The sequence below is a fragment of the Xenopus laevis genome, chromosome 8S (assembly GCF_017654675.1).
Source record: "Xenopus laevis strain J_2021 chromosome 8S, Xenopus_laevis_v10.1, whole genome shotgun sequence".
NCBI lineage: Eukaryota > Metazoa > Chordata > Amphibia > Anura > Pipidae > Xenopus > Xenopus laevis.
This window is the reverse complement of record NC_054386.1, coordinates 78,678,698-78,797,717: the sequence shown is the minus strand read 5'-3', so window position 1 is coordinate 78,797,717 and position 119,020 is coordinate 78,678,698. Positions and strand designations below refer to the sequence as shown.

Here is a 119,020-nt window from a genome sequence, read left to right as displayed (position 1 = left end):
CTGAAATGCTGTGGCCATTTTTCATTAGGTATAGAAGGCCCCTTGCTCAGTTGAGTTGGGACTGATAGCTTTACTCCAGCAGTTATATTCAACACATGGGGCAGCCGTTGTAAAGGCAAGTATTCCGATTGCATTTGCCACACGCCTGGGAATGACGTATCATCTCTGTAAAAGCAAATAATATGCAAATAAAAATGTCTAGCCTTTTCAGCAATGCAGTTTTGCAAGGATTGCGCTTTCATTTTATTATGCAGAATCTATTAATAAATGATTTAAGTACTGGATTCATATCAATTGGTAAAAGGAACTCTAAACAGCAAAAATAAAGACAAAATTGCTACTGTTCCTTTAAATAAATAATAATTTATTCTGATGATAATTCAGGATGATGACTCCTGCTATGAGCTTTTCACTGGTTTAAAAAAAAAAGGGAACAAGTACTAATGTTGTATAAAAACATTCCAGGCATTTAATCTGCTAATCACTGCCGCCTAGCATGACTCTTCTAATTACAAGTTAAGTTCATTCTCTCTTCCATAGAAGATCACGTCATTTTTGTAATGTATAACTCATCTGACACATATTCTATAGTAGCAGCCAAGAAAGAACTGGATGTGCTTTAAAGCAGAAAGCCTTAGTTCCAGGCCTGGCGAATCATTTGTTCCACCCAGCAGAATGAGTTTATAATGCAGGCTGACTGTCATAAAATCCTCAAAGTTTACACTTGCTGCTAAAATGTGGCTTTGCTTTAATTCTCTGTCAGATATAAATAAATTAACTCCATCCTCACTCACTGAACAACGTTTAGAAAGGTCAGCCGGGCTTTACTTGTATTGGACTCAGGCAACAAAGGCAAATATTAGAACGTGTCAAGTACAGAACAGTATAAAAGGGTCACCAAATCTAGAATAAGCTAAGAAATACATGCTGCATTAATTCTACTAGACATTCTCCTTCTCTCTTCTATTCTTTTTATTATTATTTTACTGTTGACACTCATTGTAAGACTCAACTGTTACAGGACACACCAAAGAGGAGAAATCTCTTATGTCCAAAACCCCTAGTTGTGATTATGTTCAATCCTATAAATCTGTAATATTTATTCTGTAAATGAACGTTTTAATACATATTAGTACTTTTTAATGGGAATTAATATTTACTGTGCTGTAAGAAGTTAACCATTCTCTTCTATATATAATATGTGACCCCAATAACTTTTTGTAAAGGGAATTAGAACCCAACAGTATGTTATGGAACCTATCCACCACCTTTATAGAAGCTCAGAGGAACATAAGCAAAAATAACTTGATAATCTTATATACTGTAGTCCTATTAGAAAAAATACTGGGTGCATAGCCTGCATCACATTATTCAGCTGTTAGTATTAAAAGGATAACTTGTAAAAAGTACATATGCTATAGATTGTATATTAAACATGTTACTAAATATATAAAATGCAATTTTGAAGATAAAAACGGATCTTTCTGCTGTTCCCAGTGCATCAAATATACATTGAGCAGAGAGCATTTGACGACAAGTGCACAATTTTTTGAAAAAATGTCATAGCAAGCTGGGCTCTTTTCACCAAGTTTCTCAATGGTAGCCATGCTGCTTTTATGCCCAAATGGAACTATTATGCAGCCATATCAGCAGGAAACTGCAGGGCAGATGCTATTGAACGGAGAGCCAAGGTGGCACGTATACATTTGGAAATTATGTAGATTTATGTTTAATATTAAACTGTTTTCCAGGTTCTTTGGAGAGTCCTAAATGGTCTCAATCTTGCTCTCCTAATCTTTTTATGTGAAGATATTTTCCGGCTTTATAGACTTATTTTTCCCACTAAGCAGACTGCTGAGGCTCAAAGTCATGGCGGCCACATTGGGGCGAGTTCTTGTGGTGAGAAAGCTGCTGACTGGGCCAAAGCTGTATCCTTACAGGTGACCCTCAGCTGAGCAGTTCTGCAGAGTTTGCTAAAGGGATGAACAAGAAAAGGAGCTTTGCATATTGTATCTACTCCCACAACTCAAATTATGGGTTATACTCTGTATTGTTAGCTGAGACATCACTCTTAAATGTTTTATTGCCATTTTATAATTGGTATATAATCACACACCTCCACAGTACAGTAAATTTGTGGGTTTGTACAGCAGGTCTCTATTTGATCGCTTTAGGCCTGCATAACAGGTTTTTCTTCCAATGATGGAAAAATGTCAGCAGAATCCCCTCCGCACCCTGCATTTGCCAGTCAGTGCTAACACAGAGCAGATTTATTTTGGGGACAAATGTACCCTGTGTGAGTTCTGAGTGACAGGGTTAGGGTTATTAGGGTTAGCCAGTGTATTAGGGTTTGGGTTAGTGTATTAAGGTTAGTGAATTATGGATATTAGATATTAGGGTTAGAAGAAGAGTGTTTAGAGTCCTGTCAATCAACACTTTTCTGCACCCAATGAACACTTAGGAACTTCTTTCCTGAATCCAGTAGAGCTAATCCGAAGGCTCCACTCTTGGGGTTACAGATGAGCTTCTCTTCATGGGTTCCCCTGTGGTTGCTGTTATATGCATTCCACTGTAAGGGAATGTGTTCATTAATACAGCCCATTATTTCCAATAGTTGCAGTACTCACTGAGCTGCACTAAACCTCTGAACGCAGGTTGAAAGGCAACTTGCTGCATTAACTCTTATTGAGGTGGAATGCTTATAATGCAACTTCAGGGAGACGCTTAAAGGAAAACTATACCCCCCCCCCCCAAACAATGTAGGTCTTAAACATTCCACTTCTTTGTATGTACTGTACTTTAGCTTTCTGTTAGGACAACAATATTCATAGTGTATTTATAATAATCTGTTATTTATAAGGCAACACATCTAAAACTTGTCTACTGTACTCCATTTAACTTAGATTAGATCTTAGATTTCTTTATTCCCTACCCCATTATATGCAAGTTCTCTTGCTTGATTGTGGTCCTATTCCAAATTTCCTGGGGCAACTTTGGGGGCTCACTAATGATATATTTGCCCTAGGCCCACTGGTACCATAAGCAGCCCCACCTTTCACCAACATCTGAACTTCTGTAGGCTATATCATGCGTCTCAAATCCACACCAGTAACCCCAGTGTGTGTATGTGTGTGTGTATGTGTGTATATATATATATATATTTATATATATTTACAAGAAATGACTGGGGTGCAGAAAATGCCAAACTAGGGCAAGCTGACACTATTTATGTGGTTTAGGAATGGCTGAATCCCCTGTTGAAGATTTGTTATTCTGCCCTGCACTGGGGGTTCTGACTGATCCTACTCATTGCAGGGTAAGTAGCTGGGATGTTACTCATTGCTGGTTAAGTAGTTGACACTATGTATTTATTGCAGGGTAAGTAGTTCGTATGCGCCGGGACAGAAGCCACAAGTGTAGGTGGGCGGTGCCTATTGAAATCTAGTTCCGCCCACTGAGCCCGCATCTCCCATTCACAGAAGCTCAGAGCCAGTACAGCGCTGGGTCTCCGGTTGGCATCCGTGTGTCCTGCCCTGGGGAGTCGCGTTCTCTCCTCTCTCGGCTGGGGCTTGAGGTGACCCTGTGCTGCGGCACAACATGACTCTGACTCTTCCTGCTGCTGCTGCTGCTGAGTGACAGCTTTCCTGTGCCATCATGGCATCCCCGGATACTTTCAGCATCTCTGCGGTGGAAATGGAGAAGTATTATATCCTGCAACAGAGTGTTGCCCTCATGGACACTGCCCTGCAAAGTAAGTGCTGCTGCCTTTTCCCCACACACAGTATCGCTGTCCCCTGCAGAATCGTCACAGCTAATCGCATCGCGTTTCCCTATTTAGAACTGCAGTGCTGCATCCGAACAGCCTTCTCTGCTCTCCTCCTCCTCCTCCTCCTCCTCAGCGACCGCAGCTGCCCCCGCCTCACTAAAGTTACTCATCAGCCTCCTCTCTCCCCTCATTCTCCTTTACTGGAAGCTGTATAGTGACCCATAGCTATCCAGTGACTGTGGCTAGTGATATCATGTAATGGCTACTAGTACTGCCCTCAGAATGTCTCCCTGGCTCTGAAGGGCTTCCATATTGGCTTGTGGATCATTCCTTATCTGCTCCACTTCTGATTCCCTGAACTCTGTGTTTCTAATTGTCATCCCTAAACAGTTCAAGGGTCTCTGAAATAATAACAGCTGGTAATTGGCTGTGGGAAGTAATGGGTTAATAGAGAGTTAAAAAAGTTGTATGAGATGGATGGAGGAAAGGAAGGAGTTAACTAGCATAAAAAAAGGAATTGGCAGTGTGGGGAAATGAGGAGAACGAATAGAGAAGGGGATGAAGAGGTTAACAGAAGTAAAGCCGGGGCTCAATAGAGTACTGAAAGGGGTTAATAGATACATGAAGCGAGAGGTCCAAGCAACTGTATACAGTTACAATTTGGGAGGGGGGACTAAGTCATTCTGATGTTTGCAACACCACCCCACGGTCCCCCCATTTTTATTTTAAAGGAGACATTTAGTAATAAAAATAAGAACTTACCAGTGCGTTATATTCATTTAGTTACAGAAGAATTGTGCTTAAAAAAGTAGTGTTTCAGGCTGATTTATTGAATATTTCTACAAAACCCTTTATAATCCCTCCCTTCCACTTCCTGCTCCCTGAATTCCCAGGCTGTGCAGGGGAGCGGGCAGCACTCCGCTCACTATACTGTAGGACAGGCACCAATCAGCAGCTAGCAGCAGGGCCGCTCCGGCCATGAGGCAAGGTGAGAATCTTGCCTCAGGCGGCACGGAGCGGCCAGTTAGCAGGGGCGGCAAAAAGCCGCCTCTGGTAACTTTAAGAGCCGAATTTCCGTTTTTTAAAACGGAAATTCGGCTCTTCTAGCGCAGCGAGCGCAATAGCGCTCACTGCACTAGCAATGCGGCCCCTCCTCCAACCGCTCCGACGCTGGTAGTTAGAAGAGCGGAGCAGGAGGAGGGGCGGCATTGGGGCTGCTGCCTCAGGCTGCAGCAGCCCCTGAAACGTGCCTGGCTAGCAGGACCTGATAGGGAACTTAAGACGGTCTGTGCTTGTGTGACTGCAGGGCTGTGATTGGCTGTCCACCCACCTCTCATTTTAAACACATACAGGGACCAGAGAACATATATATAGGGAGCTCTAATAAAGGGGCTATTTTTAAAGATAATATAAATTGTTAGTACCATGTAAAATAAAAAACATATTATGCATAATTGCCTACAAAATACATTTTTTCCCATTTATCCTATATGTCTCCTATAATGAGTGTTACTGTGCTTGCTTATGCGATAGAGTAATATGTCATTGTACTTTATAATTCCCATGTCAATTAAATGTGTGGAGTAATTAGCTAGGTTATAGTTATTGTGGAGCTTGCCAAATAAGAAGCTTCCTACAGTGGGTGGAGTATTGCGACTGCTAGTGCATTAGGATATTTCAGGGCTGTCTGACTGGAGAACTGCTGGTGTATATGTGGCTCCTCCACATCCGCAGGGTTATTCATGTCGACAATTTATCTCTAGAGATGTCGCGAACTGTTCGCCGGCGAACTTGTTCGCGCGAACATCGGGTGTTCGCGCTCGCCGGAAGTTCGCGAACGTCGCGCGACGTTCGCCATTTTGGGTTCGCCATTGTTGGCGCTTTTTTTTGCCCTCTCACCCCAGACCAGCAGGTACATGGCAGCCAATCAGGAAGCTCTCCCCTGGACCACTCCCCTTCCCTATAAAAACCGAAGCCCTGCAGCGTTTTTTCACTCTGCCTGTGTGTGCTGAAGAGATAGTGTAGGGAGAGAGCTGCTGCCTGTTAGTGATTTCAGGGACAGTTGAAAGTTTGCTGGCTAGTAATCGTTTTGATACTGCTCTGTTATTGGAGGGACAGAAGTCTGCAGGGGTTTGAGGGACATTTAAGCTTAGGTAGCTTTGCTGGCTAGTAATCTACCTTCTACTGCAGTGCTCTGTATGTAGCTGCAGTGGGCAGCTGTCCTGCTTCTGATCTCATCTGCTGACTGCTGCAATAACAGTAGTCCTTGTAAGGACTGCTTTTATTTATTTTTTTGTTGTTTTACTACTACTACTACTACTACTACTACTATAAGAGCCCAGTGCTATTAGTCTAGCAGTGTTGGGGAGTGGGACTGGTGTGCTAATCTGCTGCTCCTAGTAGTTCAGCAGCACCAACTTTAATTTTTTTTTTTTAATATTCATTTTTTTTTTATTTTACTTTTTTTTATTTTACTACCGCTGTAGTAGTGTATAAGTTGACCTTTTAGGCATTATTTGCCCTGTAGGCATTATTTGCACACTGTTTTCTTCAACCCGCCATCGAGCTGTGTGACCTTGTTCCCATTCTGTCTAAATATCCATAATATTACCGTCTCCAGAAAAAACACCGGAGTCACTTTTTTCAAGCAGCATTCATATATTTTACGTAATCCGTATCCACCGCTGTAGTAGTGTATACGTTGGCCTTGTAGGCATTATTTGCACACTGTTTTCTTCAACCCGCCATCGAGCTGTGTGACCTTGTTCCCATTCTGTCTAAATATCCATAATATTACCGTCTCCAGAAAAAACACCGGAGTCACTTTTTTCAAGCAGCATTCATATATTTTACGTAATCCGTATCCACCGCTGTAGTAGTGTATACGTTGGCCTTGTAGGCATTATTTGCACACTGTTTTCTTCAACCCGCCATCGAGCTGTGTGACCTTGTTCCCATTCTGTCTAAATATCCATAATATTACCGTCTCCAGAAAAAACACCGGAGTCACTTTTTTCAAGCAGCCATAATATATTTTACGTAATCCGTATCCACCGCTGTAGTAGTGTATACGTTGGCCTTGTAGGCATTATTTGCACACTGTTTTCTTCAACCCGCCATCGAGCTGTGTGACCTTGTTCACATTTTGTCTAAATATTGATAATATTATCGTCTCTAGAAAAACCACTTGAGTTACTTTTTTTCAAGCAGCATTCATATATTTTACGTAATCCGTATCCACCGCTGTAGTAGTGTATACGTTGACCTTGTAGGCATTGTTTGCCCAGTTTTTTTGGCCACAGCCACTGAAGCACAGAGGCCAGAAAAAATATGCCATATAAATGCTGAAAATAGTCATTTTTTGCCATACGTTGACTCAACGTATATGGCAAAAAATGACTATTTTCAGCATTTATGTGGCATATTTTTTCTGGCAACTGTGCTTCAGTGGCTGCAACCAAAAAAACTGGGCAAACAATGTCTACAAGGTCAACGTATGGCGAAAAATTACTATTTTCAGCATTTATATGGCATATTTTTTCTGGCAACTGTGCTTCAGTGGCTGCGTCCAAAAAAACTGGGCAAACAATGTCTACAAGGTCAACGTATGGCGAAAAATGACTATTTTCAGCATTTATATGGCATATTTTTTCTGGCAACTGTGCTTCAGTGGCTGCGTCCAAAAAAACTGGGCAAACAATGCCTACAAGGTCAACGTATGGCAGTTGTTTAAAGAGAACAGTAGATTACTAGCCAGCAAAGCTACCTAAGCTAAAATGTCCCTCAAATCCCTGCAGACTTCTGTCCCTCCAATACAGAGCAGTATCAAGCAGATTACTAGCCAGCAAACTTACTATCATCTGTCCCTGAAATCACTAACAGCTCTCCCCCTACACTATCTCTTCCAAGCACACACAGGCAGATTTTTCAGATACATTTTTGCCCTTGATCCCCCTCTGGCATGCCACTGTCCAGGTCGTTGCACCCTTTAAACAACTTTAAAATCATTTTTCTGGCCAGAAATGTCTTTTCTAGATGTTAAAGTTCGCCTTCCCATTGAAGTCTATGGGGTTCGCGAACCGTTCGCGAACCGCTCGCATTTTTGCGCAAGTTCGCGAATATGTTCGCGAACTTTTTTTCCGACGTTCGCTACATCCCTATTTATCTCCAGGGCTCTGTATATGTCTCTGTAATGATACCATAATGTAATATGATAACGTGGCCCTCCTGCAGAATGGCAAGTAACCATCTGACTGCATGTGGAGGTAGACACCACTGGGAGGGCTGGTCCATGCTGAATACAGGGGGAAATTCTTGCCACTTACCCATGTCATATAGATAATCACATTTGGCACAAATAGTACCTGTTGGCTCCTCTGGACTCGGAGTCAAAATAGGCCCAGGCACTCCAGTACAGAGAGGCCCAATCCCCACCAGCCCACTAACTAGTGACTTTCTATGGCATCTTATGGCAGCCCCTCTGGCTTGTGCCAGAACTCACAGATTGCCAGTCCAAGCCATACCAGCATCTGAGCATAGAGAGATTCCTTTTGCTTACCATGACTGTGGCACCCTACATACACATTAAGGAAATAGAATATGAAGTGCTTGTAAATATTGATCATACTGATTAATACTAAAGTAGAATACACATGCAGTGAATCATGCTATAAGGCTCATTGTATGCTGAGCTTAGTTTAGCCAGTGTTTTTCAGCCACCAGAGAAGAGCCAGTGACAAGCTCCTTGGCTGTCTATGGAGGAGAATGTGCCCCATGTTCCATGAGCCTAATACTGTGTATGTATAAAGTAAATACCCACAAGAGACACAGCGAGCAGCAATGTAAACAAATACGATTTTGATAACTCTAAAACCATTTTAGGGGCAGATTTACTAAGGTTTGAGTGAATTTTCGAAGTTAAAAAAGTTCGAATTTCAAAGTAATTTTTTGGGTACTTCGACCATCGAATAGGCCATATCTGACTTCGATTCGAACAATTCGAAGTAAAAATCGTTCGACTATTCGATAATCGAAGTACTGTCTCTTTAAAAAAAACTTTGACTTCAATACTTTGCCAAATTAAACCTTAACAAAGTGCTATGTTAGCCTATGGGGACCTTCTAGAGCATTTTTCTAAGTTTTTGGCATTCGAAGGAAAATTGTACGATCGTATGATAAAATCGTTCGAATCATAAGATTCGAAGTACGATCGTAGTACAATCGAACGATCGTACTACGATCGGAATAGAATCGTACGGTGCTAAAAATCCTACGAATTAGAATTTCGATTCAATTCGATGGTCGAATTTCGACATATTTTACACTTCAAATTCGACCCTTGATAAATCTGCCCCTAATTGTTTGATTAGTGTATATTGGGAAGTTGCTGAGAAGTACGTTGTTTCATTATACAATTATCAGTTTTAGGTGCAGGAGTGGACCCCTTTAATTGTTCCATCAGTGATATTTGTCATTGGGAGGAAGAAGCCTGAAAAATTATTTTAGGGATATAATTAACATGTTTCCAAAATATTTACTATCCTGTTGCCATTATTGTCATGTCGTGTGCAGTTGGAACTGTAATTATTACTTGTGTAACGATAGATTTATATTTGCTGACTGTATATATATATATATATATATATATATATATATATATATATATATATATATATATATATATATATATAGGTTGAACCCCTATTTTGGCCCTTTCGTCGCTCCTTTCATCACTCTTAATACTAGTGAATCAAAATTGCACTGTTTGAAATGGAATAGTGAAATATCAGCGTGAAAATGCTCCAGGGTTTTGTGTCATGGACCTGCAGCAAGTAGTAAGGATTTTGGTCTCTCTACAAGGTGACATGGTCCTTATTGACCCATTTATTGAAACATTACAGCCCTGCTAAATTTTGAGAGAAACTAATATTACTGATTTTACCTTTCTGAAAATCTACTTGACCATTCTCCCCAATACTTCTTTACCTAAAGGTTTCTCCACTATACAATTAAATTCAGTTGTGCTTGTCTTATTGTGCTGAAACTGAACATCAAGGCCAGTTATTCTGCTTGTGTTAATGGCTTGTTCTTCTTGGTGCACTAATAATTATCTATGAAGCTAACAACAATCAGGGATGTCTTTGGAGGTGGTGGGGTCCAGTTGAAAGACTTGGCAGGAGCCCCTTTATGTATATTATGTTCAGTATGTATATATATTATCTTATACTGCCTTTCCAATTTGTCTCTTTGTGGCCTTCAGAGGGTACTGGCAATTGTACTTCAAAAATAACTGAAATGTCTCTGGTTGGGCAAAAATGATATTTAATTATATTTCCTGCCATCTTGCCTTGTTGCTTTATGTAATCCTCCTGTTGCCATCTTCACTGCTGCCTTGTGCTTAGCCCAAAGGTACTTATTTGATGGGTCAGTTTTAGCTTTCCATCTTTCTAATCCTTGTATAAAAATGGAAAACTGATTAGAATTGCAGAATTATATGGTTTGGCTAATCAACTTCTCAGTTATCAGCAATAATATTCTGGAATATAATCTACTGGAATGCTACAAGGAAAGTCTTGTACAGGAGCTCCATCCACAAGTGCATCAGTGAATAAGCCTGTCTGTGTGTCCAGCATACTCCTGGACAATAAAACCTAATAAAGTTCCTGTGCGTCATTAAAGGGAAACTGTCGTGGGAAAAAATGTTTTTTTTCTCCAAAACACATCAGTTAATAGTACTGCTCCAGCAGAATTCTGCACTGAAATCTGTTTCTCAAAAAAGCAAACTGAATTTTTTTGTATTTAATTTTGAAATCTGACATATTGTCAGTTTCCCAGCTGCCCCCGGTCATGTGATTTGTGCTCTGATAAACTTCAGTCACTGCTGCACTGTTGGAGTGATATCACCCCCTCCTCTCCCCACCCCAAGCAGCCTAACAACAGAACAATGGGAAGGTAACCAGATAGCAGCTCCCTAACACAAGATAACAGCTGCCTGGTAGATCTAAGAACAGCACTCAATAGTAAAATCCAGCTCCCACTGCGACACATTCAGTTACATTGAGTAGGAGAAACAACAGCCTGCCAGAAAGCAGTTCCATGCCAAAGTGCTGGCTCTTTCTGAAAGCACATGACCAGACAAAATGACCTGAGATGTCGCCTACACACCAATATTACAACTAAATAAATACACTTGCTGGTTCAGGAAAGAAATTTCATATTGTAGAGTGAATTAGTTGCAGTGTAAACAGTGTAATTTAGAAATAAAAACGACATCGTAAAAATCTGCGTAAGGTACTCTCATCTCCATGAACCCTTGTATATTTTGATAAATAAAGCACAAATCTGGCTAATATCTGATATGTGGCAGTGTGTATTTATGAGAGCATCTGGTAGTAGGGGCCAGCATCCAGGAACCAATGGCCTCGCAAGCCTAGGATTGTAGTTCATAAGTGTTTGACAAGAGTGTAATTCATCTGCTTCCTGGGAGTTAAGTGTTTTCCCAGAACGCACCAGGGCAGCGAGTCTTTCATCAATATTTTATTTTGTCTTTTGTGCATGTTTAGGCTCATTAAAGGAATTGGTGGTAATAACATGAGATGAGATATGGGCTGCTGAATGCATAGACAAGCAATACAAGAGGGCAAACAGAAAATAATTGTTATTTGGCTTCTTGTTTTATATTTTTAAAGTGTGTGGAAATATCTCCAAGGCATTTCCAGACACAAGTTAACACCTGGTCCTTTGTCTCCTTTTAAGTGATTAAATATAGAAAGTTGATTAAACAGTTCATCACTCATACTGGAGAAAGGTTTTTTCCATCGCTCTGACAGTTACTGGAGTTGCTTAGTGGAACACTGGAGCTTGAGCTTCATCATTTCATCTGGAAACAGGGAACCTGCAGCCCTACAGCTGGCGGTGGGAGTCTGAGAGTTTTAGTCCAACAGCATCTGTTCTGCTTATGAATATTAATCAAATGTAACGATTATTTTGACCATTTTTTTGCCGGGCTCCTGTGTAACATAAACAAAGTGACAGTGTTAAATCATCATTATTTAACAGACAGTTACAACCCAATGAATTATGTTAAAGTACAGGTACAAGTATGGGACCTGTTATGCGGAATACTCTGGACCTGGGGTTTTCCAGATAAGGGATCTTTCCGTAATTTGGATCTTCATACCTGAAGTCTACTAGAAAATCATGTAAAAATTAAATAAACCCTAGAGGCTGCTTTTGCTTTCAATAAGGAATACTAATATCTTAGTTTGGATCAAGTACAAGGTGCTATTTTATCATTAAAAAACATCATTTTTTAAAAATTGGATCATTTGTTTAAAATGGAGTCTATGGGAGACGGCCTTCTGAATAACAGGTTTTCAGATAACTGATCCCATACCTCTAGCATCTATTATACGGAATGCTTGGGACCTGTTTCAGTTAGGAATGTCAGGAGCGATATCTGTTTATGGTGCTTCAACTGATACTTTCTTGCATCCTTTAGGACAGTTTTTTACATTTTCAGGGGACCAGAAAAAAATGGTGTAAAATCCAGGAAAATGTAAAATCAGGGAAATGTATCATGCATAATATATAGGTGGAACCACAAAACAACAATGTAAAATGAGGGAAAACTTAAAATCAGGGGATGTAAAACAGGGGTTCTACTGTAATTCCTCTGCTACTGTATATGATGGGACTGTTGACTTTATTCCTCACTGGATAAGAGGTATTTACATATCTGCTCATGAAAGGGTAATTTTAAATCTTATTACCAGGAATGTTAACATGTTTATTCAAAGATCTGCTGTTTTTTCCACGGTGCCGTGTCTTGTTTTATGATCTTCACTGGCGTTTGTAGTTTCAGTGATATGGGATAGCAGTAAATTAGTCCTGCCAAGCAGTTCCAAGTCAGGCATGCCTTTCTCATGCCTGAATCTCCTCTTCTTCTTCTAATCTCCTCGAACTGCCTCCCGCCGGCTAGAATGCAAATAGCGGACGGGATGGCAATCACTGCGCTTCGTTTTCCGAAGTCACCCAAAGTTGCCTCACGAGGAAACTTCCAGCGACTTCGGAAAACGAATTGCGCCGACTGCCATCCCGTCAGTGATTTACATTTTAGCCGGCGGGGAGGCAGTTCCGGAATATTAATCGCCCCGAGGAAGACTAATCTCCCTGAATCTGCCTTGTGCCCTCACCCGAACCCCCGAATCCTTCTCGAAAGATATGACCGAATACCGAATCCTAATTTGCATATGCCCATATGGTGGGAAGGGGAAAACATTTTTTACTTCCTTGTTTTGTGACAGAAAGTCAAGAAATTTCCCTCCCCGCCCCTAATTTGCACATGCAAATTAGGATTCGGTTCGGCCAGGCAGAAAGATAGGGCCTAATCCGAATCCTGCTGAAAAGGGCCGAATCCCGAACTGAATCCTGGATTCGGTGCATCCCTACCTTAAACTCCCCCTCCCCAAGTTATTCTGCTGCTTGCTTAGCATATATTTTCCATATAGCAGAACTCCAATAACTCAAGATATTAACACCTATAGAATCAAATACCTTCTGGAATCCTTACGGACAGATTTATCAGAATTTGAGAGCATTTTCTCCACGATTTAAGGCAAAAAAAATAAAATCCGTATTGTTAATACATTTAAGTCTGTGTTTTTCCTATCAAAACTTTCAAGATCTATGAAACAATAAAAAATTAAAATGCAAAACTTCTTAATCTTGTTGAGATTCTATATTCTAATCTAAGTGAATGGATTTGTATCTGAAACTGTGTGTGTGTATAGGCTGTATCAGAGTGAAATATCTTTACAGAAGGTGTTGGCTCCTAGAATTTGGAAAATACCTCATCCAAATGTTTCCTCTATCCACTCCCATCTCGTGTATCTCTAGTTCTAGCCCTATCCAGGATGATTAGTCTTTATGGATGTATTGAATCTTGGATTCAGTCTGAGATTACAGTCTTTGGAAGCACAAAGCAAATATATACATAGTTAAATTAACACCCAGCTTTCCTCTTTGTACAGACACACACGCTATTAATAGGCCGGCCACGTCTAATTTTAACACCAAAAAAACACACAGTGTACTTAGATTTGAAGATGTGATTATACATTAGAGATTAACATTGCATATAACCATTAATATATTTTACCATTACAGACTGGATAACACACCCGAATGGGGTCAATAACATAAAATTATACCATATTAAATAAGCACTGTTCTATTATACTGGAACTCCCATTCCAATAGGGGACAAAGGATTTTAGGGTATGGGAAGCAAACTGGCAAGTTCAATGCAAATTAGTTGAGTGGATGTAATTTCAAGAACAGAAAGTTTGGTTTTAGGAGCAGAAAGAGGAGTGGTTCACCTTTGAGGTAACTTTTAGTATGTTCAGTTCTAAATGTCCAATTCCTAGCAACTTTGCAATTGGTCGTCATTATAAATGCCAACCCAACTGAAAGCTTCTCAGGGCAAAGAATTAATTACATACAAGCTGTTATAAGCAACTGAGGATTTGGCAAAGTTATTTTTCAGCATAACCTATAGGGGTTATCTATTAAAGTCAAATGCCAAAAACTGGACAAATTTCGAGTTTTTTTTTCTATAAAATACAAATTTTTAGGGAAAAGAAACTTGAATTATATGGAATTTACTATACCCTAGGATGGAAAAAGTCAGAACCGAAAATCCGACAGACCTGCTGAGGTTGTATTTAAGTCAATGGGAGAAGCCCCAAAGATATCCTGATCTGCACTGGGTTTCTTGCAATAACCCGAAGATTTCATGGTTTTTGTGCAAAAATCTGAAAAAAATAGTACGATTAGGGGCACATTTACTATTGTTCGAATATCGAGGGTTAATTAACCCTCGATATTCGATCATCGAAGTAAAATCCTTCAACTTCGAATATTGAAGTCAAAGGATTTACTGCATTTAATCCGGTCGAACAATCGAAGGAAAAATCGAACGATTAAATCCTTCGAATCGAACGTTTCGAAGGATTTTAATCCATTGATCGAACGATTTTCCTTCGATCAGAAAAAGGTTAGAAAGCTTATGGGGAAGGTCCCCATAGGCTAACATTGATGCTCGGTAGGTTTTAGTTGGCGAAGAAGGTAGTCGAATTTCTTTTTAAAGAGACAGTACTTTGACTATCGAATAGTCGAATAGTCGAACGATTTTTAGTTCGATTCGAAGTCACAGTCGGAGTCTAAGGTCGAAGTAGCCAAAAAAAACCTTCGAAATTCCACGTTTTTTTCATTCGAATCCTTCACTCGAGCTTAGTAAATGTGCCCCTTAGAGTTTTTCACAATTTTTTTCCCACACAGGAAATTTTCAGGAAAATGTATTGATAAATAAGGGCTGTGAGGATTTGGTCGGAGTAGATTTCAGAAAGAGATATTTACGGATTTTGATAAATATCCCCCGTAATGTCTGTTCTTGTTTTGAAAAATGATACCGGTTACTCTGATTTACTATAATGCATTTCAAGAGATGAAAATGACCTTGTTACCAGTTTCAGATTTATTACTACAAAATCAGCAAGAAGTAAAAAGGACAGCATCACCATCCTATACCACTATTCTACCCAAAAACAGGATTTAAATTAGAGACCGTATTTTCTTTTCCCAAAAACTTATGGGAATTTGTACTCTGCTTGTGAGATGCATCAAAGCACCAGCTAAGAACCCAGCTGTGCCTGTCATCTTGGCATCACTACAGAATTCTGTTTGTTATAATTAATGTGTGCCATTATTGGGATTGGCTACATAGGTCATCAGTGGGTGAGGTACTGTTGCCTGGGCCAAGTGACTCACATAACCATGTTGGTTGGCCAAGAACTGGATGTAGTATCTGCATTAGCAAAATAGTTAGCCTGGCACCTCACAGCTCAGCTCATTTTCTAACTGGATTTGCCATTGGTTTTTGCAGTATGGTCACTATTCACTATCATTGGCAACATATTCAGAATACGGCCCCTACACTTTATTAGTATCTGCTTAAATAGTATGTTTGTCCCTGTATGTCCATATTGAAATTTTTTTTCCCAAGGACAGAGTTTTCATGTGTTAAACAGATATGTTTTCTCATTGAATTGCAAGGTGGAAGGCTAGTGAAATTGGTCACAAGTATTGGCCAAAATCCTTCCCCCTGTAACAATAGTGTAAATTGTGGAGTAAAAGGGTTTTCCTTGTAACCATGTATAAATATTTGAAGTGTTGAAGCGTTGAAGCCTTGATTCTTTTTGTCTTTTCTGAGGTTTTTGTTTTCAATTTCTTTTCTCACAACAGGACTAGTCCAGATGGAATTTCTTACTGTTATTATTTATTTTTTGTTAGTTCAGACTAGTTAAACATTGCCCTTTAAACCCAATAAAAATGGTAGTCCTGCCTCATCTGAGTACATATACTATTGGAAAAATGTTGCAGTGAACTCTTAATCCAGTCAACTCAGGGGGTTCCCATGTGTCAATTCGATAAAACTTTTAGGGACATGTCCAGGATCCACCTGTTCGTGCATAACTCAGTCCCTCGGTTTCCCACAATGGACCAGATTCAATTCATTGAGAACAAAGTTTATAATGTGAAAAGACATGGACGAGATTCAATTGGAAATGCAATTCAATTCTGAAAAACTTGTCTCACAGTTTATAATGTGAAAACTCTATTAAAGTCTATGGGGAAGAAACTGGAATGGAATGTGGAGAAAAGTTTTTTCTCCTCAAATTGAATCTCGTCCATGAGTTTTCATGTGATAAACCATGAGATAACTTTTTCTCACTGAATTGAATATGGCCGAAGGTTTGGCAAACATTCTTCACAGGTATGATCATCACAAACCACACACAGCATTATGGGAATTGGAGTCTTGACTGACGGAGAGCTGTTGACTAAAACATTGTTTTGAATTATACAGTACATATATATTCATACATGCAGTGCAGTGTTCAAAGTGACATTTTTGGATGAAAATCACCATGTTTTCTACCCATTCGCCAGGGCTGGACTGCGAGTAAAAAGCGGCCCTGGCAAAAAAACCCAAGCAGGTTACATTTAAAAGTAAAAACACTGTAGCCAGGGATTAAAAAACAAAAAAGACCACTGGTATTCAGTGGAAAATTACCATTAACATTCGGCAGATTTTCTTCCTTCTAGGACACAGCAGCTTCTTAGTTTTCTGTGGCTATGGTTCTTTTGGGCAGCTTCCCCTTTGGCTCCCATTCAGCTTTGGCCCCCGCTCGGCTTCGGGCTTCCATCCTCCGTTGGCCCCTGCACGGCTTCGGCTTCTGCTCCACTTTGGCTCCACTTCCCTGGCCCATAAATGGAGCCGCCCACCAGGCATTTGCCTGAACGGCCCAATGGCTAGTCGGGGCCTGGTTTCCAACCGGCATTCCATTGTAATTTCAACTACCGAGGAATTGCACCCACTGCATCAACAAGAACACCATTGCATGCATGTTTGTTTGCGAATTGGATGCAACTTAAGCTGGCCATAGATGTTGAGATTTTTAAAAGATCAGATCCTGATCGTGAGACCACTATCTTCTCAGAACGATCGTACGAATTTACCATCCCACTGTGACATATTTAGTTACATTGAGTAGGAGAAACAACAGCCTGCCAGAAAGTAGTTCCATCCTAAAGTGCTGGCTCTTTCTGAAAGCAAATGACCAAACAAAATGACCTGAGATGGCGCCTACACACCATTATTACAACTAAAAAAATACACTTGCTGTATCAGGAATGAAATTTTATTTTGTAGATTGAATTATTTGCACTGTACACTCAGGATTTACTGTACATAGTGAGTACAATGGTATAAAATCATACTGTTAGAGTGATTGCTATACTGTAGATTAGGGAGGCATTAAATCCAGGATTCCGCCCAGCACTTTTTGATTCAGATTCTGTTGAATCGTAACATTTCTATGCATGTGTTTCAGCACTGCCAGTTGCTTCTGGCACATATCCTCCGGATTTTACATATGTACCAGTGCATAACATACGTTTTTTTTTTTCAACAATATTTTTATTGTTTCACAAACAAATGCAATATACACGTATCAAAATGTGACAGGTTATCATAAGCAGTGCAGACATTCGAAAGTGGACATGAGTAAAATATCAGTGCACATTGGTACAACGTAAGATGTCAACATTGGATAGACAAAATAAAATTGTTACAAAATTATCATGAGACAATATGAGTCCGTTATGTTGCATTGGTTATCAAATTTTAATCTTTACACAACTATAAAACAGTGAAATCAAATCAAAGAGCCACCTATTTATTAGAATGCATGGGAGAGACTGATAAATTGCGGAATAAGTCACAGGAATATCAATATACCTCAAAAGAAAGTGTGATAGAGGGAAAGTCAGATGGAAAGGAGCAGATAAACATTGGGATCACTGCGTCTATATTCCAACCAGGGCTGCCAAATCCTTAGAAATTTATCATAGGTATTGTTCATTCACCATAATCCAAGTGCATAACATACGTTTAACTCCAAGTGTGGGAGACAATAGAATTGGCAGAAGTGATTGCTTCCTACTTTGTGAAAATTGACAAGACTGCAGGGACATTTTAGATTATAAAGATAATGCTATAGGTGCTATTACCATCTATTTAACCATTTTTCCTATTTGCAATTCCTTCACTCTTATAAGCCTGTGTGGCCAGGGTGGATCAGGACATGACTGAAATGTCTGAATGTCATGACCTTCTGGGTCAAAAAACTCCCGTATAATATTATATCAATATATTTATAAAAATATACAATTGTCAGAATATAAAAATGTGTGTGTGTGTGTGCAAGGCCAGATTACTGGATCTAATGATGTACTGCTTGTTTTATAGAGACGGTGGTTCCCATCTCAGCTAAAGACATTGCTGATCTGTTGATGAAGGAACTTGCTTTTCTTTCTGGTAAGTAGCCACTCGTGTGTCCTAGTGTCATCATGTAATTAAATCCTCAGCTTGAACTTGTAAACTGCTTGGCAAAGTGATACCCAGTGTTTTATACCCGAGTCTCCTGCGCCATGTAGAAGTACTTAATAAAACATTACGGTTGTTTAGCAGCATCTAAGGTTTCTGGGTCAGGAAAATTATGCCAAATGTAATTTATTCAGAACAGAATAAGTTGTAATATATGTAGCATAGCAAAATTATAATGTTTTATAAGAATGTGTTTTTTTTTTTAAAAAAGTGCTTATATATATATATATACACGCACGCACGCACGCACACACACACACCACAAATATGAAGAAGAAATCATATCATTTACAGAAATAAAGTGTTTTTGGATAAACACTTTACTCACTTGTTTTTTAAAGGAGAACTAAACCCTAAAAATGAATACACCTAAAAATTGCATACTTTATATAGTGAACTTATTGCACCAGCCTAAAGTTTCATCTTCTCAATAGCAGCAATGATCCAGGACTTCAAACTTGTCACAGGGGGTCACCATCTTGGAAAGTGTTTGTAACACTCACATGTTCAGTGGGCTCTGAGCAGCTGTTGAGAAGCTAAGCTTAGGGGTTGTCCAAAGTTCTCAAGCAGAAATATAAGCTCATGCTACAAGGCTGATTATTAAATTCTGTTGCTAGCTGCACTTGTTTATGTGCTGCCATGTAGTAATTATCTGTATTAATTACTAATCAGCCTTATATTGTGACATTTCTATTCTATGTGTACTGTATATTGTGAGTGGGTCCCTAAGCTCAGTAAGTGACAGCAGCACAGAGCATGTGCAGTGAATCAGCAGAAAAGAAGACGGAGAACTACTCGGTATATTTAGAGCCACACATCTTTACTGTTAAACGGCTGTGGTTGCCTTGGGCTGGTGCAGAAGCCCAAAACATAATGTACAACAGTTCTAGCCTACTTTTTTTTTAGTTAAGCTTTAGTTCTCCTTTAAGTTATCTTGGTACTACAGTTCCTCATTATATTTACATTGTATTAGACCTTAAACTGCTTCACTTCATCTGTCTCTGGAGAAACACTCCAAAATTATTGCAAACCAACCATCCAAGTAGGCATCTACCCTCCCAACCCTAAGGGTTTCCTGATTTGCATGGAATTTTCAATCTGGCGCAAGGAGCAGAGTGTAGCCTTTCCCTGCTGGGTTGTAACTGTTTGTTAGGCGAGTATTAAGGCATAAGCTCTTGTGCCCCTTAGCACTTGTGCCCTAGTGATCTGTAAATCCCCCTATTATTGAATATTATTGTTGCTTAGTCCTGCAGTGTGTGGTGTTTTGTTTAGTTTTATATGGTATATGGCACAATTATGGGCAGGGCTGCCATCAGCGTAATAAAAAAAAAAACTGGCACTCAGAGCTCGATGCATGCGGGCAAAGCCCTGCGTGTTTATTACAATGTAACGTTTCGGGTACGGGCCCCTTCGTCAGACCTTCGTCTGACGAAGGGGCCCGCCCCTGAAACGTTACATTGTAATAAACACGCAGGGCTTTGCCCGCATGCATCGAGCTCTGAGTGCCAGTTTTTCTTTTATTACGCTGACTACAATTGGGGTTGCCGATCCCTTCTGACTGTGCACCGGGCCAACTTATGCTGGAGAGGCCAGGGTGTGCTGGTGGGTTCTGGAAACAGGGCTGCCATCAGAACTCTCGCTGCCCTGTACAAGTTATTTTTCTGGAGCAACCCCATGAACACAGAAGCACAGAAGCAGAATTTTTGGCAATGCCCTTTGTATGTGCTACACAAGATAAACTAGCAGCTTGGTAGGTTTTGATAGGACAATTGGTTTAAACACAGCTACTATGATACAAACAAACAAATCATATAACTGAAAATCAGGGGTGTGACTGTAGAAAAAACAGACAAAACTCATGCTAGAGGGGCTAGGAAATAATCAGCTGCAATATTTGTTTATGAAAATGTCTTATTCCTGAGGTTCAGTAAATAGGTCCCAATATAAATAGTTTATGTTACTCTATATTAAGTGGTTTATTTAAATAGTATAATTAATTAATAGGCTGATAAGTCAATCAGTTCATTAGGGGCCAGTGGAGCCCTATGGTTAAATGCTACATTGCTACCTACCCCTGTCACACTGCTCTGCATTGTCATTGCTTCATACATAAGTTACTGTACACAAGTTTCTTTGTAGTTTCTATGTAAGTCACATGTTTATATGTAAGTTACATAAGTTTCTGCTCATTTTGTTAGAAGCTGGTTGGGCACTCTCCCCCATGGTCAGTATAGGATCTTACTTATGAACATCTGTGTATGTACTGGTACCTTAATAGACAAGCTGGACAAACTGCACTGCATTATTATTGGATCTCATGTAATCTGCTCTGATTCAAATTCTGGTCTATCATTTCCTCTGCTCTGACCAAACAAGGTTGATCAAACAAGTTTTATTGTATCTATTTAGCTGTTTACATTTGTGTCCAGATCCCACAATATTCAAGTGTTCAGGCCATAGATCAATCATTCTTATAAGCTTAAAGTTGCCCTTTATGAACTCTTTTTTAGGGATGCACTGAATCTACTATTTTGGATTCGGCCGAACCCCTGAATATTTTGCGAAAGATTCTGCTGAATACCGAACCCGAACCCTAATTTGCATATGCAAATTAGGGGTGGGAAGGGGAAACCATTCTTTACTTCCTTATTTTCTGACAAAAAGTCACCTCCCCTAATTTGCATATGCAAATGAGGATTCAGATTTGGTTCGGCTGGGCAGAAGGATTCATCCGAATCCTGCTGAAAAAGGCCGAATCATGGCCGAATCCCGAACCAAATCCTGGATTCGGTGCATCCCTACTCTATTTGCAAGCACCAAAACCAGGCCACGCCCACAACTAAGTGGACATAACGCACATGTGCTCGAAACATTTTGCCTGGTCATGTGCTTTCAAAAAGAGCCAGCACTTTAGGATGGAACTGCTTTCTGGCAGGTTGTTCTTTCTCCTACTCAATGGAACTGAATGTGTCACAGTGTGACCTGAATTTTACTATTGAATGCTTGTCTTAGAGCTACCAGGCAGCTGTTATCTTGTGTTAGGGAGCTGTTATCTGGTTACCTTCCCATTGTTCTTTTGTTAGGCTGCTGGGGGCAAAAGGGAGGGGGTGATATCACTCCAACTTGCAGTACAGCAGTAAAGAGTGACTGAAGTTTATCAGAGCACAAGTCACATGACTGGGGGCAGCTGGGAAACTGATTTCAGTACAGAATTCTGCTGGAGCAGCACTATTAACTGATGTGTTTTGAAAAAAAAACATGTTTTCCCATGACAGTATCCCTTTAACATTTTAACTGGTGCATCTACTTTTTAAAGGAGGTCGTGGAAAAGACAATGGCTGGATCATCACATTTCCAGAAAATGCCACATTCGATGAATTTCCAGAAAGTGTTGTACAGAAAGTATTAACATACCTAACCTCTATTCCAAGGTACCGTAATAGTCCTTATGTTCATTTGTCCTGTAAATTAAGTATTTTTGTTCAGAGGTGTTATTTCATGTGGAACTTTTGACAATCATTACTTGAAAGTTACATGAAATAACATTGCTCTGTAAGAGCCAATGTTCTAAATGCTTTTTCTGCTAAATTGCTGCAGCATCTGAAGGTGACAGTGGGTATAGACTATTCTCATTATTTTATTGTCCTTTTATAATTGAAGCAGATGCAGATTTTGAATAACGATCTCTGCATGTGACATATCCAAGCAAAGGTTGGGAGGCCCAGTCTTAAAACTAGTTAGGGAGAATTATAGGGTTAGTGTTTTTCATCATTAAAGATACACCAGCATACAGTCTGAATTTGAAACTGTTCCAGTGTTCTAATGTTGAGTAACATGGAACATGTATATTCCTCACTTTCTTTACTCAGTGTCGGAACTGGGAGAGTAAGTAATTGTTTTAGTTGTTTCTAGGATTTAGTAAGCGTTAGTAAGAGTCAGAAATAATTCCCAGACCGAGGTCAGTGAGGCTGAATAAAGGGTGGCATTGCAAACTGTTAATGAAATCTGGGTGAACAGGGAATATAAACAGCAAATAGAAAGAAACCATTCTTTACCATCATGGTCAAAAGTCTTTGGGGTATATTTATCAAAGAGTGAAGTTAGCGATCATCACAGTCCACTATTCTGAAATTCTGCCACTCTCCATTTATGTCTATGGTATTTTGAAAGACGTATTTATCATAGGATGAACTTTCACTTTCACCCATTGATAAATATTCTTTTAAAAATCCCATTGAAATGAATGGAGACTGGCGGAACTTCACTCTAGTGGACTGTGTGATCGCTAAATATACCCCTTTATATCAACCTGCTTTTGTTTATTTTTTTCTTCCAGTAAACAAGAATCAGATGTTAAATTTATTGTCATATTGGACAGAAGATTGGATACATGGACGTCTGTAAAATTAACTCTCCAGAAATTGTCTGTAAGTTACTATATGAATTCTGCAGAAGTGTATATGGTGACCCAAGGGTGCACTTCCAGGCTCCTAACTCCTCTATGCAGTAGACCCCATGATCTCCAACAGACACAGTCTTACCAATCCTCTCAGCAGAGAACAGCGCTGGTGCAACATGTTTTTTGCAAGGCAGATATGCCGAATGGAGACCCCTTAAAACAATTGGAAGCCTCCCCACTGATACATTATAGTACAGAGTGTCCCCAGTGCCATTCTACTCTGTCCCCAATGGTGGCTTATGTGTAGATTTGAAATAAAGCAGATTTAGGTAAAGCAAAAAATGTTATAAAATGTGCCTCCCCATCCTTAACATAGGATTTTACCCAATAGAGTACAACGAACTTCCTGCAGAATACCCAATTACATGTCAGCAACAAATGACTTGCATAATACTTAACTTACTTTAAAATCAGGCAAAGTATTTCCTTGTATAGGAAATGTCCCCAGTCAGGACATTAATACACATGAGTAGAATTTATGCATATTATGTGTAGATAGGTACGGATACATGCAAAGGAAATACTAGGGGGCAAATTTACTAAAGGGCGAAGTGACTAAAGCTGGGCGAAAATTCGGTATTACGCTCCCTAACGCCTAGCGAATTTGCGTCTGGCGAAGGACGTAACTGCGCAAATTCACTAAGATGCGGATTTTACTGAACTCTTGTGCCAGATTTGCCTTCGCCACCTCAGACCAGGCGAAGTACAATAGAGTAGATAGGACTTCCTCAAAAAATAGTTGAAAAAGTCCCAAAAAACACTGGCTGACTTTTTCTTTTTCAGGGTGATAGGCTGAAAAATAGTGTAAATTTTTTGGGGGTAACCGACTCTTCCCCTACGTTTCCTGGGGCTCATGTGTAGGGCAATATAACAACTTTTTTTTTATTTTATTAAGGTTTCCTGGGCTTGTGTAGTGTAATGTATTTGCTGCAACATGTATATCTGTTGATCTTTAACTTCCCGCCGTATGCAAATTAGCCAACTCTAGCACAACTTCGCTTCGCTTGGCGTAGTAACGCATGCGCAACTTCGTCAGTGTTTGGCGCCCTGGACGCAACTTCGGATTTTAGTGAATTAGCGTTGTCCTGGGGAATCTACGCCTGGCGAAGTGTTGCGCTGTGAGCAAAGCCATCACTGGTGAATTTTCGGAGGTTAGTGAATTTGCCCCTAGAGCTTTTATACAATGTAAATCACTATGTGTATCTTACTTCAGACATGCAAGTAGAACGCTGTAAAAAGGGCCAGTAATAAATGGCAAAGAGCTTTATCCATATCCCAGGCAGGTCATAATACTGACCGAAGGGATCCAGCTGCATTTTAGCCATGCCTGCCCAGACCCTGCTCATAGTCTGCTCAAACCCCTGCCATGCTTCCAGCTTCATATCTTCAGACTGAGATTTGAATGACAATTCTATGCATTTCTATGGAGCCAACTTTGAGTGCATATTACTGACAGCAGATGATCAGCAAAGTGTCAACTTTCCATTTTTTCTTGGGCAGTCCTACTGAGCTGGCTTAAGGGGGCAGGGGTGTAGTCCTACCCTAAAGGTGCCCATACATGGAGAGATCCGCTTGTTTGGCGATGTCGCCAAACGAGCGGATCTCCCTCCGATATGCCCACCTTGAGGTGGGCAACATCGGGCTGATCCGATCGTGGGCCCTAGTGTTACACAGGTGTTCAGTTAAAAAAGTTATTTTTTTAGATGCAACTTGCTGCATTTTTTTGTGCTTCAAGTACATTCCAAATACACAGTTATACATAAACACATTTGCGTTCAGTGGAACTTACCGTAGGTTCTTTTTCCTTGTCCTCAGTGATGACAGCTTCTGGAGTTTCCTTCTGCTCCTTTCATGGCTTCAGCTCCGTTCGTGGCTTCAGGACTTCGGGTCTTAGGCTTTTCAGGACTTCGGGTCTTTGGGACTTTGGGTTTTCGGGACTTTGAGTCTACTGGTTTTCAGGACCTTATCGCTTCGGGACATTGGCACAGGCCTCCGCTGTCAAGGGAGGCTCAGCTAATCTGGAAAGAGCTGCACAGACAGGACTCTAGTTAGGCCCAGGCACAGTACAACTGTACCCCTTGTGGCCCCTCTGATGGTGGCCCTGGGTACGATTTATAACCTGTCTTGTCTGTTTCTGACATAGGCTGTTCCTGACCATCCTGACCTCTACCTGTTTATTGACCATTCTCTTGTATCTTGTTTCTGTACTACAATACTGTTGGTTTTGACCTGGCCTCTGACCCCAACTACGTTCTTGACTCCTGATTCTGTACTGCTCTTCCTGATTGGTATCAACTCAACCTTTGTAACAGTACACACGTTACCACAGCAACACGTCCGCCATCAAAGCAATACTGTCTGCGTTTCACCTGCAGAAGGGCCCTTGGTATGTGCACTTAGGAGCCAACTGGGATGTCACGCTGATGTAAATGGTGCCAAAAATTTTATTTTTTAAGCTAGTCCTATGAGTGCTGAGTCATTGCTGTGGGTGTGTTTCTGAACTTCATTTGTGTGTGCCCTTCATTACTATGGTGTATTTATAAGAATATTCAATATATGCTACGCACTCAGCATGTGTTTGTAAACCTTTAACAAATGGCCATGTGTAAGAGCCCTACGATTGCTGCTGGGATAGCTGTCCAAGGGTTACTTAAAGAACCAGTAACACTAAAAATTTTTTTAGCCCCCTCTAGTACCTCCTGCTTCCAGCACAATGTTCACTATTTTTAATGCTTTAATGCTTTTTAATGCTTTATTAAAAAATACCATAGTGAATATCTTCTTCCGGTTGTGCTGTGTCTCAGAAATATGGCGATATGGCGACATGCCTTCAGCATTATCCTACGTGCGCGCTCCACATCTCCTGACCCGACTTCTTCTTAAGCCGGTAGTCAGTTGCTGCGCTGCTGTAGAGGATTTATGGCTGACCTGGTTGCTGCCTTTGCTGCTCGCAGCACTCACAGAAAGAAATCAGGCTTAAAGTTAAAACATGCAGACTGAAAAATCCTCCATGAGATATCATAAGCAGCAAGTTATGACAACACTATTTTGTTAAAACAAACATTTTTATTGCTATACACTCAACACACTACTTTACATAATTTGTGAATTACTTTTTATTTACCAAAAAAACATAACAAAAGATTTTTTTTTTAATTGCTGGATACAGAAAGATTTTGCCCCTCTGGCAGGGTAGAGGTTAAACAATAGCTTCAGCATATCAGGGTTATTTGAGAGCCAGGTGTGTATGTTTGGGCTCCGGACAGTGCTGCTCCTGTGTGTGGTTATGTAAGCCAGCGAATGCATGTCTGCTGTAGATTAACATGAAAGCTGGCGAATCAATGCAAGGCTCGTTGATGGAGCAGTTTGGTCCTGCACTAGCTCCTTTTTGCAGTGCTGTGGTTATGGAAGCAGATGCAGCAGCAGCAAACCTTCCACTGTCCTCCCTTCAGTTTATCATTTTAAGCTTCCAGCAGCCAGCAGATCCTGTATCACCAATGCTTTCCTGACAATAAAGAGAAGGAGGTCATCACTTGCACCCGAGATGTCCGAAGCAAATCTTCCAAGAGACGGAATGAGGTTCCGAAGGAATGCGGTAAGGTCTGCAGTCTTCCCAACACATCCCAAGTTCAAATGCTCAGATACTGCAGCAGGGAAGCACGTTCAGCCTCTGGCACAGATTGCTGAGTAGCAATGTACAGGAAACATAATGCAGATTCCATTCTGCAGCCAAGTTTGTCCTGTCATAAACGCAAGCAGGCAGTTCCGCATGGAGCCTTGTAAGATCTCAGATACCTGCATTAACGTCTGTGTGAGCACTGCTCATCTTGCCTGCGGCGTTGCTTCATTTCCAAGAAGCAGTTTGTCTTCATTCACTTCTATTGTTGGTTCCTTTTATTCATTTACGAATCTCTTAGTAAATTAAAATGCCTTAAACATGCCTTTGACATCAGTTCTTCAGAGTGCAGAGATAATATACAAATTTCAGTGCAAGTGGAAGGCTGTTGGCTTCTTTAAGTAAAAAGAAGTTCATTTTCATAAGTGCAGTTTTTCTGTAATCTCATTGTTCTGTAAAAGATTATCCTGTATGATTAGTTTCCACAGTAATACTATGACAGTGCAGGAACTACCATATATGAATCGCCACAAGATGCTTGCTGCTGATTTAAACTTAAAGGGATACTGTCATGGGAAAAAAAAATTTTTTCAAAATGAATCAGTTAATAGTTCTGCTCCAGCAGAATTCTGCACTGAAATCCATTTCTCAAAAGAGCAAACAGATTTTTTTTATATTCAATTTTGAAATCTGACATGGGGCTAGACATATTGTTAATTTCCCAGCTGCCCCAAGTCATGTGACTTGTGCTCTGATAAACTTCAATCACTCTTTACTGCTGTACTGCAAGTTGGAGTGACACCACCCCCCCCCCCCAGCAGCCAAACAAAAGAACAATGGGAAGGTAACCAGATATCAGCTCCCTAACACAAGATAACAGCTGCCTGGTAGATCTAAGAACAACACTAAATAGTAAAAACCCATGTCTCACGAGACGCATTCAGTTACATTGAGAAGGAAAAACAGCAGCCTGCCAGAAAGCATTTCTCTCCTAAAGTGCAGGCACAAGTCACATGACTGGGGCAGCTGGAAAACTGACAAAATGTCTAGCCCCATGTCAGATTTCAAAATTGAATATAAAAAAATCTGTTTGCTCTTTTGAGAAATGGATTTCAGTGCAGAATTCTGCTGGAGTAGCACTATTAACTGATGTGTTTTGAAAAAAACATGTTTTCCGATGACAGGATCCCTTTAATAGGAATAAATTATATAGTGAGAGGATTCACAATGAATAAATATCCTGGAGGGACTGACAGCCCCAAGGTTACAGCTAGTGTTTTAATACCATTTTCTCAACAAATTACATGCTACATGACAACCGAGATGCAGTGCAATGTGCAAAGAGTAAAAAGCGCAACAAGTCACGGCACTTCCCCCCCTACATATATATATATATATATGTACAAAAAGAAGTAGCAACAGCACTCACGCTTTACAGCAGGTTCAGCGGTGCACGTCCCTTTGGGATTCCGGACAGTCCTCCACAATCTAGAAACTTAGTAACGGACAGCACTCGCTTGTAATGCTTAAAGGTTTCTTTAGATAAAATCTTAAAAAATTACATCACCATATGTATGCACATATAAAAAACGTGACGTTTCGAGCCTGCATAGGCTCTTTATCAAGCCATGTGTAGCAATGGTATCAAGAACAAACACAAACCATGTGGCTATTTAAGGATCATCAAAGGAAGTGACATAGCAACATATTCATTATCCTCTAAACAGGGTTGACACAATGTATACTGAACACTGGCTGAATTAAATACACCATCCATGTAGAAACAGATATAGCTACAAGAATAAATATAAATTATAATCCCTATTGAGGCCTGCTGGATGAAGTGAATTTAGTCTTTTAATCCACCACACTTCCCGTTGTTTGAGTCTAAGTTCACGATCTCCTCCCCTAACTAAGGGGGGCACATGTTCTAATACCATGAACCGTAGTTGGTCCATAGTATGGCCCTTTTCTTTGAAATGACGTGACAATGGTAAAGCAATATTTCCCAATTTAATGGTAGACTTGTGTTGTGATATCCGTGATTTGACCTTTTGGATAGTTTCCCCTGTAGAGAGCATCGCGATATATGAAATGTTCTTCAAGCCAAACCATAAAGGTATTGGCATATGACGGGGCCACATTGGATCCCATCGCGGTTCCACGTAACTGTAAGTAAAATACTTCCTGAAAAACAAAATAATTCAGTCTCAATATGATCTCTAACACCTCCAGAAAAAATTGAATTTGTGAATCCTGATATTGATTACTTCCACGTAACATCCATTCACATGCCTTCAGTCCCTCATCATGAGGTATGGAGGTGTATAAACTGGACACATCAAATGTGGCCAGTATAACTTCCTCACAGTCTGAAATATTAAGACCATCCAGTCTCTGTAAAAGATCACCACTGTCCTTAACATAAGACAGGGTTTTAGTCACCAAAGGTCCCAGAATCCGGTCCAAAAAAATTGCCAAAGGGCAAAAAACAGAATCAATGCCCGAAACTATCGGACGCCCTGGTGGATGGATCGGATTCTTATGGATTTTTGGGAGAGTATACAGTGTGGGTGTACGTGGAAATGCAACAGTCAAATACGTTTTCAATTCATCAGAAATTGTGTTGTTATTAACCATGTTGGTTAATAGCTGGTCTATCTGCTTAGAGATCCCCACAATCGGGTCCCCCTCAAGCACCCTATAGACTCCACCATCAGCTAGTTGTCCCAAAATCTCACCAACATAATAGGAGGTATCCATGACAACAATCGCACCCCCTTTATCAGAGGGTTTGATTGTAATCCTGGTATCCTCCATTAGGGTCTGTATAGCCTCCCTTTCCTGTTTAGTTAAATTGGATCCCATACCAGGAGTATGGTTTCCTTGCTGGTATAAAGCCTCAATTTCATCTTGAATGTTATTAATATAGGTCTCTACAGCAGGGTAGGTAGTCGGCGGGACAAACCTACTTTTGCTGCGCAGACCAAAAGTTTTAGTGGTCAGTACATGAGTCTCACCAGTGTCCAATGTCTGTGTGTCCAACAATGAAAAGTGTACCTTTAGACGCAAAGTCCTGAAAAATCTGTAAAGATCCACGTCCAACTGGAAGCGGTCAACAGGAGAAGTCAGGCAATAATTGAGTCCCTTCCCTAGGACCGACACCTGTAATTCTGACAATGGAATAGAGGAGATATTAAATACTATTTGTTCACTCTCCTCCCTTGCTTGTTCCTCGGGGGTAGTATCCTCTTTTGTACTGCGCCAGTGTTTCCTGCCACCTCTGCGTCTCCTTGGACGTCTAAAAAAGGCCGGGTGCTCCCACTGGTTTTATCCTGTGTCTCCTCTCTATGTGTGGACCTCTCCATATTGCGTGGTACGCTCAGGCTCCTTGCTGTTCCCCTTCCATTTCCATCAATACAATTCCATTGGTATACCCTTCCTCTCTCATAATCTGTAGTGTCACGATCAAATTTTTGCCTTTTCTGTTACTCATTTTCTTGTTTGTATTTATCCAATTTAATCTGTATCTGTTCCTTCATATCATTAAATTCATGTGCTGAAAAACCTGTGGCCAATTGATCACTAACTTTTTGTGTTTCCGAATGCACTATTTTAAGCTCCTGACCGAAATCAGATTTTGCATTTTACTAGCAACCACCCTAGGCACACCAAGCATTCGATACCAATCAGTCAGTTAACACGGGTTCATAGATTGGTTAGTGACCCAGTGATCAGGGATGCCCAAATTAAACAAATGAGACACAAATTCAAAAAGAGGGGGTATCCATCACAAGTATTGGATAAAGCTGAAAAGGCCATAGGACAGTCAAAATCCAAAAAAGTGAAGGACCCCAGAATTACCTTTGTTACACAATATGGTGGATTGTCTAGACAAATAAATGGCATCCTACAGAAACATTGGCCGATTTTATGTAGAGCCTATCCTACAGTGAGGGAATTTATTTCCCCTCCACTGATATCGTACAAAAGAGGGAAAACCATAGGGTCCAAACTGACTAAGTATTCAGTACCAAAAGATAAACTAGTCGCAAGTACATTTTTGGGACAACGTAACAGTGGCATGTATCCTTGCCTTGATTGCAAACAGTGCAGACATGTGATTAAAGGCAAATTTTTTCTACATCCAGGCACGGGAGATTCCATTCAAATTAGGGGATACCATACCTGCTTATCACAATTTGTGGTGTATGCGATAGTTTGCCCATGTGGTATGATCTATGTTGGGGAAACTATCCAAAAGGTCAAATCACGGATATCACAACACAAGTCTACCATTAAATTGGGAAATGTTGCTTTACCATTGTCACGTCATTTCAAAGAAAAGGGCCATACTATGGACCAACTACGGTTCATGGTATTAGAACATGTGCCCCCCTTAGTTAGGGGAGGAGATCGTGAACTTAGACTCAAACAACGGGAAGTGTGGTGGATTAAAAGACTAAATTCACTTCATCCAGCAGGCCTCAATAGGGATTATAATTTATATTTATTCTTGTAGCTATATCTGTTTCTACATGGATGGTGTATTTAATTCAGCCAGTGTTCAGTATACATTGTGTCAACCCTGTTTAGAGGATAATGAATATGTTGCTATGTCACTTCCTTTGATGATCCTTAAATAGCCACATGGTTTGTGTTTGTTCTTGATACCATTGCTACACATGGCTTGATAAAGAGCCTATGCAGGCTCGAAACGTCGCGTTTTTTATATGTGCATACATATGGTGATGTAATTTTTTAAGATTTGATATAAAGAAACCTTTAAGCATTACAAGCGAGTGCTGTCCGTTACTACGTTTCTATATATATATATATATTTATATATATATATATATATATATATATATATATATATATATATATATATATATTCAAATAGCATCATTTTAGTACTTTGAGTTTATAAGGGCATTAGCGTCTCTTTCACTTGGTGCAAGTTGAGGCTATTGGCACAACCCGCTGAAGGGACCCTGGAATTAGTTCAGCAACAACTTTTTCTACTTACCTATCACTGCAGGGTGCATTCGTATGCCAAGTCACTTCCACTCCTATTATGTCATCAAGACTGTGTAGGGAAGAAGCACACCAACTTTTTCTGGCAAAGCCTTTATCTCATTTTATTGCAGAAATTTTGAATAAAATGCTTGTGTTTCAAAATCTCTGCAATAAAATGAGGTAAAGGCTTTGCCAGAAAAAGTTGGTGTGCTTCTCCCCTGGAATGAATGCCACTTCCAGTATGATGGTAATTCCATTGCTCTGTTGCTTCAGTTCATGCACGTTCTCGCATTTCAAAGAACAAACTGAAGGGGACATTGGTGCTTGTTCAAGCTGCAAAGCATGTTTGTATATGAATAGTATTAATACCGGTATGTGCCCAATTTTATGTCCATGTTAGTGTGTTGTCGTGCTTATATTCATATATTAACCCCGTGGTGTTTTTTGCTTATGCAAACTATCCAGTAATTCAAAGAATAAAATGTTTTCCAACAAAGATTATGAGCGCCATTTAGTGCTTTTGTATTGAAACACATTACCATCATCACCCCCTTTTTGTAATATAAAACCATGGTCGTGATCCTTCATTCAGTTATTTCTGTTGTAATATACAGTAGTATCCCTCTTTGTTTTATTCTCTTCAATTTCTTTACATACGTTTTAATAGGTCTCTGGTGGTTTCTATCACATTATAGATTAAGATTTCATATAGTCAAATGATTGTGTTCGCTGTGTCCCCACTAAGCTCTTATTTTCTTCCATTCATAGAGGAGGTACAGAGTTGCCCAGATAGTGCAATAAATAGTGATGGGCGTTTCGCCGCCAGCGAATAAATTCGCGAATCGCCCGCGAAAATTCGCCTCAAAAAATTCACCGGCGTCAAAATTTTTTTCCGAAAAACGGGCGCCGGCGTCAAAAACGGGCGCCGGCGTCAAAAACGAGACGCCGGCGCCATTTCGCGAATTTTTCGCCGTTTCGCAAAATTCGCGCAAAATTCGCTAATTTTTCGGCGAAGCGAAACGGCGCAAATTCGCCCATCACTAGCAATAAACATACCCGAGTGTCAGATGAAAATAATTTCTTCCCGTTGGGTGACACTTGCTATGATCTATGTAGATGTAGAGTATGAGGAAGTTAACTTTTCCTACAACTTGTACAACCAATAAAAAATGACACGTTATTATCAGATATAAATTTGATAACAAATTGCTGTGCTGCAATTTGTAGTGCAAATATAAAAAAGGATTGTTTCAATTCGCAGTATGTTAGCAAAATGCCCCAAATATTTGGTGTGGCTAAACAAAATAGCTAGAATTAAGTCATGCTAAACACACAGATCTTTTTAATAATTTGCTAGCATTTAAAAAAACTGTAAATAATAGCATCCTGTAAAAGTACAAAGGCCTAAATAAATGTATGTGTCTGTAGAGATCCCTAGAAACCAGGGGATGGAGGCATCAAGCTGGTTGGCTTGTGTGGACCTTGTTTTCTCCTTAGTGGTATTTTAATCATGTGTGTGATACTGCACTGCACTTTTAAACAAAATCTATACTTCTGTTGTGTTCACTAAAAAGAGGTTTTTTATTCTAACAATAAAAAAATTAGATAATATAAAAATGTGGATTTATTTTGGTAGAATTGTACTCTAATTGTACTCAAGTTGCTGAGCAGTAATTCTCATTGTATGTCTGACCTTCTCTACATTTTGGCTGTAATATAAACAAGGAATCAGGGTTTTCTTAGTAATTTCTTCTTCTTAGATAAATCATTCATCTGTTTATGAAGTGTGGGTTTTTGCTGTCCATCTTGGCCTGCTTTTCTACAATACCTTTGGGCATAGCACTTCTTAGACATGTCTGCTGCCTGATGTTTATCTAAGCTTTACTATCCCAGTCAGATCAGAAACAGAAAGTTCTGAGACCTAAATAAGGTGTTTATTTTTAAATGCTTGGCTTGGAGGCAAGTTTGGGTTGCATGAAACCAGAATTACTACCAAACAGACTGCCAGTGCACATAGGAGCTACCAAATTATTTGGCACCCCCAGGCACCCTTTTTTCATGCTTGTGTTGCTCCCCAGCTCTTTTTACAATTGAATGAGGCTCATGGGTAAAAAAGGTTGGGGACTCCTGCTCTAATGTATTTTGAATAAAGCTTGTTGTGGATTCCTGTGCATATAATATTCATTTGTCACTTGAGCTGTACTAACACAGTTCAGTACAATAGAATGACAGGCCAGTTTCAAGGCAGGATCAAAATCTAATAGGAGCCAAGGCAACAAATGAAGGAATGGTGGCAGTGTTTGAATGGGTCTGTGTAAAGTGAGTACAATGAATTGCTTGAGCTCTGAATCCAGGGGAGGATAATAATCAAGGTGAGGGGACACCGATGCATTGTTGTAACATTTAAGATTTGCAGTATCAGGAGCTTGATCCTCACTATCATTTTTACGTGAAATTGCAGTTTTCTAAACATTGACCAACCTATTTAAAAGTATATCTGGAAACCAATATAAGGTCCACTCCCTTCCACTATTCCTCTTTGGTGACATTATATTTGTATCTGTATCTCCACCAGTACCTCTGGCACATAGAGGGGTCTGACTAAAGGAGACAAGAAGATATGTAGGGTTATCAGGTAGTCAGTTTTTGGTACTGTCCTTTACTGGGAATGAGGGTCAAATAATACCTCTCGTTGCCTAACTTATAGAAACCGGGTACACCACAGAAATAGTTTAGTTCTTTAAAAAAAATCTTTTGATCTATGATTTCAAATTAAAATTGAATTCCATGCAGAATCTGAAATCATCGGAGAGGGATACATACACATATGTGAGTGTATTTTTGTGTACTTTATCAGAGGTTGGGCAAATTGTATATATTATCAAAGGTACCTATTATAAAGCTAAATTGCCTTTGACTGGTGGTACTATAAATAATCTGAAAATATGAAATACAGTGGCGTAACTAGAGTGCGCCAGGCACCCCTGCAAAAAAACCTTCAGAGGTGCCTGGCGACTCCAATCCCCATCCTCCTGTCCACTTCCCTATATATCTCTACGACCCCTGTGCAGCAATAACAATGTAGGGAATACCGGTAACTAAAGAGCAAGTTGTTAATTGTACTGAGATTTTCCTGGCAAAAGTCATACTTCAGTTAGATGAATGCCATACAAGCCAAAATATCTCACATTGATTCCAGCCAGTTACAGCAACATAAGGGTAAAACACAAACACAAGTGATTTACAGAACCAAAGATATGAGAGTGAAACTACGGATGGAAACTATCATTTTTTTTATCAAGAATGCAGAGTCTTTTCTGCTGATTCACTGCACATGCTCTTTGCCGCTGTCCCTTACTGAGCTTAGGGACCCACTCACAATATACAGTACACATAGAATGTATATAAATGTCACAATATAAGGTTGATTAGTAATTAATACAGATAATAACTACATAACAGCACAGAAACCAGTGCAACTAGCTTCATTTAATAATCAGCCTTGTAGCATTACCTTATATTACAGACAAGCCTAATTTTCTGCTTGATAATTAGTGACGACCCCTAAGCTCAGCTTCTCAACAGTTCAGAGCCCACTGAGCATGTGAGTGTCACAGACGCTTTCCAAGATGGTGACCCCCTGTGATAAGTTTGAAGTCCTGGATCATTGCTGCTATTGACAAGCTGAAACTTTAGGCTGGTGCAATAAGTTCACTATATAAAGTATGACATTTTTAGCCATATTCACTTTAAGGTATTAGTTAGAATCTCATCAGTTGTACCCATGCTTTTGTAGCACTTCTGACTGGTGAACCTGGACCTTGTAATAAAGTTTATGCTTTCACCTCACATAAATTTATTGCGTTAAATGTATGTCCTTATTCACCTGGAACAAATAAATACAGCATGAAATGCTATTCAGTGTATATCAAATCCCAATTAACATGTATGTAACAGATATATTAGCTATGTAGTTTTGTGAGAGGCATAGAGGGGCCTTTCTTATGATGAGGGTTCCACCACCTCCTAATATTCTGTTTTTTGCAACTGGCTTCATGCTTCATGCACGCTATTAAATGTATCTTATGAAATCTGTTTATGACTACCAAGTTGTATTAGCTCATATAGCTGAATATAGCCAAGCAGCTTTGGCTATTCTATTATCGATAGAATTAGCACTTCCCAGGTCCAATGCAAGATATGTTGCCCATGAGAAGGAAACATGTCTTGGGCGCTGACCCATACTTGTGTGAATAACATGATACAAGTCCTATTTTTACTGTTTGCTTAAATTATAGATTAGATGGGCTGCAATGTACAGTATAACATAACCTCATATTAAATATGTTTACACCTACACATAAATCTGTGTGGTTTAGGCGATCCTTCATAGCCATGTGGGAGGATGAAATGGTAGTCGAGGTTGGGCTCTACATGTTGTTTTACGGAAAAATGTATGTGTATGTGCACCCATCCATATAAATGGAATGTTATAGAGTCCTAAGTTCACATTATCAAAGTAACAAGGTGTTCATCCAAACTTATGTTAAATCAAATGCCAAGGTGTTGTGTTATCCGGCCAATGTCTAAAACCAGACCAGCATATTATCAAGGGTCATTTAAAGTGTCATGCTTATTTGACTTGGCAGAAAGTGTTACAGACATTTCTAAATCTTCACCAGCATTGTAAGCAAAACAAATACTCATAAAAAGAAAAACATTTCGGTAACATGAGGTTCTTTTTGCTATATTTTGGGGTATCATTAATAAAATAATATGCTCCTCTATTCAGCACAATGTCATGTGTTAAAATGTTCACTAGAGACCTAATATGACTGAGTTTGCTCAACCATTACTTAACTATTCATATTGTTTATATTTCAGCACTCATTTCCAGGGAATTTGCACTTGGTTTTGGTTCTACGGCCAACGGGTTTTATTCAGCGCACGTTTACTGATATAGGATTTCGTTTCAGCCAGGAAGAATTTATATTGAAACTACCGGTAATCATTCATTAGAATTCATGCAGTTGATGTTTTTGTACTCAATTCTATGTATTGTATTTTTTTTTCTTCAAATGATGTTGAAAATATCTTTAGATGATCATTTGTCTTGTTTTGTCTGTATTTGCTCCCAAGGGAATTGCTACAGAAATAGTAAAGTATAAATAACTTACTCCAAGCTGCTATGGTGCATCTTGGTGTGTTCTCTGCTTTGGCTACTAAATAAAGCTCCTTTTTTTAGAATTTGGAGCACTTTAATGTTAAAAAGAGCTCTTGCAAATTATACAAGGCATAGTTAAATTAAAAATATGTAGGACTGGAAAAGGAATCAGTATTAATGTTAGTATGCGCCACATCCCCATTACTTAGGCTTTGTTCTTCCACCATGGTTATTATTCTGTGCTTTAATTGCAGTTTCATTGGGATTTATCCATCCTGTGTTTTTTCCGTACATTTGGAACTTTCATATAATAATGATTGTTTTTTAGGTTGTTATGCTGAGCTCTGCATCAGATTTGTTACATTACATTGATGAAAAGCAGCTGACTCCTGAGTTTGGAGGTTCACTGGATTACAGGCACAGTGACTGGGTTGTCTTCAGAACAGTACGTTTCCTACGTTTAATGGAATGAAATGTATCATTTTAGCATCTTATACTTCCTAATCCCTTTGTATTTTTGTACAAATTATGCCTTTTCACATGGGGAAAACATTAGCCAATTTATCTCAGAATTGGCCAAATTAACATTCTCTGCCTGTATGTGTGCAGTTTTTAAGTAGTGATAAACAGGAATCTTGAGGCAGGTATGGATGTGATTGTGCAGCTGTTAAAATATAGGTGTCTATTGGTATCTACAGTTTTTATTCAGTATAAATCATGATGGGGGTGTGACCAGGTTGAAAATGCCTAAATATGGTTTATTTAAGAGATTACTCCTGTTTCATGTGTTCCCAGGCAATAGAGGGTTTTGCATTGACTGTAAAGGAGATTGCACAGAGGCTACAGTCCTTTGGGACAGAACTGGCTGAAATTGAGTTACCCAGGGACGTGTATTCCATTGAACATATCCTTGCTATTCGCAATGAAAAATACTTCCATCTGAAGGTATGTCTAAATGGATTTTATGAAGACAGATTATAGCAACACTTACCTTTTACTTTTTGTATAGTCTATACGGTTTTGGCAAATAGCAAATAGTAACGGAACTAGGTGGGGACGGGCCCGCCCCCACCCAAGTCCCATATCTTCCAACATTTTGGAAGTAAAAAGAGGGACAAAAAAAATTTTTTCCGCACGTAGCGCAGCAATTTTTTGACCACACCCCTTTCTGTGGCCACACCCCCTAATTACCATGTTCGTTTTACAAAATTTGGCAGGTAATGAAAGTTTGAAAATATTTCTCCTTATATAAACTGTGTTTTTGTGTCTCAAAATTGTTACAAAGTATCTTATTTGCACCTGTTAGCTGTTTTGGGCTCTCTGCTAAAAGCCAATTAAGTGAGAAACTTTGTTTCTTTTTCTGGCTGTTCAGTGCAGAGAAAAGAGGGACTTTCCAGTACAAATGAGGGACTGCGGGTTGAGCTGTCAAAAGAGGGACTGTCCCTCCGAAAAAGGGACAGTTGGGAGGTATGAAGTCCGTGTGATATTTCTCTGCGGCTGCAGCTGACTCCAGCCGGCTGCAGCGCGCGCAATCTGCCGGGGGGGCCCTGCGGGGGTGCGGACCCTGGCCCAGTTGCACCCCCTGCTCCCCCGGTAGTTACACCCCTGCAAATAGCATACACTAAAAATAAAACAACCAAGAGATGTGAGCTGCAGGCCCGGATTTGTGGAAAGGCCACCTAGGCCCGGGCCTAGGGCGGCAGGATTTTAGGGGCGGCATGCTGCCCAACCACACATTGGTTCAGAAACATTGGGGATGCGCACGAGATACAATAGTTTTTTTTTAATTTCCTGTGCACCAATCCCCATTGCTCTGGTGAAAACAATGAATGAAGATGAAGGATGAAAATTTGAGCAAATAAAAGGGAGGGAACAGGGGCGACAAACGACAGCGGGCCTAGGGGCGCCTGCTATGTAAATCCAGTCCTGGTGAGATGGGGTACAGGCAACAAGGAATCCTTATATCTTGTGGAATGTTTCAGTTTAGCTATGTAAGGTAATAGGTTTTCATCATTAAAACAGGTTTCTGTTTTCATCAACAACTGCAGTGATTTGGTGCATACCTGTCTAATCTCAAATGTCAGTAATGAACAAAGGTTCATAATCCCTGTCTTTTTTTTCATTTATTTAATGGTCAGTATTATGTCCACAGATGGTTGATTTGATGGTCATTATATGATAATTTATAGTCAGCTGACTAAAACAATAATGTGGATCAATACTAGATCTCACTACTCAAAGAGCAATCAAGAATCACATTCTGATGATCGCTAAGTAAAGGAAATTGGACAGAAATACTTCACATTTTCTACCAGTAAGAAAATAATAGCAAAATCTGCTTGCTTGCTATGGACGACTGCACATTCACACCTAAATCATCCCCACTGAGTTTATTATTATAGTAAATGATGTATAATTGCGCTATGTAAGTACCAGGCTATCTAAAGGGATACTGTCATCGGAAAACATGTTTTTTCAAAATGAATCAGTTAATAGTGCTGCTCCAGCAGAATTCTCCATTGCAATCCATTTCTCAAAAGAGCAATCAGATTTTTTTAAAATCAATTTTAAAATCTGACATGGGGCTAGACATTTTGTCAATTTCCCAGCTGCCCCTGGTCATGTGACTTGTGCCTGCACTTTAGGAGAGAAATGCTTTCTGGCAGGCTGCTGTTTTTCCTTCTCAATGTAACTGAATGTGTCTCAGTGAGACATGGGTTTTTACTATTGAGTGTTGTTCTTAGATCTACCAGGCAGCTGTTATCTTGTGTTAGGGAGCTGTTATCTGGTTACCTTCCCATTGTTCTTTTGTTTGGCTGCTGGGGGGGAAAAGGGAGGGGGGGTGATATCACTCCAACTTGCAGTACAGCAGTAAAGAGTGATTGAAGTTTATCAGAGCACAAGTCACATGACTTGGGGCAGCTGGGAAATTGACAATATGTCCAGCCCCATGTCAGATTTCAAAATTGAATATAAAAAAATCTGTTTGCTCTTTTGAGAAATGGATTTCAGTGCAGAATTCTGCTGGAGCAGCACTATTAACTGATTCATTTTGAAAAAAAATGTTTTCCCATGACAGTATCCCTTTAAGTACTAGGAAATAAATAGTAAAAGAACATTTTATTTTTTTTGTTGTGTGCTTGTTACAGGAGGGAATTATGTCAGTGATGAGAGAAGGCAGTTTGCTACTAAGCAGCTTGAATGGGCCAACCCCAACATTAGTGGAAGAAGGGCAACACTGTGAAAGAAATGGGGACTGGGAGACCGTAAAAAGGTTTGTAATGAGCTCCTATTTCCACTTTCGGGAGGCTGTAAATAGGAATATATAGACATGTTTAATTAGTAGGGAAGAGGTTAATTCTACTAGTATAGGTTTAAATGTATCTACTAATGTGATATAAAGTGTATATAAGTATGTATAATTTAAAGGGGACCTGTCTCCCAGAAAAATGATTTAAATTATTCAAAATTCTATTTTATCACATAAGTCAAGCAAATTAACTTTAATTAAACTATATAAATGATTTGAATCTTGTTTCATTCAGTCTGGGAACTCATATTTATAGCAAGCAGGCAGGAGCCATTTTGTGGACACTGTTATTAAGACAAGCCTTGCGTCATCTCAGATTCTTGTTTTGCACCAGAATGGGGGACCTGATGTCCATCCCCATGCATGGGTTACACAATTAAATGGTTAAGAGAACGGGGGAATGTGCTGAGAGCAGTGACATCTAGGAAGTGCTGAATGGAAAGTGAAAGTAATTGTCTGCCCGCCTCTATGCCTAAGGCATAGAGGAGGGGCAGACAATATTTGATTGACAGCTGAGATTTTTAAACAAACTTAAAACAACTATGAATTCTTTAATAAAAAATAGAGATTGAATTTAATATTTAATTTGAAAAGGATTTTTATTATACAGATTTTTGTGACAGGTCCTTTAAGGAATGTTTTTGAGGAATCTAACTAGGAAGGGTCTCGTCATCAAAGAATAACCAGATCAGTGTCCGTTGTGAATAGTTTTTTCCCTCATAATAAGATTGTTAATATGTTTGAAGTGTGTGTGTTGGTCTCATTCATCATGATGGCTGTACATAGCAGTAACAGCGGAACACTTCATACTGTTAATGGTTTATGTAAGGGGGAGCAGGAGTCTGCGCAATCTTCACACAATGGCCTGTACTAGTGAATACTCGACAGCCACATGAAATAATGAAACGTGTATTAGAATAAAATAGAATGTTGCAGTTATATGGAAAAATAAGTAACATAGCAAAGCCAGCACATTTTATTAAATGCAATTGAGGCTAAATAATTGCTTTCTCTTTAATTAACCAAGAAAGTATTAAGGGAAAGTAATCTGTGGTTATCCATGTGATTGAATTATAAATGCTTAGCTTCTTCCATTGGCTAATATAACATCCTTCATATGGAAATTTCTCAAAGCACCTTGAAATCATGTTACTTATCCATATAATGGTTTATACCATACATTTTGTAGGCCAATAAGATATACTTAATATAATGAGATGCCGATAGAGCTACACAAGGTGACACAGGCTGTGCATCATTCCTAAGCCCAATGCTTGTTTTACAATATAACCGATATTACAGTTGGCAAGATGCTAACTACTATACACTTAATAAAATAATTATATTATGTTGGCCAATAACACACTTTAATTAGATTTTTTGAAAAAGATTCTTATTTATTTCATAGCTCCATTTCATCAATTATAGTTGAAATGGAGCTATAATTTGACATTGGTCAAATCACAAATTCTAGAAGAGAAGTTGCACAATTCTTACTGCTACTAATACTGAGGACGTAGAGATTTGTTCACTGTTTGTGTTCTCCTCAGTTCAAATGTGTTGTTATGTGTGAAACCAATTCCCTGTCGTCATGATAAATACATGATAAATAACACAGTGCTGCACTCATCATCTCCAATAAGAGCAGAACTGGGATATGATCAGTAATTACATTAACTGTAAAAGCCCAAGGGATGAGCATCAGCTAGGGTATTCTATGATAATATTTGAGAATAAAGTGCTTAATCACAATTAAAAGAAAGGACATGTATTCATATGGGGAAAGGCAATCACTGGGGATTATACACAGAAAAATAGCAGCAGACAATGCTCTTGGAACATTTATTGTAGAATGTAACAATTACATTATGTTTTTTCATCCTGCAATAGGGTGATCATCAGAGCTACAATGTATACACTTCATTCAGTTTTATGCACTGTGCCCCAATAATGACTTGTTACTTGTGTTACCATAATAAGTGTAAAGGTAAAACCATGAATAACATAATTGTGGTGCTCCATGTCATACCCGGCATAATATGATGACTTACATTTGACAAAATTTAAATAATAATAGTCGTATATACTTTTAGGTTGCTTGCACAGTTGCATGAAATGGAGACAGCGTTTGATGGGTTTTGGGAGAAGCACCAGCTTAAAACGGAGCAATATTTAGAACTTTTGAAGTTTGAGCAACATTTTGAAGAGGTAATGTTACTTATAATATATAAGCTTTTAAGGCTTTCAGAAAAAGGCCAATAAGTTAGATTTGCGTGGTACTGCAAATAAACGAAAATAGGATGATATGTATTTTTATATATACTGTGTATATCTATAAATAAATAAATAATAAATATATATATACTTTATGTTCAGTATTCGCACTGTAACCAGATCACAAGATGATTGCTGGGTGCAGGGTCAAAATGTATCATACAATATAGCCACACTCCATGAGGGTTATTTACTAAGCTCTGAATACCCGAAATTCCCCGAAATCCGAAAAATTTGTGATTTTTTTGTGTTATAATAGGCTTAAAAAAATGCACGAATTTTTCGGAATTTATTAAACCCCGAGGACTAAAAAGCCGGAATATAAAAACACGGCATCTCAAACCTGTCGAGGTTGCATAAAAGTCAATGGGAACAGTCCCATGGATTTTTGGTTGTGTCAGGGGTTTCGGGCGATGTTTTCGGAGCTTTCAGGTGAAAACTCCAAAAAATACTGAGTTTTTGGGGAAATTCACGAAAAAATCATGATAATCTGAGCTTTTCCCGCAAAGGTAAAATGGAAAATGTAATAATAAATAAGCGTTAAAAACCCGAGCAGCCAATATTGAGATAAATTCGGACCTTGATAAATAACCCCCCAAATGTAGTGAATCAAATGCGTTTATTTAACAATGCATAGCCAACGTTCCGGATAGGAATGTAGCGAACTGCCGATTTGGTGTTCAAACACCGGCAAAAAATGCGAACGTTCGCGAACAGTTCGCGAACTTCGAACACCCGCTAAAATCGTTCGATTCGAACGATCGAAGGATTTTAATCGTTCGATCGAACGATTTTCATTCGAATCGAACGATCGAAGCATTCGATCGAATGCTTTTCATTCGATCGAATGCTTACAATCGTTCGAACGAATGGAAATCGTTCGATTTTTAGCGGTCGAAGGAATTCGAATGGTCGAATGGTCGAACGATTTGTATTCGAATCGAACGCGAACTCAAAATGCGAACGTCGCGCGACGTTCGCGAACATTCGGCGGACGCGAACGGTCGAAGTTCGCGCGAACAAGTTCGCCGGCGAACAGTTCGCTACATCCCTAGTTCCGGACTTGAGAAAGGCCCCAATGTGAAAGTTGGATATGCATCGTTAAATAAACACGTTTGATTCACTACATATGGAGTTGGGGTCCTTCTGCTATATTATATATATATAATCTACAGTCTGGTCATTTCCCTATGGGACCAGACTGTAAATTATATCCTTATAAACGGTGCGATCTAACGTCTGAACGCGCCGTTTATAACAGGGGTCCCTGGCTGCCGAATTTGACGCATCACGTCCGAATTTGACACTGTCGCGTTCAAATTGAATGCCAACGAGCCCGAATTGGACGCCGGCGCACCGGATTTGGACACCGGTGACCAGAATTGGACGCCGACCCCCCTCCCAACATTTCACACAAAATGTAGATTATAATGCATAATGTACCCCCTACTGAAATTTATAAAGATATTAGAAGTCACTTCGGAGTAATGTGACCTGAATAAAATCACTCGGCCTTCAGCCTCGTGCTTTTATATGGTTACATAACTCCTTGGTGACATAATATCTTTATAAATTACAGTAGGGGGTACATTATCCACTATATATATATATATATATATATATATATATATTAGTTTTCATTCTTCCGCACCATCTATTCCCCTTGTTGATCCTGTGTTTAAAATCACACATTTTCACTCTATAAGGCAACTTGTGAGAAGTGAATACTCATTTAATTTTGCCTCATTTTATTTTGTCATCTGTATATCTAAAGTTGAAGAATACCACTGAGTATCTGAGGTACCAACAAGAAAGTATCGCAGATACAGGAGATAATGCCCCTGAAGTACGGCAAAGACTAATGGATTTAAGTAACCTTGAGGAAAGGTCACAGGTGAGTGATTTTGTACTCTCAACGCTAGCGTTATGGCAGATGTATGTCTGATATACACAGGGTTTTTAAATTTGTGCTTAAATTTGTGCTGCCCTCTGTGCGATATAATTAGTCAGTCAGGACACGCTTGCTCTTATGCATTTGAATAAGAAATACTGCGACACGGGGAGGTCCATTTATCAAAATCCGAATTTATCTCAATATTTTCTGAAAAAAAAACATGACCAAATCAGCGCGGGTGTTTCGCCTTATTTATTAATACACTTTTTTGAAAATTTTGTTTGCTGGAAAAAAAACTGAAAAAATATGAATCAGTCGAATTTTTCAGATTTTCCACCTGAAAACTCAGATACCCAGAAATCTTTGATTTATTGCACAAAACAAAGCGCAGATCAAAAAATCATTGACACTTCTCCCATTGACTTATATGCAGCTTTGGCAGGTCTGAGATGCCGGATTTTCGGATTCTGACTTTTTCCATCCTCGGGGTTTAATAAATCCCAAAAAAAAGAATTTTCACAAAAAATTCAGATTTTAGACTAAGAGATAGGGATGCACCAAATCCAGAATTTGGTTCAGTTTTCAGCAGGATTCAGATTCTGCCAAATCCTTGTGCCTGGCTGAACCAAATCCAAATCCTAATTTGCATATGTAAATTAGGGGTGGGTAGGGAAATCATGTGACTTTTCGTCACAAAAGAAGAATTTTTTCCACTTTTTGCTTTCCTGCCTCTAATTGCAAATTTGGATTTGGATTTGGTTCGGTTTCCTGCCAAATCTTTCACCAAGGATTCGGGAATTCGGCCGAATCCCAAATAGTGGATTCGTTGCATCCCTACTAAAAAAACATGAATTTTTGGGGTTTTTGGCATCCGGAGTTTAGTAAATAACTCCCATAGTGACTAAATCAGACAGTGAACACATGAGTGAATCACTTAGGGGCTGATTCACTAAGGGTCGAATATCGAGGGTTAACTAACCCTCGATATTCGATTAGGAATTAAAATCCTTCGACTTCGAATATCGAAGTCGAAGGATTTAGCGCAAATACTGCGATCGTACGATCGAAGGATTATTCCTTCGATTGAACGATTAAATCCTTCTAATCGAACGATTCGAAGGATTTTAATCCAACGATCGAAGGAATATCCTTCGATCAAAAAAACTTAGGAAAGCCTATGGGGACCTTCCCCATAGGCTAACATTGACTTTGGTAGCTTTTAGCTGCCGAAGTAGGGGGTCGAAGTTTTTTTTAAAGAGACAGTAGTTTGACTATCGAATGGTCGAATAGTCGAACGATTTTTAGTTCGAATCCTTCGATTCGAAGTCGTAGTCGAAGGTCGAAGTAGCCCATTCGATGCTCGAAGTAGCCCAAATAATACTTCGAAATTCGAAGTTTTTTTAATTCGAATCCTTCACTCGAAGTTAGTGAATCGGCCCCTTACAGTGCATTTGGCTTTTACTTAAATGGGAAGTGGCTGGAGGAGTAATTTGAACCAACACATTTCTCCCTAGGAGCACATTAGTGGTAGAAATACTGCCTGTGCCGTAGGCTTTAGGTCTTACTGTTCCTCCTTTCTCCACTTGCCTGAACATGTCAGGAATGAATTTGTATTCAATGAAATACATGAGCTCTTGTGTTTATCTGACAGGAGTTAATAAGAAGATCACAGATGGTAATTTTACATGGACACCAGCTCACTGCGAATCATCATTATGCTCTTAATTTAATATGCCAGCAGTGCAATGAGCTACGGCACATGTCAGACATTTTGTCGGAAGAGATCAAACGGAAACATGCTCAGCTCTCTACTACACTTGAACTCCACACGAGATTACAGCAGGTCGGGCCTGTAGATTATTATCTTGTCATATATTCATATTTAGTGTGATGTTCAGAACAGTGGCTTCTCTGACTACATCCATTCCCATTAGATCTTATATTATGGTGATGGGAGTTATGTTGATTTCTAATTGTGTTACCATTACTGCAGTACATATTTGGTATGAAAGTGAGGATGCTTTTATTTTTTCAAAAATGTACAAAAGTGAAGCATGTAATCCCTTTCCCTTTAAACCATATAAACTTGTAGTTGCCAACTTAGAATCTATCTAGAATCTATGAATATTTGCTGCTGTCACTTAAAGGGATCCTGTCATCGGAAAACATGTTTTTTTCAAAACGCATCAGTTAATAGTGCTACTCCAGCAGAATTCTGCACTGAAATCCATTTCTCAAAAGAACAAACAGATTTTTTTATATTCAGTTTTGAAATCTGACATGGGGCTAGACATTTTGTCAATTTCTCAGCTGCCCCTGGTCATGTGACTTGTGCCTGCACTTTAGGAGAGAAATGCTTTCTGGCAGGCTGCTGTTTTTCCTTCTCAATGTTACTGAATGTGTCTCAGTGAGACATGGGTTTTTACTATTGAGTGCTGTTCTTAGATCTACCAGGCAGCTGTTATCTTGTGTTAGGGAGCTGCTATCTGGTTACCTTCCCATTGTTCTTTTGTTTGGCTGCTGGGGGAGGGGAAGGGGAGGGGGTGATACCACTACAACTTGCAGTACAGCAGTAAAGAGTGATTGAAGTTTATCAGAGCACAAGTCACATGACTTGGGACAGCTGGGAAATTGACAATATGTCTAGCCCCATGTCAGATTTCAAAATTGAATATAAAAAAATCTGTTTGCTCTTTTGAGACATGGATTTCAGTGCAGAATTCTACTGGAGTAGCACTATTAACTGATTCATTTTGAAAAAAATGTTTTTTTCATGACAGTATCCCTTTAAGTGTCAGATGACATGGATTCTGGGTTCTTGTCTTCAAGAAAGTGTCAAATAATATTATTTTAATCCACATTCATAAAGCATTTTTCTTTAAAAAAAAAAAAAAAAAAAAGGATTTTTGGGGGCCCTCCACCCAAAAAAATATTTTTATTGCAGGATTAAAGAATATGTGATTCTAATCAACCTTCCAATATTTATAATGAAATATTTCCAATGGTGGTTAAACTTATTTGCACATTTGTTTGCAAAACTGGCTTTTAAAACAATATAACATGAGTCAGTTCTCCTCACGGTCTTTTAATCAACTTTAATTAGCTGAACATTGTAGGAGTCAAAGCCAGGAGTGTAGAGAATGTAAACCGTCAGACATATATTGATTTTAATAGAACTTTAGTTGACAAATATCTTTAAAACTATTGAAAATATTTGATCTATTGTAAGCCCCATGGTATATATTATAATTACAGGTATAGGATCCCTTATCCGGAAACCCGATATCCAGAAAGCTCCGAATTACGGAGCATAGACTCCATTTTATCCATATAATCCAAATTTTTTAAAAAATGATTTCCTTTTTCTCTGTAATAATAAAACAGTAACTTGTACTTGATCCAAACTAAGATACAATTAATCCTTATTGGAAACAAAACCAGCCTATTGGGTTTATTTAAAGTTTAAATGAATTTCTAGTAGCCTTAAGGCATGAAGACCGAAATTACGGAAAGATCCATTATCTGGAAAGCCCCAGATCCCGAGCATTCTGGATAACAGGTGCCATTTCTGTATTATGTGCTATGTAACTTGCTGAAGCATCAAAAGCAATAAAAGTGTTTGTAAGTATTTGTATATATATATATATAGATACTGTATATATCAGATCATGTGGAATGTGGATGCACTACATAACCCAAGCTAGATTGCTCTTAGTGCAGACATAGCTTTTATGTTCACTGACCTTTCTCAGGAAGGGCATATTTCGTCCACAAACACATTTTATTACATTCCTCCATTAGTGGTTTCGGACCCATTTGCAGATACCACTTGACTTGAATAAAGTTATATTTAGCAAAGAATCCATCAACTCATTTGATTTCATTCATACTGTACCCCACTTCGTTTGTAGATAGTGTTAAGTGATGGAAGAGATCTTGAGTTTTGCTCTTTCTGTTGTGCAGGTCATTGAATGCTGTGATAAAGGTGCATATTTCTTAGCTAACCAGCAAATGGATAAGTGCCAGTCAAAGGAGGGTGCACAGAAGGCTCTTCTGGATCTTGAACAATTTCTTGAAAATGCCAGTCTCTATGTCACTTATGATCCTCAGGCCTTGGAGTATGAATATGAGAGTATTTTAACTAATGAACTAAAGGTACAGTATACCTTCATTTAAAACGCACATTATGGTGGGAACTATTTGAATTCAATGGACTGAATTACACTAGTAGTTGCCTAGGTTCTATCAAAGAGTAAGGGCATACTTGCTTTAGTTTCACTAGAGGTCACTTTCTCTTAATTTGAATAAAGGTATCACAACTTCTGCCATTTGAGTGAATTCCCACAACATGCAAAGACAATGAGACAGTGTCAACCACTTTAAACACTGCATTTGATATTGTGGGACAGAATCTGTAACTTTTCCACCTATTTTTCCTTGCCTTCTGAAATAGCTTCAAGAGATATAAGGCCTCATATGTGAAGCCAAAGGCAGCATGCAAACTACAAGAAAAGCCATTTTTTTGCACTTTCCATGTTGCATTTGGCTGTCTGCAAATAACTCCATTTCAGAGCACATAGACCTGGGGTACAAGCTTTGGATCCAGCGCTGATTGTTCAGAACACATTACAAGCATCTACCAATAGCAGGTTCAGACAAAACTCCCAAATTGTACAGTTCATCTATGGTATCACCCTGCTGATGCAGTGTTCCAAGTGAAAGACCTTTGATTATTTACTTTCTTTTATATATGAAAGTCCAGAACAGATACAGGGTCGAACTGAGGGGCCCGGGGCCCACCGGGACTGCTGTGTAGGGCCCCCGCTACCTACTGTTAGCTTGCCCAGGCGGCGCATCGCGCATGCACAAAGATCACTAGGCGTGCATACGGCGCGCATGCGCAAATGGTGCTGCGATGCGCCGAAAAAAATTTCTTTTTTTTTTGAAAAACTGTTTGGGAGAGGGGTCTGGCCCAGCGGGGGAATAGTATTTGAGGAATAGAATTGTTTTGCCACTGATATGGATTCATGTCACATAGTTATCATCAAGTACATGGTACTGTTTTTATTACAGAAAAAAGCTATTCTTTTTAAAAATAAGAATTATTTTTTTAATATGGGATGGCCTTTCCGTAATTTAGAGTTTTCTGGTAACAGGTTTCTGGATAAGGGGATCCCATACCTAGATAATTAAAGGATTATAGGAAATATCTTATAGGGCTTATAGTCTAAGTAGGGTGTTGGAAGAATACAAGAATATTTAGCTTGACGTAAATGCAATTTATAGGTGAGTTGTTAATTAAGATCAGTGCATACTTGACCTTCACATTTTGTTTTAAAATTTACAGACTAAGATTCAAAGTGTTCATAACAAGATAGAAAATGTTCGAGTTCTATTTGACAACAGGCAAAGTTGTCTGAAGAAGTTAGCCGATAAGCAAGTAAGGCCGGTCCAGCTGGTCGCTCCTCGTCCTGAGATGCCTCCCAGATTAAAATCACCCCTTTTCTCGCCTAAACATGGTAATACCCCTTGACATTATATGCGATTATATTGTTCCTTGTATCAGTTGTTCCTTGTGTATACTAGTTTTAATTTTGTCTGCACATGAGTATAATTGATGGCCTAAATGAGTATAATTTATGTTTCTAGCTGAATTATATGATGTTCTTGTGCTTAAAAGAAAGGTTAAGTAAGGGGCCCATTTACTAACAACAGAATTGTAATTTTTGCCATGACTTACGAAAAATTTGTGGTTTTCCTATATTTCTAAAAAGCTCTAAAAATCTGAGATTTATTACGTATAAAAACTTTAGCCTTTAATGCCAAACTTTGCCAAGTATAAGTTGTTGATGTGCTCTGGAAGTCAATGGGAGTTGCGCTGATCTGATTGGACGGCTTTAAATCGATTAGGAATTTTAAAGATTTTCTAAATTTGTTTTTATCTAGAAGTTGTCCGAAAATCTAAAATTTCTAGAGATTTTTGAGGTAGTTGTATTTTTTTGCATATGGTTCGATGCTTTTTTTTTTGTTCTTAATTTTTATATTCAGATCTTTACATTCAGATGGTCTTAGAATTTGTGAGTTTAGTCGTGGTTCCAAAACCCTCTTAAACCACTAAAATCCGGCCTCTAAGTACGGAAAACTCGAATGCAGTAAAATCACATTCAATGTATCATCAAGTTAATTGAATTTGCTAATACATCTCCCATGACTCCTACATTAACTTGTAGAACTTTTTGATGCTGAATTTCTATATTCAAGTTTTTGTTCTTTATAAACCTCTGAAATCTGAATTTTGGGAACTCAAATTCATGATTTTGGCTTCAGAGAACGTGAATTGCAGTAAAATGTCAGAATCGAATGTTCATAAATTTTCTGCTTAAACTCGCACATGCACGGCAGAATGAAACTGTCATATTTTACTCTACTGTACATGCCTGAGTTTATGTCTGTGGTAGAGATGCCTGGGAATAAATATGGTGGCATGGGGCTTCTCTACTTATTCAAAAAGCAGATAGAAGGTGGATTACAAAGCCAGTATACTAAAAATGTAGAATTTATTACTTATATATATAATCTCTAAAACACTGGCCGGCCAGGAAACACAATGAATAATTTAAGAATAAACATACATAAAAACAATTATAGATTCAATCCAGGTGGATAATTACTTTTCATGTAGAGAAAAATCAAGTAACTGTTCCTTGGTTGCGGTGTATGCTTGTAGCAAATAAGTTGTGAGTTGTAGTTCAACAAGAAGGATTAGTTATTTCAATGGGGGTTGTGACCAAGATTTTTTTTCCCCAATATGGTGAAGCAATGAGGTATGCAGAGTGCTTTACTGAGTGTATAAGCAGGCAGATCGATGAATGGCTAAATGTAGAGAGCAACATTTTCCAGGGGATGTATTGTGTCGTCCCCCCACTCCCTCCTCCTTGCCAGCTGTAAAAAGCCCCCCAAAATAGATTGGAATAGTTTCACCAAGGTCTGAAATTTCTGGAGGGCACAGCTGGGTTTGAACTCTCAGCAGCCTCAAGCCTGTCACGAATTCACCTCTCTGTAGATGTCCTTTTCACGAGGATCCAAGATGGCGCACAGTCTGTTTAGTGCGTGCACTCAACAGCGGAACGCAACTTCCGAAAACAGACTGTGCGCCATCTTGGATCCTCGTGAAAAGGACATCTGTAGAGAGGTGAATTTGTGACAGGCTTGAAGCTGCTGAGAGTTCAAACCCAGCTGTGCCCTCCAGGAATTCCTGGCTGGCCAGTGTTTTAGAGATTATATATGTAAGTAATAAATTGTACATTTTTAATATACTGGTTTCGTAATCCACCTTCTATCTGCTTTTTGTACATTGTAATTTATCCTCAATAGGACCTTGTGGATTGAAGGTGTGCATTCTCGACCAGTCAAATAACCTTTCCCTTTTTGTCACAAAACCCTTATCTGCTTCTCTAGTTATTCCTCCCAGTGACACATTTTTCCCTATACGTAATCTGGGTACAACATTTTTAAATCAAATTCACTGGGGTTGCCTTACATATTGAATTCATCTTTCCTTGTCCTTTAGTTATAGCAACAGTAATTTTGTCTGTGTAAGTAGAACTTTGCATTCATATCTCTCCAATGTAATATTAAATAAAAGGTATGCGTGGGAGCTGTCATACTCTATTCCTGAACTGTTACATGCTGCATTGATTTCTACAAAACAGCTCACCATATTCATGTAGATATACCCTCAGACTTACTTATACTATCTATATGACAAAACATGAACTCATTTGCTCAGAACTAGGGTATGTCTTATTTATAATCCTATTTATTTTAAAAAAAAACTGCTGCTTATTCTCCACTTTATATTGATTTTGTAACAAAGGTATGGATTTCAATCCAACTCTCAAGTTTTCTTTTGACATCACTCTGCCTGGAAAAAGGACCACGAGAAAAATACAAACAACACGTAAGGTAACATAATAACTAACCCCCATATGTAATATTAGGCACTAAGTTTGCCCAGGAGCAGTCACCCACAGCAACCAATAAGATTCTTGCATTTAAACAGGTGACTAGTAAATGCTACCTGCTGATTGGTTGCTATGAGTTACTGCCCCAGGGCAAACTTAGTGCCTTTTATTACATAACCCCTAGACTCATGTTTGTATATATGGAATCTATATGGTATATATACCAAACTAATGGGTCAATTGTTTGATATAACTTTAATGTATGCTGGTTGAGCTATGTCTGGCAGGTTGTGAGAAGAGCAAATAAAAGTGACATATAAATAAGACTGATGTGGTTTGTGTGTGCCGGGATAGTCTTTCCAAAGGTTCCATTGTTTCAGTTGATTTATAGGGCAACTTTAAGGCCCAGTGAGCTTGAGGCATGTTGTTGGACCTATCGCAAATCACAAATTATAATCATATCTATAATTAATATTTATACCAATAGCTATAATTTCAAGCTACTTAAAAGTTCATAGGATGGGTAATACTATAATAAACTTTCAATTAAATTTAGGGGCTATAGCATCGGATCAACTTCATGAACAGACAAAGTAGCCCTGTACTGGGGTAAATAATGTTACCGTTCAAGTTTCAGGTTCCTCTGTCTTTAAACTCTATTATTTAGATTTAAGGGGACCTATCACCATAAAAAGCAATTCCAAATGATTTTGTATTGTGTTTGCCAAGCAACATAAACTTTACTTACACTATGTAAATTATTTTCATCTTGTCGACATCAGTCAGTCAGTATATTTATCAAAAAGTGAAGTTATAGATCGCCACAGTCCACTAGAGTGAAATTCCGCCACTCTCTATTCATTTCTATGGGATTTTGAAAGGCGTATTTATCATAAGGATAAACTTTCACTTTCATCCATTGATCGATACTCTTTTAAAAGTCCCATAGAAATTATTGGAGAGTTGCGAAATTTCACTATAGAGGACTGTGGCGATCTCTAACTTCACTTTTTGATAAATATACCCCTTGGAATTCACAATCACAAAAAGTAGACAGCCACCATTTTGTGAACAAGCTTTGTATCATCCCAACATTTTGGGGCACATTTACTAAGGGTCGAATATTGAGGGTTAATTAACCCTTGATATTCGACCCTCGAAGTAAAATCCTTCGACTTCGAATATCGAAGTCGAAGGATTTACCGCAAATACTTCAATCGAACGATTGAAGGAAAAATCTTTCAATCTAAAGATTAAATCCTTTGAATTGACCAATTAGAAGGAGTTTAATCCTTCGATCAAAAAAAGCTTAGAAACCTTATGGGGAAGGTCCCCATAGGCTAACATAGTAGCTCGATAGGTTTAAAGTGGCAAAGTTTTTTTTAAAGAGACAGTACTCCGACTATCGAAATGGTCGAATAGTCAAACGATTTTTAGCTTGAATCGTTCGAATCGAAGTCATATTCGAAGGTCGTAGTAGCTTATTCGATGGTCGAAGTACCCAAAAAAATACTTTGAAATTCAAAGTTATTTTTTACTTCGAATCCTTCACTCGAGCTTAGTAAATGTGCCCCTTTGTGTATGTGCCAGAATAGTAGCCTAATGCCCATGCACTTGTGTTGGCTACACAATTAGAGGGTGAGGCGGGAAGGGGAATGTGAGGAGAGCAGTGACATCTTGAAGTGCAGAATGGAAAGCCAAAGTAATAGCCTGCCCCACCTCTGATTCTAAGACATAGAGATGGGGCAGGCATATATGAGACCTTAAAATTAGTAACAGGTATGTTTTAATTAAAAAAAAAACATGTGGGTTTAATGTTTTATATTAAAATTGCTTTTATTATTCAACTTTTTGTGTCTGGATGACAGGTCCCCTTTAAATTAAATGTAAATTATAATATTTAAGAAATATTGAAAAGGAAATATGTAAATTCCATACACAAACCTTAGGTAATGACTGAAATTCTTTAAGGTCTGGGCATTACACATATGGCTGTTAGAATTATATCCATCATATTCTTTGTTCTTTCAGATTGAAGTAATGCATGATTATCAAGAAAAACGCAATTCTGTGCAATTATTTATTTCGGAGAGTGAAGACAGCTTGGACATCCTCAAAGGGTATTTATTTTATTTGTTAAAATATGATTTCCAGTGACATAGGGGCAGATGTATCATGGGTCGAATATCTAGGGTTAATTAACCCTTGATATTCGACTGGCGAATTCAAATCCTTCGACTTCGAATATCGAAGTCGAAGGATTTTGCGCAATTCGTTCGATTGAAGGCATAATTTTTCGAGCGAACGATCGAAGGAATAATCGTTTGATCGAACGATTAAATCCTTCAAATCTAAGGATTTTAATCCATCGATCGAAGGATTATCCTTCGATCAGAAAATTGTTAGCAAGCCTATGGGGACCTTCCCCATAGGCTAACATTGGCCTCGGTAGGTTTTAGGTGGCGAACTAGGGGGTCGAAGAAATTTTTAAAGAGACAGTACTTCGACTATCGAATGGTCGAATAGTCGAACGATTTTTAGTTCGAATCGGTCGTAGTCGAAGGTCGAAGTAGCCAATTTGATGGTCGAAGTAGCCAAAAAAAACATTCAAAATTCGAACTATTTTTCCTCTATTCCTTCACTCGAACTTAGTGAATGGGCCCCCTAGTGTCTATATATTTTTATTAACAAAACCTACAACATATTATTTCACATTTCTGTAGGATAGCTTTTGAAAGCTTATGAAAAACACTGTTTAACAGCTGATGTAGCCATGGCATCTATTATTTGATCTGCAAAACAGACAGGGTACTGAGGTAGCCATGAAAGGAAATTACTGGTAAGCACTGAGTTTCTAGCCCAGGAAAATGGGGATTGTCATGCTTCACTTTATGATGCTGACAATGGTAAATTTGGGTGAAAACCATATGTGTGACTTCCCAATAACTGTACTCTCGGTTTGAAGACTAGTATAAGTCTTTTCATTCTTTGTCTTTTTTAGGCATGTCATCCATGAGTTAATAGAGACAGAAAGGATTTACGTGGAAGAACTTTACACTGTATTGCTGGTAAGTGCCACTTCAGTGTTACTGAAAGTTATACAACATCTATATTTGTAGTATAAAGTATTTCTGTGCCTTTTACTAGGGTCCCGCCCAATCGATGGTGGTAAGATTTTAAACATCTATTGTGTCTTTATGGTCTGGTCTTGTAATTAAAATAGTTGTCAGCCTGCTGTCCAGTATTTAACTCAAGCCTAAGGAATGCATGAACTCAAGATACGCCCTGCTTATTCTTTAATTAGAAAAAAAGATTTTTATTTGTGTGTGTAAATGAATCACTTCCGCTCCCTAGCCTGAACTAGCAGATTAATATTAAGGTACCATTATGGAGCTATACATATCGTAGGTAAAGGAGATATTCATTATACAGTTGGTGTAAATGGGAGGTGGCATCTGAGGTTTTCTTCTCTTTCCATACTAACCCAGTAGAAAGAATAATTCAGGGATATAAAATCACACCATTATTGAATGTATAATTAACAGTCGACAGATCACATTTCTAACACACTGTTTATTGCTGTTTCATGCTGAACATGTAGGCATTGGCTTTTTGATTCTTATGGCTGTGTTGGGAGGTAGGAAGCTAGTACTTGACTGGATCACAAGCCTGAGTCAAAGACCACTTACCTAATTCATAGGGTTTAAAACAATAGGATGCTAAGCTCAAATGTGAGAATCTTCAAAAATTACATAAGTTGAATTAGTAAAAATAAAACAAAATTTATTAGGACAAAGGACAAGGCCTAACGGTTTCGTGCCCCTGTACATTTCTTATACAGAGGCTGTGGCCAATACATTGACCAATCACAATTGTGGTTCAATTCAAACATGGGCTTTTTTACATGGTGAAGTGAAACAAAATTATAACACAAACTGAATAGGGTAACGTAGCAATACAGAAAAAAGAAAAAGTAGAAAAATAAGTGTGGAATAATGAAGAATAAAAAATAATGGATAAACAATGAAAAATAAAATAAAGAAAATGCTAAGTACTCCAAAGAAAGAATTTTCTTAGGACAGAAACTCAGGGAACATTAATGATGTATAACCATACAGATAGGAATTTGTTTGGACTATTTAGTATCATCCTTCAAAACAATAGGAGTTGCACTTCTTGCAGGGAAATTCTTAAAGCAGCTGTTATGGTGGAGATGTGAGAATCTGAAAATCAGGTAACAAAGCTGTGCTTTTTCAAACAATAAAACTTTATGGGTATATATTATGGGCAGATTTATCAAAACTCACCTTTGAATTTCAAGCAAGTTTTGCATGGAAACAATCAATATGTATGTTAAAAAAGGAGGGGAAAATGAAAATAGTATTTTATTAAGTGCACTGTTTTTTCTTAAACACCAAGAAACTCAGTTTTACATAAAAATCTCCATTATAGTTCCCATCACCCTCCCAAGACCATCATGTATGCTTATTCCTTCTGTATGCAAGAAGGGTATTCACAAGCGGGTCAAAGGATAATATTATGGTAAAACCAGATAAATCCTATAATGGGTCATTCTTGACCACTGAAGCGCAAGTGTACAAAGGGGCACAAGAGCTCTCCCCATAGTGTTCAATCTAGGAGGTCTTGCAACCCTTTGAGCGCTGCCCTCTTATAGAAATAATAAGCATGCATGTTAAAAGAAAACAACAGGTCCCTAACATTTTAGATAATAGATCACATCCCTGTGTATGATGTTGAAAAATTCAGATACTGTACGTTTTCAACTTGCAGTCCATCCTAAGTTTTCTACAAAGATTAAGACCACATCTTTGCCTTTTTCTTCAGCAAATATTATGCTCTTACACTTTTCATTTCCACAACATATGTCTGTGTGCTTTATCACATTCTAGACAGTTTTACTTAACCCTTTCTATGCAGTACTCTCCCATTTATATCTAAGCGATATATAACAAGGGAGGTTAAGTGATCTTTTGTTTAACTTTACAGGGATATCGTTCAGAAATGGAGAACCCAACTATGATGCACTTTATGCCTCTATCACTGAGAAACATGAAGAACATTCTGTTTGGAAACATGCCGGAGATCTATGAATTTCATAATAAGTAAGAAAACCACTCTAAAGCTTCCAACATGGCACAGTAAAGGCAAATCCATCCATCATACAAGCTCAAGTCTTTACTTTTTGCATTTGTGTAGACATTATGTATTAGAAAATTATGTAGTTTAAAAATAATTAGACATTGCAAAAGTGTGAGTTTAAGACAGTTTGTTGGCTGGATGTGTATTTATTCAATGTCTATCGCAAATATATAAAAATGCATTGCAAAGGATGGCAAATCAATCTCTATCTGCCTATCATCAATATATCTATATCTGTCTGCCTATCTGTTTTGAAAGGCCAGAATGTTTTGATGGATTAATGGATTCCTGTGATTGACTCACTAAGACACATCCCTACTTTGAAGTTTGAATAATTTGTTTGCCATAAGACACCTTGTATGTTTCATAATTATTCAGTGGGCCCAGCAAAGTACAGTACATCACAGTGACCCCAGCATTTTAAAAAAAGTGTGGCTCTAACAATTCATGTCACATTGGGCCCTGTAATATACACTGACCCCAACTATAAAATATTGTGGACCAAGCAATATACAGTATGTCACAATTAAATTTTCCCCAGTAATATATCAGAAAATACGACAGAGTTCTCCTAGCAATCACACAGTGAAAGAGAAAAGTGGTCCTAGCGTTATATTTTTTCTTAAATAAGGTAGTGCTCAAGATTAAAAACATGCAGTAGAGGTAAAAAATTGAATGCAAAAAGAATTTAATTTGAGTATTTTCTTGTTACTGACACAGAGTATTTCTCCAGAGTCTTGAAAATTGCATTGAAGCTCCAGAAAAAGTTGGGTTCTGCTTCCTTGAAAGGGTGAGTACAATAAAGGTGTCAGTGAACAATTTGTAATGATAGGTTTATTCTTTTCCATATTTCTACCGTCTGATCAAATCAAAATTTGCTCAACACTTCATCATACCAACATAGATACCAATTACCCTGGAACAAACTGTTCATGTTTGTGGTTGAACAAATATATCTGTTCTAACAGTGGGAATGTTCTTCAGCCTGACAAATATTTGCTACATAAGTATAAGACTTGGGGTTTTATCTTATACCTTTCTTTACAGAGGGAGGATTTTCAGATGTATGAGAAGTACTGTCAGAATAAGCCACGATCAGATTCCCTCTGGAGACAGTTTTCTGACAGTGCATTTTTTCAGGTATGTCTGATATTGATAATTTTTAGATGCAATCGCTACATGTTTCTTAGAATCATCTGTATTCTAAGTCATATGCTGTACAATATCTTAATAGCTTTCGCTCGTCCCATAGAATTACATGATGATTTTTCTGTTATTGTGCTTAAGACTTAGTTATTAAGTGCCAGTCATTTACTGTTCATTCAAGGGATACAATCAGCAATGACAAACCATATAATGCAATGAAAGTGATGATCTGGCATTCAAGAGCTTACAATCCATTCTTATCATTTATGCTGATGATTTCATTTATTCATAAAAACAACCGAGTCAGTTCCCTTCCTCAGTAGTTCAGCAATTATTAGTCAGATTTTATTGCACAGTAGTAAAACAAATTTGGGGACATTTACGAATGTTTCACTTAAAGTAACAGTAAACAGTGATACCAAAAAAGTGTTTTTAAGTAATGATAATGTTTCTAATATAGTTAGTTAGGTAATAATGTAATCTATAAAGGTTCGAGTGACTGGTTGCCGAACAAAACAGAACACAACTTCCTGCTTATCAGCTCTCTAACTCTGAGTTAGTCAGCAACTTGAAGGGGGGCCACATGGGACATAACTGTTCAGTGAGTTTGTAATTGATCCAAAATCAAACAGTTATGACCCATGTGCCCCCCCTCAAGTCACTGATTGGTTACTGCCTGATAACCAATCTGTGGAAACCAAGAGAGCTGCAACGCAGGAAGTAGTGTTCTGACTCTTATATTAGACATCTGTTCACTCCAGCCTTTATACATTACATTTTTGGCTAACTAACTATATTAGAAACATTTTGTATTCAGCACAGCCTATCTATTTACACAGTTTTTTTTTACACTGAACAATTCCTTTAACCCTTCACCCAAAGCCCTACTTCCCACTGTCAATACAACATCACGGCTCAACCATCTAAACATAATATCATTGTTTTCCCATATACAGTAAATCAATTACAGACCTGCTCACACCCTCTAAACCAAACACACTTCTGCTGATAAAACTCTGTCCACTGAAGCCATAAGCAGGGATTTTCTTAGCCTCTAAGCCAATAATTGCAAAAATGTGTACACAAAAGCAGTAAATGTGAAAGGGGTTGGCAGCTAGGGTTTAATTTGAAGGTACGTATTTGTGTGTTGTCCTAGATATCTCTAGACTTTTTATTATGACAATATTTTCATAACCTTGTGTTGAGCCGATATTGACTTAATATTTAACCACAAAAGAGACTACAACCTCAAAAGACCAAAGACCTGTGCTCTACAAACAACCTTGTACAACCAAAAGTAGGCCTTCTCCTACATCACCCCCCCCCCTTCATGCTAATTTCGATATAAGTCATTTCTTCATGGTGAAAATTCTCTAGAGAATTTTTCCCACTTGAATTGTATGGGGAAAATATACTGCCAAATTTTCACATAGAATTACCTCCAGAAGAAAATTCATTACGTTTCTCTTGAAAAAGTGCGCATGCGATTTTTAGTAAACATGAGATGTGTTGTGAAAATACACCTGAGGAATTGAGGCAAAAATTCACATTTAGGGGTTTATTTACTTAAATCCTAAAATGTTCTCATTATTTTAATAAAGGAGGGATCCCCAGTCCCTCCTCCAGCCACTCATACCTGCCCCCTGCTGGCACTGCTAGTTTTGTAAACAAAGGAGCCACACTGGGAACTGGGAAAGAGATTTGACAGTGTTTTGAATCTACTATCCAGTCCCTAACCCTTTTCTAACACAATAATACTAGCAAAAAGTGTATTTGTCTGGATGTGTCCTAGGCAACAGCTTGCCACCCTAGGCACTGGCTTTTACGGATTCTCACAAATCTGGGCCTGCATCTTGCTAATAAAAGCCCTAAAGTTATGCTTTTGTTTAAGCCGTATATTTTTTTTTTATTTCAGGAATGTCAAACAAAGTTGGACCATAAACTTGCGCTAGATTCTTATCTTCTAAAACCAGTTCAGCGTTTGACCAAATACCAGCTATTAATCAAGGTAAATTTGAGGATTGTGCTCCAAAGTAATGTAGTTTAAGGGATATTAATTATAACTTATAATACACCTGCAAATATATTGAGTGAGAAGAAAGCATTCTAATCCAGATAGGAATATTGAATAGTTGGCTTTGAGTTTGATTAAACAGAGCTGATAAAAAGAAGTTGCAGTACTTCTCTGCCTTATAAGTCACACGGAAGAAGAAGCGCAGATTGAGAAGTGCGGCAGGGTGGAATGTCTAGGAAGCATTAACTATACTGTGTTAATCTTGTCTTAAAATTAAAGACAGATACCTAGGGATACTTAAGAGCTACTTTATCCTTTAGCACATGCATGCTTTCTATCGTAGAATGCTTATGCTTTTATAGTTAAAGAGTATTTTTAATTACTATGAAATTACTTAAAGGAGCTGATTTAAAAAACATAGGTGCGGTATTGAACAAGTGCGATTGTTAAAGGAGAAGGAAAGACTAAAATTAAATAAGCTTTATCAGAAAGGCCTATATAAATACACCAGTAAACCCTCAGAGTAATGCTGCTCTGAGTCCTCTGTCAAAAGAAACACCACATTTCTTTCCTTCTATTGTGTACACATGGGCTTCTCTATCAGACTTCCTGTTTTCAGCTGAAACCTCCAGGGCAGGGCTTGAGCATGCTCAGTTTACTCCTCTCCCCCTCCCTCCTCCTATCCCTGTTGTAATCTGAGCTCAGAGCTGTAAGTGAGCAGGTAGAGACTCAGGAAGGGATGTCACACCAAGCTTATATGGCAGCTTCAATCCTAAACAAACAGAGACAGTGTCTAGAGCTGTTTACTCAGGTATGGTAAAGCATTCTGCAGAATAAATATAGCATTCTAGCTTGCACTATTGTGGCTAATCTAGTGAATTTTACCTGCAATGAAAAAGTGCCATGGCCCTGTTCATCTGGTTGTGACTTGAATGACGTCATATCACATCTGTTGCCCCTTTGGTTAAAGAAAATTGGGTTGATGTGCTAAGATAAGTCTTATATTTCACCGGTGTGGCTGCTCACAGCAACCAATTGCATCTCTGCTTTCATTTTGTAACTTGTACTGTGTGATGGTTACTAGCACCTACAATATGCCCCAATACTGCATGTGTCAAAAGAAACAAAAGATGAAGACAGCAAAAGAATTTATACATACATATATACATATACTGTACATACATTGATATCCCCAAACAGTAGCAATGAGGGAGAATAAGTGATACAGAAAGATTTAAAGGGATACTGTCATGGGAAAAAAATTTTTTTTCAAAATGAATCAGTTAATAGTGCCGCTCCAGCAAAATTCTGCACTGAAATCTGTCAGGGAGCCGGGATGCTCCCACCAGGGAGGTTGTCAAGATCAAGGAGGAAGCCCACAAGGGAGTCAAGGTCGCGGTGTCCAACAAGGGGTAAATCAGGAGAATAACCAAAGTCCAGGCAAGGGTTCAAGGGCAGGCAGAATATCAGCAAAGTCCAAAAGTCCAGGCAAGGGGTCAGCAACAAACAGGAACAGGATAAGTCTTCAAAATAGCAGACAGGAAACCCAGGAAACACACAGGAATGAATCCTATACTTGGGCGCCATTCTGGCGTCTTGGTAAGGCTTTTATGTTTGAATTTGGCGCCATTCTGACGTCATCGGCGTCCTTGCATCGACGTCGACGCGCTGACGTCATCGCACCGGCGCCGCTACCCACGTGGCGGCCATGGGCGCCACCATTTTGGGAGCGACGCCGGCAGGGAAGGACGCGCCGCCCGGAGCTCCTGGACCTGCTCCGGGCGGCGATCGTGACAGTACCCCCCCCCTCACGGGGGGCCTTCGGACCACCAGGACCTGGCTTCTGGGGAAATTTGGAGTGGAACTCCCTCACCAGACGAGGAGCATGGACATCAGAGCGTCCTTCCCAGGAGCATTCTTCAGGGCCAAAGCCTTTCCACTTAATGAGGTACTGAAGAGAGCCCCTGGAGATTCTGGAGTCAAGGATCTTCTCCACCTCATATTCTTGTTGACCATCCACAGAGATGGTAGGAGGGGGAGGCTGGACAACGGAAAAGCGGTTGGAGGTAGCGGGTTTCACCAAGGAGACATGAAACACGTTGGGAATTCGCATCTCAGGGGGAAGCTGAAGTCTGACAGCCACAGGGTTGATCACCTCCGAGATGGAGAACGGACCTACGAACCTCTGACCCAACTTAGGAGATGGTACCTTCAACCGAATGTTCCTGGAAGACAACCAGACTTTATCACGACCTTGTAGGGAGGAGAGGGTCTACGTCTACGATCTGCAAACGTCTTATGAACCAGAGCACTCTTCTCCAGGTTTGACTTGGTTGCAGCCCAAATAGCAGACATGTGGGCTGCATGGTCATCAGCGGCCGGAACATCAGACAACACAAAGTCTTGTGGGAAGGCTTGAGGATGTTGACCATACGCCGACATAAATGGGGACCTTCCAGTGGAAGTGTGGCAGGCATTGTTATGAGCAAATTCCGCCCACGGGAGGATATCAGACCAATCATCTTGACAAAGGGAAACGTGGTTCCTCAAGAACTGTTCCAAGGCTTGGTTCACTCGCTCAGCCGCTCCATTAGTCTGGGGATGATAAGCTGAGGAGAACTGAAGATTAATACCCAGATCTTTGCACAGGGAACGCCAGAACTTTGCCGTGAATTGGGACCCTCTGTCAGAAACGATCTCGGCCGGGAAGCCATGCAGGCGAAAAATGAACTGGATGAACAACTGTGACAACTCCACTGCAGATGGAAGCTTCCGTAGAGGGATGAAGTGGGCCATCTTGCTGAAGCGGTCAATGACAACCCAGATCACGGTGTTCCCACTGGAGGGAGGAAGTTCAACAATGAAGTCCATTGCCAAATGCGTCCAAGGACGAGAGGGAACAGGCAACGGCTGTAGTAACCCACTGGGGCGAGAATGGCTGGACTTGGAAGTGGCACAAACAGTACAGGCAGAAACAAAGTCTTTGACATCTTTACGGATTGTCGGCCACCAGACTAGACACCGTAAAAGTTCAAGAGTTTTAACAGGACCAGGATGTCCCGCTTGTTTGGAACTATGAGTCTGTTGCAGGATAGGCAGACGAAGCTCAGGAGGTACAAAAGCCATTCCGATGGGGGTATCAGGAGGGGCAGAAGATTGAACAGCCAGGATTTGATCAGCAAACTGAGGGTACAATGAAGCGATGATCTTGACAGGAGGAATAATTGGCTCTTGTCTTTCAGGAGAACGATCCACCGGAGAGAAACTTCGCAACAGAGCATCGGCCTTCCGATTCTTGGAGCCAGGGCGATAAGTCAAGATAAAGTTAAATCGGGAAAAGAAGAGAGCCCACCTTGCCTGCCTGGGGTTCAGCCTCTTGAGAGATTGAATGAATTCGAGATTCTTATGATCGGTGAAGATCGTGACTGGAATCAAGGAACCTTCAAGGAGGTGACGCCACTCTTCTAAGGCGAACTTGACAGCCAGGAGTTCTCGATTTCCTACATCATAGTTATGTTCAGCAGGAGAGAACTTCTTAGAGAAATATGCACATGGGTGCAGCTTTCCATCAGAGGGATGCCTTTGGGACAAGATAGCTCCAGCTCCAACTTCAGAAGCATCCACCTCAATGAAGAAAGGTAACCCCGGATCAGGATGGCGGAGAACCGAAGCGGAAGTGAAGGCATCCTTCAGGGATTGAAAGGCTTCAATAGCAGATGGAGGCCAGGAACTGGGTTTACCCCCTTTTCGGATGAGGGCCAGGATAGGAGCTATACAAGAAGAGAACCCCTTAATGAATTGCCGGTAGTAATTGGCAAAACCAATGAATCTCTGGATCGCCTTGGTGCTCAGCGGAAGGGGCCACTCTTGGATTGCGGACACTTTAACGGGATCCATCTCGAAACCCTCTGGGGAGATGATATAGCCCAGAAAAGGAATCTTGGACACTTCAAATACACATTTCTCCAGCTTGGCAAAGAGAGAGTTCTTCCTCAAACGAGAGAGTACTTCCTTCACCTGGGAACGATGGCTTGCAAGGTCCTTGGAGAAAATCAGGATGTCGTCTAGGTATACGACCACAAACTTTCCCAAGAGATCCCGGAAAATGACGTTCACGAATTCCTGATAGACAGCGGGGGCATTGCAGAGACCAAAAGGCATTACGAGGTACTCATAGTGCCCATCACGAGTGTTGAATGCAGTCTTCCATTCGTCACCTGCCCGGATGCGGATAAGGTTGTACGCCCCACGGAGATCCAACTTAGAGAAGATTTTAGCCCCCTTCAGTTGGTCGAAAAGTTCTGCGATCAGAGGCAAGGGATACCGGTTCTTAACGGTGATTTTGTTTAGACCCCGTTAGTCAATACAAGGATGTAGGCCTCCATCCGTCTTCTCCACGAAGAAGAATCCAGCCCCTGCAGGAGAAGTGGAAGGGCGAATAAACCCCCGCTGTAGATTTTCTTGAATATATTCTTTCATGGCAGAGGTCTCTGCAGGGGAGAGAGGATAAGTGCGACCTCTAGGAGGCATGGTTCCAGGCAGGAGATCAACTGGACAATCGTAGAGACGATGAGGAGGGAGAAATTGAGATTGACCCCCACAGTAGAGACAAAGTCCAGCCGTACGTCTCCGGAGTTTCTTCTGTTCAGAGAGACGAGCTCTTCCGACTTGCATAGGTTCCTCCGGAGGAATAACAGAAGGCTGCTGGGAGGTAGGAGGTAATAGAGGTCTTTGAAAGCGAGGAGCCAACATGGGTTGAAATTTCTTGACTCTGTCCCTATCAGCTTGATGTTCTCTCTGACGAGTGTCCACCTTGACAGACAAAGCAATGAGGTCTTCAACCTGCGTGGGTAATTCACGGGAGACCAGGTCATCCTTGAGGCGGATAGAGAGACCATTGTAGAAGGCAGCATGATAGGCATCATTGTTCCAGCAAGTCTCTGCAGCGAGGGTACAGAATTCAATGGCATATTCCGCTACACTGTGATTTCCTTGGCGGATCTGGAACAGACGAGAAGCAGCGGTCGCCACCCACCAGGAGCATCGAACACCGTCCGGAATTCATGAAGGAAGGCTTTGGAATCGTCAATTAAGGGAGACTCCTCCCAGTGCGGAGATGCCCACTCGAGCGCTTTCCCCGCCAGATGAGTGATTACGAAACCAACCTTTGCTCGTTCAGAGTTAAATTCCGCAGGTTGCAGGGCGAAACCGAATCTGGCACTGGTTCACAAAACCACGACAGGCTTGAGGGTCGCCACTGTAGAGAGGCGGTGCAGGAATTCGCGGACCAGAAGTGGAGGATTGTGTAGCCATATCGGCAGCAGCTAGCGTGGGCGTTGTCGGCGTTGGAGTAGTCGGCGTGAGCATGGATAACTTTTCCAAGATCGCCTCCAGCGTGCGTCCGACGTAATTTTGCCGAGCTTCGTACGCCTCCATGCGGGTATGCAGACCTCGAAAGGCCCTGCCGAAATCTGGCTGAGCTTCCTCAGTGGGATCCATGGCCCAAGTATAATGTCCCACCAGGGAGGTTGTCAAGATCAAGGAGGAAGCCCACAAGGGAGTCAAGGTCGCGGTGTCCAACAAGGGGTAAATCAGGAGAATAACCAAAGTCCAGGCAAGGGTTCAAGGGCAGGCAGAATATCAGCAAAGTCCAAAAGTCCAGGCAAGGGGTCAGCAAAAAACAGGAACAGGATAAGTCTTCAAAATAGCAGACAGGAAACCCAGGAAACACACAGGAACGAATCCTATACTTGGGCGCCATTCTGGCGTCTTGGTAAGGCTTTTATATTTGAATTTGGCGCCATTCTGACTTCATCGGCGTCCTTGAGTCGACGTCGACGCGCTGACGTCATCGCGCCGGCGCCGCTACCCACGTGGCGGCCATGGGCGCCGCCATTTTGGGAGTGACGCCGGCAGGGAAGGACGCGCCGCCCGGAGCTCCTGGACCTGCTCCAGGCGCCGATCGTGACAGAAATCCATTTCTCAAAGAGCAAACAGATTTTTTTATATTCAATTTTAAAATCTGACATGGGGCTAGACATTTTGTTAATTTCCCAGCTGCCCCAGTCATATGACTTGTGCCTGCACTATAGGAGAGAAATGCTTTCTGGCAGGCTGCTGTTTTTCCTTCTCAATGTAACTGAATGTGTCTCAGTGGGACATGGGCTTTTACTATTGAGTGTTGTTCTTAGATCTACCAGGCAGCTGTTATCTTGTGTTAGGGAGCTGTTATCTGGTTACCTTCCCATTGTTCTTTTGTTTGGCTGCTGGGGGGGGATGATTTCACTCCAATTTGCAGTAAAGCAGTAAAGAGTGATTGAAGTTTATCAGAGCACAAGTCACATGACTGGGGCAGCTGGGAAATTGACAATATGTCTATCCCCATGTCAGATTTCAAATTTGAATATAAAAAAATCTGTTTGCTCTTTTGAGAAATGGATTTCAGTGCAGAATTCTGCTGGAGCAGCACTATTAACTGATTCATTTTGAAAAAAAATTTTTTCCCATGACAGTATCCCTTTAAGTGTTATGTTACTACTCTATTGACTCTTTTTTAATTTAACAGGAATTGCTAAAATATAGCAGTAATGCCGATGGGGGTGAGGAACTACAGGAAGCCCTGGATTCTATGTTAGATCTATTAAAGTCTGTGAATGATTCCATGCATCAGATTGCGATAACAGGTTATAATGTAAGTGCTGCCATATATTTATCTGTAAATTATATTGTGAGCCAAACAGAAGCTGCTCCCTGGCAATACAAATGATGTAACTGGAGTTTCTTTAACAATGTCAATCTGAATCATTCCAGAGATATACATTCAATGTTAATCAATTCTATATTAATTTCTACTACATTAAGGGCGTTATTTACTAAACTCTGAATGCAAAAATCATGAAAAATTCGTGATTTTTTGTTTTATAAAATCGGACTTTTAAAAAAAAAAAAAAATTTCGGAAATTTATTAAACCCTGAGGAGGGAAAAGTCAGAATCTGAAAATCCAGCATCTCAGACCTGTTGAGGTTGCATATAAGTCAATGGGAGAAGTCCCAATGATTTTTTGATGTGCGCTGAGTTTTGTGCAATACCCCGAAGTTTTCAGAGTTTTCGGGTAAAAATCCGAAAAAATCAGATAAAATAATCTGAAAAAAACGTGAAAATCTGATTTTTTCGTGCAAAGCAAATTTTCGGGAATATTTAATAATAAATAAACCCAAAAACCCGAGCCGATTTGATCGGAGTTTGTAGCAGAAAATATTGAGATCAATTCGGACTTTGATAAATAACCCCCTAAACATTTACTTTCTGTTAACAATGTTTGTTTAAGTATATTTTTGTTTTTGTAGCTAATTTTGTCCCCAGAATGGAATGTGAATGAAAAACATTTGATGTGGGTGGATGTGGAGAAAAGTATTACTTCTTGTTATACCAAACCAATATTCTGTAGAGCTTTCCTAGGTGGTTAATGGGTCTGCTCATAGTTGTGCTTGTATCAAAGGTTACCCATTCTGCACAATAGAATTGCTGGCTTGAAGTTGCTTAAGTACCACCTATAATTGGTTTATTTGGGTGACAATCCTGTTTGCTAAAGGTTATTTCCTGTGCCGATTTATGCTGTAGACATAACTGTATTGCTGATATTAATCACTTTTGATGCATACTTTGTGAACCAAGCATCCCTAGAAAAGGTAGATACTTTGTTACAATCAAGTGAAAGAATTTTGCAATGTACATTGTAATGATGATTTAAAAGTTACTATTGCTTGGGACACCAGGCTTGATAAAGGGTCAAGTGGGCCCGAAACATTGCCTGTTTGATATGTGGTTTTTGGGCTAAATAAATCACTTTTTGCCATCACTACAACTGACTTGGTGTGCTGCTGGAAAACTGACTTGAGATATTTATGATCCCGTGGCAGGCGTGGATCTCCCAGTTCAGCACCAGACACCAGTGATTGGATGTCATTTTGTGGGAGTTTGAGCATTCCGTTCCTGTTACTATTGCTTGGGACACCAGGGGCCTGAATATGAAATGGTAAACTGCAATTTTTTTTTATCTGATTTTCACAATTTTTTCAGATGTGAAAACTAATTTTTACCCGAAAACTCTGAAAACTTCGGGGTATTGCACGTGTGCATACTCCACACATTACATTGTAATGGTATTTGGAGTGTCTGTAGGATGCTGAACTATAAGTTTTTACAAAGATATTTTGGGCATTGTATAATATTAACAACATACATTTTTGTCATTTGTAGGCTGATATAAATGAACTGGGAAGAATACTTATGCAGGGCTCCTTCAGTGTGTGGATAACACATAAGAAAGGCCCCACAAAAATGAAGGAGCTTGCCCGCTTCAAGCCAATGCAAAGACACCTCTTCCTGTATGAAAGGGCCCTCGTGTTTTGTAAGAAGAGAGAGGAGCATGGAGATGGACACGATAAAACTCCCTCCTACAGTTTTAAGCATATTTTAAAAGTAAGCATAAAGCACCAAATTGCACTGTTTGTCTTTACAAAGCAGCGTAAGAATGAGCAATGCTTACACAATGCTGAATCATGGGCCAGTCTGCTAAAAAATACTGCCCCGGTTGGTCACATTTAGAGGCCCATTTATCAAAGGTTAAAAATTCAAATATACTCATAATTTGACTGGGAGGTTATTTAAGAAAAAAATGGAATGTCTAATATTCGATTGAATGGTCCCTACCCAAAAATTCAAACCGTTTTTCTTCTGAAAAAGAATGTCAGGAAGGCAATTAACATCTCCAAATGGCTCAACGGACCTCTGCCATTGACTTGTACATGAACTCGGCAGGCTTTAGGTGGCGAATATTTGAATTAGAACTGTTTCCATGATCGAGGTGTGATAAATCTCACATATGGGATTTTACTGTTGATACATGTTATCAAAATAGTGCAACAGAGCAAAGTAACTGGGTGGCGAATCCGTTCTTGTATCTCAAATCAGTTTTCTCAACTCAAATTGCCATGATTTTTCCCAGATTATTATTTCCTTTAAAGTCGTTCATTTAGCTGGATCTAATGATGCTCGTACTGACCTGTCAGCTCTTCCCCCAACCTTCAACATAATTCCAGTGATTTTCACTTTTCTTTAAAATCCATTATCTAGTCAGTTATCCCCTTACATCATAACAAAGTTATAAATATAAAAAATTGTTGTGTGAGCCATTTAGTAACAGTTCCAAGAATTAGAATTCCCTCAAAATCTTACCATAACTGGCCTTCAGACTCGTAGAGCACCACTACGCTATACTAACATTATTATACATTTTAATCGATTTCCAGTGATGCTGTCTAATCCACTAAACTGATGTTTAATTTAGTTGTTGAAAATATGGTGGTTATGTGTATTATATGCAAATATACCATAAGCAATAACGTGTCTTTCAATAGATGAATACAGTTGGAATCACAGAAAATGTAAAAGGAGACAGTAGAAAGTTTGAAATTTGGTACAGCAGCCGAGAGGAAGTTTATATTGTACAGGTATGTATTGATTCAGCTTTCCTTCTGACAGGCTTGTGGTTACTGATCTGTATTATATTTTTGCATAATCATTTTGTTTTAAAAAGCAGAAGTTGTTATGTAAAGACACAGACAGCCTTAATAGATCTTACAGGAATTCTATGATTTTTATGGTATAGTTTTTAATACTAAATTACACTGTGTACCTTGCACTAAATTTATTCTACTGTTTCTGTCACCCAGACATAAAAAGCTGTATAATAAAAGGCAAAATTCCAAAATTAAAAAAGTTTCAAATTAAACATGAAATCCAAATTCTTATTTTTTTTTTTAAAGGCTTCATAGCGGTTGTAAACTCATTTAAAAATCTCAGCTGTAAATCAAATATTGCCTGCCCCTTTCTCTATGCCTTAGGCATTTACTTTCACTTTACATTCAGCACTTACTAGTTGTCATTGCACTTCCCACATTCCCCCTCTCTCTTTACCATTTAATTGAGTAGCCAGGGCATGGGGATGGACATCAGGTCCCCCATTCTGGTGCACAAACAAGATTCTGAGATGATGCAAGGCTTGTCTTAATAACAGTGTTCACAAAATGGCTCCTGCCTGCTTGCTATAATTATGAATTCTCATACCGAAGGAAACAAGATTCAAATAATTTTTAGAGTTTAATTAAAGTTTATATTGCTTCATTAATGTGATTAAATAGGATTCAAAATAATTATTTCGGGTGACAGGTCCCCTTTAATCTCCAAACCTGTTACTGCTGTTTTTTTCTAATACTCCCTACAGGGCTGATTTACTAACATAGGTACTTATTTGCACTAGTGGATTTCCCGATAGCTATCGATTTTCATCCGACTGCTACAAGTTGGAAAAGCAAATATCAGCCTATATAGCTTCTACCCAAGCTTTTGCCATGTTGAGAATGATGAACACAGTAGTAATAGGGAAAGATCGGAGCTGATATTTATCTATGCATTTCCTAAGGCCCAGACACCTGAGCAGAAGACAGCTTGGCTGGTTGAAATCAGGAAGATATTAACAAGGCAACAGGAACGTATAAAAGGTAGTGGTACCCCAGGCTTTATAGGTATATGAATGTGATCATTAGGGTGTACAAACTATAAATCCAGGACATTCTTTTTTTATAGTTCAGAGGCAGAAATCGAATGTATCCACAGACCAGCGTTCATTGTCACCACCAACAAATGAAGGGTAAGTTACCGTATATACTCGAGTATAAGCCGAGTTTTTCAGCCCCAAAATATGCTGAAAAACTCTACCTCGGCTTATACTCGGGTCAAGTGCAAAAACGGTCGCCGGCGTCTAAGAAAAATCGACGGCATCCATGAATAGTCACCGGCGTCGTAGAATAGTCTCCAAGAATAGTCGCCAGCATCCTAGAATGGTCGTCGGCATCCAAAAACGAGACGCCGGCACCTCCAATGGGAGCAGAAACCCTCAATTTTTTTATTGAAACTTACCAGAAGCTGCTGCATTTCTCACCCTAGGCTTATACTCGGTTTATACTCGAGTCAATAAGCTTTCCCAGTTTTTGGAGGTAAAATTAGGTACCTCGGCTTATACTCGGGACGGCTTATACTCGAGTATATACGGTACTGATTAATATAACTCTACTATAGACCAGTCCATGGCTTGCTAGAAATCATCCATCCACATTTGCCTCCTGCAGCATTAGTTTACTTGAAAGGGCAATGCAATATTAGCATGTGGTGTCTTCTTCTGTCACCAGTGGGTCCAAATCAAAAGCATGAATGGCATTTTACGTAAGCAAAAAGAACAAGGTGCAAGTAAATAAGTAGAGTGCCCTGTAACACTCTTCTGCAAATATTTACACATTTCTAAATAAGGGATTGTATTTTAGAAGTATTTATACTGTGAGGCCAAAAATATTGAAATAGATGACTGTTACTTTAAAAGAGTTTAATTGAAACTATTTCTTTGATTAGGAAGCTGCAGAGATGTTCAGTGAGTTCTGAGGAGAACGACTCTGAAAACAGCAGCCCTGTAATGCTGGAAGGCTTAAACCTCTCACCTGTCCACAAGTCATCAAGAGGTATGTATGGACCCTAATAGCTGCACAATGAATACATATTTATATCCTTGCTGTACACACCAGAAAGTGATTTTAATAACCTCTCTGAACATTCTAAATACAGGCTGGACTGGAATGTCACAATCTGTAGAAATCTGCGAGGGGCTTGATGACTGGTCCAACAATCACTGCTCATGTCCCTGTTCGGATACAGAAGAAGAGGACACTGTCCAGCTGGTTAGGATTCTGTATTTTTACTCTGGCAGTTTTTTCAAAATGTACCCAAATAATGTTATATGGATACATTGGTAAACATGTTTCTCATATTCCAGAACAAAATGTACACAGCTGCAAGTTATAGGGGGTTATTTACTAAACTCTGAATACAAAAATCACGAAATATTCGTGATTTTTTTTATAAAACCGGACACATTTTTCGGAATTTATTAAACCCCGAGGATGGAAAAGTCAGAATCTGAAAATCCGACATCTCAGACCTGTCGAGGTTGCATATATGTCCCTATATTTTTTTAATGTGTGAGTGAAAATTCAGAAAAAATCTTGAAATTCGGATGAAAAATCTGATTTTTACCCGCAAAGCAAATTTTCAGAAAAATTTAATATTAAATTAAAATTAAAATCCAGCGTAAAAACCCCGAGCGGATTTGATCGGAGTTTGTAGAGATAAATCCGGACTTTGATAAATAACCCCATAGTGTCTGGAATTCAATGGTTTCAAACAATATTAACAGATCAGTACTGAATGTCCGAATAATGCAGAATTGTCACCTCCAGGTCCCCATATTCTAAAAATGAAAGTCCTGTCAAAGGTGCAGTAATGAGCTACAGCATCCACAAATTCCTCATAGAGCACCAGAAAGCAGGGTTGCTGCCAGTTATTCCTTATAGGAGTGTGTAACTTGACAACTTAAAGGGGGCCGTCACCCAAAAAGAAATATTCAAAATCCTATTTTATCACATTAGTCAAGCAAAATGTACTTTAATTACACAATATAAAATATTTCCTTCAGTCTGGGAATTCATAATTATAACAAGCAGGCAGCAGCCATTTTGTGGACACTGTTATTAAGACAAGCCTTGTATCATCTCAGAATCTTGTTTGGGCGACAGAATGGGGGACCCGATGTCCATCCCCATGCCCTGCCTACACAATTAAATGGTTAAAAGAATGGGGGGAATGTGGGGAGAGCAGTGACATCTAGGAAGTGCTGAATGGAAAGTAAAAGTAATTGTCTGCCCTGCCTCTATGCCTAAGGCGTAGAAGAAGGGGCAGACAATATTTCATTGACAGCTGAGATGTTTAAATGAGTTTACAACAGCTATGAATGCTTTAAGAAAATATAGAAATTGGATTTCATGTTTAATTTGAAAAGGACTTTTATTATACAGATTTTTGTGTCTGGGTGACAGGTCTACTTTAAAATGCTGCCTAAGGACTTGGTTTGTATCTTCAGGCTGCTGTCACTCAATATCAATGGAAGTCATTTCAGCATTAGTTGGACATCTTATACTGACAAATCTTAACTACAACATCACAATCATGCAGCAATGCAGCATCAATTGAAATGCTTTCAAACGTGCATGTTTTCTGCTTCCTTTATATCTGTCCATCACATTAATGGCTAGAATAAGAAGATTTGCTCTCTTTTGCACACATTATTTTACTTAATAATATCAAAAATGATTTGAACATTCCCACCTTTGTTGGCAGCAACAGAGGTGGCTGTTTTCATATTAAAAATTTGCTTTAGAATCTGATGTGTGTGAATGATAAAACAGGTATGGAGTTTTTGGGGGGGCAAATGGCACTTTGAAATTTTCAAGTTATTGAATCTACACTTTGCTGTTTTCCAGTCTCCTGGTAAATATAAAGCTTTAGCAGACTGCAAGAAAAGAGGCTCTGAAGACATCTTGGTGAAAAATGGAGATGTAATTCAGCTTCTGCAGGAAGATGGTGAGGGACTGTGGTAGGTTTTAAGATTTCCTTTCCATTCATAAAATGTTTTATAAAATTGAAACATATTCATTAAATTGTAAAAAAAGAGAGTAGTATCATGGAGACCAGAAAGAATATGGCATCTCTCTGCTATGGGTGGTAACAGGTTAAGTCAAGGTCTAGTAACCCCCAATCAGCCAATCAGCACAGCAGTAAAGACTACCTGCTAAATGGCTACTTTTGATTACTAGAGCTTGATTACTATAAATATTTACCCCCTGTGAAGGGGTAGACAGTGTTTACTGAAATCAGAAGGCAAGCTGAAATATACACAAATATTATATAGCTTTATTAGTTTGTACACACTCTTTACTAGTGGAATAATATTTTCCATATATTTATGTGCATAGTATTTCGCTGAGCTGGCCTTATATATTGTATGCAATCAGGTTGGTGAAGAATTTAAACCGAAAAAAAGAAGGCTGGATCCATGGGAACAACTTGCATATAGTCATTGGTGAATGCAGAATACGTGCAGCCAAAATGTCAGGTGAGCAATAAGGAAAGTGTGAAGATCAACAGTGTCTGAATCTCAAGTTGTTTTATAGAATGACAGTAACATACTGAACACAAATATTTGCACAACAACTCCCTCAGGTACAGGAAATAAGAAATATTTGATTCTTTTACAAGGAGGAAGCACTAGTGGCTCTTTATTTAAATGGCATGTGTTTGCATTAGGGATGCACCGAATCCGCTATTTAGGATTCGGCCAAACCCCCTGAATCCTTCGCGAAAGATTCGGCCAAATACCGGACTGGAAAGGGAATAACATTTTTTACTTCCTTATTTTGTGACAAAAAGTCACGTGATTTCCCTACTCACCCATAATTTGCATATGCAAATTTGGATTCGATTCGGCCTGGTGGAAGGATTTAGCCGAATCAGTATCCTGCTGGAAAAGGCAGAATCCTGGATTTTGGTGCATATCTAGTTTGCATCCACATCCAATGTCAAGCCTGATTTATAAAGTGGCACACACTATGATGTATGGTCTCTCTCTCTCTAACGTGGAGGAATGTAGACAAATGATTATGGGACAAAAATAAAAGTCTAATTAGCACAGCAAATAAATAAAGAAATGATCTATAATGCTGATATGTCAGTGCTGTAGGCGTGTACAAAGGCATGTCTTTGGTACATAAATGGCTTAATGGCATACATTTATGGCAGTTAATGTGATACAAAAGCACAAAATAATATCCTCACCCGAAACTGAAGCGCATGCGAGGAGACAGATGTGGGCAATATATTATTCGTGGTTTTTGTCATTTAGCTTTTTATTCAGCATCTCTCCAGTTTGCAATTTCAGCAATGTGGTTGCTAGGGTCCAAATAACCCTAGCAACCATGCATTGAGTTGAACAAGAGACTGGAATATGAATAAGGCCGGGCCAGAATAGAAAGAGGTGTAAAAGAGCATTTGTTTTTTAGATGGGGTTAGTGACCCCCATTTGAAAGGCAAAGGAAAAGGCAAATCATGATTTAGGCCAGAAGAAAAATAAGCTATAGTATTAGCCATTCTATAACAAATAACACAATATAACAAAAGTCATAGTTTAACCACCCCCTTAAAAGAGAAGGAAAGGCTAGAATTAAGTAAGCTTTATCAGAAAGGTCTATATAAATACATCAGTAAACCCTCAAAGTAATGTTGCTCTGAGTCGTCTGTCAAAAGAAACACAGCATTTCTTTCCTTCTAATGTTTATACATAGGCTTCTGTATCAGACTTCCTGTTTTCAGAATAAACCTCCAGGGCTAGGGCTTGAGCATGCTCAGTTTACTCCTCACCCCTCCCTTCTCCCCTCTCTGCTGTAATCTGAGCAAGTAACTGCAAGTAAGATTTGTTTTACATAATATTTTTATTGATCTGCGAACTGCCCCTTTGAGTATAGATGTTTTTTATCTAGATAAAACAAGAGTGCAGACTGTATTTAGAGGAAGGGCAAACACATGGTAAATCTCTTTGCTCCTATATTTTTTAATTCTAATATTCATCCCAGATACCTTTGCTGTAATCATTGCAGAAGTGGTAACACCATGGAGTTAATGGATGAGATCTGACTTGTTCCGCCGATGTCAGCGACTTGTTTCAGATTTACTGGAAAGCTTGTGCTAACACATTTTATAGAGGGAGGGGGCACACACAATGTGTAGAAGACTAGGAATCATTCAGCTTTAGTATAGTTAGACATCAAATGCCATGTGCAAAGCCTATTTACTAGTGCAAAGTTTAGTGACTGCTGCAAGATAATGTTATGTACATGGATAGAAATAATGTGTAAATAGCACATAACCTGTATTTCTGTACCAGATAGCAGTGTTTACATTAAGACATTTATTTGGGGACAAGCCTTTGCTCAATTCAGTCTACAGAGGCACAGTTTAAACATTAACCAAGGGGCCAAGAGAAAGTAGAACAACGGGAGCTATGAATGCCCTGTGCGTGGTGCAATACTATAATTAGAAATAAGTGACAATCATAAAATGCTCTTGTTTTCCTTTATGTCTTTGATATACCAGGCAGCGACCTGCGTAATATTAACAAAGGAGAATAGCGAGCAAGGCAGGCTTACTGAGTGACATTTTCAGATGTTACTTTGGCAGCTCGCAAGGAATTTTAGAATACACTTTCTAAATCCTTATATCAACAATAATGATTCTGCAATATTAAAAGAACAGAAATGGTTCTGAAGTGCAGGGCTGATAAACACTGCATTCTGCTCAAACTGTTATACTGTATGTGTTGCCAAAGCCACATGTTGGGGTTAATAACTATACAGTGTAGCAATATTTATTCTAAATCTGGACGTACACTGGAATTATAACAGGACCCCATTCTGCCAAGGTGCATGGTGACCAAGTCTTAAATCCATAACCAGTCAGAATGCCTTGAGTGACTTATTCAGAGAAGTATTTAATTCTAAAGCTGTATTTCTCAGTGCAGCTCATCTCATAAAGTGCCTTGAAAATGGATTTATTGAACAAAAAGATGTAAAAAACTGGAAGAAGTGTTTAGAGCAGTGATCCTCAACCAGTGGCTCATGAGCCACATGTTGCTCTCCAACCGCATGGATGTTGCTCCCAGTGGCCTCAAAGCAGGTGTTTATTTTTGAATTCAAGGTTTGGAGGCAAGTTGTGTTGCATAAAAACTAGGTGTTGTGCAAACAGAGCCTCCAGTAGGCTGTCAGTCCACATAGGAGCTACCAAATAGTCAATCACATCCCTTATTTGGCACCTACGGGACCTTATTTCATGCTTGTGTTGCTCCCCAACTCTTTTTACATTTGAATGTGGCTCATAGGTAAAACAAAGTTTGTAGACCCCTGGTTTAGACCTTAGCATTGCTAGCTAAGAGATAAACTAATGAACAAAGCTACTAGGCTCCAACTCTGAAAGGCTTTTGAGCGATAGCAGATATACCATATGATATGATAGCAGATATATATGCCCATGACCATTCTGCATCTGTAAATTCTGCAGCCCGGTCAGACCTCAGTTTTAAATGATGCCTCGGGTGCCTTAATCACCTTAGCATCTCAAAAATGTTGCATGAAAGCACCCAAAAGAGCCCTTCTATAGGCTTACATTGCAATCTCCTGATAAACACTGTTAGTAACACTTGTCGGGTGATAGTTGCCTGAACAAGCATCCACTGCCAAGCACTGGTATGACCATTGGTGAGTCAATTGCAATATATGGTCTATATATATATGGGAACCTATCTCAGCCAAAATCAAACACATATTAACAATCTGACCAGCCTAAACATGTTTAATCAAACTACATATACAGTTTTTTTATGCAAATGAAGGGCACACACACTAACTTCCAGACAAGTGGCAGCACTACTGAACAGCAGCTAACACAGAAGTTTGGCTGATTTGAATATAGCTTAGAAGGGTTGATATGCAACCAAAGAATTTCAACTGAGCATGTGCGAGATTTCAGAGCTGCAGTTGGCTGTGAAGATAGAGGTTGGAGGAGTGAAATCCAAGATGCCTGCCTCAACTACAACTGCAGTGGATAGGGGAGATTTTGCAGAAGTATAGTGAGCTGATGATTTACATTATAAAAACAAAATGTTTAGAAAATCTGATTTCTTGAAACTTCAAATAGTGTATTTACTTAGTAAATGATTTTAGTTATGATTGGTGCCCTTTAAAGCACCAAAAAAACTGCCTTGCCCGTACAGTGTTTCTTCACCAAAACATTGCAAAGTAGACAATATTGCCCGTTTAGCATGTTTTTTCCCACAATGCATAATTCTCTCCCAGAATTCCAATTAATTATGCCTGCCTTAATTAGGTGCAGCAATACCACTGGTTGGTGAAATGAATGCAAATAGGCAAGTAGAGTCTGCAGGCTAGGGCAAATTTATGCTAATATCGTTTTATTTTTTTAAAAAAAAGAAGAAAAAAGACACTATTTTTACCACTGTTATGTGCTTTGCAAAGGCAAAGATATCATATGTCTACATAGAAGCTAATTACAACTATTAGAAGTACCTTGGTTTACATTGGTATATTCTTACCTCGAGCCATCCTATCATTAATCCTAACCTTATGGATAAACTCCATTGTGACATTCATTGCAATCTTTTACTGGTGGTCTCCCAATGACACGAACACTACCGATTATGATTATAATATCTCTGCCTGGCCAAAGTTTTCCTCTCCTGAGTTTTTAAATGGCATGTAAAGTCTAAAATAGAATAAGGCTAGAAATGCTGTATTTTACATACTAAGGGGCAGATTTACTAAGCTCGAGTGAATTTTCGAAGTCGAAAAAGTTTGAATTTCGATGTATACTTCGACCATTGACTAGGATACTACGACTTCAAATTTACTTTGACTTTGATTCAAAGTAAAAATCGTTCGAATATTCGACCATTCGATAGTCGAAGTACTGTCTCTTTAAAAATCCTTTGATTTCAATAGTTTGCCAAATTAAAGCTACCAAATTGCTATATGGCCTATGGGGACCTTCCAGTGCATTTTTTAAAATTTTTGGCATTGAATAAAAATCCTTCGATCGATCGCTAAAAATCTTTCAAAACGTTCGATCAAACGATTTTTATTCGATCGATCAAATGCTATTTTAGCATATTTGAATTCGAAGGATTTCAATTCGATGGTCGAATTTCGAGGGTTTTAACCCCTCGAAATTTGACCCTTGATAAATGTGCCCCTAAATATAAACATGAACTGACTGCACCACAAGCCTAATCAAACAAATGATTTATGCTTTCAAAGTTGGCTACACGGGGTCACCATCTTGTAACTTTGTTAAACATCTTTGCAAGACTAAGACTGTGCACATGCTCAGTGTGAGCTAGGCTGCTTAGGGATCGTCATGGCTGGGAAGTAAAGCAGGGGCTCCCCCTGCTGTTCATAAGTATGATTGTTTCCCTGCAGAGCAGTTAGGGACTGTCTGACAATTCCTATCCACAGCAGTAAATGAAGGGAGAATTGCACTGCATACAGTCAGGTTTCTTATAAAAATGGTACACATTTTTTAATTAAAGTATATTGGAGATAGGTTTCTTTTTCATTAAAGAACTTAAAAATGGGATTTTATTTTTATGCCTTTACATGCCCTTTAACAAGTGGATTTTAAAGGCAGCTGCTATCTCTTGAATGGTCATTCTGCACTACCTCTACATAATCTCTCTCATGCTTGTCCTGTGTTGGAACTTTCTTAGGCTTTCATCTTTTTTCACATCCTTTCAAAAGAGACTGTTTCTTACAGGAAGTTACATGATTGCCTCTAGAGCAGGGGTCGCCAACCTTTTTTTACTCTTGAGCCACATTTAAATGTAAAAAAGAGTCGGAGAGCAACGCAAACATGAAAAAGTCCATGGGGATGTCAATTAAGAGCTGTGATTGGCAGTTTGGTAGCCCCTATATGAACTGGTAGCCTACAGGAGGTTCTGTTTGGCAGTACACCTGGTTTTTATACAAACAAAACTTGCCTCCAAGCCCGGAATTCAAAAATAAGCTCCTGCTTTGAGGCCACTGGGAGTAACATCCAAGGGTTTGGTGAGTAACATGTTGCTTGCGAGCTACTGGTTGGGGACCACTGCTCTAAAGGGCTGTCTGCTACAGTGGTGAATTTCTCAAGTTATTATATTTTGGATGTCGACTTGGTATTCTCCCTGTAGTTACAGGTTTTACATCCCTTGTGAAACATTTTTTATTGCACTTTTACTGTACTGGACTACAAAATATGTGCACACAAGAGAACAATAATATGACACGATCACTTTAAAAGACATTGACATTTATTATTTATGTCTCTTTCAGATGGAGTCCTGTGTAGCACCAGGAAGTTAAGTTCCCCATAAAACTCGGCTGCTTATTTGGGAAACTTCCTTGGCGCCTGGATTTGGAGGTGCTGTTACTAATGACTCTCACCTCATTTTAAACAGCATAATGAGACACTTTCATAATCCCACGTGACATTTTTAAAGTCATCATTTTGTAAAAAGGAATTCTGTAAATACAGTGGAGTCATTTGTTTCCATGTTCCATGGCTTTCATCATTTTTTCCCATCTTGGATAAGGGAAGGTTTTTAATCAGATGTAAATATGTGCATTCCAGACGCTTCATTCCAACCTTTTGTTTTTGAGTAAAACATTTACACTTGAATCTTGAGGAGTGCACACACTGATATGGATACTTATGGTGGCACCAATGGACTTTTATCTTATTTTTCTTTTTGTTTACTTTATATGAGCTTTGTGATATCCTTGAAGAATTTCACAATTGCACATTTATTTTGACAATCTTCATTTTCTGGTATAATGTGGCCCATTGCAATAAACCTTGGCTGACCATCCTACCTTCCCGAGGTTAAACATTTTGTATGTTTCTTTATGCATTATGTATGTTTACATAAAATGTTATTTATTGATAAAATGATGTTATACCACATTGTTTATTGAAATTGCAATCCATAATGCACGAAGCAGTCACACATATTATAAGGGAAGGTGTACCTTTATACAGTACGTAATATTTAATAAAGTAAAAAAAGTGATTAAATATGTTAACCTGAGGTTTTAAAAATCTGCCCCAAAGTGTAGGAGGTACATGGCTGAAACACAGGGATGCTGCCCAGTTAGGATTCAGTGCGTGGCACTTGCACAGATATAGCTCCTTATTTTATAGAACTGCAGTATTTTTAACATTACTTTTTGCACAAACAAAAGCTGGAAGTTGAGGTTTATAGGAACAAAGAGGAGGTTGTGAACAAATAAATACAATTTTGCAATATCAGCAAATGTAAATTTAGAGTAACGTTACCATTTAAAATACATGTTCATTACAAATGTTCAGCAATGTTCTTAAATGTAATTGCTATTTAAAGTATTTGTCTGGCCGTTATTACTAGGGATGCACCGAATCCGGGATTCAGCCTTTTTCATCAGGATTCGGACGAATCCTTTTGCCCGGCTGAACTGAATCCAAATCCTAATTTGCATACACAATTTAGGGGCGGGGAGGGAAATCACGTGACTTTTTGTCACAAAACAAGGAAGTAAAAAATGTTTTCCCCTTCCCACCCCTAATTGGCATATGCAAATTAGGATTCGGTTCGGTATTCGGCTGAATCTCTCGCAAAGGATCTGGGGGTTCAGCCGAATCCAAAATAGTGTATTCGGTACATCCCTAGTTATTGCCTCCTGAAGTCCTGATTCTGATATGCACACAACACTGAAAAAATATTACAATATTTGGCTCTCCCCTAGGCAAGACTCCTTTTCCCACAATATCTGGCCCACTTCTGTGATTCCTCTTTCCTTCTCTTCTATACAGGTCTGTTAATCATAAAATACTGTGAGAATTGGCTGGAGAAGTGTTTACCACTAGAGCCACAGACGGAACTAGGTGGGGACGGGCCCTGGTATGGGCCATGCAGCCGGGTCCCGCCCCCCACCCTCTTCCGAGCGGCGCTGCAGCCAGTGCAGTGGGTGCGTGACTGCCGGGGGGCCCTGCGGGGGTGCGGGCCCTGGCCCAATTGCACCCCCTGCACCCCCGGTAGTTACGCCACTGACTAGAGCATTGTATTAATCTTATAGGTAGTCAGAATCAGCAGTGCAGAGAATAGCAAAGGACAGACAGATTATGCTTCGATTGCTATTAAATATTTTCTTGTTTTTTTCCATTCATAACTGTACTCTCCCCCTATAAATATGGTGATTTGTTCAAAGGGAGATTAGGAGTTCTGCATAAGCAAACCCCTCCCTTTACTAAACTACAGCCATGTAATAAGGAGCAGCTCATAATAGAGAGGGATTATCTATGCACTGTATTCTTGTATAAGCTTAGAAGAAACAGGATGTCATTTATTTCATATAGGAAGTTAGAAAGTGAAAGTGGTTTCAATTTCTTGTTTGGCGCAAGAAATATTTCTTATCTAAACAGCTGGCAAAGTAACATGTTGAGCTCAAACTCTATTTATTGAACTCATATTGAAAAAGGCTATATACTTCTCATAAGGAATTGTTAGCAACAGCAGGAAAGCCTTCTAACATTTCATTAAAGGAAAACTATACCCCCAAAATGAATACTTAAGCAACAGATAGTTTATATCAAATTGAATGACATATTAAAGAATCTTACCAAACTGGAATATATATTTACATAAATATTGCCCTTTTACATCTCTTGCCTTGAACCACCATTTCGTGACTCTATCTGTGCTGCCTCAGAGATCACCTGACCAGAAATACTGCAACTCTAACTGTAACAGGAAGAAGTGAGGAAGCAAAAGGCAGAACTCTGTCTGTTAATTGGCTCATGTGACCTTACATGTGGTTTGTATGTGTGCACAGTGAATCTTACGATCTCAGGGGGCGGCCCTTATTTTTTAAAATGGCAAATTTCTATTTATGATTACCCAATGGCACATACTACTAAAAAAGTATATTATTGTGATAATGGTTCATTTACATGAAGCAGGGTTTTACACATGAGCTGTTTTACTCAGTATCTTTTAATAGAGACCTACATTGTTTGGGGGGTATAGTTTTCCTTTAATATGTGATTGTCTGTTTAGTTGCAAATGGCATTGCTCAGTCCTTCCTGCCTCTATTTTAAATTAAAAGCAGTTGCATCTCTTGACCCAGGGGGACCAGGAAATACCAGCACCTTATTGATGATTAGTCGCAGGGCACTTGCATCGAAACAACTGGGACTATGTGTCACTCCTGAACAGAGCACTGGAAATGGTGCCAACTGGACTTGAAAAACGTTTAGTGCAATTGCGTCCAATTTATGGCAAATTGCGAGCTCAACTGCATTCATTTTGATGCATCGGCTGCAATTGTGTCAGGTGCAATGTCCTCAAGGACACTGGAATTCTGAGGGAAAACCCTGCATTATAGGACAAGAAAGATGGTGATTGTGCAGGAAATTGCATTTTGCTCGCTGTGCTTGCAGTCATAAATAAACCCTTATACTGTAAAACAGAATTCTTTAAAAATCAGAACAGTGCAGGGCAACGCTACATGATATTTTCATTACTTTCATTGTTTGGTGTTACTTTTCTTTCAAAGGAGATCAAAGAGAAACTTTGTACTTTTTAATAAAAATTCAAGACTGCAGGCTGAGCTGTCAAAATCAGGACTGTCCTGCAAATAACGGGACAATTGGGAGGTTCTCTGCCATCTGCCAGGGCCACTATATCAGAGCTTACTGTGTCTCCCTGATGTCTGTCTTGGCTATGAGGAAAATCTGAGGATATTGGGGGGAAACCAGAGGAACCGCTGGCAAGATCATATCCATAGAAATCGTGTGGAACCTGGTGCTACACTATTCATGGCCCACCCCTACTTTCTCTAGACCTTGTGCTTTGCTAATTTCATCAAATGTATTGTATTTGTAATAAGTGCAATCACATGTCAAGTTCTCCCTCCCTTTCTCTGCACAGTGCAGTTTGCAATATACAACATTCATTTCAGATTTGGGTCAGGCAGGGGTTTGACTAAGAAAAATATTAAGTAGGGGCAAATTCACTAAACTCCGAAAATTCACCAGCGAAGGCTTCGCTCACAGCGCAACACTTCGCCAGGCGTAGATTCAACAGGACAACGCTTATTCACTAAAATCTGAAGTTTGTCCAGGGCGCCGAATGCTGGCAAAGTTGCGCTAGCGTTACTGGGCCAAGCGAAGCAAAGTTGCGCTAACGTTGGCTAATTTGCATACGGCAGGAAATTAAAGTTGAATGGACGTACCCTGTATATGTTGCAGCAAATACATTAAACTACACAAGCCCGGGAAACCTTAATAAAATAAAATAAAGTTGTTATATTGCCCGACATATGAGCCCAGTGTATAGTTTAGGTGCCATATGTTAGGAAATGTAGGGGGGAAGCCGGGTACCCCAAAAAAATTTAACACTTTTTCAGCCTATCACCCTGAAAAAGGAAAAGACGCCAGTGTTTTTTGGGAGTTAGAAAAATTTTCAACTATTTTTTTGGAACTCCTATCTAGTGTATACTTGGCCTGGTCTGAGGTGGCGAAGGCAAGTCTGGCGCAAGCGGTAACGTTCAGTAAAATCCGCATCTTAGTGAATTTGCGTAGTTACGTCCTTTTGCCAGAGCGCAAATTTTCCTGGCGTTAGTGAGCGAAGTACCACTAGAGTCTATCTCCTTCCTCCCAAAGTTCCGAAATGACGCCACGCTGGCGAATTTTCACCAGTGTTAGTCACTTCGTCCTTTAGTAAATTTGCCCCATAATGTTTTGGGAGTAATATAGCTGTATTATGTCAATATTATCAATATTCACATGCTATACACATTTCACCCATGATAAACCTCCCCTTGGCTCAAATGAATGAATGAAAGGGGACCTGTCACCCTAAGAAATAATTTCAAATTCTTTTCTATCATGTTAGTTGAGCAAAATAAACTTTACTTACACTGTATTTATTATTACATTTTTGTTTCCTTCTGTCTTGGAATTATACAATCACAGCATGCAGGCAGCTGCCATTTTGTGGACATGGTTATTAAGGGAAATTGTGTATCACCCCAAAATCTTGTGTATGCACCAGAATGGTGGACCTAATGTCCATGTGTAGTGCCCTACACAATTATAGAGCCTGAGGAGGGAGGGGGAATGTGAGGAGATCAGTGACATCTAGGAAGTGCTGAATGGAAAGTGAAAGTAATTGACTGCCCCTCCTCTATGCCACGGGCATAGAGGCGGGGCAGGTAATATTTGATTGACAGTTCAGATATTTAAACACCTTTATAATAGGTATGGATGTTCTAATGAAAAAAAATGTTGGGGTTCCATATTTAATTTGCAAAGGACGTGCATTATGCAGCTTTTTATGTGTAGGTGACAGGTCCACTTGAACAAAACAGGAGATTGGTTTTCGGCTGATTCATTTAATAAACCCTCTTCGTTGGCCTCAAGAATTCATTTTGTTTATTTTTTGGCATTTACAGACATTCCAGGTGGGAATTTATTCGCTGTGATTTGAGGGCAAGCAATCTTTATTTGGCTTAGTGAAAAATAAGAATAACAGAAAACGTTACTAATCGTTCTTTGTTGTAGTTCGTATCCAGTCGGTGAATCTGGAAACCTTGGTGTAAACACCGTATTTCTCTTTTTCTGCGCACTTTTCTCCCCAGCTGGTTATTCCAGTTAGGAACCAGAGGTTTTTATATTGTGTGACATGGGGTCCACCACTATCCCCCTGACATGTATCTTTACCCCCTTCTGAATATCCAGCACAGAACATGTTGGCATAGACAGAAAATCGGCTTGATCTCTTGCATGCAGCCCGGTTAATGAAGGGCACAGCCAACTTCTGGAGAATAATAGCTGGCCTCCCATTATACCTAACATCTCCCCACCCAGACACCATACTAAAAGCATTACTTTTTAGCAATTTCTCCGTGAAATCCATGCTCCCAATACAAACAGGCCTCACATAGTCATTCAGCTCCAGTGGCGTTTCCAGCTCTAGGAGTGCAATGTCGTCGTTGTATCTGCTCATTGTGGCGTTGTATGTGGGATAAAGGATCGCTTTTGCTACTTTGCGGTATTGTTCAGTTCCCTCTGAAATATCTGTATTATGTTCACCTGTTTAAAATGGAAATGAAAGAATATAAGGATACGGAGAAAAGCAGCGCATCTAGGGGTCAGCTTTATCAAGGGTCGAATTGCAAAATTTAAAATTCGAATTTCTAGTTTATTTTAGTGCAATTCGACTAGGGAATAGTCCAAATTCGAGTTTCAATTTTTTTTTAAATGTATCATGTACTGTCCCTTTAAGAATTCGACAATTCGCCATCTAAAACCTCCCGAATTGGTGTTTTAGCCTATGGGGGACCTCCTACAATCCTACATTGTTTAGTGGACATTTGTAAAAAAAACAAACAAAAAAAAAACCTTGAATGGAATTCGATTCGCTTTAAATTTGAGTTTGCAGGCTGATCCTATTCTTATGGGCATATTTATCAAGGGTCATATTTTGAATTAAAAAAAACTTCATATTCAAATTCAAAAAGACCAACCAAAATTGAGTCAAATAGGTCAGTTTTCAATCGAATCGTACAAATCGAAGGAATAGCGCATTCGATCAAATGCGATACAAAGTTTTTCCAAAAGTTTTTCAAAGTCCACCAATTGACTCCAAATAGTTTCTAGGAGGTCCCCCATAGGCTAAAACAGCAATTCGGCAGGTTTTAGATGGCGAATGGTGGAAGCCGAAGAGACAGTACATGATACATTTTTTTGCAAATTCAAATAGAATTTGGACTATTCCCTAGTCGAAGTACACAACAATAGCTCGAAATTTTAATTTTTTCAATTCAAAAATTCACCTCGACATTTGATAAGCCTGCCCCCTAATATTCTCATAAGCTATAGCCACATTATGCCATGCTCACATTCTTCTAGAGGCAGATTTATCAAGGGTCGAATTGAAATTTCGAATTTTCGACTAGGGAATAGTCCAAATTCAAATTTGAAAATGTATAGTCCCTTTAAGAATTTGAATTTGTCTATTCGTCATCTAAAACCTGCAGAATTGTTGTTTCAGGGTATGGGGGACCTCCTACAATCAATTTGGAGTCATTTGGAAGACTTTCGAAAAAAAATGTTTTTAAAAAAAAAAAATGTTTTTTTTTGGAGAGAAAACTCTAATCGAATTTGATTTGAATTCGATTCAAGTTTGCAGGTCGATCCTATGCACACGAATTAAATTTTTTTTATTTTTTAATAGTTTCGATTGGTCATTTTCTTTTCAAATTTTGAGTTTATGAGAGTTTAGAGTAGTTTTTAGAAACTCCCATAAACTCGAAATTCAACCCTTGATAAATCTGCCCATAATGAATGTATTCTTACAAGTTATATATCTTTCAGAGGCATCACAACACACAAAACTTGATGAAGCGGATTTACCTGCTACTACTTTGAATTCACCACCCTCGAGTAAACAATGGGCCGCAGTCACAATCCACTTCTCATTTATAATTGATCCACCGCAGAACCCAAGATTATTTTTACTGACCAAGTGAACCTGTGGATATAAAGCCAATACAAGGTTAAAAACAATCTTGTGATATTACAATTAGGGGCAGATTTATCATAGGTCGAGGTGAATTTTCGAATGAAATATAATTGAATTTCGAGTAGTGATGGGCGAATTTATTCGTCAGGCACGAATTCGCGCGATTCGCCGCCAGCGAATAAATTTGCGAAACGGGTGCGAAAATTTGCGGGAAAAAATTCGCCGGCGTCAAATACGGGTGACGGCGCCGTTTCGCAAATTTTTCGCCGTTTCGCGAATTTCGCGCAAAATTCTCGAATTTTTCGGCGAAGCGAAATGGCGCAAATTCGTCCATCACTAATTTCGAGCTATTTTTTGTGTACTTTGACTAGGGAATAGTCTAAATTCGATTCGAATTTGAAAAAAAATTGAAAATTCGAATATGGAAATGTATCACGTACTGTCTCTTTAAAAATTCGACTTCGACCATTCAACATCTAAAAACCTCTAATAACGCCATCTAAAATCATAATTTTGGTTGGTCTTTTTGAATTCGAACTTTGAAATTCGACCCTTGATAAATATGCCCCCAAATATTCTGCTATAGAACCCAAAAACCCAAAAACTGTTTTGCTCACTTTGATTTGCCTCTGCAACTCCTTATAACATACATGTATATCATTCTTGTTTAAACTTTTTGTAGCAGGAAAGAGCCCAAGTTGATATGACTGCAAAGGGCGTTTATTTACATGACATGTTTCGAGTGTCAACCCCTTTATCAAATGACCATACACAGGAAATGACATCACCAATTAGACCCTCCTCCAGTACATCCCTACCAAGTTGCAAAATAAAAAACATTTATACATATGAACCTTGATAATTGGAATTGACCCAAGGGGCCTACCAAGTATGGATCCACTTGAAACGTATTTTCACATTACGTGGCATATAATTATAGTAATTTAAATAAATGACTGCAGTTAAATTATATTAATCTTAGGGCATTACCTCCGCTCTATTCATTGCTAAGGCAGTCACCAGAATCGGCAAAGTCTAGTATAACTAAACAGGGGATTATCGTTAAACAGTGTCCCCAGTGTTTTGTCTCGGAGCACTATGGGCAAATATTTAGGGGTAGAATTATCAAAGGTCGAGGTGAATTTTTGAATTACAAAAATTCGAATTTCAAGCTATTTTTTGTGTACTTCGACTAGGGAATAATCCAAATTCGATTCATGTACTGTCTCCTTAAAAATTCGTCTTCGACCATTCGGCATCTAAAACCTGCCAAATTGCTGTTTTAACACAATGGAATAAAGGCAGCGCACTCCTGGGTTTCAAAAATTGATCGCTTGTCTCCAGGTTGGTTAAAAAAATGTTATACTTTATTTAAACATAGTGGGGGTCATTTATAAAGTTCGCGCAGCGTATATTTTTCGCAAATGGTTGTATTGCGCATGTTTTTTGCTGAGCGCTAATATATTGCACTGCTCTGCCCGTCTTTCCGGTTTTTGCGAATTTGCAGTGTGAATAAATTTTTGCAAATGGCGCACAAATGAGACAGGAGTTTGTGCGAGCGCACCCAATGTGCGAGGTTGTTGTGCGCGAAAATAGCGTTAAATTCGCAGTTTGCAAAACTGTTTTGCGAATATTTTATCCACCACCAAAGTTGTGGCGTAATTGAGTCGCAGAGTGCGCGCATAAAGATTCGCAATTTGCGAATTGTGACATATTTATAAAGCCCCTTTAGACATTCGCATTGTGAATAAAAAATTCGCAATTCTGTATGCACCCTCTTATTCAGCTTTATAAATATAACCATGCGCAGGGCAAATATATTCACTTTGCGAACCAATCTGCCCTGCGCGAAGTTCATAAATGACCCCCAGTATCAATCTAGTAAACATAGCGTCTGAGGTCTGACGCGTTTCGTGATACAACACTTCCTCAGAGACCTCATTTCCTGTTATGACACAACAGATTTAAATACGCCCCAACACACCTGTGTATTAATTAATTAAATTCATACAATTTCATGTTACATACTTAAATACACATCTGTTAAAAAATCACGTCTGTTTAGTATGTAACATGAAATTGTATGAATGTACTTTTGGTAAAGCCTATGTTGGCCAAACAAAACAAAAGGTTAAAGGGATACTTTAACCTTTTCAAAACACATCAGTTAATAGTGCTGCTCCAGCAGAATTCTGCACTGAATTCCATTTCTCAAAAGAGCCAACTGATGGTTTTTTATATATAATTTTTTAATGTGACATGGGGCTAGACATATTGTCAGTTTCCCAGCTGCCCCCAGTCATGTGACTTGTGCCCTGATAAACTTCAGTCACTCTTTACTGCTGTACTGCAAGTTGGAGTGATATCACCCCCTCCCTTTCCCCCTCAGCAGCCTAACAACAGAACAACGGGAAGGTAACCAGATAGCAGCTCCCTAACACAAGATAACAGCTCCCTGGTAGATCTAAGAACAGCACTCAATAGTGAAATCCAGGTCCCACTGTGACACATTCAGTTACATTGAGTAGAAGAAACAACAGCCTGCCAGAAAGCAGTTCAATCCTAAAGTGCTGGCTCTTTCTGAAATCACATGACCAGGCAAAATGACCTGAGCTGGCTGCATACACACCAATATTACAACTAAAAAAAATACACTTGCTGGTTCAGGAATAAAATTTCATATTGTAGAGTGAATTAGTTGCAGTGTAAACAGTGTAATTTAGAAATAAAAACGACATCGTAAAAATCAAGACAGAATCCCTTTAAAGAAAGAATTAAGGAGCATAAGGGCAATATTAAGAATTTTAAGCCTAAAATAGCCACAGATAATTCAGCAGCCAGACATTTTTTTTAAAATGGGCCATAACTCAATGCAACTTAAATGATTGGTTCTTCAACAAGTAAAATGACCACAACTGGGTCATCCCTGAAGGTCTGAATGATACATGGAGTGCAAAATGTTTTCTTTAATCAAGTGCTTAAAGTCTACGTTATTGCGATTGGTGCTTCATTTTTCCTTATTCTCTACAGATTCTGATGCCTTAGCCATAAATAGAGTGGAGGTAATGCCCTCTACTACCAGGTACCTTAGAGTAAGATTAATATCATTTAACTGCAGTCATTTATTTCAATTACTATAATTATATGCCACGTAATTTGAAAATATGTTTCAAGTGGATCCACCCTTGGTAGGCCCCTTGAGACAGTTCCAATTACCAAGGTTTAATGTTTATTTGACTCCAAGTATAAAACTTGAATGGTTGAAAATGTCTTTCACAGGGTGGCACATTTTGGACGATTCTTTCTGCCTTATGGACTAATTTATGTGGACTTTAAACTATCATGGACGACAATCACTACCGACAAGTGTAGGATTCATATGTACAGTATATATGTTTTTTATTATGCAACTTGGTAGGGTGTACTGGAGGAGGGACTAATCTGTGATGTCATTTCCTGTGTATGGTCATTTAGGGGCAGATTTATCAAGGGTTGAATTTTGAAGTAATGGGAGTTTTTTTTTTAACTCCCATAACTTCGAAACTCGAATAAAAAAAGACTAACTAAAATTTATTAAAAAATTCTACATTTTTTCTGCGGATGAATAGGCCGTATGCAATGCTTAAACTGGGCTCCCCCCTCTGGATGCTATTTTTGTGCTGGATTCCTGTCGGTGTGATCGCACCCTCCGTACCCCTGGTAGTTCTGCCACTGCAGGAAGGGGAAGTGAAAGGGGAGGAGCAGAGAGTGCGGAGAGAACCGCCAGGAATAAAGCTGACTTGTACCCTGCAGTCTGACATCTCTGTGTGCATTTTTCCAGTTCCACAACACCGTGCACCAGGTTATCACAGAGGGATGAGCTAGAAACCATTTAAAACCAAACACACTTCCACTTTCTGGAAGAAACATTTGTAATGAGCTTGAATGTGCATTGTGCGGCTGAAATTTAGGGTTGCCACCTGTCCGGTTTTGACCCGGACAGCCCGGTGTTTTGAAGGGCTGCCCGGGTCAAAACTTCCTGCCTGGTTTTCCAAATACGGAAAACTGGACAGGATTCCCTTGATTGACATAGCCGTCATAGTGACATCATAGCCCTGCCCCTGACATCACCAACACACCCACTATGTCACGGTACCACCCTCTGACGGCACAGCCCCACCCCCTGCCTGGTCTCAGCCGCTTCAAAAGGTGGCAACCCTAGGCTGAATAGAAACCAGTGCAGTCAGCATCAGATATCTGGTAGTTTATGTAAACTTGCTATAACATGGTATTACTAGAATTATTTTATAAAGTGAAATAATGAATGTCATTCTTGTCTTGTCTTTCTGACTGCGGTGTGCTGAATACATCTGCTGCTCGCTGCCATTGTTCCTACTGGTTTTGGATATTTCCCCCCATGTCTGGATAGAGAAGCATGCTCACTGACAACAGAATGTTAATGGGTTAAATCTGATTCCAAGCCGTAATCCAAATGCGCCAGTTTGTATTCATTCTATTATGGCCCAGAACGTGTGCAGAGCCAGTGGAAACAGAACCATTTGCTTTGTCTTTCATACATCACTCTTATTATAGTTAGAAATAGCACATTCCATTCCCATCTGTTTATTTCTATCTATAGTTCTCTTTCCCTAATGTTTTATTTATTGTAAATCTGTAAATGATAGCCCAGTGCTATGTCTGTTATTTAGACTGAATTGTAAGAACATGAAAAACTCCATGTAATCATTCTGAATCTGTGCAGAAATGCTTCACACATGCATGCTTTATTATTGGTGTTTTGTTTCCATGAAATCTCTATTAAAAGCTTAAAGAAAGCTTGTTTGCCATATTATTCTTGTTTTTAGTTACACGCGGTATTTCAATTCTGCTCAGCTGAGGTATTTTATAGCTCTTACCATATGATTATTTAGTATTCAGGAAAGAATAATATTTATTATCATTAAGAGATTTATTTGCTCTCATTAATTCCTAGTGTTCATATAATGAGGCAATTGATATTAGCTGGCAAAGCAACAATACTTTTTTATAATATGATATACTGGGGCTCATTTATCAACACTGGGCAAATTTGCCAATGGGCTGTTACCTATAGCAACCAATCAGTGATTAGCTTTATAAAGCCAGCTGCAAGTAGAACAATGAATGCAACAATCTGATTGGTTGCTATAGGTAACAGCCCATGGGCAAATTTGCCCTGTGTTGATAAATGAGCCCCACTGACTTTAAAATTCCTGAACTAGCAGGAAAGGGTCTAAGGAAAATGTTCCTGGGGCCCCAACTTGATTATGAAGAAGCTAATTTGTGCCATTACCCTTAAGGGTCACCATTAATTTTTTCTTCAGATTTCTTTGAGATTTGTTAGAGAGTGTAATTTTATGCCATGTGGCGGTGGTGGTGAGTTAAAGTTATTCATATCAGAATGAGAGGACCCAGTTTGTTATAAAATAAACCATGCACTATCATCCATAATGTCCCAGAGTCAATTAGTCTAGTGCCACACTGGGCTGTTTCTCAGCCTGTGTATAAGTACCCAAAATTTCCCTGTTTTACTTCACTGAAACGGCAAAAAAAATAAAATGTGCAAAATGGCAACATTTCTTTTGGGAATTTTTTCGTCCACAATTTGGTTGCTCCAAAGTTTGTGCTATAAAGGGAAAATTAAATGGCTCTTACTAACCAAATTCTGAGGACTGAAGAGCTGTTTCATATACAGTATGTTATTCATACAACCAGATTATAGGCACACAAATTAGGGAGACCTAAGTAACGTCGGACTGGGGGCCCCTGACGAGTGCACACACCCCACCCGCATGCTCGTACCCACTCCCCCGCACGTGTGTACCCTTTACCTAGTCAGGCCCGGATTTACAAACCGTCTGCCCCTAGGCCAGCTCTGCTCTTCTCCTCCTTCCCATGCCAGTTCCATCCCCCTCCGATGTCCCCTCCTCTTCCCCCTGCCAGGTGCCGTCCCCTGGCCTTCCTCTTCCTGCATTCTCAGGTGCGCACACGCAAGTCTTATTAGTTTGGCACAGCACTGAAAACTGACGTGCGTCTCCAGTGCTAGGAGCTAATAATGATGCGGCTGGGCAGTATGCAGCCCCTCAAATTCTGCCACCCTAGACCCGGGCCTTTGTAGCCTCGCCATAAATCCGGGCCTGTACCTAGTATGACTGGGCCAGGAGGAGGTTCGGGGCAGCAGTGACAGAGAGTGGGTCTGGGCCTGTGGGGCCCACTATAGAGCCAAGGCCCACCGGGTTTTTACCCGGTGTCCCGCCGGCCCAGTCTGACCCTGGACTCATTTACCAACAAGTGAAGCTGCAGTTGTATAACTTTTTCCGTTTTGTGAATCTCTGACATTCATGAAAGGGTCCTGCCTCAAAAGTCACTTCTTGCAAATTATTGTGCCAAGTACTTGTTTATTACAAAAATTGTGCACAAATGCCCCTGTTGGCACAAGGGAACACTATGACTATGACACTTTAGTGTTGCTGGTAGTAGTAGCTAGAGGGTTCCCACAAACCTGTGCCTAAAAAAGATATTATTTTGACACTGAGCAACAGAAATTGCGACATCCTAACACCAAGATGTTCGGCACAATTGTGTCTGATTTTTGGTGAAGCACACACGCAATTTAGCCTGTTAATAGTAATGACCTTAATTTAACTTAAGGGTTATGTTGTCAATATACAAGCAAACACAGTGAATACTGACATTTAAAAACACAAAAGAAAAAATCGCTAGCGACCAAGTGTTCTACATCCACAAGATGGCAGCACAGATTTCAAAACAAAAATAGCCTTTGGCAGGAATTTATTCTGTTTTGCATACTTTAATGTGTCATCACACAGACAAAACAACTTGAACATCTCTCCAATGTTCTGAGCAGAATGATTAATTAACGTTTCTTAGAACAAGCTGCTTTGTCATTATTTTATGTATTATTTCTATACGCGAGTTTTGTTTAATTGCATAACTGTCTAGTGCTTGTAGAAAAAAAAGCTGCGAAAAACCAACAAAGCTTTTATACATAAATGAATTTAAATCAAGATGATGAACTGCAAAGACTCTGCACAGACACTCACCATAAGAGGAACCAAAGTCAATGTATGAAGGTCACTGTTCGATATTCTACTTATAAGCAGGGGCCAGTTCTTTCATGAACATTTTCTTAGGACTGTCCCCTGCTTATTAAGCTTAATAAAGTTCTTGGCTTAAAGCCACTGTGTTAGCAGCACAGAAATTGCCTTCTTCTCACATTGAATAAATCATATCTGAACAAAAACACAAAACATTTGATACAGCAAAGACTATTGTACTGTTTTTGGATGCAACCTTGAATTGTCAGATGGTGTCAAAACTTCAGAGAAAATCAGTGATGGATTTGCTTAATTGTTTTTGTCTCGATGTCTTAGATTCTTTTTTATATAAAGTGAAATATGTGCTTACAAGAATAGTACAGTTAAAAGTCACATAAATGATTGCTGGTTGTATTGCCTGAACTCTGAAAATCACTCCAAGGCATAGAATTTTTTAAATCAGAATTTGGAGGTTAGACCAAATTGTGTTGATTAATGTGTTTTTTTTTGCAAGGTTTAATGTCCCAAAACAGGTTGTATGTAATAACATTTTAGATAAAATAAACAGAAAAACATAAGGTATGTGGCGAGGGAGGGTCATTCTTCAGGAACAATATTTTGAGAGGTAAAGGGCTCTGTGTTCCAGAGCTGCCCATGAAGGTTCATTGATTGATGTTTTAGATTGAAAACCCCATAAAAAGGCATATGAGCTCATCTTCTATATATTCACCAGGTTGTGTGGGGACCTTGAATATAGGAACACAGTAAGGGAACTGTGCATATACTCATGGGTGCACTTGTTCTGGGTGTTATGCAACCTTGCAGAGTATTCACTATGACAAATGAATATCAGATGGCTCCAAGTACCATCATGACTACCTCCATGTTTAAAGGGCATGTAAAGTCTAAAATAGAATAAGGCTAGAAATGCTGTATTTTGTATACTAAATATAAACATGAATTTACTGCACCACAAGCCTAATCAAAAAAATAATTTATGCTTTCAAAGTTGGCTACAGGGGGTCACCATCTTGTAACTTTGTTAAACATCTTTGCAAGACTAAGACTGTGCACATGCTCAGTGTGGTCTGGGCTGCTTAGGGATTGTCATATACAAAACTGCTTGAGTTCTGCATGGCTGGGAAGTAAGGCGGGGGCTCCCCCTGCTGTTCATAAGTATGATTGTTTCCCTGCTCAGCAGTTAGGGACCGTCTGACAATTCCTATCCACAGCAGTAAATGAAGGGAGAATTTCACTGCATACAATCAGGTTTCTTATAAAAACTGTACAAATTTTTTAATTAAAGTATATTGGAGATAGGTTTCTTTTTCATGCCCTTTAAAAGCTGGCAATTTTGGTTTGAAGTTATCCATTAGATAAGAAACAAAGAAGTCTGCATGTAGAAGTAACACAGATGATATTTTCCGACTTTATACTTGTTATATTATTGGGTTATGTAAGTCTATGTCTATTTGTACCTTTGTCCTCGAATGCAAGTGGCTTTCCAGCAGTACATTTGTTGCTGAGAGAGGATTACAGAGGCAATAATTCAGTTCTGTAGAAAGTTTTAACATCAACATTTTGTGGTATTTAGTAAGAATCTTGTTAGGTGTCCATCTATTCCTGACTGAGCTTTGACATTTTGCTTGGGTTTGGCAAATGTCGCTTTGATGTGACTCCATTGACACATTAAATATCTTTGTAGTTCTTTTTTATGACTAATGCCCCTACTGTTCAGGCAGTTTGGTCAACTGGGTTATTTGCCGCTAGTTACTTTAAAAACTCATAAATTAAATTACTCAGCCAGACCTCAATTGCTTAAAAAAGTAATTTAGAAGCCATACTGTATCAGAAAAGTATTAAAGTGAAATGCAGCTTTGCTTATTTACTGTCTTGTTTGAAACACTATTACAGTAAGTTATCAAGCTTGTGCAACATCCCATACAGATTCTTATATAATCAGTATGTAATATAGTCAGTGCTTGAATTTGGATGAAGGGAATGAAGGGATGCTGCGTGCGCTGCAAATTTTTAGAAGCTACTTTGGCGGGCATGCCCCCAACTAAATCACTTTGCACTGACACACCATCAATAAAACTATGAAATATAAATACACAGAGTGGCAATTCCATGTATAATTCCCCCAGAAATCATAGCAGGATGACACAGTGGCAATTTCATGTACAAATACCCCAGAACTCATAGAAGGATGACCCAGTGGCAAAGTTCATGTACAATTACCCCAGAACCGATAATAGAATGACACAGTAGCAATTTCATGTACAATTACCCCAGAACTCATAGAAGGATTTTACATTACATTTATTTTGAAGTCCAGAAAATAAATATTGACTGCAGAGGCAAACCCTAACCTTGTGTAAGGTTTACAACGGGGAACCAATATAACTGAGGATAGCCACTCCATGGGGATTGGATATGGTGGAAGCCCAGGGGTGTACCCATAGGTGATTGGAGGCAAAGACATGATGATAGTAGATTGAATATTTAATGGCAGCCAGAACACCGAAAACAAAAGGTAGGAACAGGCAAAAGGATAATCAGGGTATCCACAAGGTGAGGAAAAAATGTGGAACACAGGAACTTAAGGTACTCACTCAGGAAAAAAGTAAAAGGTATTCAGGAACAAGGTATACAAAGACAAGGTTCTCAGGTATCAAGGTTTTCAGGTCGGCAGGTCAAACAGGAACAAACAAAAGACATTCAATGACTCAGCCCTGAGCAAGGCTCAGGGCAAGGATTATAAAGAGAAGGTTATTGGGAATAGGAAAAACATGAGGGTCATGAGAAGGACGGAGACCAGGGAGGAGACAAACTGGGAACAGGCAAATTCAGAAACATCAATAACAAGGTCAGGACCAGCCCAAGAGCCTCCAGTGGCTCACACGGTAAGGACAAGAGTCCCGGCTGATGCCTGGCCAATGGTACCATAAACCTTTTCACATGCCAGCAACAACATGATCATCTCCTGTCACAGTTTACTTCTTTTAAACGGCAGGCGATAAGACCATGCACTTCTCTCAATTACAGCGCATGGGTGACAAGAACTACAGGCGCTCATGCAATCCACTCCCACATGCTGTGCACTCTAACCGGCTGCCATTAAGTGTTTCAGGGGACTACGGCATGAGAAGATTGTATTGTTGCTGGCTATTTAAAGAGATTTATGGCACCAGTGGCAAGCTTAGGTCTTGTTTTATTAAGCTGTTTATTCCTACCTCTGCTCTGCTACTCTAAAGAAAAAAAGCTCCAGAATTCTCAAAAAAAAAAAAAAAAAGCTCCAGAATTCTCAACCTCTGCATGCACTTTAGTCATATCCCACCCCAATTCCAGCACTGAATATGGTATATGCTACAATGCTGAGTGAACACGGTAAAGAATAAATACAAAAAATATATATTATTATTATTATGAAAATATATTATGGTTTTTCCACAAACACACACTTAGCGGTGATTTGTTAAAAAATGTTTAATTAATTAGATTTTTTCAAGATCTTGCCTGTCTTTTAAATTAAGCTCTTAAAACTTGAATATCAAAGATTTATCAATTAGAAAACTTGAAAACTAGATTGGACCTCCACCTCCATCACCTATACTGTAGAGGTCAATGTTAAAAAAAGTTAAATTAGCAGAGATCTCTTATTTCAATACAGTATATCAGCCCATGGGCATTCACAAATAGGGGCAAGGGGCGATCCCCCCCCCAGGAATCTTGCATACCTCCCAAATGTCCCTCTAAGATATTCATCTCACAGCCCTCTGTCCTGGGTTGATGTTTAAATGTCCCTGTTTATCTTCTGTTATTCTCAGCTCCCTGGCTCCAAGAGGAGGAAGATCCAAGATGGCTGTGCATTCCACTGTGGAATGCATAGCCATCTTATATTTTATACAGGAGCCAGTTAGAGGGAGAGAGGGTGAGAGAGAGAGAGAGAGAGAGAGAGAGGGGGGGAGAGAGAGAGAGAGAGAGAGAGAGAGAGAGAGAGAGAGAGAGAGAGAGAGAGGCAAGCAACATGGGAGCAACAGGAAAGAACTTTGGTGTTGGTATTCTGCCTGTGCCTCCGCCGCCTGAGGCAGCAGCATTTGCTGCTGCCCCCCCTCCCCTAGAAATTCACTCTTAAAGTACCAGGAGCAGCATTTTTGCTGCCCCTGGTACCTAGTGGGGCGCTGCCGCCTGAGGTGACAGCCTCAACTTGCCTCATTGGTGAAGCGCCCCTGTGTCCAAGTGTAGATGAGGCAATGATTTTAATCTATCCATTTCTGCATTGACACTGGCATGTCTGGAGTTAATGGAGTGATAATTGGCCATTTATACAGTGCTAATATTGCCTTGTCTCAAGATAATGGAGTGCTTATTGGCCATATTTCAATGATCTTACAGACTTGTCTCGGGTTAATGGAGTGCTCATTGGCCATTTCTACAGTGATTTTACTAGCATGTCTTGGTGTTAATATTCTGTTTTTTTCATTTTCTGTAGTAATTAAACTGGCATATTTGGTTGGCTGATTATCCATTCTCTATAGTAATTATCCAGGCACATCTGTAGTTAATATGCTGATTTTCCAAATGTTTGTAGTAAGTAAAAGGGCATGTCTGGTGTTAATAGGGTTATTGTACATTGCTTCCCCAACCAGAGCTCAGGCTCTATTACCCCACACCTCTGGTAGGGGAAAAAAAAATTGAGATGACAGGTGCCTTTTAAGTCAATATAAAATATTACCTGCCAAGGGAATTCACCCTTCAGACTGTCAGTCCCACCAACAATTCTGACTTTTGGATCAGCAGTTACAGGTACAATGACTTCCTTGATTTTTTCTGTGGTATCAGGATGAGCAGTGCTGGTTTCATTGAGCTCTATAAAATCCAGTAATGAGCGGGTCTCTTGCTTGGGCAGAGCTTCAGGTGCACTAACTTCTCCACATGGATATGGCACTGTATTAGAAAGATCAAGGCATGAGGGTGCAATTTCCCATCATGTTAAAAACAGGAAACAAATAAAAGCACAGCTGAACAAAGAAAAAGACCCCCATTTGCCTTGTAAATCCTTAACTCAATGATAACATATTAAAAATAGTTTTACTGTATTTTATGCATTAACTTAGATAAATTGAGTTTTGGAATGGCAGTGCTGCTAGTAGGCGCAGGAGGAGAAGTCATATGCCAGATGTTAAGCATATATAAGGTCCATGATTTGTAAAACTGCTAAATCAGAAAGGATTCAAAATTAAATAAATAAATAAATATTCTCAGTCTGATAAGATTTTATACAGTTAAATGTAAATAGCTATTTACCAGCAGCCTCACAGGTCTTGCCATTTTCTGCTAGTTTGTATCCACTGGCACAAGAGCAGATCACTTTCTTAACTGGATCCTTCCTGCACAGGTGGTCACATCCTCCATTCATAATTGAACAAATGACAGGCAGCGCTAAACAAAGCACATACAATAAATGAATAACATGTAATAAATAAAAATGATGGTTCTAAATATTCAGTGGATAATGAAGAGATTAATTAACAGGCTATTCAGTCCCTAGTGATAGATACTTCCAAGCCAATAACTTTTTATCTGCTTCCATACCAGAAAAACCCTCCTCAAACCGTATACAAATTATAGTTTGTTATACACTACAGGAATGGGAACTGTTATATGGAATGCTTAGGACTTGGAGTTTTCTGGATAACGGATCTTTCCGTAATTTGGATTTTCATACCTTAAGTTTACTAGAGAATCATTTAAACATTAAATAAACCCAATAGGCTGGTTTTGCTTCCAATATGGATTAATTATAAATAATTTTGGATCAAATACAAGCTACTGTTTTGTTATAACGGAGAAAATTATTTTTAAACATTTGGATTATTTTGATGGAGTTTATGGGAGACTGCCTTTCTGTAATTCGGAGCTTTCTGGATAACTGGTTTCTGGATAATGGATCCCATACCTGTATATATAGTTTGAGTGTATGGAGGGTCGGTGTGAGTATACTGTATGTGTATGTATGTGCACTGGGTTTCATTTGGAGGGGTTTAATTTGATGGACTTTGGTCATTTTTTCAACCTGATTGAACTATGTAATGACGTAAATTAGTAAGGGTACATACAGGTGCACGTTTTTTCTTAAAAATTTCTTAAAAAAAAAATATATTGTAATGGATTGATTTTGTGATTTACAAAGTGAGTTGACTTTCTAAATGTACCAAGTTTACTATTTTGCAAACTAAAATGAATCTGTAGAGGTGTTAAATCTGGGTGGAAGAATGACTTTATTTATACTGATTACCCCAGAATTCGAACTTAAAGGGGATGTAAAGTCTTCCAATTAACATGGGTGTCTGCAGAAAATGTTCCGGGGGGAGGGCAAGTAAGCTAATATCACATAGGGTAGCATCCCACTGAAGATGAACCTATTCATGATAATGCAGAAGATAATCTAATGAAGGCTTGCCTTGGGATGGGAAGTATAAAAAATGTTTTGTGTTGTTGGGAATTAAATTCACAAACAATTTCTTGGAAGGAGAAGTCAGGGTGGGCCAACTTCCCCCTCTTGCGGAGACACATGACAATTAAGTTGAGGGATTCTAATAGAATCCCTAAAAACAAGCAACTTTCCAATATACATGCTTTACTTTATTCTTACTGTTGTTGAAATAATCAGCCATTTTCCTCTGCAGCCACAGTCTGCTATTTGCCCGCAGGTTGGGCGGGTTTAGGCCAGCTCCTGCACAAAATCTTTGGCTAGCTGTAACGCTATTTTGGGCTATTTTAGACCAAAAGGGTTAATGTCCAGGGAAACCAGTAGAGGAAAGGGTTACACTTGACTCTAAAGCTGGCCATAGACGCAAAGATCCGATCGTACGAATCAACGTACGATCAGACTTTCCCATCTCCCGACCCTCCACTAACCATTCAGATCAAAGTCTTTACCATTCCGATCAAATAAGGAGGTTACATATGGCGTTACATACATCACAACCAATACCGGAACAAAAGGTGAGGAAGGCCATGTGCAAAGAAGCTTACAATCTAAAGGGTTTTTTGTTGTAACCCTATCCCTCTCCTACTGCTCAGGTCCATGTGTGCAGCATTAGCCAATCAGAAGCAAGCAAGCTGGTGTATTCTCTGTTCCGACTGGCTCTAGCAGCAGTGAGAGATAGGGAAAGCCAGTGACTGCCTAAGTGTCTAGCTGAAGTAGGGCTGAATGAGGCTTCATTTTAGAGCTGAAGACACAGGGTCCTTTATCTTCACAACAGTAAGAATAAAGTAAAGCATGTATAATGCAAAGTTGCTTGTTTTTAGGAATCTCTTATCTTATCCAAAGTTTCTTCGTGAGCCAACTTCGGGCGACTTCGGAAAACAAAGAGCCGCGTATGGTGATTTTCATTTTAGCCGGCAGAGGGCAGGCGAAAGGCAGTTCGGGGAGATTGTCGCCACAACTACATGTGTGGCCAGACCCTAATAGGAAGACTTTACATCCCCTTTAAATTGCTATTGCCATGGGCACAATTTGGCAGTATAAAAGCAAGACGTAAGCATAGTATTCTGTTCTAACTTTGCAAGCTCAAGAAAGCCCTGGAAAACATAATTCACAGAGCCGGGAGATACAGACAGTTTGTAGCGGTGTGCACTATTCCTGACGGGGCTGATAATATATAGTTATTACACATACCTAGCTCGCAGTTCTTTCCGCTGTATCCTTGCTGACACCAGCACACATAAGCACTAACATCATCTTTGCAAGCACCTCCGTTTAAACAGGGTTTTGATAAACATTGATCTCCATCTGTATGAAAAAGCATATATAGCAAAAAAAAGTAATTATCATCAGGCAGGCCATTTCTACTTGTATACGCTTGTTAGCTCTAAGAACTTTCAAAATATTATATGTTGAAGTTTCACATGCACCACTGCTTATGATAGATGAAAGCAATGTTGCACACATATCAAGGTGTGTGTAATTTTATTCCACGTGAACGCCAAATTGGATACCATTTCGCTTCCAGTCACATAAAACATGTATGCAGAAAAATGTTACGCCGTTTGTTGGGTGGTTATTATCTGTCCATTTTTTTACACCGCATAATAAATAAGCTCCATAGTGTCCCCCTTTGGTTTTTAATTTTAATAAAGAAAACATTAAATCTCAGAAGCAGCTGGTAGGGGCATTGTCTCGCATGTGCAGGCTTCTGCAGTAAGCATTATCAGCCACTGGCTCTCTTGTACTTTTTAAAATTTCCATCCAATGGTTACCTTAAATCAGTGATCCCCAACCAGTAGCTCGTGAGCAACATGTTGCTCTCCAACCCCTTGGATGTTGCTCTCAGTGTCCACCAAAGCAGGTGCTTATTTTTGAATTCCAGGCTTGGAAGCACATTTTAATTGCAAAAAATCTAAGTATAGTGTCAAGTAGAGCCTCTTGTAAAATGCTAGTCCCCATAGGGGCTACCAAATGGCCAATCACAGCCCTTATTTGGCACCCCAAGGGACTTTTTCATGCTTCTGTTGCTCCCCAAATCTTTTTACATTTGAATGTGGCTCATGGGTAAAAAAAGGTTGGTGACCTCTACCTTAAATGATCAAGGGCCTATACATGAGCACCTCAAACCCCCAATTTTTTAATCCCAGTCTCTCCATATACATAAAGTATATCCTACAAATCCCAACGTGGGATTGTGCATTTGTCCCTAAACACTGCAGTATTTTTTCTTCTCATTAGAAATTTGTCATTTATTTGGACTCCATAGTTCCTAGGGCCCAGAACAGAAAACCTTCTGTATATACACACATTATTGGTTACAACTCACACTCCCAGAGTCCTTCAACATAAGGTACAACAAGAGTGTCTTACTACAAATTTTTGTTCTATATTAACCGCCACAAGAATATCTGCTGCGCATGTATTTTATATAAGAATTATTGCCTGTATTGGTTTGCTAGACATAAATATTATTAAAACTAATACTACTTTATTTTATATCATATAAAAACTTTCATTTAATTACGAGAGCTAGTGCACTAAAAAAAGGCCCTTAGTATGTTATGGAAATTGATATTATAAGACCCTCCTCATTTTGTATATTTTATATTTAATTTTTTTTGTAGTTATCCAGTTCATGTTTATCTTGATTTTGATTTGCTGGGTTACCTGGCATGACCTTGGAAAACAGATAAACAAAAGCATTATAGACGTACTAGAAATTAATAAAAACACCACTTGACCAATTGCAGATTGCCTCAGTTTACTTTACTAAAAGTTCATTTGAACATGCACTTTCCTCTATAATAACTGTTAATAAAACCATAGAGAGAAACATTCAAATATAGTACACAGGAAATCAGAAACCTCTCTAAAAAGTGTAGTTCATAATATCCACTATGTGACACACAGTTTTGAGCTGCCGCGGGCTGCAAGGGTAGCAGGCCCTGGTGCAATTGTACCCTGGTAGTTATGCCACTGGCTCTTGCCAAAGTGATGTGATAAATACTGTTGTGATATCATCCCCCTTGCAGCCATGCCAAAGCCCTTTAAAAGCCATTTTCCTTTTGAAACCTTGTTTGTATGTATGTCTCAACTTCTGCAAAATTCTTGACTGTATTTTCTCCTGATTCTGATTTCATGCAATATCAATGTTTGCTTGTTCACATACAGTATTTACTTTATCTGCTCCTAACTTTTACTTTTTCTCTGGATCTGCCTGATCACTGGCTTCCCCTACGTTTTCTCCTATTCTATACCTCCCAACTGTCCCATTTTGAGCAGGACAGTCCCTCTTTAGACAGCTCAAGTCCAGAGTTTCTCTTTGATCTGCTGCACTGAACAGCCAGAAACAGATACAAAGGTTTTAACGTAATTGGGTCTTGACAGCCCAGGCATTCTTTTGTAACAGTTTGATAAGATAAGAACAAAGACGCACAGCTTAAAGGGCAATTCACCTTCATTTGCAAAACTGTAATAACATATATAACCCAGAGAAACGTGTTCAAACTTTCATAAGCTGCAAAATGATGTAAAATGAACATGGTAATTAGGTGGTGTGGCCAAATAAATGGGCGTGGCCACGCTGCACGCAACAAATCTTTTTGTCCCTTGTTCTGTTTCCTAAATGTTAGGAGTATGCAATTCCTGGATTTACCAATTATTTCCTCCACTCTCTGTATTTGGGGATCTTGCATTTAGGGTAAGTAGTACTGCCATCAGAATTTACTGGGACCATACACATAATTTTCTGGGCCTAAGCCCCCCACAAGTAAAAAAAAATTGGTGGCCAAGGCCCCCCACCTAAAAGTAAAAAAAAAACATTGGTGTCCAGCCTCCCCCCACAAGTTCAAAAAAACATTGGTGGCCAGGCTTCATCAAAAAACATTGGTGTTCAAGGGTTTAAAAAAATGGGTACCTTTGGTACCTTTCAAGTTTTCTTACCTTCTTCGGCTTTGGCTCCTACTTCAAAGTCTCAAGGGGGTCCTGTCTAATCCAGCAAGAGAAGCACGGCTGGGCCCCCCTTAACACTTAAAATGAACTGGGCCCGGGACAATTGTCCTCCTATTGTCCCCCCCCCTGATGGGTAAACTCCTGACACCATATTTAAGTCCTCATTACTACAGAGATAGGTTAAAGTCACAAGGAGCTACTGCTCAGTGTCCAATTACAGTGGGGAAAACAATAAATAAATCATTGGAACTCATATATGAGAGCAAGTGCAATTTTGGATGAAAGTTGCAAAGAAAATTTGGTCATTTCAGGCACACAGTATTAAAATGACATCTGGATTTTTCAAGGTTACAGTTTAAATGCCTGAACAAACAACTATTTTCAATATTTCAAATCAGCTAACTCTTTTGGTGACCTGGTCCCTTTACTTTAAACAATAACAATGTATCTGTGAGTCAAATTGCCTTTAGTCTTGCTTGATTACGGCTTTTGGAATTGTGTAGACAGGGATGAGTAATGAGTCAGTCACGCTATGTATTCATTTCTGAGACACTCTTGACAGAAGTATAAATCACATTTGATCATCACAGAAAATTAGATATATTTTGCATCAGTTCTAAGCAACTAGGCCCATGACACCTACCGTGTCAATCCATTGTAAATAATTGTTTTGTTACAGCTAGAACTGGCATACAGAACATCTAAAGAGTGATCTATGACAAGATGTTTCTGTACAAACCTCAGCAGATATTTTAACTTAGCTTGGTTTTACTGGAAACAGATTTACAAGGCATATTTAATTGGAAATTAATCTCCAGAGCTAAAAACCTATCATCCTCCCTGGTAACGGATTTAAACGAGACAGGTTTAAGTGAGAGCTTACAGACTGAATATATCCCTTGGGTTTATACTTGTTGTTTTCCAAGCAGAGAAGAAACACTGCAAATAAATTTGTTAGATACTTTCATCCTAACGTTAAGAACTGCCAGGCAGATGGCATGTATACACTTTTGGCCTTATATACTCTTCTTAACTGCCCAAATGAAAATCTTGCCTATTTGACAATGCTGGAGAAATGTGATACAGGTATCCAGAATGCTCGGGACCTGGAGTTTTCTGCATAATGGATCTTTCTGTAATTTTGATCTTCATACCTTAAGTCTACTAGAAAATCATGAAAACATTTAATAAACATAATAGGCTGGTTTTGCTTCCATTAAGGATTAAATGTATCTCAGTTGGGATCAAGTACATTGTACTGTTTTATCATTACAGAGAAAAAGGAAATATTTTTTAAAAACTTTGATTATTTGGATTAAATGGAGTCTATGGGAGACGGCCTTTCCGTAATTCTGAGCTTTCTGGATAACAGGTTTCTGGATAATGGATCCCATACCTTTACTAATATTTAGGTTGCATCCAAAAAGAGACCCAATTCTTCAAATTTTTTACAGATTCATAAATATTTGGAATTATTAAAGCTACTTTTATTTTAGGTTTTTACCAAAAGATTATTGGAGTTGACATGGGTGGTGCTCAGCGTGGAGGGGTGGCATCCACTAGACTGCCTCAGGGTGGCACCTACTGCCAGGGTCGGACTGTCGCAGTCAGGACCCACCGGGTTTTAAATCTCGGGAGCCCACGCGCGCATGCACAAATGCCGGTGCGCAAGCGCGAAAGGCAGACTCACCTTGCGCATGGGCGAACAACAAGGCACACTTTGCCGCACAATTTTTTTTCTCTTCGGGCCAATCTAGGACCGGGTCTGGGCCGGGGGCCCACCGGGTTTTTTCCTGGTTTCCTGCCGGCCCTGTCCGACCCTGCCTAGTGCCGAAGCTCTCCTGGGTGTTCATATTATATAGTGAATGGTGGCTAAAAGCAACAACTGTCTGCTTTAACTTTGGATATATTCATCTGAATTGTTTGAATGGTTTAGGGATTACAGCACTTTTAATATGGAGTCCCCTCCTTGTGAAGGGACTTTAAAATAATTGAACAATCGACTGTTAAGCAGTTCCATGGCCAGGTCGTGGGCTATTCATTAACAGTTAAGCAGGTAAAAGGTCTGGAGTTGATTTCAAGTATGGAATTTGCATTTGGAAGGTGTTGCTGTAAGGGCTAAGAGCTGTCAATGCAAGTAAAGCAGGTCATCATTAGGCTATGAAAACAAAGACCAAAAAGACAGCAGACACATTAGGATTAGTCAAATTTAGTATGTTCATAAAAGAAGAAATGCACTGATGAGCTCAGCAATGCCAAAAAGCCTGGACCACCACAGAAGACAACTGAACTGAATGATTGCAGATTGTTTTCCATGATTTTTCCAGAAAAACTCCTTGAAAATGATGGGAAAAGACAAGTATAGAATAAGGAATGTAATAGCTCAAGCCCATACCACCTGATCTATGCAAGAGGAAGTGTTATGTTGTGGGCAGGTTTGACTGACAATGGAACAGGCTCACTAGCTGATTGATAATATCACGGCTGGCAGAAGCAGCAGGATGAATTCTGGGCTTTATATGTCTATACTATATGCTCAGATTAAGCCAAATGCTGCAGAACTGATAGGATGATACTTCACAATACAGATGGTCAGTGAACCAAAACATACTGTTAAAAGAAACCTAAGAGCTTTTGAAGACAGAGAAGGGGAATATTCATAAATAGCAGTGTCCGTCACCTCAGCTCAACTCAAATAAGCATTTCACTTGCCGAAGACAAAACTGAAGACAGAAAGTCCAACAAACATGCAGCTACTGATGACAGCTGTAGCAATAACCTCACAAAGCACCACATGGCAGGGAACCCAACATTTGTTCATGTCCCTTTATTTCAGACTTCTGTCAATCATTGATTGCAAAGGATTTTCAGCAAAGTATTGAAAATGATCATTATATTTATGATTAAGTTACAACTAGATGTTTGTCCAAATACCCTTGACAATTGGGAACAAGGTATAAATATGGCTGTAATTCCTAAATAACTCATATCATATTTTTATTAAACCCCTTGAATTAAAGATAAAAGTCTACATTGATTTGGCTTGATAATGAAAGGGTGGCCCTAGATCTTCTAGTCTACTACCTGTTAAAGAAGGGAGGCTATGCATTGTAGAGGGGCCTGGAACTCATTTTGTATCCATTCAAAATGACAGAATTTCCTGGTAGTAGAACTTGCTCCACTGAAAATTCAATGTGAACTATATTTTGTTTGTTTTGATTAAAGTTATATTAATAAAACACAGGCACAGTCTTACTTGAGCTTTTATATCTGTCTGCTGGAAAAAGAATGGTCACAGCTGCCAGCTAAGCACTCTCCAATATTTTTAGAAAAAAAGTACTCAGAATTACAAAACAATGGAGTTCTACAATGTCATTGGGCAGATATGTAGCTGGGCCTGTACCCAGCATTCCCAGCATAATGAAGCTCAGTACTTTTGAAAACCCTTAGATCTGTTTTATTGCATGTGTTCTTACCTAATGCAATGTTGAAATCGAATTGGTCAGACAGATTGGCAGCGTCATGATTGGCACCCTAAATCCAGAACAAGTGCTAGGCTCTCTGGTCTCTGTTCCGCTTCCGCCTGTAGCAGCTGCTTTTCACTTCGAGAGGAGCACTCCGCTAATTGGATGACACCAGGTCTTAATAGGAGAGGAGCCTAGCAAGAGTTCTGGACGAGCAAAAGGGCACAATCGTTTTACCAAGGAGATAGGATGGAAGGCAACACAGCTCAGAAAACAGGCCAGACGTTAAAGTGTAGTCAGGTAGACTGGGCCAGCACAAGCAGAGTTGACGAATAGTCAGACAGACTGGTTCAGTGCAGGCAGAGTTCAAGGAATGGTTAGACAGGCTAGGATCAGGATTGGAGAGCGTAGAATAGTCAGCAAGCAGGCAAGGGTCAGATTGGCGAGTAAAACTCGGAAGTGCGCCATAGGAAGAACCGGCACCAGAGGAGCAACAACCACGTGGCGGGCGTCCCTGCCGCCCACTAGACGGTGGGTAAGCTGATATTACAGGCAGGTTGTTGTGAGCAAAAAGTAGCTGCTGACCTGATGAGAGGATAGACCTCAAAAGTTTTGTGGAAATAGGTGTCCAACTATGTGTTCAACAATATTGCTATGTGGTAACATTACAATAAAACTGCAGGCAGGAACTGAAGATAAATGGGGCCATTGCACACCATGTTTTTTTCCCATTAGGACTCGAATCTACTTGTTGGCAGGGCCCTCCACTTACAGAACCTAGGTAACTGCTTGGTTAATAATTGGGGACACTGCTAAGATAGTAGTATTTCGACCCTTTATTCCTTATTGAGGCCCTATGTATTTATGCATTAGCATAGATAATGGCATGTGGTCCAAAAGAACTTAAAGTTGAAATGGCTACAATGTCATGCGAAAAAAGCCTATTGTGAAAATACATTATCCACCAGCATGCCACAGTGCATGTTCAGTTATTGCTATGGAAACATTATCGCATGCATTAACATGGTTTTAAACAGACAGGAATTATTGCCATGGCATCATACCATCTTGAAACCATTGGAGTATATTACATTTTGGTACTCTGCAAAAGTGCAATGTTCTCATGACTGTAATAGCTAAGCAATAAAACCCCAGACAAGTCCATATGGGATCCTGCTTTGCTTTCGCAAAATGGTTGGTCTAAGGGCAACTTTTCTGGTAAAAAAAACCCCAGTGGTCCGACTTGGGGCTTCGGTAGTGGCCAGGGACAGAAGAGAAAAACAGTATATATTAAAGTAAATAATGTATATATTTCCAAAATGTTTTCCTTATTTATAGTTTGGCCAAAGGGGTCTAGTAGGGGTCTCACCATCAGCCTGCCCTTAATTTAATAATCGGAGAACAGTTATTCTTGTTACTGGCAGTATGGGTGACTATAGGGGGCCCATTTACTTAGTTCGAGTGAAGGAATAAAGGAAAAATAGTTTGAATTTCGAATGGTCGAATATGGCTACTTCGACCATCGAATGGGCTACTTTGACCTTTGACTACGACCTTCGTATCGAACGATTCAAACTAAAAATTGTTCTACTATTCGACCATTTGATAGTCGAAGTACTGTCTCTTTCAAAATTTCTTCGACCCCCTAGTTCGCCACCTAAAACCTACCGAGGCCAATGTTAGCCTATGGGGAAGGTCCCCATAGGCTTCCTAACAATTTCCTGATCGAAGGAATATCCTTCGATCGATGGATTAAAATCCTTCGAATCGTTCAATTCGAAGGATTTAATCGTTCGATCGAACGATTATTCCTTCGATTGAACGATCGTAGGAATAGCGCAAAATACTTCGACTTCGATATTCGAAGTCGAAGGATTTTATTTTGACGGTCGAATGTCGAGAATTAATTAACCCTCGATATTCGACCCTAGGTAAATGTGCCCCTAGGTGTAGTTTTCATACTTTTAGGGGCAAATTCATCAAGGGTCGAATTTCGAGGGGTTAAATCCCTCGAAATTCGACTGGGGAATAGAATCGAATAGGCAATTTGGGCGAATTTACGCGCTGGCGAATAGTCGAATTGGCGACTTTTCGCCAGGCGAATAGGCACTCGATCGAATATTCGATCGAAGGATTTTCATTCGATCGAATGCCTTTTTATTCGATCAAAAACTTGGAAAACAAGCCTATGGGACTTTCCCATAGGCTTTTAAAGCAATTCAGTAGGTTTTAGGTGGCGAAGTAGGCAGTCGAAGTATTTTTAAAAGAGACAGTACTTCGACTATCGAATGGGCGAATAGTCGCAGCGTTTTTGCGCTCGATCCAGTACTTCGACTATCGAATGGCAAATAGTCACAGCCTTTTTGCGCTCGATCTATTCGAATCATTCTACTCAGGCGAATTTACGCCAATTCGATAGTCGAGGAGCACAAAAATTCAAAGTTTTTACTTAGAATCCTTCACTCGAAGTTAGTGAATCGGCCCCTTAGACATATTTATGAAGTATGAATTAATTGCCCATCTCTTTGCATTGGTTAACAATGTGAACCCTTATCTCATTTTAGCAGCTGTGTTTTAACTGAATAAATTCATTTGAATTAACATATCTACTGCACAAATATATTGAAGAATATAAAGTACAATTAATCTGAAGATATTTGCTTTGCATCCATATATAAGGAAAATTGACTTCATGTCTCTAATTTAATTTAGTTTAAAATGAACTTACCTATATATTGCTTCCAGAATTCTTTCTAAAACAGAAAAAAAATAACAACACATAATTATGTTGTACCATTTTCCTAGGAACCTACTAAACACTACTGTTCCATATTAGCCACGGGGGAAGGTGAGAGAATCACCAGGGGTGTCAGAAAGGGGCTGGTGGCAGCAGACCCTAAAATGCTCCTGCCACCATATTAATATATTATATAGGTATAAAGTTGTGACCCCCAACCAGGGACTCATGAGCTCATGGTGGTCTCAAAGCAGGCACTTATTTTTGAATTCCCAGATTGCTAAACTCAGCCTGTAGGCTGATAGTCCAAAAAAGGGTTACCAAATAGCCAATCACAGCCCGTATTTGGCATCCCCAGGAAACGTATCTCTTGTTTGTGTTGTTACCCAACTCTTTTTACATTTGAATGTGGCTATGGGGTAAAAAAAATGACAGAGCAGTAAATGTAAAATTCTGGGGATTCTGCTTCAAGCAGCTACTGTATATAAGATCCCTGAAAATCACTTTAGAAAAGACAGATTCTGCTCATGGTGTTATGCAAAGCCAGTTCCCACCAGCTACTGGATCAGTAAATGTGATTGGCAAATATGAGTAAAGGTATGGGATCCATTATCCGGAAACCCGTTATCCAGAAAGTTCCAAATGACAGAAAGGCTGTCTCTCATAGACTCCATTATAATCAAATAATCCAATTTTTTAAAAATGATTTCCTTTTTCTCTGTAATAATAAAACAGTATCTTGTACTTGATCCAAACTACGATATAATTAATCCTTATTAGAAGCAAAGCCAGCCTATTGAGTTTATTTAATGTTTACATGATTTTCTAGTAGACAAGGTATAAAGATCCAAATTACTGAAAGATCCATTATCTGGAAAACCCCAGGTCCCAAGCATTCTGGATAATAGGTCCCATACCTGTATCTACTGTATATATGCTGCCAGTTTTTATTTGATGACACCTGAAAGTGTAGGTTGTCTACCTCTGGGCTCTAAACCTATCAGTACCTAATTTCTGTTGATTTAAATAGTATACACATTTGGCTCTTGGGCAAATCCTTTTTGAGCTTTGTAAACAAATTAAGATAAAAGTAAAAAAAGTTGCAAACTTGTGTAGTAGAAGTCACATACTTTGCACCAGTTTCAGGAACAGATTAGCAGGTAGCATTAACTGGTCACCTATATGTTACTTGGGGTTCCAATAAGTATTCCCAAAACCAGACAAATATGTATGTATATATATATATATATATATATATATATATATATATATATATATATATATAGCATTAAAGGGATACTGTCATGTCAGAATTCTGCACTGAAATCCATTTCTCAAAAGAGCAAACAGATTTTTTTATATTCACTTTTGAAATCTGACATGGGGCTAGACACATTGTCAATTTCCCAGCTGCCCCAAGTCATGTGACTTGTGCTCTGATAAACTTCAATCACTCTTTACTGCTGTACTGCAAGTTAGAGTGATATCACCCCTTCCCTTTTTTCCCCCCAGCAGCCAAACAAAAGAACAATGGGAAGGTAACCAGAAAACAGCTCCCTAACACAAGATAACAGCTGCCTGGTAGATCTAAGAAAAACACTCAATAGTAAAAAACCCATGTCCCACTGAGACTCCTTCAGTTACATTGAGAAGGAAAAACAGCAGCCTGCCAGAAAGCATTTCTCTCCTAAAGTGCAGGCACAAGTCACATGACCAGGGGCAGCTGGGAAATTGACAATATGTCTAGCCCCATGTCAGATTTCAAAATTGAATATAAAAAAATCTGTTTGCTCTTTTGAGAAATGGATTTCAGTGCAGAATTCTGCTGGAGTAGCACTATTAACTGATGTATTTTTAAAAAAACATATTTTCCGATGACAGGAGGATCCCTTTAAGTCAAATCAACTGGACTTGCTGTATTTTCTTTTTCCTTGAAGACATTTCACTTGTTATCTGACTGGCTTTCTCGATTCTTAATTGAGAAGCCAGCATGCTTTAAAACTATAGAATAATTAATTTTTAGAAGTGCTGTACTTGATAATATACGAATTTACCTATCCAAATAAACTATGAGCAAATACAGATTTATTATTACTATTGCTGAACACACTATCTGTATGCTTTACGCAATACTAATACCTCATTGCACTCAAAAAGTGCATAATGATCTATTTTCCAGAGAAGGTAAAGGAGGCACCATGTGTAATTAATGAACAATTTAGGGAAATATGGTAAAACCGGTCAACCTCTGGACATTTTGGGGGCCTGAAAAATGTATTTGCTGTGGGGCCCAGTAATGTCTAGTTACAGCACTGCAATGCAAAAACCAGTGCCTAGGGTGCTAAGTGCGGACAGGGTTCAAATTCAAAAAACATTGTAAAAATATGAAAATATGGTTGCCACCTTTTCAGAAAATTTTTACCGCCCAGTGGTGGGGGCCTGAACCAAATGGGCGGGCTGTGGCTTAAAGGGTCATGACAAAAAACGGGGAGGAGCTCTGCTGCAAAAGGGGCAGAGCCACATCGAGCAATGGCCAGAATACGGAGAAAAGGTAACTTTCCAGTGGAGGGCCAAGGGGTTTTGTTAAGGGTATAACAAATTTACAGGTAAATTTGTAATGCCGGCTCCGGCCTTGGCAGGTGTTTTAGTGGCTAGGCCGGTAAAATACCGCCCGGGTGGCAACCCTAGAGCTAGACCACAAGATCGATGAAGTGCTTGGTCTCTGTGATCCTTCCCTTAGAAAAAGGGTGCTAAACAGTGCTAGTACAAAATCTATTGTAAAACAAGTGACTTTTATACGGCATAAACAAGTGCATAACAATTAGACCTCAAGACTTTAATTAACGCAAAGTTAACGTAAACACACACCTGTTACAGAGGTAACCGATTACAGCTTTCATAATGCATTCTAATAAACACATCACCCACACATATTGTTTAATTAGGTCTGAACATTTCATGTCTACAGCTGATGTACTCAGATTAAAAACAGATTAAGTTAAAAACTATAATAAATGTTCAGACCATTGGGACTGGATGATGGTGTGTGTAATACAAGGACCATTCCTTAGGGAGGAACTACCTAGACTATTCTGGTGAGATCCGACTCCCTGCGCAAAAACGGAGGCGTTAAGACGGATGCAACGGAAATAAGGTAAGTAATAGTATTGTTTGATGGTGTCGCAGCGTTGATCCGACGCGACACGACTGTCGGATGAAGACGCTGCACGCTGTGTCTGCGTCGTGTCAGATCAACACTGCGACTTCATCCGACATTTCCATATCTTACCTTATTTCCGTCGCATCCAATGTGATGCCTGAGTTTTTGCGCAGCGCGTTGGATGGTGCCAAAATCGTCCTTGGAGTCCTACCCTAATGTGTTGGGCTCATTGGAAATGGTAACTGATAAATCTGTAGGCCACTAGGTTCTATTAAGTCTTTATAATAAAAAAAGTATGTGTACTGGCAATAGCTACATTTCTGCATTTGAGCTAGAGTTATTATGTAGGTGATGGCTAATTGAACAGATTTTGTACAGTTCTGTACAGATATGAGTTCTGTATCTGGTGGACACACTTACCTGAGAACTACCATCACTACATTAATTCAGTTAAATCAACCTCTGCCGATGGACTCTAGCTGAGGAAAGTTTATCTGCATGGGAATGAATTTTACATACACATCTCAGATGAATAACTGAATCCCCTGTGTCAGTTTGTATTAATGTAATGATCTTTCAGTTGAATTGTACTATACCATAGTTAAAGGGATCCTGTCATTGGAAAACATGTTTCTTTCAAAACGCATCATTCAATAGTGCTACTCCAGCAGCATTATGCACTGAATCCATTTCTCAAAAGAACAAACAGATTTTTTTATATTCAATTTTGAAATCTGACATGGGGCTAGACATTTTGTCAATTTCCCAGCTGCCCCCAGTCATGTGATTTGTGCCTGCACTTTAGGAGAGAAATGCTTTCTGGCAGGCTGCTGTTTTTCCTTCTCAATGTAACTGAATGTGTCTCAGTGGGACATGGGTTTTTACTATTGAGTGTTGTTCTTAGATCTACCAGGCAGCTGTTATCTTGTGTTATGGAGCGGCTATCTGGTTACTTTCCCATTGTTCTGTTGTTAGGCTGCTGGGGGGAAAAGGGAGGGGGGTGACATCACTCTAACTTGCAGTACAGCAGTAAAGAGTGATTGAAGTTTATCAGATCACAAGTCACATGACTTGGGGCAGCTGGGAAATTGACAATATGTCTAGCCCCATGTCAGATTTCAAAATTGAATATAAAAAAATCTGTTTGCTCTTTTTAGAAATGGATTCAGTGCAGAATTCTGCTGGAACACTACTATTAACTGATTAATTTTGAATTTTTTTTTTTTCCCATGACAGTATCCCTTTAAAGCAGGCAACTAAGCTCCAAAATCTTGCATTTCATCATCTACTAACTTAGCCAATAAAAGGTATTACCTACCATATATTCTCTGGTTTTGAGCTATTGCTAACACAGTACAACACTGCTCGGCTGATGTAAATAGAGAAGTGCTCAGCCTGAGATAGTAATCACCTTCAGTATGGCCTCTAAGGTACATGAATTCTATCTGATATATGTAGACAAGTAATCTGTGCCTCTGGTAGATGAATTATCTGTGACTAATGTACATAGAGTAGGGAATTTAGTCTGTAGTACATAAGGGCACTTAATGGTAGATGAGTAACCTCTGCCTGATGCAAGTAAATAAAGTCTTTTAGTCTGTGGGATGAGAAATGTTAGCTGGACTGTATATATATAAGTCATTTCTTTGTGTGGTACAGAATCATGATTCCCTTACACAGACAATGCAGCCTTGAGTGAGGCAGCCAATAAAAAAAAAAAGTATATATATATAACTAAGCCACTGCCCTTTTTTCTTATTAAAACACATTTTTGGTGTTGTTAACCCCACTTACAGTTTTATCATCATTTTCAAAAACTTCTCTTGCTTCCTCATAGTTGCACTTTTCTTCTAGACATTCCCGTTCAAGGTTGCCAGCCACCCACTCTTCCAGACGGCCTGAGTTGTACCTCCTTTGTCTCACCAGAATGCTGCTTGCAGATTTATTAGACAGGAACACTGCCCGTGAGAACATAAAATGCATCATTGTGATGTTTTATACTCTATATATATATATATATATATATATATATATATATATATATATATATATATATATATATATATATAAATATATATAGCAATGACATCAGAACTCACCGTTTATAACTGATGACCTCAGAACTCACTGTTTATAAGGATATAATTTACAAGATATTCATGGCTTTTGTGTATTTTATATATATATATATATATATATATATATATATATATATATATATATATATATATATATATATATATATATATATATATATATATTCACAGTCCATGAAAGCACTCACAGCGGTCATTCTTAAAGGCATTAACTGAATCAGCCATCATAACATCACCCGGCAGTGCATTCCACAACCTCACTGTCCTGACTGTGGAGAATCCCCTACGTTGCTTCAAATGAAAGTTCTTTTCTTCTAGTCTAAAGGGGTGGCCTCTGGTACGGTGATCCACTTTATGGGTAAAAAGGTCCCCTGCTATTTGTCTATAATGTCCTCTAATGTACTTGTAACTGTATATAGAGGCACACTGGGACTTTGTAATAACAACGTTTAAACCATGTTTATTTATTTAAACACCTTGTTAAATTCCCCCCATTGTATGTATGTCCCACTGGATGTTAAATCACAGAGCTTGGGTGGGAGCAGATAAAAGAACATAAAATAATGTTACAGAGATTGAATTTAGTCAAAGATTGTTCTAGAGACGATTTACAGCTTTGCTTATTGCAATAGAAAACTCAATAATAAACTGGCAAAAAAACAATACATAGATGCAAAGGTCCCCACGGCAATGACTGCTTTCTGTCTCTCTCTGTTCTTGGAAATGTTATGAGCAATATATGTTTCTGAACATTCTCAATCCCACTTTTATTTGCTCTTTAAATCAAAAGGGTCTTTGCATTACTGTAGAATTTTGTTTGTGCTAGTGTTGGGTTCCCCATCAGCCATTTTGTATCCTAATATTCTTAAACACTCCCGCAGGTTTAATTGAGAGTCAGCAACAAGGAAAATATCTGTTTGCTACTGGCATATATATATTTTTTTTGCTGGTGTTGCTGATGTGTTTGCATGGATATTGCAATATTGAGCGTATACTGCGGTTTGTTGTAACCAAGGAAATAAGTCCTCACTATGGTTAAAGTCCCAAAGACCCTAACCAGCCTGCAACTGAGAAATGTGAAAAAGTTTTTCTTTTCATTAAGCAGAGCATAATTTTTGATAAATTATGTTCACATACCTGGTTTTTCTGCGCTGCAGAAGGAGGTCAGAAGGTAAATAATGAGAATGCTTGAAAAGGTTACCATCTTCCTTTCTCTGAACCTTTACAATGGCAGAATCAATAACGCCAAAGTTCAAAATCCTGTGTGTTTATTTTGGTTTCATGAATAGTTAGTGGGTTGCAGAACATGCCCACTCTGACGTCTCTGGATTCTAAAACATTATAATAAGAAAAACACTTTTTTCCTCAGTGGTGAAGAAAGATGGAGAACGAGCAGGCAACATCTTTTGTGACCCCCCAAACCCTAAATACTGTATTTTGGAAAATATTGCCATAAAGTGAAACAACTCCAGAGTTAAACAATATTCTAAGATCCTGTTTTGCACCACTTAAGGGGAAATGTAATTAAAATCTCAAGCATTGTTTAAAATTGAATTTTTTGTGAATGTTTAGCGCTGCTCGTAATGTAAAATCATTCGCTGTTGAATATTACATCAATCATTATCTCTAAGCAAAGGTTAGCCTTAACACGGTGAGGCCCATTTGTCAAAGGCCAAATTTATCTCAATATTTTCTAAAAAGAAACTCAGATCAAATCCGTTCAGCTTTTTTGGCTTATTTATTCATACATTTTGCAGAAATATTTTGTTTGCGGGAAAATCGTGAAAAATCCGATTTTTACTAATTTTTTGGATTTTCTACACAAAAAAATCTGATTTTTTCTGATTTTTGCTCGAAAACCCTGAAATCTTCAATTTTTTGCACAAAACCCATCGCAGATCAAAAAATCTTTGGGCATTCTTCCATTGGGGGAAATTCTGTAATGGGTGAAAATTCACCAGCAGCGGCTTTGCCGCTTTCGCCACACTTCACCAGGCGCAACTTCGCAGAGACAATGCTAATTCACTAAGTTGTGAAGTTTCTTCGCCGGCGCCAAACACTTGCGAAGTTACGCTAGCATTAGATAATTTGCATACGGCGGGAAGTTAAAGTTGAATGGACGTATATGTTGCAGCAAATA

At 39.2% G+C, this 119,020-nt stretch overlaps 2 protein-coding genes across 4 annotated transcripts; one reads left to right on the top strand and one right to left on the bottom strand.

Moving 5' to 3' along the window:
* Positions 1-2,848: 2,848 nt before the first annotated feature.
* On the top strand, positions 2,849-81,413 carry mcf2.S (MCF.2 cell line derived transforming sequence S homeolog). Of its 3 annotated transcripts, none has more exons than XR_005963897.1 (30): positions 2,849-3,751; positions 18,639-18,707; positions 22,093-22,207; positions 23,113-23,203; positions 36,755-36,874; positions 37,363-37,479; positions 37,830-37,979; positions 40,184-40,308; positions 42,438-42,552; positions 44,393-44,512; positions 46,164-46,355; positions 48,476-48,667; positions 49,860-50,031; positions 52,389-52,477; positions 54,508-54,596; positions 55,478-55,544; positions 57,484-57,599; positions 58,357-58,426; positions 58,684-58,776; positions 60,698-60,790; positions 67,362-67,487; positions 69,057-69,278; positions 70,217-70,309; positions 71,281-71,359; positions 71,445-71,508; positions 72,264-72,370; positions 72,474-72,586; positions 74,225-74,324; positions 74,756-74,856; positions 80,672-80,693. XR_005963897.1 is itself a non-coding variant. In XM_041575151.1 (30 exons), exons 1-30 carry the CDS (start codon positions 3,655-3,657, stop codon positions 80,710-80,712), a joined length of 3,351 nt encoding a protein of 1,116 aa, XP_041431085.1. In that variant the 5' UTR covers positions 3,084-3,654; the 3' UTR covers positions 80,713-81,413. The 3 variants fall into 3 exon arrangements, 2 of the variants coding, with proteins under 2 accessions (XP_041431085.1, XP_041431086.1); XM_041575151.1 differs by having other exon boundaries at positions 3,084-3,751; positions 74,225-74,337; positions 80,672-81,413; XM_041575152.1 differs by lacking the exons at positions 2,849-3,751; positions 18,639-18,707; positions 22,093-22,207; positions 23,113-23,203 and adding an exon at positions 25,998-26,830 and having other exon boundaries at positions 74,225-74,337; positions 80,672-81,413.
* f9.S (coagulation factor 9 S homeolog) lies at positions 81,288-118,095 on the bottom strand. The gene is given in 11 exon segments (NM_001098678.1): positions 81,288-82,914; positions 83,412-84,529; positions 84,564-85,212; positions 85,727-86,468; positions 87,792-87,909; positions 99,715-99,926; positions 100,287-100,421; positions 102,664-102,777; positions 111,616-111,640; positions 116,579-116,742; positions 118,018-118,095. Coding segments are annotated over 8 exon segments (1,386 nt in total). The 5' UTR covers positions 118,085-118,095; the 3' UTR covers positions 81,288-82,914; positions 83,412-84,529; positions 84,564-85,212; positions 85,727-85,917.
* Between the last annotated feature and the right edge of the window lie 925 nt (positions 118,096-119,020).

What these genes read in the sequence shown, in the direction of transcription:
- mcf2.S (XM_041575151.1), top strand. Translation starts at nt 3,655, where the DNA reads ATGGCATCCCCGGATACTTTCAGCATCTCTGCGGTGGAAATGGAGAAG. An exon ending in GGAACTTGCTTTTCTTTCTG is followed by an intron (nt 18,708 to 22,092) that starts GTAAGTAGCCAC and finishes TACTTTTTAAAG; the next exon opens with GAGGTCGTGGAAAAGACAAT. An exon ending in ACCTTGAGGAAAGGTCACAG is followed by an intron (nt 44,513 to 46,163) that starts GTGAGTGATTTT and finishes TTTATCTGACAG; the next exon opens with GAGTTAATAAGAAGATCACA.